General features: G+C 36.9%; 3 protein-coding genes and 1 non-coding gene across 7 annotated transcripts; 2 read left to right on the forward strand and 2 right to left on the reverse strand.

Annotated features, from left to right (window-relative positions):
- Window positions 1-6,775: 6,775 nt before the first annotated feature.
- On the reverse strand, window positions 6,776-14,553 carry NMBR (neuromedin B receptor). The gene is made up of 3 exons (XM_061130141.1): window positions 14,132-14,553; window positions 9,038-9,386; window positions 6,776-7,177 (listed from the first exon to the last, which is right to left on the reverse strand). The coding sequence occupies exons 1-3, from the start codon at window positions 14,551-14,553 to the stop codon at window positions 6,776-6,778; spliced, it is 1,173 nt and encodes a 390-aa protein (XP_060986124.1).
- Window positions 14,554-41,824: 27,271 nt separating this feature from the next.
- GJE1 (gap junction protein epsilon 1) lies at window positions 41,825-43,689 on the forward strand. Its single transcript, XM_061130208.1, has 3 exons — window positions 41,825-41,863; window positions 42,528-42,710; window positions 43,294-43,689. The coding sequence occupies exons 1-3, from the start codon at window positions 41,825-41,827 to the stop codon at window positions 43,687-43,689; spliced, it is 618 nt and encodes a 205-aa protein (XP_060986191.1).
- A 5,078-nt stretch (window positions 43,690-48,767) lies between these two features.
- On the forward strand, window positions 48,768-116,872 carry VTA1 (vesicle trafficking 1). Of its 4 annotated transcripts, XM_061130456.1 has the most exons (9): window positions 48,799-48,937; window positions 52,779-52,982; window positions 68,815-68,909; window positions 71,647-71,774; window positions 72,810-72,885; window positions 96,444-96,564; window positions 101,357-101,533; window positions 109,102-109,182; window positions 115,780-116,872. In XM_061130456.1, exons 2-9 carry the CDS (start codon window positions 52,916-52,918, stop codon window positions 115,923-115,925), a joined length of 891 nt encoding a protein of 296 aa, XP_060986439.1. In that variant the 5' UTR covers window positions 48,799-48,937; window positions 52,779-52,915; the 3' UTR covers window positions 115,926-116,872. The 4 variants fall into 4 exon arrangements, with proteins under 4 accessions (XP_060986436.1, XP_060986438.1, XP_060986437.1 ...); XM_061130453.1 differs by lacking the exon at window positions 52,779-52,982 and having other exon boundaries at window positions 48,768-48,937; XM_061130455.1 differs by lacking the exon at window positions 52,779-52,982 and having other exon boundaries at window positions 48,769-48,937; window positions 96,444-96,552; window positions 101,360-101,533.
- Window positions 116,873-120,451: 3,579 nt separating this feature from the next.
- On the reverse strand, window positions 120,452-120,670 carry LOC133047355 (small nucleolar RNA U3). Its single transcript, XR_009690723.1, has one exon. It is a non-coding gene; the product is annotated as a small nucleolar RNA U3 (small nucleolar RNA).
- Window positions 120,671-121,896: the final 1,226 nt, after the last annotated feature.

A 121,896-nucleotide genomic window follows, 5' to 3' on the forward strand; every position in this document is an offset into this window, starting at 1 on the left:
GAAAATTCAATCACTGAAAAGAACAAGGTTCAAAATAAATCCAAGATTATTTATTCAATTGTGTCATAGATTCTGAGATAGAAAAAAAAAAAAATGAGTTAAAGCTGATTCTAGATCAACCTGAATTAAATTTATTATTCCTTAAAAATAACAGTGAACAGTCATACTAATATGTCAAATGGAACTATTAATTCCCCAAATCTGCACATTCCCACAATCTGTAGGTTGCCAAATCATAAACTGAAATTTAAAGAGGACTACCTCTTATCATGACATCTAATTCTTTAAGGTTTCAAATAGCAGAAAGTATATCAACTAATAATAACAATAAATATTACAAAATTAAATGTGTTTAAAATTCTAACAAAAACATAGGTTTTTTACTTATACTATTATTTTCTCTAATGAATACTTCAAGTTGGCATTCATCTACCCCCATCAGTATGAAAAACATAACACAGAAAAAACCTCCCTTCTTTGAGCCAAAAGCTCAAAATTAGGAAAATAGTCCTATACACACCTTAGAAATCTAAAGAGCAGATTCTGATGGAAACGATCACACTAACACCCTGAGTAATTCTGGGTTAGGACGGTATGTCATTAAATTGAAAGAGATACAATTTTGTAAACTTCAAAAACTTCATTGTTCTCTAACAAAAAATATGTATATATTCTTTATATTCAAAGCTAAGAAAGAGGTGAAGCTTGAGGGTAGTGAAATGGTCTCCTCTTCTGTGACTTTATCGCCAATTTGATATTTTGAAATAATGTAAAGAAGAAATAAAATGTTCTTCAAAAATACTTAGTTTTAACTGAAAATTATGCAATTACCTTAATGGAAAACTATATAGAGAGTGATATTTCGATTTTGAATGATTTAAGAAACTATTAATAAAGAAAAGGATATAGTTTTTAGGTAACTTCAAGAGAAAAGTCCCTACTTGGCAACCAAAATGGTGTTTTAAGATTGCAGAACTCAATTCCAGAACTTAGTGATTTTTGTCTTGAGATATGTAACTTTCCATTTGTTAAGTAATATTTTATTAATTAAAAAGAAGTCAATATGTACTCCGAATCCGAGGTCAATATATAATGAAGAACTAAAAGCATTAAGGGCTTCCCAGTTGTCACAGAGGTAACGAATATGCCTGCCAGTGCAGGAGACGCAGGAAATCTGGGTTTGATCCCTGGGTCGCTAAGATCCGCTGGGTGAAGAAATGGCATCCCGCTCCCGTATTCTTGCCTGGAAAATTCCATGGACAGCCTGACGGACTACTGTCCATGAGGCTGCAAAGAGTTGGACAAAACTGACTGTACACGCACAGGCAAAAAGTATTAAAAGCGTTCAAACATTTATCTATATTTTCTATGTCTTGATTTCATTCACTAATAATAAATTCTCTTAAAGACAATGTATTCTCCTGTCCTGTGCAGTGAGATATGCCAAGTCATTTTCTTTAAACAATGATATGTTTCATTAATATGCTTCTTGGCAAACTGCCTAGAGAGGAGAAACAAGTTCTAATTTTTAAATACTCTAGACAGCTTATTATAGTTTAGGCTGAAATATAAAAGAATGCAGGCAGATCAAGTACTCCTGAAATTCAGCATGGACTTTTATATGGTCCCTATTGATTCCAAGAGATTTATTTGATTGACCATGTAAGCAAAAACAATGCAGTTCTTGGTAACTTGCTATTTGGATAAATTTATCTTTTTAAAATAAGTTAGAAATCTACACTAAATTCAATTCCCCATTGAATTTTATTAACTGTCTGCAAGATACCAAATAATTGTTTGACCAAACTCTTCCTGCTTTGCCAGAGAAAAGCCTGAAAACCATAAACTCAGGTGAATGAGTAAGAGTAATGGAGACAACGAAGTCGTATTAAAATGACGCGGGTTTTTCCCTCCTACTTCGGGACTTTATAAGACCATGTTTATTTTTCTTTTACACATGCTCATAAATAAACATGTAAAGTGGTTTTTAAAAAATGGATCACACTGATGAGGACTCACATGTCTTTGTTTGAAGAATGCAGCAGAATACCAACACTTAAATGGATACATTTCTAAAATTCATAAGAAATTAGAAATTTTAAGCATAGACTTGTATCTACCAATTAAAGTTTTGCAGCATATACAAACAGCAATTTAACATTTCAGTGCTTGGTTCTCAGATTTGATTATCTACAATGCCAAAATACCTCAAATGATTGAAGGTTTTCCATTTCAAATTATTCTGTTAAGTACCACTAAATATTCTGTAAAATGGTTTTTAGGTTCCTAAGTGGGTTACATTTATATTATTCTTCTACTATGCAGAGTAATAGATAGTTATTATCAATTTCTTGGTCAAGGGAAAAATTCATCCCCAGAAATAAAATCTTGGTTAACTTTTGCTGTACACGATTTCAAATACAAATTATCCACCATAGATTAAGACATGTCTCTTTGTATAAAAAAATTTACTGCTTGAAATTTTGGTGAGACACAACATATGGAAAAAATATAGCTCTTAAAATAACTTGGTAAAATACTTTAGAAAATGAAATGGTGTAAAATGCTGTAACCACAGTATATAAGTAACGTTTCTTCCAATAACCATTAAAGATGCAGTTATAACCAGACTTCCCTTAGCACTCTTATTTTATTCTTTTATAACATTACAAAACTGGCTTTCTGCACTAAAACTGTGCACACCTTGCTCACACTTATTTGCTCACACCTTGCTCCTTGTACAAAAAAGTCTAAGGAAAACAAGCACACATGTTAATTTATTTGAAGTTGAAATACACATGCTTATCCTATTTTAAGAGAAATCTGATGGTTGAAATATTTCATTTCTCAGAAACTTAATGGAAATAGTTCCTGACTGTGCAGTGAAGACAGTAATAAAATATTATTAAGTGGAAAATTGTACTTGTTCTAAATCCACTATTTTACACCTCTATAGAATTATAAACATTTAAGATATGTTCTAACAAGCAAATAGTCCAATAAAATATATGTTTCGGTGTCAAAAGGTGTTCTGTTAATTTTTATTATTTCTCATCTCCTTTTTTTATATAAAATATGCACAAAATAGAGAAAGAAACTTGGGGAGAGAAGTTACAATCCCACATTTTTATATATGAAATTTATTTCTATAAAAGTATTCACATGGACAACCAGAACCTAAGCTTTTATCGTTACCCTAGAATAATAAAGATAAACTCAGAGAACTACTTTTTTATGTCCTTTATTGACAGAGAAGCTCTACATCCTAGGGAGGAAAATTTGCATGATTCTTTCTGTCTTCCAATGGATTATCTGAATTCCAGTTTCCTGGCAGTATTGATGATAGATAAATTATATGAATTTAAAATTAGATAGATAAGAGTTCAATAACAATCTCTTTGCTGGTTTAATTATCTGCTTATTAATCCTCATAGAATTAATCTGCTTATTAATTCCAACAGAATGGGAATCAGAATAATGCTTTCCTTATGAGTTGACAGGAGGCTTTCCTATAAAGGACATAATATAGGACCAGCCACATAGTAAATGTTTAATACATTTTATTATTATTTCACTATATGAGGAAAGATGACTTTAAAAATGATAAAAATATTTCTTGAACACTTATTGTTAAAATTAGAGTTTCAACTTTGCTCTTGATCAGGTTGTATCTATATTTCGCTAATGTGCAGTTATTTTGCATGTATTTTGGCACCATGTGAATATTTTACGTGCATTATCTGCCTTGACCATTACAACCCTGTAAATTCATTTTACAGACAAAATAATTAAGAGGGAGCATTCTCTAGTCCCAGAATTTTAAAGATACTATATTTTAAATTTTTTTGAACTTCTCTAGGTTTAAAGAGGAGATTCAGAGAAGACATAGCCTATATTTACATTAAAAATAATTTAGAGAAATTTGATGAGAAATTCCCTCCATTATGGAGACATTACCACATTAGACACAGCTTTTTTCCTAATATTTCCTAGAATTACAGTACCACTAGATGAAATCATATAAATCAATAAATTGACTATATCTTTAAAGATCTATTTTACCCTACATTTTTTAACAGATTTGGAATTTGGCATTTTTGTGCTACTTCTGGCTAATAAGCATAATCAGTTAGATTTGCTTCTGTTGTATTATTTCATAGATAAATCTGAAGCTTATTTCCTTTAACTTCATTACTTAATAATAAGAACAATAAAAATTTTAAATTCCAAGAAATAAATAGAAATATTTCAAAACGTAAGCAAAATAGCTTCACATTAGCTAAATATAGATGCAACCTGATCAAGAGCAAAGTTGAAACTCTAATTTTAATATGAACCAAATCTCACGTGTATCGGTGTATGTATGTGTGTGTAAGACAAGAAGTTTTGACTTGAAAAATAAATAATAAAAGTAAATATTAAATATTTACTTCTCATGCTACATATAGCACAATCATACACCACAGATTATATACTACTATTGTAACTTTCAGGTGACTATTCCAAAGAAAGGAAATATTTGAGAAAATGATGCAATTCTTGAGACTTCTTGAAAATGAAAAGTCATAACAGTTTAGTGACTGAATTAAAATTATAACCCAACAGTAGAATGCAAGTCAAGTTCACAGAAGAATTTGTACAGATAATCCTCAACCTGCTTAATTCACGAAGAGAGTTCTAGGTATTGAACATGTCTCCTAAAAGCAGGGTTCAACATTAACAGCAATCTGAGTTGCAAAGTAATATAAATAGAAACCAGAGAGAAAATTCTAAAATGTAGTCAAAAGTTTGATAATATTGATAACATTATATACTCAAATATGTGGCTATTATTATTAAAATTCTTTTTTAAAAACAAGGAAAATTGAAACTTGTGGTGTGGCACCATTATTAACCCATTGGCAGTATTACAGAAAAACATTTTTAACAAAATATTTTTAAATTTTTCAATAAAATAAAAATTTTCTTAAATATTTTTCATTCTTGAAAAATAAGTCAGATATCATATTATTTAACAATGTTATCCTTTAAATTATTAGATCATTATAGTTAAGAGGTATGTCCTTTTAATTTACAGCATACATGAAGTTACATATACAAAGTATTTTATATATATTCTTATACATAGTAATATAGTATGTGTACGTTCAGTCACTCACTCGTGTCCAACTCTTTGTGGCCCCGTGGACTATAGCCTGCCAGGCTCCTCGGCCTATGGAATTTTCCAGGCAATATACTGCAGTGGGGTGTCATTTCCTACTCCAGGGCATCTTCCTGACCCAAGGATTGAACCCACATCTCTTGCATCTCTTGCACTTCATGCACTGGCAGGAGGACTCTTTACCACCACTGCCACCTGGGAAGCCCAGTAATATACGATATATTTATTATATGGTGAATATACTATATATATGTGTGTGAAGCTAAAGTGACATAGGCACCTTTTAACTATAAGGTCCTGAAAACTTAGAGTTTAAAAGAATAATATTATGTAATATGATGTGCATATATATTGTAATCTTTCATACATACCTATTTCTACCCTCACCTTATTATTAGCAAGAAGAATGTTATTGATTGACCAGAGATTCTCACCCTGAGAACCATGGTTCTTTAGATTTTAACGGATGATACTTGAAGGGTTTATAAAATACCTAGAGTCTATATAAAATTTATCTGTGATATTTTACACTTTTCTGATGAGTGACTCTCCAACTTTCCTAAAGGTTAAGAGCAACTATTTGAGATACAAGAGAGCCAATAGAGAAAAGAGAAAGAAAGAAAGAGAGAGATGGTGGCGTAGTGAGTATGTACGTCTTGATTTGGTTTTAAATCCTACCTCTCCCACATGGCTGTGGAACCCTCTTTAAGTTTCTGTTGTGAAATTTTAATCCAAAATTATTGAGATAATTATGATACTATTGCAGAATAAACTGTCCAAGTAGGTTATATACACATTCATCTGGTGGCTATTGCAAGAAAGGGTGGTTGAATTCACCAGAGTAAATGATTGAACTCACCAGAATTATATCTCATCACAGCTACACAGAATCACCCAAATATCCAAACACTTAGCAATGTACAATAAGATGGCCATGCCAAGTTCTGAGTTACAATTTTACAATTTGGGACATATGATGCCTATTTTATATTCAAATCATATTCATATGATATCTATTTCACTATAATACAAATGTCTTCACACATAACAAATATTTTAATCACATGCTTAGAAGTTACAGATATAAATTATTTCTATAAATTATGATTAGTTGTACAAAGATTGTTCCACCTTTTGAATTTTCTATTAATTTACTCAAACAATGGATATACACACATGCACTAGTTATGAATAAAATTCACCAGGAAAAAATGACTTGTATTTCAAATATTTGGAGCTTGAATATTATACTCATCAGATCATTGAGTCAAAAAAGAAATTTATTTCATGCTCCCAAATAAAACAAATCTAAGATAAATGCCCTAGAGTTGGCTCTAGGAACAACTTCAATCTTGAAGCAATATTGACTTATACAAATATAGAGTTGCTTTTTGAATCACTTTTAATGTGAGGAATACATACATTTTTAATGTCATTTAAAGTCTTGTTCAGAGAAAAATGGTAACAATGTTTGTTTTGCCTTTTCTGAGTCAATTTGTGAAATCATTTAATGAATTAGCTGAGATTTAGTAAGAAAAATAATTGCTCAGTTCTTTCTACTCAACAGAAATACAAGAGTACCTTCTTTTCAGGTAGTGAGTTGAATGGACAAAATCACAGTGCCATTTCCTGCTTCACACTGTGCCCATTGAGTAACGCAGAATTGGTCACCACATTCTTAGCATTGCTTTTCAGGGAAGTCATGCGCACTGCAGAGGAGCTGAGTAGGTAGCTGGTGGATCTCTCTCCATAGGACTTCCTTCCACAACAGAGCTGACTATTGAAATGTCTCCTGAAGCTTTCACTGAGCAGATAAAGAGCAAATGGATTGAGACAGGAATTGCAGAAGCTCAGAACCCGGGCAACCAAGGTGACAATCATGTGCCCTAGAGATGGGTCAATCTGGTTATAGTTGAAAGACCTGTACATGTAAAGGATGTGATTTGGAAACCAACAGAAGATGAAGCAGCCCACAAAGACCAGCACGATTTTGGCCAGGCGTTTCCGTGTTTCCATCTGCAAATATAAGGAAACAGTGCCTCTGATTAAAAGGAAAATGGAGGCAGCCACATTCTAAAACATACTGTGGTTCGAAAGATGTAAAACTCAGCATAGCATGCAAATGCATCCAAAAGCACAACAAGGATTTTCCTTGCCAAGATAATGACTTTACCAATTTGATGCAGCCTATTTTGGTCATTACACTATTTTCACTTTAAAATGTTTGACAATTTATAAAAGGCTATGTTCATGTTAAAACTGTGATCTTAAAAATTTCTTATTTTTAACTTTTCCTTTTCCTTTTCCTTAAAGCTTTATCATGATCACTATAAACGTAAATCTATTTGTATTAAAACCACAGAATAAATTCAAGCTTAAAAAATTTTAAATCAGAGTATTTTAAATAAGAAAAGTTGATCTATTGAAATAGGGTATGACTTTTTAAAAATCTATCCACACACACACAGAAAAAAAAAAAACAACTTGAGATTTAATTTAAACTCCAGCCTCTCATAAATCAAAAGCATCTGACATAACTATCATTTCTATAAACATTATTATGTTAGACCACGTACTCTTAAAATAAAAATTGTCTTTTCATAAAATTCACCTAGTATGTTTAGTGTTTTACAGGAAGGTCTTCAGGAATGTGATAAATAGACAAAATTCAAATATGAGACAGTAATCTTTTTAAATCTAAAAATCATTTTCTAACATCTAGAGCCCCAAGTTTAGCTCATATTTGTCTAATTTGTTTGAATATTTATACAAAGCAACATGAAAGTGAAGACATTTAAAAAAAAGTGAAGACATAATTTACCAAGATATTTATAGTAGACATATTTTCTGAGCTAAAACTATTGGTAATTGACTAGAAAATGCAGAGAAGTCTGGAAAGGTTTAGGATTAAAACAGGTCTGACACTGGGGAGTAAGTAGTGGTGAATGATAAACAAAAGTCTAAGTGAAAAGGAGTCTAGATCAGGAGGCAGAATGTGGTGCTCTAGATGTAGGCCAGTAGCATCAATTAGACAACTTGGATGAATTAGGGAAGTGGATGTAAAGCTTGCATTATTAAGCATGGGCCTCCATAGAAGGTTGAGCCTAGGTGCCAGAATTTCACTGCAGTATACATTTATTTGCTATTTATTTCTTGGAAAAACTATAAAGTTGAATTAGACCAAGTCTGACGTCAGCACCAGCCTGCCTTCTGCTCCCTTTCACTCCTGTCTTGAGGCCCTCTGTTCCCAGTCTCCTGCTTTGGAATTCTAACCAAACCTCACCCCCAGTCCCCGGGTAGTGTCCTAGTCCTTTTCTGATGTAACCTTCCCTCAGACTTTCTGTCATCCCTTGTGGGCTAATGGGAAAAGAAACAATAATTGAATAAATGTACACTCAAAATGTGACTCAGATGGTAAAGAACCTGCCTGCAATGCAGAAGACCTGGGTTTGATCCCTGTGTCAGGAAGATCCCCTGGAGAAGGGGGTCTTCCCAACCTAGTCCATAGGGTCGCAAATAAACACAACTGAAGTGACTTAGCACATACACAAACTTAAAATGTGAAATGTTTTTCTGGTTTGTTATGTGTTTCTTTGCATAAACATTTGCACATAAAGAAAAGCCACCAGAGACATTCTTACAGGCATGTTCAGGTGTCAGATAAATTGGAGCTCAGTGGACTTTTAGAGCTAAGACATGACCACAAAACAGAGACCCCTGTCTCCAACATCCCTTCTAGTCCAGGCTACTGCATGCCCCAGTGTCCTCTGACTGTTCTAATCAATCCTGGTATTGAAAGCCAATGAACTAGAACTCAAAATAGCACTGACTGCTTCTCACCAGCATGCCCTCAACATACTCACCTACAGAACTTACCTGTTTTTTGGTATGTTCATTGTATTCTCCTGGAAGATTATGTGCACTTTTAATTAAGGTCTTTGCAATGTGATAATAATAAACGCTAATGATAACAAGTGGTATGAGGAAGTAGACCAAGAAGATGAGCACTGAATGAATCTTTGGATGTAGTTCATCTGTCTGAGGGTAGGGTATACACGCCGTGAAGCTGCCATTATCCAAGCTGCCAATGCGTGCCACTTGGGAAAATATGGCTTCGGGAATAGCCAACAGGACGGAGACCACCCATATGCCCATGGCCTTCACGCAGGTCCACAGCACTGCCCCTGATGTCTGGATATCCATGGGGTTTACAATGGCTCTGTACCTGGGCAGACAGCACATCTCAAATTACTCTCTTAAGAAAGAAAAATTAAAAAGAGAAAGGAAAAGAGAGAGAGATTTTACTAAGATGCCAACCTGTTTACCATAGCCAAGACACGGAAGCAACCTAGATGTCCATCAGCAGAGGAATGGATAAAGAAGATGTGGTACAGATACACAATGGAATACTATGCAGCCATTAAAAAGGGTGAAATAATGTCACTTGCAGCAACATGGATGGATCTAGAGATTGTCACACTGAGTTAACAAAGTCAGACAGAGAAGGAGAAATATATGGCCTCCCTTTTATAAAGAATCTTTAAAAAAAATAGTACAAATAAACTTATTTATAAAACAGAAACAGACTCATAGAGAATGAACTTGTGGTTGCCAGGGGTAAGGATGGGAGGAAGGATAGGAATTGACATGTACACACCGCTATATTTTAAATGGATAACCACCAAGGACCAACTGTATAGCACAGGGGACTCTACTCAATGTTATGCAGTAGCCTGGATGGGAGGGGAGTTTGGGGGAGAATGGATACATGTATGTGTATGGCTGAGTCCTTTTGCTGTTCACTTGAAACTATCACAACATTGTTAATTGGCTATACTTCAATGTAAAATAAATTTTATTTTTTTAAAAAGAGAGAGGTGCCCATACCCCATTATTCCCAAGCTGTTATGTAGTGTGTGGAATAACTAAGAACTCTGGTGTCTCTCTGTACACAAGTTATTCCACTGCTTATGAGCACAGAAAAGATGAGAAAAATATTTTAAATTGTCATTTCCCAAACTGCAGTAATTTGCTTACATCCTTCACAAGTATTTTCTCCATGTACACATATTAAAAGTATTATCATATATTAAATAATTCTAATTAAATACTTTTATTTCCAATTACTCCTGCAATTACCATAACATATAATCATAAAATATAAAATGTTCACAATATAGTAATATTAAAATTTACCTGAATACTTTTCTAGAGCTTCTGAGGTTGGGTCTCCTACCTTTTTTTTCCCCTAAGGACATTGAGAAATCTTAGAGAAGAATCTAGAATGGGATTTTTCCCCCTAATTTAGCCATAAGGACAGAAGGAACTGGAAATGGAATAACATTCTGTCTTTATAGCTCAAATTTCTTTAATGTCAAGACATCATGAAGTCTTCTCCCACCTAACACCACCATAGTGGTAAGTGAACCACACTCTAGGACACAATAGCTTAAACAATCCAAGCCCTCTATACCTCATTCAATTACACGTGACTATTAAGTAAATTAATAATAATGCAAACAGAACAAAATCATATGTAAATCTCAAATTACTTATATCTATCTTTAAAAGTATTTCAGGTTACCCATATACCTAGGAGGTTAACAAGATACAGGAAAAAGTGATTTTAGTCAAACAAATTAGCACTGTTATTTCATCTCTGATATTCTTTAAAATATCACTTAAGATCTTTTTCTTCATCTGTAAGGTGGGGATAAAGACATCTCCCTCAAAGTTCTGTGATTAGAAAAACTGTACAGAGCACCTATTCCAATGCCTGGCACCTAGCAGTTAGTTACCATGATCCTGTGCCTTCTCTTTATTTATGTTTGAGTTAGTCTGATATTTCAAAAATTCAGAATATTTTAAGCTACAAAACAAGCAGATAAAGCCTCCCTCTGAGGTTCTGTAAAAATTCATTCCATTGCCCATAAGAGAGGAGCAGCTCCCAACCTCAATAAAATAATCTTTCTCCTTCCTGACTTGCACCAGATGTCATTCCCAGACCCTCAACAAGAAAATGGCAGTTCACATTTTCATCTAGAGGGTCTTCCCAAGAAATATACAAAAATGAAAGCAAAGCAACAACAAGCAGCTTCAACTCCAAATTTAATGAAGTTGCAAACACGATACAGACTTTGCACATGGCAGAACTCAACAGGCATGAGCTTCTTCTTCCCATTCTGATTAACTGAATGTTCTTCCAAAACTGAAAGAATTACAATCAGTAACTAGAATGAGCTAATGTATCTGCTTTTCTAAACTTTATCAGATGAATATATTCAAATAGGTTGGTTTGTTTTTCAAGTCAGAGAGCACTGAGAGTGCTACAAAGAAAAGTAGAAATCGCTCATTCCATCTCTGGTCCCACTCCCGAGTTAAAACAAATTTCAAATCATTACCTCCTTATGTCCAAGAAAGGTACTTCTGTCATTGTCTCTTGAATTAAATATTAGACATTAGCTCTTGACATCCTGTGATGATATTTAAAGATTTTATTTCTTTACCACCTTTATTCTTCTCATTCTTAACTTCTTGATTTAGTAAGATATATTATATTTTTTACAAGATAGTCACTTCAGTATTATTATGGTTAAACAAACATTGTTCATTGCAGAGTTAAGTAATATATCATGATGATTTTTTAAACTTAACTTTTCTGTCTGTCATTAAATAGGAAAAGCCAATAAGAATTTCCTATACCAGGGAAAGTAATAATGCATCTTAATGGTGAAGAGTCCAGGTTTTGAATTGGGTTCAGATAATGGTTCCCTCACTGTGAGATCACGGAAATGTTGCTTAATTTCAAGTCTTAACTTTCTTCACTTTAAAATGGTAATAATTACAGTGCCTATTTCATAGTGTAGTGAGGATAAGAAACACACAAAAAAAGTTAGCACAGTGCTAAGGGCAATTAATCTTACACTTATCTCCAAATCCATAAGAAATTAAAATGTTCAGTGAGATGAAGTATGAGGAGGTTAATTACTAATCAACACTTGATTACTATGTTCTGGAAGAAAAATAGAAGTGTAAACAACATATAACAAAACATTTCCAAACCATTTGAAGTGCATATTGGAATGTACTGTGTAATTTCACCATTAGTAATTCCAGTTCCTTGATTTAAATTTTCAAAATGCACACAAAATTTCAAAATGCAAGAGTAGGCTCTGGACCACACAGAAGAGGCAACCAACTTTATGACTGTTATTAAAGTACCCATGCTATGTTTATAAAGTATGTGATACACATAAACTGAAAAAAGTCAGTAAATATATAAAGAATAGCATTTTCTCTGTCCTTTGTCAGAGCCAATTTACCAATCTCCAAGACAATAGATTGAGAAAAGTAGTATGAAATAAATTCAAGCCCTAGGTCTTGCTACTGATATCACTTTTAAAAATGAAAGCATAAAGAGAGTGACCATTATGATAGCTCTTAAGTTTTATTCTAATCCCTAAGTAGATTTTTTTAACATTCTAATTAAAATGGGTTCCACGAAGAAGGGCAACTAAACTAAAAAGTCACATTTTGCTTCTGATATACAAAAAAAAGTGTTTTAAAAGATAATACTGAATAGAAATGGTCATAGAAACAAAATGAGATGCATAACTTACTCAAAGTCACCCATCTTTATAGGAATGTGGTTTTAGAAAGACTACATTACACAAACTAAAAGGTCGATAGTATTTGGTATAAAAGACAATGGCTCTCAACTTTCTATTGAATATTGTCTCTTCACCAATGAAGAGTAACTTCTCAATGCCAAAGTGATGTAAGGGTCTTATTACAAATGCCAGGAAATTTAGATGGACTCATTTTTCATTAATAATTTAATATGTAAATTAAAGAGAAGTATCATGAACACCACCTTAATCATTCAAGTTAAACTGTTTATCTAAGCAGTTTAAGTCAACAACCCACTCCTAAGGAAATTAGACCAGGGTTCCATGAATGATGTTTAATTACACATTTCTCCCCACACCCATCCAGATATGCCTTCTGCTTAAATTCCCCATTCATGAGTGTCAAGAGTCTGGGATAGGGTACTAGACCAGGAGTCAGCAGGACTGGATTCTTCTCCCAGATCTGCCTGGCTTCAACATCCTCATCTGAAAAATAACACAGTTGAACTAGTTGATCCATAAGGTAGAGTAATAGACATTTCCCACTCTTGAAATATATGGAAGGAAGATTTGATATCAAAGATGTATTTTTCAGCACTGTTTTAAGATAATAAAACTTAGTATCTTACCTGTTGGTAGGGGGAAAAAATCATATCACTGGACTTCAGGTAATAAAACTATAAGAATGTATAAAGTCATGTCTGAAGAATGTGTGCTATTCTAGATGTTTTTGCTTCAAATAAATAGCAGCATTTAGTTAGTGAAATAATTCTTCTCCTTATTTGGAAAAAAAAAATCAAAGTCAAACACTTTCCTAGTATTAAGGCAGAAAGTGTTACCTATCAGGTTATTAAACTACTGAGTAAGGAAAGTGAACCTCTAAGTTTCTAGGGACACACCAAAAGCTTCTACGAGATTGTCGCACATCTATTCTATAGCTTTTCTATGAAATGGATAATGAAGATCCCTACAGTGTGCGTGACGAAATGGACATGAGTTTGAGCAAACTGAGGGAGATAGTGAAGGACAGGGAAGCCTGGCGGTGCTGCAGTTCATTGGGTCGCAAAGACTCGCACACGACTTAGCGGCCGAACAAAGCGTGTGGAGGGCAAGGGAAAGGCTAGGCTGTGCAATTTCAAACTAATGCAAATACTTTTAAAATAATGATTTTCTTATTTTTTCCCCAAACTTCGCATCTCTGTCCATTTGAAGTCCTTTTACTCTAATTCTCCGATAGGGTCTCTCTCCTCCTCTCCCCGCCTCCTCCTCCCTGCCCTTCGCTTACCCCGCCTTGCCCAGGTACCCTTCCGCCCCTCTCCACGGCCGCGGCCTCTGCCCTTACCTGTCGGCGCTGAGGGCAGTGAGAGTGAAGACGGACACCCCCACGGAGGTGAGCTGGATCACCGGGATGAGTTTGCAGCCCACCTTCCCGAACACCCACTCGTCGAAGAAGTAGCGCGAGGCGTCCACCGGGACGCAGGTGAGCAACAGCAGCACGTCCCCAGCGGCCAGGTTAGAGATGAAGATGTTGGGGACGCTCCGCATGGCGCTGTTGGTGATGAAGATCTTCACCAGCATGATGTTGCCCAGCAAGCCCACGGTGATGATGAGCAGGTAGACGGACGGGATCACACAACGGATCACCAAGTCCGCAGTGCTCCCGTCCCGGGCGGGTAGGAAATCCCTTTCCGACATGCCGGGAACGAAACCGCTCCGATTCCCGCCCGCGGGCTGGGAGAGGTTGGAAAGAGACTCGGGTGGCATGGTCTGTTTTCCAGGAGAGTTCGCTGGAGTTTCCGTGCGGCCAGGTGCCCAGAAGAGTGCAACTCACTCTTAGGCTGAATGGATTTCCCTTTCGCCAGGACAAGCTTCCCGCCCGCGAGGATCGGGTCACACCGCCTGGTCCCCAGGAAGACCCGGCGGGTGAGAAGTGTCCGCGCGCTCCAGCCCTTCACTTTTAGAAGGGGCGCGTTGGCTCCTGCTGGCTCCGAATTAAAAAAAAAAAAAAAAAAAAAAAGCAAAGCAGTTGAGTCTTTGTTCCAGTCCTCAGTGGATTGTCCTCGCTTCTAGCTAGCGGAGAATAACCCTTTTGTGAATAAAGAGTTATCGCTCTGGAATTAATTAAAGTACCTGTCAGACTTTCCGCGGGGAAGGCAGGAAGTCATCCTGTCGCTGTCCAGCCGCTGAAACGCTAGGAACTAGCAGTGGGGCGGCTGGCACTTTGCTGGTCCCACAGCTTTGCTCTTGTTCCCGCAGTTCCTGCAGTGTTGTGTGGGATTGGAGGGGCTCCGAGTCCTTTCTCTCGCGGGGCCTCCCCCTATAGATCCATCCTTACCCGCCTCCAAGCGGGAAGCGCCCCAGACAGAAGTGTGTGAACCTCTGAAGCTTTGGGGGCTGAGCTGGTGAGTCCCTGATCCTCTCACACGGAATTTAGGAAAGAAAAGGAGTGACAAAGAAGGAAGTAAATGAATGGTATTCCCTCACTACTTTTCTGCCTTGATCCACTTTTCTCACTCCAAAGATAGAAACTCTTTCCTATAGTCAGTATATTGTTTTTTGAACTTACATTTCATTGAAATAAAGCATGTATAAGGTACACAATTCTTAAATGTACAGATCAGATATACACCATTCAGAACCTACAATCTAACTATTATCCCCCAATGTAACCACTGTTTGTTCTGCCTTTTATCATCTGAAACAAGTTTACCTACTTTTGAGCATCATATAAGTGGAATTATATAGTGTCTAACCATGTGTTAAACACTTCTTTGGGCTTCCCTGGTAGCTCAGCTGGTAAAGAACCTGCCTGCAATGCAGGAGATCCCAGTTTGATTCCTAGGTTGGGAAGATCCCCTGGAGAAGTGATAGGCTACCCCCTCCAGTCTTCTTGGGCTTCCCTAGTGGCTCAGATAGTAAAGAATCTGCTTGTAATGCTGGAGGCCTGGGTTCGATCCCTGGGGAGGGAAGATGCCCTAGAGGAGGGCATGGCAACCCACTCCAGTATTCTTGCCTGGAGAATTCCATGGACAGAGGACACTGGCAGCCTCCTCTGGGGTCACAGGAGTCCACGGGGTCCCAGGGTCAGACACAACTGAGTGACCTTCACTTACTTACTTTGGGCCAGCTTATTTTACTCAACATTATATCTGTGAGGTCCACCCATGCTTTTGTGTACTAATATTCTAGTATAAATATACCATTGTTTGGATATCCCTTCTAATGTTGTTTGACGTTTGGATTCTTTCTAGCTTTAGCTAACTTGAATAATGTTTCTGAAAATATTCTTGTGCCTGTTTTCCGGTGCACATTTGAGCTCCAGATGTGGACTTGCTAGGTCACAGTGATTAAGAATGTTCAACTTGAGCAGAAATTAACAATTTTTCAAAGTGAATTCCAAGGTTTTCTTCTTTTGCATGTCTATGACTGAGCAATTTCACCCCATGTATATACTCAATATATATCTGATACTGATACAGTGTTTTAAATAGGATGTCACTAAGAGCAAAATAACTTTCCAAATTCACACCATTTGAGTTTAATGTAAACCTCTCAGAAGTGGCACAGTTCTGAAGTTAACTAAATAACACTTTTCACATTAGGAAATAAACATTTGGCTAGTTCTTGATTAAAGGATAAAATTATATGATAACAAGAAAATTGGTCAAGGACTGCCTATAATGATCTAATCATAAACTGATGAAATGTGCCAAGCCATTTGTAAAATTTAAGTAATTTTTTCAGATATTACTGACCAAGAATAGCATTTAATTATCATAGTTTAATTAGACAAGGTAAACATTTGCATAATAATCAATTTTATGTTTTTATAACTCAGTTATAAGTCCTAATTATACTCTTCTTGGATTTCATTACTTAAAACAGTCTGTTATTGAAGTTAGCTAAATAGAATGTTTATATAATACATTTGAGTATGTGTTAATGAACTTTATATGTCATAGATAGCAAAGCAATTGATATTACATGTAAGTTGAAAATGTCTCTAGGAATTTTATCTTGTTATTTAAGTTGTTACTTAGCATCCAATCTCATTGTGCAAAATAAGTTAACTAAAACCAGTCGTCTAAACTCTGAAATCTCTTAGCCTTTCAAATTGCAACTATCCATCTTAGCCTACTTTATATGAAAATATATTGTAGCTTAAATTGTTCTATGCATAGTTTTATTCTCTTCTGGTTGTATTTGGACAATATTAATGATTTAGATTAAAATGTCTAGTCTAAAACTGGATTAAAAAATTGCCAATTGCCTAGAATTGCAGAAATAAGGCATCTGAATTATTGATCTTTTCCATTCAAGTGAATCCTTATGCATTTACTCAAAGGCTTGGGTTGTGGAAGTAAAAAGCATAATAAATGTGTAAATAATGATGACCTTCCTGATATTTTATTAAAATATGTTACAAATTTATTACATTAGGTATGAATTATTTTAATACATCACCAGTTACATATAGGTACATGAGTGTTGTCTCGTTTGTATAGAATCAATATCATCAGAGATAAATACTACTGAAAGGACATTTTCATTGAAATCATTAGGTTCTTCAGCATCATATCTAATTTAATGTGTATAAATTTTGAATCTTAATTTTACATATGAAACAATCAAAATTCACACAGACAAAATAACTTGCTTAATTTCATAAGTACACTAGTAAAACCATACTGAAGTTTTTTTCAAAACTATTTTGAAGTTTATTATATTTGACTTCAAAGTCTATTTTATTGCATTGTTCCCAGAGAATAAAATTGCCTGGAAAAATATGATTTCTATATAATTGAAGGGTGTATTTTTAATACTGACATTTTCAATGTTTGTAAAATGTATATATTATACATTTCATTGCCTTAAATCGAACAAATACTGTTCAGAACTATATATAAACATTCCTTGCTGTTTCAAACTCATGCAAATAAGTTGGAAATCACAACCAAAAATAAGGACAAAATCAGTCAACTGAACCTACGCCAGTGATGACACAGACAACATCATAAGTAGATAAGAATATTTAAAATGTTAGTAAAACCTTATTTTGTGAGTGTGAAGAGGAAGAAGCAAACATTAAAATGTAAGGAGAGACATGGAGAGTATAAAAATACATATATGGAATTTATGTAAAAGAAAAAGCAACATTTGTGATGGAAAGCTTTATAGGATTAACAGCAGATCAAATAATATAGTACAGAGAGGAAGAGACTGAAAATAATGAATATAGTATCAGAGCACTCTGGGAAAATTCCAGTGACCTAATATATCTGTAATTAGGTTATCGAAGGACAGGAAACAAAGGAAAAGGTTTCTAAATAGTTGAAGAAATAACAGCCCCAAATTTTTCAAATTTGGAGAAAGTAGATCCCAGGTAGAAGAAACGTGAAGAAAATTCTACCAAGATTGATGACTAGAAGTTTTCCCACTAAGGTCAGGAACAAGGAAAGGATGCCCTCCTTCATCACTTTTATTCAACATTGTCCTACAAGTTCTAGGACTGCAATAGAAAAAAAGACAAGAAAATGAAAGGCATGCTGATTAGGAAGGAAGAAATAAAACAGTCCATGTTGGAGATATCATGATTTTCTATGTAGAAAATCCAAAAATTCAACAACAAAAAACAGCTCCTGGAACTATTAATAATAAGCAATTTTACAGCAAGGTTGCAGAATACAAGGTTAATATATGTCAATTTATTTTTTTATATACCAGCAATAAACAAGTGAAATTTTAAATAAAAATTATAATTCCATTTACACCAGCACCCCCCAAAATAAAATACTTAGGTATAAATCTGACAAAATCTGTACCAGATCTAAGGTTATTAAAGAAGATGAATCCATGAGGAATGCAAAAGGGCTCAATTATTGGAGACCACATCACCTGTAACCACGGTGGCCTATGGGAGACCCACAGGCACACACAAATAAAGTTATAGTTGGGGGTAATCACTGCCACATGAGTTTGTCTTGTCTATATTTCTGTGTAAATGTGTTTCCTAATTTCACTCAGGCAGTTAGCATACAATGGATACAACATATTTGGGAGTTAAAACAAAACTGGACTACCCTGTCAAAGACACTATTACAGGAAATGAGACTAGGCATAGAGGAATCAGCACAGACAGAATTCACCTTTAATGCAGAAATGTTCAAAGAATAAAAGCTTCTTGCAAAAATATGCAGCCCCATGATACCTTATTTTAGGGAGAAGGCAAATGATAGCAAGCTTCTCAGGCTGGTAAAGAAGCTTTAACTAAATCTCTTCCAAAGGGAAGAACTGTTAAGAAAATGTGAGTGAACAAAATAGTGGGAAGGAGCTTGTGCTCCAAACCAAACAGGGACTTTAGATATATTATTACAAATAGAAGCTGAAGTAGCCCGGGATGGGAGGACTATGTTTGGAATGACACCACAGACATTCGCCCTTTGAAACCCCTGTAATTGGTGAAAATTATAAATAAACATAAATAATCACTTAATATCTCCAGAAATTTTTCAAGACACATATAGCAACTAAAGAAATATCATTCAACATTATCTACTAAATTTCAGTGAAAACATCCATACTCTGACATTTGAGACTCAATCCTCTTTTTCTACCCCCACACTAAGCTCAGAATGACATTGCTCCTCTCCTGGTGGGTGCAGCCTAGAACACAGGGCTCCCTCTCTCCCCAGAAGAGGAACAGATCATTAAGTGCCAAGAAGAACCATGGTAACATGACAATCACACAAAAAAAGACAACTCTTCAGAAACCAAATTTAAAGTCATAGACTATTATGATCTAACTGATAAAGAACTCAAGACAGCCACCATGAACAAACTCAATAAGCTACAAGAGAACTCAGACATTCAGTAAGCTCAGGAATAAAGTTAATGGACACAAGGAATATTTTATTAAAGAGATTAAAATTCTAAAAGCAAACCAAACAGAAATTCCAGAGTTGAAGAACTCAATAAATGAGATGAAACATTAGAATGCACTGGAAAGAGAGGCCATATGGTAGAGAATATTCGCGAGTTTGAAGAAAGAAATCTAGAGATGATACAAGTAGAAGAGATAGAATTAAGATGTTAAAAAAATAAAGAAAGTCTGTGACAACTCTCTGACTTCATTATGAAGGGCAACGTTAAAATAATGGGTATCCTAGAAGGAGAAAAGAGACAGGAGAGAGCAGAGAGCTTGTGTAAAGAAATAAGAGCAGAGACCTTCCTAAACCTGGGGAAGAAACTGGATGTACAAGTCCATGAAACTAAGAGACCATCTAATTGCCTAAAAGCAGAAAGGTCTTCTTCAAGACACGTTATCTTAAAGCTCTCAAAAATTAATGACAAAGAAATAATTTTAAAAGCGGCCAGGGAAAAAAGAATGGTCATCTACTGAGGAAACTTCATTAGGCTATAAGCAGAATTTTTTCAGCAGAATCTCTACAAGTCAGGAGAGACTTTGGAATGATACACTCAAAGTATTGAAAGTATTGGAAGAGAAAAAAAAACTCTCAGCCAAGAGTACACAGCAAAGTTATACTTCAGATATGAAGGAGAAATAAAGGTGTTCCTAGACGAACAAAAGCTGAGAAAGTTCATCAATGCTATTAATAGGCCTTGCTTACAGGAAACAATGAAGGAAGCTCTTCTATCTGAAATGGAAAGGGAAAAGTACCACAACTTTGAGTAAGATGAGACAGACATACAGTAATACTCTATATCAGAGTAGGTTGTTTAAAGCTCAATTATAGTACAAAGGTTAAAGGGAAAAAAAGCAGTAAAAGTAACTATAATTACTTCAGTTTGGTAACAAACTCACAACATAAAAAGGGATAATTTAAGACCATAAAATTGGGGAAGAGGAAAAAGATGGAACCCACATAGGAAGATGAAGATAAGGTACTATTGGCAGAAAAAGGACTATTTTATCTACAAGACACTTTACACAAAATTAATGGTAACCACAAAACACAAATCTAGAGCAGAGACACAAAACATAAAAACAGGAAACAGAAAACCACCAAATTAAAATGGCAGGCCAAAAAAGGAAGGAAAAAAAGACAAAAGAAATACATTACAATCATATGAAAAGATAAAATGGCAGTGCTAAACCAGATTTATCACCCTTATATAATGTTATGAACCAATGTTACCTCAATTTTTTTACAAGTTGTTCTTCGAAGAGATAAAACTGAAAAACCTTTAGTTAGATTGACCAAGAAAAAAGAGAAAAATTACCAAAGTCAGGTATGAAAAAGGGTCATCACTTTGGTACTTTGCAGAACACAATCAAGAAAGTGGTGAGATGATACACACAATGGAATTTACAAACCATATATTTAAAAAGAGACTTGTACCTTGAAAATATAAAGAGCCCTTATAACCCAATCATCAAAGGATAAATAGCTCAACTTAGAAATGCACAAAGGATCTGAAGAGACATTTCTCTAAAGAGGATATATAATTGACCGATCAGCACATGAAAGGATGCTCAACATCATTAATCATCAGTGAAATGCACATCAAAACCACGATGAAAAACTCCCTAGGATCACTATGATTAAAAAGTAAGACATCAGGAAGGCCTGGCGGTCCAATGGCTAGGGCTCTGTGCTCCCACTGCTGAGGGTCCAGGTTCAACCACTGGTCCAGGGATTAATATCCCACAAGTGGTGCAGCCAAGAATAAAATAAAATTTAAAAACTAAAGACAAAATCAAGTGTTGACAAGGATGTGGAGAAATTCAAATCCTTAGAGAAATGAAAAATGGTGCATTCACTGTGGGAAACAGTCTGACTGTTTCTCAAAAGATTACACAAATTACCATATTACCCAGCAATTCTACTCCTAAGTATAAATACACAAAAGAATTAAAAACACATACCACACATACACAAATTAGGGGCTTCCTTGGTGGCTCAGATAGTAAAGAATCGGCCTGCAATGCAGGAGACCCAGGTTCAGTCCCTTGAATGGGAAGATCCCCTGGAGAAGGGAATGGCAACCCACTCCAGTATTCTTGTCTGGAGAATTCTATGGACAGGGGATCCTGGCAAGCTTAGTCCACGGGAATGTAAAGAGTTCGACACAACTGAGCAACTAACACACTATACATACACAAATTATCATAGCTTTATTCATAATAACCAAAAAGTAGCAACAACTCAAATGTCTATCAAGCAATGAATAAATAAAATACGATCTATCCATAAAATAATATTCCTACATTGCGTTAAGGAATCAAGTACTGACATCTGCCACAAGGCCGATAAAGACTGAAAACACTATGCTAGGTAAAGAAGCTAATCATTAAAGACCAGATGATGTACGATTCCATTTATATAAAATGGAATGTATGAAATTTATATGGAATGTTCAGAAAGGGCAAATATATAGAGGTGGAAAGTTGCCTAGGACTGGAGAGCTGGGGGGAAATGGGAATAGGAAAAATGCTAATGGGTATTGGTTTGTTTTATGTTTGTGTGCACGCAGTCATTCAGTTGTGTCCAACTCTGCGACCCCATAGACTTGTACCCTGAAATTACTGTGTATATTCTTCGATTAATATACACAAAAAAAGCTAGTGCCTGGGAAGAGGTTATTTCTGTTGGAAAGGAGAAATAAATACAACTGTTACAATTTCTGATTTGTTGATTAAAAGCAAAAAAAAAAAAAAATAAGTCATTTTCTTAATGAGAAAAAGTTGGTTTGGTTGTAAAATAATGTGATTTCTATGAGTTTTCCAGTTAATAATGTTACTTGTAAAAAAAATTAACTAGACTGCCACTTAGTCAAAGTGGTCCATATAGTCAAAGCTATGGTTTTTCCGATAGTCACGTATGGATGTGAGAGTTGGACTACAAAGATAGCTGAGCCCCAAAGAATTGATGCTTTTGAACTGTGATGTTGGATAAGACTCTTGAGAGTCCCTTGGACTGCAAGATCAAACCAGTCAATCCTAAAGGAGATCAGTCCTGGGTGTTCATTGGAAGGACTGATGCTGAAGCTGAAACTCCAGTACTTTCGCCACCTCATGCGAAGAGTTGACTCATTGGAAAAGACCCTGATTCTGGGGAAGATTGAAGGCAGGAGGAGAAGGGGATGATAGAGGATGAGATGGTTGTATGGCATCACCAATTTGATGGACATGAGTTTGAGCAAGCTCTGGGAATTGGTGGACAGAGAAGCCTGGCATGCTACAGTCCATGGGTTCTCAAAGAGTCGGACATGACTGAGAGACTGAACTTAACTGAGACTGCCATTTAGGTAGCAGTGTCTTCACCTTACTCAGAAGAAACTTCAGTGAAATAGTTTTATCCACCTGCTGGTTTCAAATGGGATTCACAAAAATTTCATTTTATGCAAATTAGGACATAGAGTTGGAATGAGATTGGATATGAAGGGAAAAAATGAAGACTGAAAAACTTGGGGTACCAGAAATGTCAAGAACCTTTAAATCTGTGTAGAAATATGACTTCAAAGAGTATGCATTAGTATGTTCTTAGTAAACTCTACTGAAAGATAAACCTCTTTGTCTCTTGGTGGGATATCTCTGAAATAATTTGCTCAGAAATCACCAAGGCACTACCTAACACACAAGGAATTTGTGCAAAATTATTATTTTGACAGAGCAAGTAAATATTTCAATTCCTGGTAATTAAATAGTATTTCTTATTCTACAAAGATCACTTAATTACTATGGTACATTAGGTTTTCATTCTAAATGTTTGGTAGAACCACAAAAGAAAACAAAATAATCCCAAATTAGAACGCTTGACCTAAATGTGAAACTGATGAATAATCTGCCAGATTTCTCTCAAAAGTAAGCAGGATTATAATTTCTTAGGAGTTAGTAGGTCCCAAGCATTTCACTTGAATTCATATTTTGTGCTTAAAGGAATAACCACAGTGTGATTTGATATTTTCCCCTCTTAACGGCATATAAATGGGAAGTAGTTTATAGAGGCAAACTACTTGGCTTAGTTTTCAGTAGAAGAAGGTGTTTTCTTTTTTTCAAATGTTATGAAGTAAACAAAAAAAAATATTCAAATTCAACATCAAGTAGGGGTTGAATAAATCTCTAAAATCATTTGATGTGGCATTAGAACTCCTCAAATAAGACTCAGGACTACTAGCATGTCTTTACCCAACCTACAATATCCCTTGTGGCTCAGCTGGTAAAGAATCTGCCCGCAATGCGGGAGACCTGGGTTGGATCCCTGGGTTGGGAAGATCCCTTGAAGAAGGGAAAGGCTACCCACTCCAGTATTCTGTCCTTGAGAATTCCATGGACTGTATAGCCCATGGGGTCGCAAAGAGCTGGACATGACTTTTTGGATCTTTTTTTGAGTGACTTTTGGTTCTTCCCTGTAGCTCAGATGGTAAAAAATCTGCCTGCAATGCAGGAGACCTGGGTTCAATCCCTGGGTGGGGAAGATCCCCTGCAGGAGGGAACGGCAACCCACTCCAGTATTCTTGCCTGGAGAATCCCATGGACAGAGGACCCTGGCGGGCCACAGTCCATGGGATCGCAAAGAGTCGGACACGACTGAGCGACTAACACTACAGAAAAAAACACTATAACCTGCAATGTATCTTAACTGGCAATTCAGTCAGTTCAGTTCAGACCAGTCACTCAGTTATGCCTGACTCTTTGCGACCCCATGGACTGCAGCACACCAGGCTTCCCTTTCCATCACCAACTCCTGAAGCTTGCTCAAACTCATGTCCATCCAGCTGGTGATGCCATCCAACCATCTCAAGTCATCCCCTTCTCCTACTGCCTCAGTCTTTCCCAGCATCAGGGTCTTTTCCAATGAGTCAGTTCTTCGCATCAGGTGGCCAAAGTATTGGAGTTTCAGCTTCAGCATCAGTCCTTCCAATGAATATTCAGGACAGATTTCCTTTAGGATGGACTGGTTCCAGTCGACAAGTCAATATTTTATGTCTCATTAGCGCCACCTACTGAGTTCTGGTCACATTTCAGAAATCTCTGTTAAAAGCAAATGTAAAGTAAACCAAACAAAAGGAGAACAATAGAAGGATCATATCTCCAGCATTTTCTTTTTATTAACGCTATTAGAATAGAGGTGAGGTAACCAGAGCAGTGGATGTCGACTTAAAAAAGAGTTAGCTTTAAATTTCATTTATATAACTGTGATACTTGATAAAGATATTTGACAAAAGCAAATATATGTAAGCCATGTCTGTCATTAGACTTATAATAAAAATTATATTTAAAAATGTATGTGAAAAATCCTCACAAACCACAAAAGAGTAAAAAAAATTTTTTTTAATTCTATACAATTTAACACATAATGGAATGCCATTTTCAGTTTAACTTTTTTCAAAAAATTTCAGAATGCCACAATTAAGCATATGATCTAAGCTAGTCTACTACTTTAAATTGATTAATCAAAGCATTTGGGAAAGCTGAAATATTTCATTTTACTGGAAAGATATTTCTATACTTGACATTTAAACCCCTTTCTTGGTATTTTCTCATTCCTAAAAATAAAGGGCCTAAAGTTGTATTTTATTTTTCAGTTCTGAAAATGGATTGAATCATATACACTGAACATGGCATATAAAGACTCAACTGACAAAAATGAGGGGTAATTCAAACTTCTGACTTTGCTGAAATTACTGAAACGAAGAACTTAATGTGTTTAAGTATCAAGTTTATAGTACTCACTGTTAGTAAGCTTTATAAAAACAGAATGGTTCTGTTTAGAAAAAGTTCTCCTCGCAAACTTTAACTCTTTCACCACCTTCCTGTAAAAGCTTGTCTGAAGTAATAAAATAACAATAAATAATAAAATTAAAATTAAATAACTCCATAGATCTGATTAAGTACATTTATTACGCTTATTTTTTTCTACCATATACAGAATACAGGTACAACACCAGGATTGAGGAATCAAACAATGCTCCTATTACATGTTTTCCCATCCACAGTCACCAATCATATAATAAGCAGCTAACTAAATTTGGAAGCATCTAAATATCTGTAAACATTTCAATATTTGCCAATTTTTCCTGCACTTTCAGTTTTGTCTGAATGCTTCGTTTTCACATAAAGTCTTTGATGTTTTGAAAATATAAACATGGCCAAAATATTGAAGTCACTCATACTCTCCAAATGCAAACATATGAATGTTTAGCAGAAATCTTCCTTTGGCCCAATTCCTTCCTACATTCACATTTTCCTGGCCGTAAATCTCTGGTGATGCCCCTGAGGTTTCTCAGCATGAAGAGCCCAATTATAAAATAGGAAAAGTTCCACTCAAAACCAAGGCATGCAGTTACAAAGTGCTCTGGAGAGGTTAAAAGAGTGATATGAATTCGGTCCACTGAATATAACCTGCAGCGATATTGCCAGAGAAGACAAGAATTTGAATGAGAGTAGGTTGGAAAAATAAATTACCTTGTCGCCTTGAAGGCCATCTTCTTGGGTCAAGGCTAAGGGTCTTTTCTTTGGTGTTATGTGGAGATATCATCTCCATCATTTTTTTTTCCCACACAACTAGTCTGTAGTCAGTAATCTGCTATTTTTTTGCACAAATTGTCTTTCAGAGAAGGGTAAGTATTCTCATTCGTTGAATGAGAATGATTAATCATGCTAACAAATGTGTTTCTCAAAATCCATCATAACTTTAAATCAAGGTGAGGGTATTAATAAGACTTTGTATTTATTTTCTCTTTCTAGGTTTGTACATCAATGTGTGTCTAGCTAATGTCAACAGCAGAAGAAAATAACATCATGCTTCAAGAAATGCAGTCTTGTTAATATTTAGTTAAGAGGTACTGACCTGATAGGGATCATCAGTAAACATTTCAGTCAAAAAAAAAATGCACTTGCATCTACAAATACCTTTAATTTCCATAGCAGAAACTTTAATTCAAGGCAAAAATAGATTAGTCCTGAGACTAAGGACAGTGGCATAAAATATAATTATCATAAAGGTCAATACTTACTGATTAGGGTTTCTATGCCAGATATCCAGCTAGACAATTTACAGTCATTATCTCATGTCATATTCTTACCAATGCTATGGACATATTATTATGCCTGTTTTACAAGGAAGAAAACTAAATCTAGAGCTGGAAACATATATATATATCCCAGGTCATTCAGATAGACAGTGACAGAAAAGAGAACTGAAATCTAGCAATTCTCCATTCACTAGGAAAAATATGTCCTGGCAAGGAGCTACATAGGCTAGGATTAAGAAGCATTCTTTTCTAACTCACTTAGAATCAGAGTTGGCTCACCAGGTTGTGTGCCTGTGGGGCTGTCTACCCAAATTCTTCTTCCCATTCATACAAAGATGTCAAGTGATCTAGTTGACATCCTGTGTGTTGCCAAATGTTCTAAAAATTCAGGGAGAGAAGTCTGCTATCAGCTCGGTTGACCAGAAATGGGATCATAACACATATATTTAAATTTAGCCAGAAGAAACTACAGAATTTGAACTAGGAATATGAAAAGGAGAAGGGCAAACTAAGACATTTTTGGAAAATGCAAAGGATCCAGGTGTAGAAAAAAAATAAGGCATGTGCGAGGTACAGGAGACAGTCAGAGTGACAGAAGCACAGATTTTTTTCAGAAGGATGGGAGATTAGACTGGAAAAAAAACCGACTTGTGGAATTCTCAAAATGCTAAAATATGTGGGATCTGTGGTCATTAAGATCTGGGGAACAGTAGAGGATTTAGGAGACACACAGCAAAGACGTACAAGGGTGATTGCTCTAGCATAGGGCATGGAAGTATGGGGGTATGGAGCGGTGGCTGTGTGGTGTTGGAGCAACTGTGAGGAGATACCCCACATCCGAAGGCAAAGAAGAAGCTCCAGCAAGACAATAGGAAAGGAGAAATCACATTTAGAATCAAACCCCATACCCACCAGAGACGCTCAGAGGGCTCAAACAAATCTTGTGTGCACCAGGACCCAGAGACCCCACAGAGACTGAGCCAGACCTGTGTTTGGGTGTCTCCTGAGGAGGTTTGGGTCAGCAGTGGACTGCTGTGAGGGCAGGGGCTCTGGGTGCACTAGGCCTGGGTATGGCACAAGCCTTCTTGGAGGAGGTCGCCATTAACCCACCACAGAGCCGCCAGAGCTTACACAAGACTGGGGAAACAGACTCTGGGAGGGCACAAACAGAACCGTGTGCAACCAGGACCCAGGAGAAAGGAGCAGGGACCCCACAAGAGCCTGACCCAGACTTGCCCGTGAGTGTCCAGGAGTCTCTGGCGGAGGTGTGAGTTCACGGTGGCCTGCTGCAGGGTTGGGGACCCTGAGCGTAGCAGTGTGTGCATGGGGCCTTCTTAAGGAGGTCAACATTATCTTCATCACCTCCACTATAGTTTGGCTTCAGGTCAAATAACAGGGCGGGAACACAGCCCTGCCCTTCAACAGAAAATTGGATTAAAGATTTACTGGGCATGGCCCCACCCATCAGAACAAGACCCACTTTCCCCCTCAGTCAGTCTCTCCCATCAGGAAGCTTCCATAAGCCGCTTATCCTTCTCCATCAGATGGCAGACAGAATGAAAACCACAATCACAGAAAACTAACCAATCTGATCACATGGACCACAGTTTTGTCTAATTCAATGAAATTGTGAGCCATGCCATGTTGGGACACCCAAGACAGACATGTCATGGTGGAGTTCTGACAAAACGTGGTCCACTGGAGAAGGGAATGGCAAACCTCTTCAGCATTCTTGCCTTGAGAACCTATGAACAGTATGAAAAGGCAAAAAGATAGGACACTGAAGATGAACTCCCCAGGTCGGTAGGTGCCCAATATGCTACCAGAGATTAGTGGAAAACTAACTCCAGAAAAAATGAAGAGATGGAGCCAAAGCAAAAACAACACCCAGTTGTGGATGTGACTGGTGATGGACATAAAGTCTGATGCTGTAGAGAGCAATATTGCATAGGAACCTAAGTGGTCAAACAGGAGATGGCAAGAGTGAACAATGACATTTTAGGAATCAGCAAACTAAAATGGACTGGAATGGGTGAATTTAACTCAGATGATCATTATCTACTACTGTGGGCAGGAATCCCTTAGAAGAAATGGAGTAGCCATCACAGTCAACAAAAGAGTCTGAAATGCAGTACTTGGATGCAGTCTCAAAAATGACAGAATGATCTCTGTTCATTACCAAGCCGAACCATTCAATATCACAGTAATCCAAGTCTATGCCCTGACCAATAATGCTGAAGAAACTGAAGTTGAATGGTTCCATGAAGGCCTACAAGACCTTCTAGAACTAATACCCAAAAAAGACGTCCTTTTCATTATAGGGGACAGGAATGCAAAAGTAGGAAGTCAAGAAATACCTGGAGTAACAGGCCAATTTGGCCTTGGAGTACAGAATGAAGCAGGGCAAAGGCTAACAGAGTTTTGCCAAAAGAACGCACTGGTCATAGCAAACACCCTCTTCCAACAACACAAGCAAAGACTCCACACAGGGACATAAACAGATGGTCAACATTGAAATCAGATTGATTATATTCTTTGCAGCCAAAGATGGAGAGGCTCTATATAGTCAGCAAAAACAAGACCAGGAGCGGACTGTGGCTCAGATCATGAAGTCCTTATTGCCAAATTCAGACTTAGATTGAAGAAAGTAGGGAAAACCACTAGACCATTCAGCTATGACCTAAATCAAACCCCTTATGATTATACAGTGGAAGTAATAAATAGATTCAAGGGACTAGATCTGATAGGCAGAGTGCCTGAAGAACTATGGATGGAGGTTCATGACATTCTATAGATGAAAGGTTGTTGCTGAATGATAAGAGGCTGGGATTCTTGGCCTCCGGAGGAGATCCAGCTCAGAGCTTTTGTGTAATAAAGTTTTATTAATGTATAAAGGAGATAAAGAAAGCTTCTGACATAGGCATCAGAAGGGGACAAAAGAGTACCCCCCTCCTAGTCTTTAGCTGTATGTTATATAGTCACTCACAGTCTGTTAATGAAAAGAAAGGAATGTCATAAAATTTAGAATGGAACCAGATAATTCATCCCTGGCCATAAAACGATTGACTTGAATCTTGTAGAAGGGCAGAATACCAACAAATAGTTTTGTTTACATAGATTAGGGGAACAATACCTGAGTAAGTAGGTTGGGCCATTTGGCGGAACCAACTTGAAGATAGAGTCTGGGGTACATTAACATCGCTTAAGACAACATTTCCATAAGAAAAAGAAATGTATTGGTTAACTCAAGGTTTGAGAGTAGTTAGCTTCAGGTGAAACCAGGTGTCATGGCAACACAGCATTTTAAGAGAAACCCCCTTTTAAATTTGTATAAAGAAGAAAAAATATATTGCTGGTTTGTTTCCTCCTGCGGCTTAAGAGAGATAAAAATGTCTGGCACTTGCAGCCTATTTCCTCCGTTTGGAGACCCCTGTTACCCTCTCATAGGAGGCAGTGATCAAGATCATCCGCAAGAAAAAGAAATGCAAAAAGGCAAAATGGTTGTCTGAGGAGCCCTTAGAAACAGCTATGAAATGAAGAGAAGCAAAACGCAAGGGAGAAAAGGAAATATATACCCATTTGAACGCAGAGTTCCAAAGAATAGCAAGAGGAGATAAGAAAGGCTTCCTCAGTGATCAATGCAAAGAAATAGAGGAAAACAATAGAATGGGAAAGACTAGCGATTTCTTCAAGAAAACTAGAGATATCAAGGGAACATTTCATGCAAAGATGGGCACAATAAAGGACAGAAATGGTATGGACCTAACAGAAGCAGAAGATATTAAGAAGAGGTGGCAAGAATACGCAGAAGAACTATATAAAAAAGATCTTCATGACCCAGATAACCACGATGTTATGACCACTCACCTAGAGCTAGACATCCTGGAATGTGAAGTCAAGTGGGCCTCAGGAAGCATCATTATGAACAAAACTAATAGAGGTGATGGAATTCCAGTTGAACTATTTCAAATCCAAAAAGATGATGCCTTGAAAGTGCTGAACTCAATATGCCAGCAAATTTGGAAAACTCAGCACTGGCCACAGGACTGGAAAAGGTCAGTTTTCATTCCAATCCCAAAGAAAGGGAATGCCAAAGAATGCTCAAACTACCATACAATTGCACTCATCTCACACGCTAGCAAATTAATGCTCAAAGTTCTCCAAGCCAGGCTTCAACAGTATATGAACTGTGAACTTCCAGATGTTCAAGTTGGATTTAGAAAAGACAGGGGAATCAGAAAACAAGTTGCCAACATCTGTTGGATCATCAAAAAAGCAAGAGAGTTCCAGAGAAACATCTATTTCTGCTTTATTGACTACGCCAAAGCCTTGACTGTGTGGATCACAACAAACTGGAAAATTCTTCTAGAGATGGGAATACTGGACCACCTGACCTGCCTCCTGAGAAATCTGCATGCAGGTCAGGAAGCAACAGTTAGAACTGGACATGGAACAACAGACTGGGTCCAAATTGGGAACAGAGTACCTTAAGGCTGTATATTGTCACCCTGCTTATTTAACTTATATGCATGAGAAACACTGGGCTGGAGGAAGCACAAGCTGGAATCAAGATTGCCAAGAGAAATACCAATAACCCCAGATATGCAGACAACACCACCCTTATAGCAGAAAGTGAAGAAGAACTAAAGAGCCTCTTGATGAAAGTGAAAGACAAGAGTGAAAAAGTTGGCTTAAAGCTCAACATTCGGAAAACTAAGGTCATGGCATCTGGTCCCATCACTTCATGGCAAATAGATGGGGAAACAGTGGAAACAGTGGCTGACTTTATTTTTCTGGGCTCCAAAAATCACTGCAGATGGTGATTGCAGTCATGAAATTAAAAGACGTTTACTCCTTGGAAGGAAAGTTATGACTGATCTAGACAGCATATTAAAAAGCAGAAACATTACTTTGTCAACAAAGGTCCATCTAGTCAATGCTATGGTTTTTCCAGGGGTCATGTATGGATGTGGGAGTTGGACTATAAAGAAAGCTGAGTGCAGAAGAATTGATGCTTTTGAACTGTGGTGTTGGAGAAGACTCTTGAGAGTCCCTTGGACTGCAAGGAGATCCAACCAGTCCATTCTAAAGGAGATCAGTCCTGGGTGTTCATTGGAAGGACTGATGTTGAAGCTGAAACTCCAATACTTTGGCCATGTGATGGGAAGAGCTGACTCATTGGAAAACACCCTGATGCTGGGAAAGATTGAGGGCAGGAGGAGAAGGGGATGACAGAGGGTAAGATGGTTGGATGGCTAACTCAAAGGACATGAGTTTGGGTGTACCCTGGGAGTTGGTGATGGACAGGGAGGCCTGGCATGCTGCAGTTTATGGAATCGCAAAGCATCGGACATGACTGAGCGACTGAACTGAGACAGCATATTAAAAAGCAGAGATATTACTTTGCCAACAACGGTCCATCTAGTCAAAGCTATGGTTTTTCCAGTAGTCATGTATGGATGTGAGAGTTGGACTATAATGAAAGCTGAGTGCCAAATATTGATGCTTTTGAACTGTGGTGTTGGAGAAGACTCTTGAGAGTCCCTTGGACTGCAAGGAGATCCAGCCAGTTCATCCTAAAGGAAATCAGTCCTGAATATTCACTGGAAGGACTGATATTGAAGCTGAAAACTCCAATCCTTTGGCCACCTGATGTGAAGAACTGACTCATATGAAAACACCCTGATGCTGGGAAAGATTGAAGGCGGGAGGAGAAAAGGACGACAGAGAATGAGATGGCCTGATGGCATCACTGACTCAATGGACATGAGTTTGAGTAAACTCCAGGAGTTGGTGATGGACAGGGAGGCCTGGCATGCCGCAGTCGATGGGGTCACAAAGAGTCAGACATGACTGAGCGACTGAACTGAATATGGCAACAATAAGACAATTAAGAAACTATTAATGTCAGAAATGATCTACAGCAGAAGCAGAGAGGAGGGATAATCCATCACTAGAAATGGCAACACTGATCTTTCCTCACTATGAATGGTAGTTTTAAAAAGTTCCTAGATGTAATATTTGTCCATGTGGGCAAGTTAAAACACCAAGATCTTTTGGAATTGGACATAGGGATAAGGGTCAAGAAAGAGTGTACAATTATCAAGATCTCAAATAGTGATTTAATAGAAATACTAAATCGAAGAACTCCAACACCATTGCTCTGAGTATTCTCTTTAACTAACAAAAACTTACACCAACCCAAACACATACTCCCACACCTACACGAAAACATATCTTCAGCCTATAATTACTACAGGAAGTTGTGCATAGAGTAGTTGGCTCAAAGGGAGTGTGTAGCATTATTAAAGTTCTGCTTGAACACAGATAAAGGTCTCCAAGGGGATTTATTTTTAGAAGCTTTTATGAAGGACTTGTGCTCACACTGTACTTCCACTGTCTTGAAATCTGAGTAGCTTGCTCTTGTTTTGAGTTGTGACATACCCAGAATCGGGGGACAGTCTCTATATCATATCTGTGATATCACTCGACTCCAATTGCTCCACCAACTCTGAGGTCTTGCTTTTTCACAGATCTCCTTGTGTCATTTGACAATAGACAAGCAATTTACAGCCAGGTAGTACTTAGGCATTCTTCTATTTTCTTATCCATCAAACATCTATTCATAACTGTTACATATTTTTAACAGATCTATTGACATAAAGTCATCTTTCAGATTATCATTATTGTAAATTTTATCCAGTTAGCCAAAGAACCCCATAATTATCTTTGTTATTAACATGATTGCTTCTAACAAATTCACTTCTGATATCATCATTAGAAACCTGCCTATATATAGGTCTCACTCAAAGTAAGTCCTATATACATTTTATAGATAAAAAGCATTATTAGCAACTTGGAGCACACAAACTCACCTTAATTTGTTTTATCTCAATAACATAAATGCTGGGACTGGTTTCCATTTGCTGCCGTGTACAAGCATGCTTGTGATGATAAAGACAGTAAAGGTCACACATTCAAAAACCTTTCACTACATCTTGAAAAGTATGTACCCTGAACATATAAAGGTGGAAGAATCATTCCTTCTAAAACTATCTCTGTGATGGTTTTAGTTCATCTGACTCATAAAACTTGAGTAATTATAGTCAGTAGCACATTTATATAATCATCTCACATATGGTTTCATATTTTACCAGCTCCAGTACATTTGCATCCTGAGATATAAATTAACATTTTAAAGATAAATTAGCATATCCTAACACTTAATAAGTAGGAATTCATAGAAAAATGGACATTAAAATTTGCTTCTAAAGGGGAGCAAAAGTGGTTTATATATCAGGTGTTCATAACAGGGAAAGGCATTAATCAGTTTCAAAAGCTAAATTTGTCTCAAGCTCATTATTATTCAAAGCAATGAATTTTCCCTGGTAACATGTCACAAAGGGAATAAAGAACGGAAGTTCTAATGATAGCCCAGCAATTTAGCACAGGGTTTTAATTTAGTAATCTGGAGTTTATGCACATAAGACTGATTACATGCATAAAAGTTTGATTCTACAAGCACTTCATAAATTAAAGGAAAGCCATGTATTTCAATAATACAAAATATGTTTCAATATATACTGAAATTAAGAAGCATTTGGAATATACTGCTTCACCAAACATAAAACAATTGCTAATTTTCTTCACACTAAAGCATGCAACAAAAGCATTTACAATTTCTCATTATGTCCAACATTGGAAAATTACAAAGAATTGATCACTTGTAGAACCTATATTGATGAACATTGGGGTGCAATAAGGATAAGCATTAACAAAAGAATATTAAGACTGGGCTCCTGAGTTTGACTTTGTAGCAAATGATTTCACAAAAATCATTGATTGTCAGATGCTTGCATGCATGCTCAGTCACTTCAGTCATCTCCAACTCTTTGCTATAGTATGGATTGTAGCCCACCAGACTCCTCTGTTCATGGGATTCTCCAGGCAAGAACACTGGAATGGGTTGCATGCCCTCCTCCAGGGGAATCTTCCCGACCCAGGGATCGAACTCGCCTCTGCCTTCGTCTCCGGCATTGCAGGTGGACTCTTTACCCACTGAGCCACCTGGAAAGCCTGCCAGATGCTTAATTCCCTGCAGATACTTGGTACTCAGTTGACTTCTTGATTTTAAATATAAAGTTAGAACCACTGTGCTACAAAGATTGCAAAATTGACATTATACTTATTCAAAGGTCATATGATCTTAACTCTTTGGAATACTGTCAACCAAGAAACAGTGTGAAGGGGTTTTATGCTCAGATAGAAATGGAGTAAAGAGGATTAGGTGTTCTTTTCTGCTTTCTGCCTGACAACAACTAGAAAATGGGATCAAAAAAGGTAGCCATCATGGTAAAACAGGAGACAGCCAGTGGAAATCAAGCAGCACCAGACTGTAGTCACAGAGAGAGAAGTGCACCACGGGAGACTTGATTGTTGGAACTCATTACCTGCAGGCAGTTTTCAGGCCACTGGTCAGGAAGTGAAAGCCCTAACAGAGCCTAGTGGCCTCAATGAATTGAGGAACCAGAGTCAGCGTTTGAGGAGGCAAAGATGACTAGAATTTGGAGGGCAGAGTACTATCAAGGCAGGAGCTAAATAGAGAGAATTTCAGAGAGCTGCAGGGGGCTCCCCTTAAGGCTTTGACTAAGTTGTTGTTCAGTCACTCAGTGGTGCCTGACTCTTTGTGACCCCATGGACTGCAGCACACCAGGCTTCCCTGTCCTTTATCATCTCCTGGAGTTTGTTCAAACTCATGTCCATTGAGTCGATGATGCCATCCAACCATCTCATCCTCTGTCATCCCCTTCTCCTCCTGTCTTCAATCTTTCCCGACAACAGGTTCTTTTCCAGTGAGTTGGCTCTTCGCATCAGGTGGCCAAAGTGTTGGAGCTTCAGGTTTAGCATCTGTCCTTCCAATGAATATTCAGGGTTGATTTCATTTAGGATTGACTGGTTTCATGTCTTTGCTGTCCAAGGGACGCTCAGGAGTCTTCTCCAGTACCACAATTTGAAGGCATCAATTCTTCGGCACTCAGCCTTTTTTATAGTCCAGCTCTCACATCCGTACATGACCACTGGAAAAACCATAGCTTTGACTATACAGACCTTTACCTGCTTATATATAAGAATAAACTTCCTGTGGCCAGAGAAAAGAATCACACATTAAGACTTAAAGTACAAACCAGGCTGAAAGTACCTTGTGTCTCCATAGCCAGACCCAAATTAAACTTCCTGAGCAGGGTTGGCTCCACAAAGATTGGCAATATTTTTCTTAAAGGCCTGGATAGTAAATATTTTAGGCTTATGGACCATATAATGTTTGTTGCAAACATTCAGTTCTCGCAAAACTAACCACAGACAATACATAAGTGAATGAGCATGACTATGCTGCAATAAAACCTTATTTCCAAAAGGAGTGTCTGATCCATGGACAATAAATAGTTCACTGACCACTGTCCTAGAGATAAAAAATATTGGAAATGAAAAATGCTCTGAACAGGCTTAACTTCAGATGAGATTCTGTACAAGATCAGTGTTAACATAGTGACTATTCATGATGAAACACAGTGAGAAGGCTTTATAGAGAGAATCGAGTTATGTTTGACAATATATCAAGCATAAAGCATAATAATATCAAACATATCACACATAAATTAATATGTATTTATTCTTAGTCCCAGAACAAGAGGTGAAGGAGAAGACAAAAATACTTGAAGAAATAATGGCTTGATTTTTTCCAAATGTGTTGAAAACAAATCCATAGACCCAAAGCATTCAACAAATTTCAAGCAAACGAGGAAACTGAGGTTTAGAATTGTTAGGTGAAACTCAGAGTTAACACAGAATGTTTAAACAACCAATAATGGAAGAAAAAGACAGGAACTCAGATCTTCTGGATTTACAGGCTGTGTTCTCCTACAGAGCTTGGTTATATGGATGCAGTAGCTGAAGAGGAAATAAGGGATATGTATTATATAACTAGGAACCATACAGTTTAGGAATATTTAAAATATAAACTTGTTGATAAACAAGGAGAGCATTACTTTTGATTTAACCATTAGGTCAAGCAATTACTGGCATCACACAAATTATTGACAGCAAATCTCAGAGCTAGTACAACAACTCCAAGCACAGTTATAAAACTTAGAATTAAAAAAACCATACATAGAAATTATTTCCAAATCATAGAATTCACTCTTTTCATTTTGTCAAAATGGAAACACACCCAAGAAAGTTAAATAACTTGCCTAAAATCACACCACTGGTTATAGACCCTTTCTTTTAAGCTATCCCCAACATCATTCCAGAAAATATAAATTATTCATACAGAAAGACAAACCCAATTTTGGCAGGTCAGAGATTTCAGTGAGCTGTGAATTGGTTAAGGATTGTGATTTATGAATTGAGGCATCTATCCCAATTGCCTTATCTCAGCTGTCCTTCTCTGACGCACACTGTTGCGAGCACCTAAATTGACCTCTATTTCATCCCATTCCATAGCTCGGGTGGAGGAGGCTAAATTACTGTAACAGTTCAAAACTTATATAGAGATCATTTCTCTTTGTTTGCCAGATAGAAAATAAGCCAAGATAGATTGTGACTCTACTCTGAAGGATTTAACAACATAAGTCATGCCTCATTTTAAGCAAGTTCTCTGCAGTATGCAGTACACAGCTTCCTAGGTGGCGCTAGTGGTAAAGAATCCGCCTGCCAAAGCAGCTTAGATGTAAGAAACGTGGGTTCAGTCCCAGGGTCGGGAAGATCCCCTGGAGGAGGGCGTGGCAATCCACTCCAGTACTTTTTCCAGGCGGGCTGCAGCACACAGGGCTGCACACAGTAGGACACGATGCACACCTGCTGCAGTATACATGTCTACATACATGTGTACAAATGTCCATATATACATACAACACAAGCACACATGCTCATGTAAGCCCCATGAAGGCACGGGTCACATCATTCTCACACATTCCCAATACCTTACCTTACACAGCAGCTGATACTGTAGGTACTCAATATTTACTGAATGAATGGGGGAAAAAAAGGGTGAATAAGCATAAACACATAGGAAAGCATACCTCTGGAGCAATACATGTAATTTGATTTTTAAGCACTAATTTAGAGCAGATTATTAAATAATCATAATAAATAACATCTATGGATTAATTTCCATGTGTAAGTTACCATGAATAGTGCTTTTCAGCACTTTTATTTTAGCCAATCTTGTCTTGAGTTCTGCACAAAATTAGAGGTTTATCTCCTTTCTGGGTTAGACCACAAAGGTCTTAAATGTTTTTAGCCTCAGAAATTTTTAGGACACTGAGGATATCTGTCAAAAGATTGTACCTGACTTCTAGGGCTTAGATTAGTACTAGAACATAGCAGTGATCAATTAATGCCAGCAATTTCTGTGTGTGTGCATGTGTGTGTAATAGCAACAGTAGTCGCGGTAGCAGCAGTGCTAAATCTGGGCTTGCCTTCTGTCTGAAGTTGAAAACTTCAAGCAAGTTTGAGCAAGCAAGTTGATATGGTTGCCTCAAATTTTAGGCCATTTACTCAGGAAATCCATTGAGGTGTCCTAAAGTCTTTGAGGCTGGTGTTATGCCCGATGTCCGAATCCCCGAGCGGGAAGAAAGAAGGCTTCCAAGACAATGCAACTGGCAAAAAGGGGAAGTTTATTACTGACTCGAGCCAGGGCCCTCTGCCTCATCCAATGCAGTGGTGCAGGTCAGAGAGCCCCGAGCCCAAGCTGTTACACAAATTTATAGGGTGAGCACACGCCGTTGGTAGTTGGTTTAAGCGGATTGGTTACAAGCTTGCAAAGCAATTTCATTGGTCAAAACTTTCGTGCGGGGAGGGACTTTCCTGGGGGTTTCCGCCCCGTTCCTAATTTCCTAATTGGCAAACAGCGGTCAGTATTAAGTGAAAGCTAATTGGTCCTAACTGGCAAACAGCGGTCAGTGTTAAGCGAAAGCTAATTGGTTGTATCCAGGTGGCCTGATAATCTTACCAAGTAGGAAGGCCTACTCCTAATCTAAGCTGCGTTACTTCTGCTCGCCTCACAGCTGGGAGAGCAGAGGGAGCTTTTAATGATTAAATTTACTCAAAGCCCACTGCGGTACAATCCCACTAGTCCTTGGTGAGTAAAAGTCCATGTCTCAGCATCTTAGTAGTAGACTCTGATGGAAAAGACATTCCTCCCATGTACAGTGAAAGTGAGAAATAGATTTAAGGGACTAGATCTGATAGAGTGACTGATGGACTATGACAGAGGTTCGTGACATTGTACAGGAGGCAAGAATCAAGACCATCCCCAAGAAAAAGGAATGCAAAAAGGCAAAATGGCTGCCTGAGGAGGCCTTACAAATAGCTGAGAAAAGAAGGGAAGTGAAAAGCAAAGGAGAAAAGGAAAGATATTCCCATTTGAAAGCAGAGTTCCAAAGAATAGCAAGGAGAGATAAGAAAGCCTTCCTCAGCGATCAGTGCAAAGAAAATAGAGGAAAACAACAGAATGGGAAAGACTAGCGATCTCTTCAAGAAAATTAGAGATACCAAGGAAACATTTCATGCAAAGATGGGCTCAATAAATGACAGAGACGATATGGACCTAACAGAAGCAGAAGATATTAAGAGGTGGCAAGAATACACAGAAGAACTATACAAAAAAGATCATCATGACCCAGACAATCACACTGGTGTGATCACTCACATTCACCTAGAGCCCGACAACCTGGAATGTGAAGTCAAGTGGGCCTTAGGAAATATCACTATGAACAAAGCTAATAGAGGTGATGGAATTCCAGTTGAGCTATTTCAAATCCTAAAAGATGATGCTTTCACAGAAAGTGCTGAACTCACTATGTCAACAAATTTGGAAAACTCAGGAGTGGCCACAGGACAAGAAAGGGTCAGTTTTCATTCCAATCCAAAAGAAAGGCAATGCAAAGAATGCTCAAACTATCGCACAATTGCACTCATCTCACATGATAGTAAAGTAATGCTCAAAATTCTCCAGGCCAGGCTTCAGCAATATGTGAACTGTGAACTTCCAGATGTTCAAGCTGGTTTTAGAAAAGGCAGAGATCAAATTGCCAACATCAAAAAAGCAAGAGAGTTTCAGAAAAACATCTATTTCTGCTTTATTGACTAGGCCAAAGCCTTTGTGTGGATCACAATAAACTGTGGAAAATTCTGAAAGAGGTGGGAATACCAGACCACCTGACCTGCCTCTTGAGAAACCTGTATGCAGGTCAGGAAACAACAGTTAGAACTGGACATGGAACAACAGACTGGTTCCCAATAGGAAAAGGAGTACGTCAAGGCAGTATATTGTCACCTTGCTTATTTAATTTATATGCAGAGTACACCATGAGAAACGCTGGGCTGGAGGAAGCACAAGCTGGAATCAAGATTGCCAGGAGACATATCAATAACCTCAGGTATGCAGATGACATCACCCTTATGGCAGAAAGTGAAGAAGAACTAAAGAGCCTCTTAATGAAAGTGAAAGAGGAGAGTGCAAAAGTTGGCTTAAAGCTCAACATTCAGAAAACTAAGATCATGGCATCCGGTCCCATCACTTCATGGGAAATAGATGGGGAGACAATGGAAACAGTGTCAGACTTTATTTTTGGGGGCTCCAAAATCACTGCAGATGGTGACTGCAGCCATGAAATTAAAAGACACTTTCTTCTTGGAAGGAAAGTTATGACCAACCTAGACAGCATATTAAAAAGCAGAGACATTACTTTGTCAACAAAGGTCCATCTAGTCAAGTCTATGGCTTTTCCAGTAGTCATGTATGGATGTGAGAGTTGGACTATAAAGAAAACTGAGCGCCGAAAAATTGATGCTTTTGAACTGTGGTGTTGGAGAAGACTCTTGAGAGTCCCTTGGACTGCAAGGAAATCCCACCAGTCCATCCTAAAGGAGATCAGTCCTGGGTGTTCATTGGAAGGACTGATTGCTGAAGCTGAAACTCCAATACTTTGGCCACCTGATGCAAAGAGCTGATTCATTTGAAAAGACCCTGATGCTGGGAAAGATTGAAGGCAAGAGGAGAAGGGGACAACAGAGGATGAGATGGTTGGATGGCAGCACTGACTCAGTAGACATGAGTCTGGGTGGACTCCAGGAGTTTGTGATGGACAGGGAGGCCTAGCCTGTTGCAGTTCACGGGGTCACAAAGAGTCAGACACAACTGAGCTGAACTGAACTGAACTGATAGCTGATTAACAATGTTGTGGCAGATTCAGGCTAACAGTGAAGGAACTCACTGTATATATATATATATATATATATATATATACGTGTATCCATTCTCCCCCAAACCCCTCTCCCATCCAGGCTGCCACGTAACATTGAACAGAGTTCCATGTACTATATAGTAGGTCCTTGTTGGTTAACCATTTTGAATACAGCAGTGTGTATATGACCTTCCCTAACTCCCTAACTATCCCTCCCAGAAATCAGTTTTATTCCGTAGAAGTAAACAGGAAAACACGGAACTAAACAAGAAAGGATGAGTACATGGGAAGTTTCCCATGTACTTATCTTTTCAGACTCACCTAACAGGAAGCCTCTTACCCCCCTTAAAAAAGATCACTCAGTATTTCAGAGAAAGCTGTAGACTGGAATCCACCGCTTTACACACAGGCAATCCTTAGGTAACTGAGAGACAGTGAGTGTCGGACCCCTTACCCGGCTGGCCCCTGCTTTGCTGGCACGCTGGGTGACTGGCTGGGTGTGCTGACACTGTAGGTCAGGGGATTATTAGGTTGACTACACGTCCCAGGCTCTTTGTTTTTGTTTTGTTTTGTTTGGGGAGGGAGAGAGGAAAGTTAACTGGGGCCCCAGAGATCTATGAAAAAAAAAAAAAAAGACAGAAAAGGAGGAGGGGAGAGAAATGTGCAGTGATAAGTGCTTTCTGTTGTAAAAGTCATGACCGAAAATGAGTTTGATTCTGGCAGAAGCAAACTGGCAATGTGGGTCAAGGATTAACCCTCAGAGATGCCAGGATAACATCTCCTGAGACATGTCTCTAAATTACATCAAAAACTTCTATGAAGGATGTGTGAGTATTATACAAACAGCGACGATTGTATGAGTCCTCTCTGTGTATTTTAACCTGATTCGCATGAGCGCTGAGGAATAGGGTTCTCTACGTGCATGGAGAGTCATATAAATATCAACCATTTACTGCAAACTATTCTAAATCTAAATAACTGTAACTAGAATAATTCAGGAAGTACTTCTAGCTGTTGGTGCTTTAAAGCAGCTTGCTTGCTCAATTTGATAGTTGAAGAAGTAGGAAAGAAGGTGTAATGACAACTAAATAAACACTATTTGGTTGTTAAGAAAGTGCATATACTAATGAGTCTAACGTTGGATTTGCTATCCAATTATTTTAATAGGTACTAGATATACTAAGATTACCTTGATTATATTGCAAAAGGGATATTGATTGACTTCAAATCTTTCTACAAATTTTCAAAATTATTTATTTCATTAGCAACAAGGTCCCGTTTGACTGTTGCACTTCATATTTTCAGAGTGAAAAGCATTAAGAAATCTCATAACACATGATTTAAACTGGACTTGATGATCTCTAAGGTTCTTTCTTCAAAATTTCATAAATCTTAAAATTTTTTACAATGTGATGATGAAAACATCCTTTAAAATGTCCTCCTTTAATTTTTGTTTTCAAAAGATTTTTTTTCCTCCTAAAACTATAACAGATGAAGCCTCCTACCGTGATTGGCCAATTTCACACCCTTTTCTTTGGATCAGTTAGAATGTTCTTCCTCGGGGTCTTAGGCTTTGCAGTCTATGGGAATGAGGCTCTGCACTTCAGCTGTGATCCGGACAAGAGAGAAATAAACCTCTTCTGTTACAATCAGTTCAGACCAATCACTCCACAAGTAAGTTTTTCTGTGTGTACAAATATAAACCTTATTCTACACCAGATAAAATTGTTTTCTTTATAAATGTAAAATAATATATAGACTATGCTAATGAGTATTATTTCTAGAATAATAATTTTTAAAAATTAATCGTATATTTCTAGAATAATAATTTTTAAAAATTAATCATATAATTAAAAGTAAATTAATTTAAGTAGATCAAGAGTTTCTTCCAAGTCCAGCATTCTATTATCTATTGATGTTAGAATTATACTCCAGGCTTGTAATTAGAAAATGCAGAGAGGGTAGCTACTAAAATAAAGTATATCATCATTGTTAGTAATTGGCAGGTGATGACAGTAAAATGTGACTACTTTTTCACAATTATTAAGACATCTAAAGTTTTAAACTTTAAACGTCTTGAAAATTAAATGAGATCTATCCAGCATTGCTACCTTCATTATACTATTTTTATTCCTCATAAGACTTACAAAACTTAGAATTTTTAAGTTAGCCTCTATTGAGGGTCAGTACATTTTGTTAGTGTATATTTTCATGACATGCTGATGGATTTGACTAAGATATTTCTGACATACTTTAGGTGTTCTGGGCATTACAACTAGTGATTGTCCTGGTTCCTGGAGCTATTTTCCATCTATATGCTGCATGTAAAAGCATCAATCAAGAATGCATTCTTCAAAAGCCCACCTACACTGTGATCTACATCCTCTCTGTTTTGTTAAGAATTAGCCTAGAAGTGGTAGCATTTTGGCTTCAGATTCACCTTTTTGGTTTCCAAGTAAAACCTCTCTACCTGTGTGATGCTGTGTCTCTTGGGAAAAAATTTACTATTATAAAATGCATGGTGCCAGAACACTTTGAGAAGACCATTTTTCTCATTGCAATGTATACATTTACTGTCATTACAATAGTATTATGTGTTGCTGAGATTTTTGAGATCATATTTAGAAGATTGTGCTTTCTAATCAGTCAATGACCAAAAGGATGATTAACTACTGTCATGCCACAATTATTTATCAACCACTTTTATTTAGTTTTATCTTATTCAGTGAGTACCTCAACCTCAAACATAAGTATCTGTTTTTTAAACTTACCTCACTGTGTCTGAAATTTATGTCTAGTATAAAATATAAGACTAAGTTCTAAGGCAGGGATTCTTGAACAAACCTTTCGTTCCATTTTAATTTTTTTCACACATTAAGAAATATACATGGAACTAATGGTAACTCATTTTTTAAACAGTGCTTTTACAGAGCTCTTTCACACACAACGTCTTAATCAATCACAGTATTTTATGGCCAGAGAAACTTTTGTCAGCTCTTTTACACAGGTGGAAAATTAGGCTCAAGGAAGTTAATGTATGCATCCAAAGTCACACAACCAGACCAGGATTCAGCTTTCTTAACTAGAAAGTCATTTCCCTCTCCACTTAAGTAAGCAGCATAAATTTTGAGAATGCAATTATTGTTGCATTCATGTAAAATATAACTTACTGAAGTACAACAGTTGTCAGTTAATTATTAAAAGAGTCATTCTATAATTTGATCACTAACTTGAAGAAATGGAGCACTTACATTTTTTATACCCAAAATTTTCTTGAAATTTTTAATATTAAAGTATATGGTAATATGGCCACTAAATAAATAAAAATGCTATGGAAAATAATAGGCATGGTCTCTGCTTCTTGTTGGAGGAAAAAAAATCCCTCTGTGCTCATAGATATTCTATAACTGTAGTTTCGATATACAAGATTACTGAGATAGAAAATTATATTTATATTGTTAGACTTCCTAAATTGCTATGAAATGATTTCTAAGGTATTTTCATATTAATTCAGTGCATTCTTTTTAACTGCCTGTTTTACCAATAATCTTGTCCATATAATATCATTTAAAAACTTAATGTATGACTGCATTTTACTAGCACTTTATTAGGGAAATAAGTATAGTCGGTAAAAAACTGGGGTTTTCAATTTTTTCTTAGGCACTATTCAACCCACGGTTAATATCATGAATTTCTACATTTAAGGAGTTTTAAATCATTGAGGCTTTCTCCACATGACAGCGCAAGGGAAATTCAACAAATAGCTCCTTAGTATCTATTATTAAACATGTACCACATTAAAAGTTCAAATACAAAGATAAACAAGACTTAGCACCTTTATAAGACCAAGAATCCACCTGCTGATGCAGGAGACGGACGTTCAATCCCTGGGTCACGAAGATCCCCTGGAGAAGGAAATGACAGTCTACTCCAGTATTCTTGCCTAGAAAACCCCAAGGATGGAGGAGCCTGGTGGGCTACAGTCCGTGGGATCACAAAGAGTCAGACACGACTGAGTGACTAACACGCGCGCGCGCACACACACACACACACACACACACACATAAATAATTGGTGTGTTCGTCGCTCAGTCGTGTCCCATTCTTTGAAACCCCACAGACTGTAGCCCAGCAGGCTCCTCTGTCTATGGGATTCTCCAGGCAAGAACATTGGAGTGGCTTGCCATTTCCTTCTCCAGAGGATCTTCCCAACCTAGGGATTGAACCCTGGTCTCCTGCATTACAGACAGACTCTTTACCATTTGAGCTACAGGGAAGTCCTTACATAAATAATTCTTAAATTCTATTCTGGGGGCACAGTGAAATGACTTGGAAACAGTTGATCCGTGGTGCTTCCTTTTAAGACCTGTGAGATGGGAGCAGGGTAACCCTCACTGAAGGCCCAATTTTAACCCATTACTAAGGCAAAACCTTTCTGAATACCCTAGGAGATACCCCTTTGATGCTTTGGAAATATTATTTTTCCACTGTTCTCAAATTCTTGAATTCCTTTCTCAGGCTGGTTGACTCACTGTCTTAGTCCAATTGGACTACTACTACAAAAATATCTCAGCTGGATAGTTTATAAACAAAAGAAATTTATTTCTCATCGTTCTGGAAGATGGAAGTCTCAGATCAAGGTGCAGGCATGCTCAGGTTCTGATGAGAGCCCTCCTCTGCATTATAGTCTTGTCATCATAGCCTCACATGGTGGAAAGGCCAGAGGGCTCCTTAGGGTTCCTTTTACAAGCACACTAAGCCCATTCATGAGGGTTCCATTCCCAAGACCTACTTACTTGCCAAAGGTCCCACCTGCTAAAATCATCACACTGGAGGTTAGGATTTCCAAAATATGAGTTTTGGGGGGGACACAAATATCTGGCCCATTGCACTCATGGTTGCCACAGAAATTACTGTAGCTACATGAAGCAGGTCTTTGCTGTGCCCAAGGAAAGAAGGGGGAAGGGGTAAAAAGACATTCTTCTTGATGGCCTGTTACAAATTTTCTAAGGAAAGATCATTAAAAAAAAAAAAAAAAACCAGAATCCCCTTTAATATCATTGCCCATTCAAAGATGAACACTTTGATTTATTCTTATTCTGATTCATCCTAGGACATTTTCAAAGTAATGCCCCTTTTAAAGAGAATTTCTACCCTAGCTGTTGGGAAAAGTAACTATTCTCACTTCTATGTGACTCTTGGGTATTGTTCCTTTTAATCCTTTCAGGTAGTTCTTTTCCTGCAAAGATGTTACATTGATCAGGACTCAGTTAAAGGCCCTTTACAGATCTCTGGGCTCTCACCCTTTGCAGCTTCTCCCCCTGAGGCAGTCTGTCCTGTCAATCTGGCCTCCTCAGCCCCGGACAAGGAGGAAAGATAGCATTTCTAAGTCACTAGAGAAACTCTGGTCACCTCTGCTTTACTTAAGTACGTAGTGCATATGTGTAAAGATACAGATTCTGTGTGAGTTTGTTTGGACGGTCTTTTTAATTCCTTAATGATCTATAATATTCTATGATTTCATTTTGTTAGTAACTATATCAGGATTGTTAGCACACACCTGTATACTCCTGGATAATAAATGCTACAAAAAATATAGGTTTTGTAACATATAAATATCAGATATTTAATTATATAAAATGTAAAAACTGATTTTTCTAACTAAACTGCAAATGTAGGAAAAATGAATAAGAATGTCAAAGCTAAACAAATAACTATCTAACCACTTGAAAATACATTTAAAGTTATTGCATAAAAAGTTCTTGGGTCAAATAAGATAATTTAAATTGAAGTTTTTCGGTCTGATTATAAATGAAAAATGGTCATGATACTACATATAAATTCTATAAGATGTTGCCAAAATTGTAGCACATGGCAAATTGACAGCAGAAAATAAATTTTTGATTTAAAAAAGAAACAATAAATGTAATTCAAGCAGCAAATATAAGAACTTCAAAATAAAACTAAGGGAAAAAAATTTAATATGGATAAAGACAAAAAGTAACAAATTATAAAATAAACAATATACAATAGAGAGATCCAAAATTCTTCTTGAAAATAACAATTAGAAAAATGTAGCATATCAAATCATGTGTGCAAGTATATCCTTGTAAGGTTTTATAATATATATGGAGTTATACATTGTCACTTGAAATACACTGTGATAATTTAAAGATGTATACTATAAAATACAGGACAGCTAGGAAAACAAAAACAACAAAATTTTGGCTACTCAGCCAAAAAAGGAAATCAAAACATTCAACGAATCCAAAAGATGGCCAAAAAGACAAAAAGGAACAAAAACAGAGGGGACAAATTGAAAACAAGAACAAGGTAGTAGAATTAGACCTAAAAATATCAAGTTACAATAAATATAAAAGTCTAAGCATTCCAAAGCAAAACAGGGATTGCTGACTACATTAAAAAAAAAACCAGATCAAATTATTAACAATAAGCTCACTTTAAATATTTAAAGATTTAATATTTTAAAAATATTTTAACAAATATTAAATAGATAATAAAAAGTAGAAAAAGATATATCATGCAAACTGTAAGGATCAGAAAGCTGAATAAATACATTCTTAAGAGATAACAGGTATGTTGCTTAAATTGGGGAGAACACAGAACTCAGTTCTTTGAAAAACAGGCAGCCCCCTAAATAAGGTGATGTACTCTGCAAATCGGGGTGGAAAAAAGGTAGATGTGCACTGGAGTTAATACAAGGACATTGAGCAGGTTCTGCAGAGGTTTGGGTGAGGGTAGGCTGGAGTGCTGATTAGAAAATAGTAGGCAGAGGGAAATTTCAGAGTTTGAGATCTTGTTTCTTCAAGTGACGTGCTTTCAAAGAAAACCAGTTTTAAGATGAACTCTCAAAACTGGGAAGTGAGATAAAATGAAGATGAAGGTTACTGGAGGAAGTAAATAAAGTGTAATATCCTGATAGTATGCATGGAGAAACAAGAAAAAGGATTAATGCCAATGATGGTAGAAGGAAAAGTTGATGGCTACCTAAAATGGTATAAGTCGGCAGCACCGAGCAAGAACTATGAATGCCTTATTTGTGCATTGACAAGATAGTAACTATCAAAGAACTCTGCAAATTGTTCATTACTCTCCAGAAACAAGCTATCTACAAAGTATTAATTCACTAGTGTATACACCCAGCTTAGAACAAAAGTTCAATTATCTTTAAGTTTAATGGGTTAGTATTCATGTTGAAAAAGCATCTGGTTATTTTATCCAGTGTGTCCATATAGAAGTGCAATTTAAAATTTTAAACACGTCTCTCCTCTTATGAAAGAATTCAATTCAAAGTTTCTAAACTCAGAGAGGATTCTATGGACGCTATTAATATAATGTGAGGAACTGGAAACGATAATTCCTGAAGAATGCCAAAGGCAATTCACCTCTTTACCTTTTCTCCCAATCAATAAACATCATTTTCTTCCTGTTTTTCCCTTTCTACCAGTCCTTCAGCCACAAAAGGGGGGTCGATGACCAAACAAAGAGAAGTAAAACAAAATCTCTCGTCCCTCCTGCCAGCAGCCAGCAGAGGGCACTGGTGCCAAAGGCAGCGGGATGGCCGAGGCGCTCAGCCTCCTTTGGGCTCTAGCCGCTACGTGACAGGCGAACTGAGATTGTCCCTGCTGCCAACCCGTAGTTGCCTCGCTGTCGCTGAGCAACGGGGAAATGGGCGGGATTTGCCGTGCGCGTTCGTGCGGGCACCCTCCCAGGCGGAAGCGGAAGTGTCGGCGGCCGGCGAGTAGGAAGTGGTGGTTCCTGAAGAGGAGATGGCTTCTCTTGCTACACTTCCCCCGCTGCCCCCACAGTTTAAGAGCATACAGCATCATCTGAGGACGGCTCAGGAGCATGACAAGCGGGACCCTGTGGTGGCATATTACTGTGAGTCCTTCCGAGTCTCCGCGGCCCTCCTTGGCCTCCGGGCCCCCCCCTCCGCCCCCTGGTTGTTAAGGCCGGCCCCGCCTCTCTCGCGTTAGACCTGAGCTTTGACCTCTGACCTGTCTTGGGAGTCCCTTGGGGCCCCGCCCTCCTCAGGGATCCCCAAGTTCTCTGCCCCCTCCAGGCCTCAGAAAGGCAAAACTTCGAAAGTACTTTAGCGTCCACCAGCTATCCAGTCTTGTGCTTAAATGTTTTTAAACGGAATACATGGGCTCATGGACTCTGAAACACAGTGTTCCAAAGTTTTCTCCCTGTGTGTACTCAGAAGCTTTCTGTCTCCACCAGGAAATCCTGAAATTAACCTGGGTAGTTAAGTAACTGAGTTGGGGCTAAAAGGAAGGTAAGTGTTCCAAAGACAGTAGTGATGGGGGCAAAAGGAAGATTGACTAATTGAAAACATTGTAATGAGTGTGGATTAATTATGACAATTTGCAGGCCCATTCATAAATAGAGAGTGGCTGCTACAGAACAAACACTTGTATTTGCCCATTTCTCCTTTTGCATTTAAACTGCTGTCTCCTAAAAATGAGAAATTTTAGCCTTGATTTTGAGTAATAAATGAGGTTGAGACATTTGGTGACATACTGTCACTTTGGTAGACTGTGATACATATAATCTACAGTTGATGAAAAACACAGATTAAACTTGTTCACACTTTTTCCTTTGTGCTGAAGAAAATAGTTCCAGTACAGGTTATTTTATATTCCACATTCTAACTTTGCTGCAAATAAAACAGGTGACCAAGCAACTATAGTTTGCTGAAAAGGATTTTTAACTTTGAGAAGCTCAGTATAATGTGTCCTCTACTATAGACAATATAAGGTTAGCTGAAATATGGTCCGCTGTCATCCTGGCCTTAAACCAGGTGTACCCCATTTTCATTCCTCACATGTGCAAGGCCCTTTCAAACCTCCACATTCTTCCCTTTTTTGGAATATCTACCTTTTTTTCCACTTGGCCAACTCCTTAGTTCAGATTCTAACTCAAATGTCACCTCTTCGGTGGGCAGTAAGAGGATTATTCTCAAGGCTTTACCTCCTCCGTTTGTTCAGATCATAACAACATTTTTGCGTTGTACTTGTTTTTCAGGTTCCTCAAGCAGGAACCATTAATCATTCATTCAGCTTGTATTTATTGGGATTTTACCTGTATGAGTATTACCAGGCACTGTGGCTGCAGCATTCATGAAGCTTACATACTATGGGGTGGGGAGATTAAACAATAAAATAAGTAAATTATATAGAATATTAGAAGATTGTGAAGAAAATTAAAGCTGGGAAAGAACAGGGATTACCAGGAGTATGGTGGTAGGAAGTGAGGAAGGGATTTCATTTTCAGAGTGGTCAGGGAAAGCTTCACTGAGTTCACATCTGAACAAACTTAACAGGGGTGAAAAGCAAGCTTTGCATCACCTGGGCAAGAGTGCTTTCCGTAGAGGGGATAACCAGTGCAAAAGTCCTGAGGTAGGGGCTTGCTTAAAGGAGGATCCAAGTGACTATTGTAACTAGAGTGAATAGAGCAAGCAGAAAAACAATGTAATTAAAGTCAGAGAGATTATTTCTTAAAACAATGAAATAGGAACCCTTGATTCTGTCTAAAAGCAGTCCCTCTTTATGGGCTCTGGATTCTATACCTTTGTTACTATCCTGGGGGACCCTTTATTTCCTGTGTCATTATCCTCCCTCTTTTGCTGTTTCTTTCTAAACTTTGCCCTGGTTTCCTTTATTTAAAAAATAAAGGGACCTCTCACTGTGATATTCCCCTAGAGTTGCAGTCCTGTCTGCCCAACCTCAAAGGTAAGCTTGAAATAGTTGTCTATAGTTGTCTTTAGATCCTTACCTCATAGATCTTTTTCAGCCCATTGCAGTCTGGTTTTCAATCCCATTATTTCACTGAAACTGTTCTCAGCAGGGTCAAGAACCATGATTTTTATTGCTAAAACCAGGTGTCACTTAAAAGATATTTTTGTTATGAAGCATGTACATGTTAAAGAACATATATAATGTGTATATGCAGTTCAAGGAATAGTAAAATGAATGCTAATATACCTACCATGCTTGCTGTTATTAGACTTTCAAATTTTTGCTGATCTGGAGACTGTGAAATGATGTCTCATTGGAGTGAAATTTGCAATTCACTGAGTCTTAATAAGGTTGAGCATCTTTTCATATGTTAATTAACCATTTGTGATTTCCTATTGAAATACATACTTTCTGCTTTTGACCATTTTCTACTTCATTGTTTTAATATAGCTACTGATCTTTTGGTATTGCAAATGTCTTCTCAAAGTTTGAGAAGTTTGATTTTTGATTTTTCATTCTATTTATGAAATCCTTTGATGTGCAGAAGTTCTTAATTTTAAAATATGACCAATTGAGTAATCTCTTCCTTATGATTTATGTTCTGATTTTCTAGGTCTTGATTTCTTTTTGTGTACCTTATTTGAGATTTTGGCTTCCTGAGTTTGTAGCTAGGTGTCTTTCATCAAATCTAGAAAATTCTCTACTTTCAATTATTGTTCAATTATTGTTTCTCTGCTATCTCTATTCTTTCCTTTTTAATTAGACATGTGTTGCATTTTCCTCCTTTGGCTTCTTTGTCTCTTAGTGTTTTGGTAGTTCGTGTCCATTTTCTTTCTGTGCTGCATTCTGTGTAATTTCTCTAGGTCAGTGTTCACCTCCATATATTCTACTGTACAACCCATCTGTTGCGTTTCTATTAATATTTTCATTTTTTATTTCTAGATGTTCTCTTACTTTGTTTTTAAATCAGCCTCACCATTTCTGAAAATCTTTTAACTGTTCTAAAAGCACACTTATTTCTTTAAGTGCTTTAAAGATATTTGCATTTATATTTGCTGTCTGATAATTACTGTATAGGTTATATTTTAGGTCTGATTCTGCTGTGTAACAAAAAATGGCTCATGACAGTTTTTTTCTTGTAACTTAGGCACTAGAACTACTAAACCAGTACTCTTCAAACTTCATTTCAGTTCAGTTCAGTCGCTCAGTCGTGTCCGACTCTTTGTGACCCCATGAATCGCAGCACGCCAGGCCTCCCTGTCCATCACAAACTCCCGGAGTTTACTCAAACTCATGCCCGTCAAGTCGGTGATGCCATCCAGCCATCTCATCTTCTGTCGTCCCCTTCTCCTCCTGCCCCCAATCCCTCCAAGCATCAGGGTCTTTTCCAATGAGTCAACTCTTCACATGAGGTGGCCAAAGTATTGGAGTTTCAGCTTCAGCATCAGTCCTTCCAATGAACACCCAGGACTTATCTCCTTCGGGATGGACTGGTTCAAACTTCAGTATGCAAATAATTCTACAGGAATCATTTTCCCATTTCGCAACTTCTGTGTTTCTTTTCTGACAAAGTTCCTTTGGTCAAGGTGGCAAAGTAGTATGTTTCCCTTTATTTATTTACTTATTTTTACTATATCTTGTTCTCAATTGCCCTTTTCCTACTTTAAAAAAATAAAGGCAGACTCTCCTACATCATTAGTATTTTTATGGTGTATTATTATGGAGGAGAAGGTGGAAAATCCTCCAGGGTGTCCAGAAAAAAAGGACAGTTTTAACAAATTACTGGTGTTAGTGAAACCTCCATTTATTAAGCCATTGGATAGAGCTTCCTGTCTTTATGCATCTTATTTGGAAGAAAATCAGTCAGAGCACAGAATAAGCCTTTATTTAAAAATGCTGGGCATGGGAAAGAAGGATGTCAGAGGAACATTCTGACATACAGCTTTTTATAAAGGGAGTCACCTGGAGTCATCTCCTTTCAGGAATAATTGGTCAAGAATGAATCTCAGAAGAAGGAGGAATTTTTCTTAGCTATTAGCAGCCATTGTTCAATCATTTTGGATTTTATCCAGAGGAGTGCAGAGGGGCAATTTGCAACCAAGGTCAAGTGCAAGATGGTATGGAGCGTGTTGTCCTTGTTCTTGGGAAACATGTTCAAAACTGGCCTGTGTTGACGTTTCAAAATGGTAAGAGTTTTCATTATATGATTTTAGCATTTTGTTCTCTGTTCCTTATTAAAGTGTCATTCCTGAGGTAAGAGCAAAAGGGGAGTGCTGAAGTGGGAGTACCTTGTTTCATTCAGGTGACAAGCTCATATCAAGGTCTGTAGGTTATCAAAATTTTAGTCTTAGAATTCAGAAATGAGAAAAAGTGTGTGGGAACATGTGTTAACATTTATTTGAATTAGAGAAGTCATATTTTTCTGAAAAAAGTAAGCCTCCAATGGCTGATTGGTTTGACTTTAGCAGTTAGTTTTGCCATTTATGTAGAATGGTGGACATTCTCCTCAAATTAGGTAAATCTTCAGCTCTGAAGTGTTTTGCTTTTTTCAGAAATACATTTAAAACAAGTGATGATTCAAATATTATAACTTTTTTTTTTCCCTGCCAGAGGATGTTGAAACGAACACTATTTCAGTTTTCCCAATCCTGTCTCACTCTTAAAATAAAAAGAAGCCTTTGATTGAAAGCAAATGATGAGTCTTTATAAGATCTTTTCTGTATACTTCAGAGGAATTGAGAAAATGAATACTCTGATAATGGGGTGACACATTCTTTTCTAGTCTTAAAACAAATTTTGAGGCAAACCTAATTAAAATGTCAGCTAAGAAAGATGATTAAAAATGTTATTTGATGATAAGTGATGATGTGGTTTTTAGCCTATAACCCAGAAAGAATTTAAAGAATTTGGTGGTTTTGCTGTGACAAAGCTTCCATTCTCATCTGCTGCTTTATGTTAATGAATTTTCTCCCTTGTTAAATTCAAAAAAATGAAAGCAGTAATAGAACCAATACTCTGGTTCGTTATGAGGATAAATCATGTTAATTCATAGACAGTTTAACTCATGCATTTCCAAGAAAATTTTATTTTGTATGCTTAGTGATTATTAAGATAAATAAAATTCATACTGTTTTAAATGTTACATTGTGATATATAACAATTGCAAAAACTCAATTCCAGAAGAAACATTTTAACATATAGCACCTTCTCTCAGGAAATTTAATAAAAATTTAAATTTCAATTTTTATATACTTTTGTTGCAGAGCAGTGTGATAGGATAATCAAGTAACACCTTTGAGTATGCAAATACATTTTTTATAATAAAATCCTGTAAAATAAGTACATAGAAATATGGGTTAAAAGAAAATAAGTGTATTCTGACTCTTTAAAAAATAATTTTTTTATATGAAAAGATGGTACTAGATACCAAATTGCTATGGTGTTTACAGTTGAAAGAGTGATAAAATTTTTAGGTGTCAATACTTGACATCTGTAATACAGATATTACATTTTTTACCTGTTTAAACTTCAGATAAAAAGTAGTAAATGTCAGCCTAAAAATGTGTGAAGGGATACATTTCTGTAAACTTAGAGCAAACAAAAATTTTCTAAATTCCTAGAGCAAGGAAGAATTTTTTGTGAGAAGAAAAACTAAAGGTTATTTTGCTAAAGTGCTCACTGATTTATAAAAGTTCCATATTCTCTTATATTTCCTCTCTGTATGTTGCTCTCTGGCTGGAATCCCCTATGACTTCCTCTTAATCAAACTTAACTCTTATTGACTCAGTACTTTTTACTTTTTTTCCTTTTGAACTGTGTGTAGCTGGAATTAGCTGTGCATTGGAGGCATTATTCAGACACATTGATAGAAACCTAAATGAATAATTGGGGTTTTCCATCCTCTGGATCACTTTTCAAAGTATACATTGTGTTTTGATTTTCAGATATTTGGTTGGTATTTTCGTTTCTAATATTTTGTTGATCTCTAAGTTTGTGGGGTGGTTTTTTTTTTTTTTTTGGCCATGCCTCAGGGCCTGTGGGATCTTAGTTCTCCAACCAGGAATTTAACCCAGGCCCTCGGCACTGAGAGCTTGGAGTCGTAACTACTGGACTACCAGGGAATTCCCGACTCAGTATTGTTTTTACAGATTGGTTTTCCCGATCTGGCATGATGTCTAGAAAAGTATCACTTTACCTTTCAGTCTCCTGGATTCTCTTGGAAGGCAGGGACTGATACCTTGTTTTTTCTCACCACCTGACACATAATTGGCATTCATAAATATTTAATGAATGCCATTGTTCTAAGTGTTAACGAATATTCCAGGCTCACTAGAATATTCACTCTGTGAAAGCAAGAAATATGTCTTAAAGTGATGATCATTGACTCTCTTAACTCCTAATACAGTACCTAAGCCATGGTAGGTAATTGGAAATATGTAGTTTACATGTAATATGTGTTGATTGAATAAATACAGGGCAATTCATAGTTTTTTCACATGCTGTTACTGCAGTACGGAAACATAATGAAAAGAATCTCAAAGCACAGTATTTCATAGCTTGTGGCTATCAGATTGTCATAGGTATGTCATAGGTATGCGCCCTTTGTGGTTCCTCGTTTCCAGTATTTTGTGATTTCCAGAAATGATTTAGATCTGGCCTTAATGGGAATACTCTAGTGTTTTGTCATTTTTTGTTACGTTAGTATTCCTATATTTCTAAGTTGTTTGATCTTTTATTTTCTTTTTAAGTCAGGAATAAGTGTTGAAATATCATATATCAAATTACTTTTTGACTAATATGCTTAGAGTTTACTTCTTTGACCTTTTTCATTAGTAATAACAAATTATTGATATTTACTCTTACTTGGAACATCTCACTCCTTTTTTTTTTTTTTATTAAATTATTTTGAAATAATTATAGATCCACAAACAATTACAAGAACTAATATGAAGAGATCCTGTGTGCCTTTCACTCGTTGTGCCCAGTGGTAATAGCTTGCAAAGTTACAGTACAGTATCACAGCCAGAATATTGATACTGACACAGTCCTCCCATCTCATTTAGACTTACCTAGTTTTCCATGAATTCATTTGTGTATATGTCTGTGTTTAGCTCTAAATAGTTCTCTCAAGTGGAGGTTCATGTATCCAACACCATAGTGAAGATAGAAGTTGCCTAAGAAGAATCCTTCATGTTAATCCTATTACAGCCAGAAGTTTATGCTTTGGGGACATTCTTTTATATACTTGTCAATTTCTCACATTTAAAAATTTTAACTTGAGCTAATGTTGATGCATTAAAGTTTTCTAGAATATCTTTCATATCTCTCAGATTTTCAGATTTATTAGTTAAGAAATTACAAACTTAACCTTCACTTCCTTTCTTCATACCTGTCACAGTCAGCCCAGTCATCAAATGTTTAAATTTTTACTTACCTTCTTAGTTTCTTTGACATCATACCCTCACCTTACATCTAAGCTATTGAGATAGCTTCCTACCTTCTACTTCAAGCTAAGTGAAAGTTGCTCAGTCATGTTCAACTCTTTGTGATCCCACGAACTATAGCCTGCCAGACTCCTCTGTCCATGGGGATTCTCCAGGCGAGAATACTGGAATGGGTAGCTGTTCTCTTCTCCCCGGGATCTTCCCAACCTAGGGATCAAATCCAGGTCTCATGCATTGCAGACAGATTCTTTATCGTCTAAGCCACCAGGGAAGCCCCTACTTCAAGCAGATAGTACCTGTTGCTACTTGAAAGTTCTGCTTTAAATGCTTAGTGAAAAAAACACAGAATAAAAGAAGGATAAAGTTAACTAAACATTTAGAAATCCTGTGCTACACAAGCAGTACAATTAATTTATAAAAGCTTTGCATTAGGAAAAAAATATTTCCAATAGATGAGAGACAGAGGGCCAGTGTCCTTGATAGGGAAAACACTCATACAAATCCATTTTAAAAAATGAAAACTATGATCCCTATAAATGGACAGAAATGTGTTTGTACTACTAAAAGAGAGCATACTAACTTTTAACGTTCAGCTGAATTAGTAGCACATGTAAATTAAGATGGCATACCATTTTTTGACTAAAGTTATAACTCATACAAAATGAGTATGTGATGAAATTCTCCTTGACATGGCTGTGTGCTTTGGTTCCAAGTTTTAGAAAGCATTTTATCGAAGTATATAGAATTGTAAAAGTATCGGATGTGCAGTAATTCCAGTTTTGAAAAGCTTCTGCCTAGGAAATAATCACTAATATATGAAGAACTTTATGTAGAATTATCTGAACAATTATATACGTTTGTGGCAAGCTCAAAAACAGCCTAAACATATATCATGGTGGAAATGGTTAAGTTATGGTATATCCATTGCATAGAAAGTGATGTAATCATTTAGAAATTAGCACCTTTTGTAACATGGGGAAAGATTGATACAAAAATGCGGGATATAATATACTATGATTTGAACTTTTCACTGCAGATGATGACTGCAACCATGAAATTAAAAGATGCTTGCTCCTTGGAAGAAAAGCTATGAAAACCTAGACAGCATATTAAAAAGCAGAGACCTTACTTGGTAGACAAAGGTCCACCTAGTCAAAGCTATGATTTTTTTCAGTAGTCATGTATGGATGTGAGAGTTGGACCGTAAAGAAAGCTGAGTGCCAAAGAATTGATGCTTTTGAACTGTGGTGTTGGAGAAGACTACTGGGAGTCCCTTGGACAGCAAGGAGATCTAACTAGTTGATCCTAAAGGGAATCAGTCCTAAATATTCATTGGAAAGACTGATGCTGAAGCTGAAGCTCCGGTACTTTGGCTGCCTGATGCTAAGAACGAACTCATTGAAAAAGACTCTGATGGCTGGGAAAGATTGAAGGCAGGAGGAGAAAGGGACAACAGAGGATGAGGTGGTTGGATGGCATCACCAACTCAATGGACATGCGTTTGAGCAAGGGCCGGGAGTTGGTGATAGGCAGGGAAGCCTAGAGTGCTGCAGTCTATGGGGTTGCAAAGAGTCGGACACGACTGAGCAACTGAAGTGAACTTTTTAAAATGCATACATACACACATACACACATAATAAACTTGGAGGGAAAAAATGCGGCTTTAGGTTTATGGATGGTTTTCTTTTGATTGTCTTTTTTTAAATTTTTCCTATAAGTGGGAGTGTTTCATACCATCATTACCAAAACACAAAAGCTTTACTAAAAGCAAAAAAAAATTTTTTTAAACTCCAATAGTAGCTCCATCTGACTATCAGAAAAAACATAAGTGCCTTTAGTGATCACTCATGATTTGAACATGGCATCATCTTCTGTAATGTTAATCAAGCTGAATTTCACTCCATTTCTAGAACCTGACTGACTTTCTGTTGTCTCCAGACCTTCCAACATTGTTCTCTAGCCCCTGACACCTCTTCCCCTCCTTTCCAAACCCACTCCATTTTTATCAAGATTCTAGCTTTAACGTCACTTTCTCTGGGAGGCCTTGTTTTAAACTCCCTGGTTTTAAGATGCATCATCTCTCGGACCTCATTGTGCCTTGTATGGCTTTATCTTAAATTGCTTTTCATATGCCTATTGTCCCTTCTAGAGTGTAAACTTAAGAAGGCTGTACCCTGCTAGGGCCTCTTGATTCGCTCACTGTACCAGATAGTGAGTGGTTGGCCACTAAAGATTCTTAAACAGTAAGGAATAGGTACTCCAAAAATGGTAAATTGTCCTGACTTTTGAGGCAGCCATGGTCCCTTTAGTTGTCGTGGAATAAAGAGGCCAGATGACTAACATTCATGTAGCTTTTGGTATTCATAACAGTCCTTTTCTTCAGGGTATCTGATTTGAACCTTATAGTCATCCTGGTCCTTCTGTTAGTAAGTGATGGAACCGGGACCTGAATGACAGATGCTGGATGAGAAGTGGGTATATGAAAAATTGTTGAAAGTGGTAATTAGAATAGCAGTTACAGAGTGAAGGTAAAGGAGCTTGTTAAATCTGTGGGAAAACAAAGGGAACTGGTGCAGCAGTAATCTGGAAGATTCCTGATAAGTGGAGAGTAAAAATGGAGGACAGGCTTGATGTTACTGACATAACTTTCTGAGCTCTGTAGCTCTCTCTCTTTGTTCTTTTTTTTCTCCCCTTGGTGAAGCCAGAAAATATTTGAGTTCCTACTAAACATAGGCACCATATGATAAATACTGTGATTCTGTGACATTTGATGTTGTGGATAAAGTGAAAACTAGAAAGATTCCTTCCCTTTAAATTATGTGTTGATATTTAGTATTGATATCAAATATCAACACATAAAGTTGATATTAAATATCAACATATAAAGTTTCAGATTTGGTTTTTTAAAGTTTCCTCTAGGGGGTGGTATTGTACAATGAATAGACATTCAGTGAGCATGTATAAATGTTCTTTGAGAGTCATTTCTTTATATGACCATAGGAAAATTAGATGTAGTTGTTCAGGAAGTTGAAAATACATATGGTATTTTTCATATACAAGATGTCATAGGACACAAGTGTAAATATTTAAAGGCTAAATAATAATGTATTTTTATTGGTGGTGGTAAGCTACTTGGATATTAGGATTAATAATCAGTTGCCTGTTATTTGCTGTTAATCACACAGAAATTGATTTTAATGACTAATAAGTTTCACTAAGCCAATTAAAGATAAGCAGTTTTTTGTGCTGATTTCTATATCTGTAACAGTTAATTTGAGCTCATAGTCCTCTTGTCTAAGTATGTATCATTTCTTTATTGTAAGCTGACTCAGGATACTTTACTGTAGCAATGACAGGTTAATAATAAAAACCTTGGAAAGTTGTCCTGCTGACTTACCCATTAACATTCCATTTCTTTTTTTTATTTTGCAAACATATTTGCAGACATGAATTTTATATTGTAGAATAGTCATTTTAGTAATTACTCCTGTTTTGAATAAATCGTTTTGGTGTCAGACTCTCTATGCTAACGCACACACACTAGCATTACAGTAACTTGTCACAGCCTGTCTGTGTGTGTTAGTTGCTTCATTCGTCCCCGACTCTTTGTAACCCATGGACTGTAGCTCACCAGGCTCCTGTGTCCATGGGATTCTGTCAGCAAGATACTGGAGTGGGCTCCCATGCCCCCCTCCAGGGGATCTTCCTGACCCAGGGATTGAACGTGCATCTCCTGCATTGGAGACAAATTCTTTACCAACTGAGCCATCAGGGAACCCCTATCATAGTCAGCTACTATATACAATCGCATTTCTTTTCCCTTCTCCTGTCCTGTGGCTGTAGTTGTCATATATTTCAGTTATAAACTTGTAAACCCTAGAATGTAGTTATTTTTTAATTGTCCTTCTTAAAAAGAAATTTATAAAATGAGGAAATAAAAATTTTAGTATATTCCCACATAATTACCATTTTCAGCATTCTTTGCTTTTTCGTTGGTTTTAAATATGGTGTCATTTTCTTGCCTGTTGAAAAGTTTATCGTTTCCTTTAAAGGATTGTCACCAATTCTATAAGCTTCTATTGTGTGAAATAAGCGTTTATTTTCATCCTTCCTTTTGAAAGATATTTTTGCTGGGTAAAGAATTTATCAATCGTTTTTGGCACTCCTGCCCACCTTTAAGGGGGTGGACTCCAATCACGTATACTTTAGAGCATTCAATGGTTCCCCACACCTCACTGAAACTCTGGTTTTGTGCTTGTTTTCCTTTTCAGTCTTTTTTCTCCCTGCTTTATTTTAGGTAGTTCCTATTGCTGTGTTCTGAAGTTCATTAGTTTTTTCTTTTATGATATCTAAACTACTATTAATCCTGTCGAGTAAAACTTTTCATTTCAGATACTCTTATATTTCATCTCTGGATGGCCCTTTTGTGTTCCTATGTGTATGTTCTATCTCCTTATTTTATTCATGTTTTCCATAAAATACTTCAAAATGATTTCCCAGTATTTTAATGTCATCATCTGCTATTTCCGTTATTTTGTCATTGTTTTATGTTCACATTCTTCTACTATTGCCATCATTAGTAATTTTTGATTGATTGCAGGACAGAGTGAATTTTAAGTTCTTGAATGTCTGTTCCTTGAAGGGATTAAATGCAGCCAGCAATTAATTGCTATTCAGTTTAATTCTTTGGTGCCTTGTTTTGTTTTTAGCTTTGGGGGGCAGTTCTAAAGTACTCTTTGCTTTACTACTTAATTGGGGGCTGTCGACTTAGTTGGGGGCTGTCTACAGAATATCCTGGGTAAACCTCTGGGGCTCTCTGCTCCTTTTGGTTGGAACTTGAATGCATCCCAGCCCTATGTGTGCATTGGGGATAATCCTGCTCATAGCTTCTGTTCATTCTTTCGCCTTGTAGAGTTTTCTCCTTCACATGCACATGGCAGTGTTCACCTGAGCCTCAAGATAAACTCCTATACAGATTGTTGGGTTTCTTTTCTGTGTAGCTCCATACTCTTCAGAACTCTGCCCCTCAATTTACAGCTGCCCCAGTCTCCCTGAACTCCAGTTCATTTTCTCAACTCATATAGAGGACTGTGTTCTGTTTAGGATTCCCTTCCTACTCCTTAGACTGGGATGTACCTCCAGGCAGAATGCTAGGCTGATACTGGTGTCATCTCATATATTTCCTTTCTTCAGATGTCTTCATCTTACCATGTCTGTTTGCATTGTCTAAAAACCTCTTTTATATATTTTGTCTAGTTTTCTTTGATTCTTCACAGTAGGATGGCAAATATTACTCCTTGTGGCCAGAGTTAGAATCTGTTTTCTTATTTTAGTAATCAAATCATCACTAGTGTTTACTAAGTACCAGCACAGTCTTTTAGTAGAAATTCAGAAGGAGCTAACCTTTCTTAAAGCTATTATGACAGAAGCTCTAAAAATACTTGTTTAATGAAGGAATGAGTGAAGTATATACCCTTTATTAGGATATATTCATTCATACTTTGTTTTTATTTTATTTTTGTCCCTTCGCCAAAGACAATACCAACCATATAGCAGGTATTTATAATATACTTATGAGTAGAGTAATATATTTGGTTCTATTTACTGGAATAAAATTTGGCTTTGTACATCAGTGTATGTCATAGTGATTCCTACTTGAGTGCTATATTTAACCCATTAGTACATCACTGTTAACAGTTGCTTTTATGTGCCTTTTGTGTCTTGATATCATGCATTTCATATTTTTAGCTTTCTCATGTATAAATGAGGATGTGATAGAATGTTAATGTTTAGATTTAATGAAACTTTGAGGATTAGTAAATATTTGTCTCCTAAATGCCTCACATTAAAGTTAGGTTGGAAAGTATTTAATCCTTTTGCAAATATGCCTCATTACTCGTCTTTAAAAAATATTTATTCATAAAAATAAACACATTTCCTTGATGAAATAAATATATTTCACTATAGGTGATTCTAGCTACATATTTATTCTGTTTTACTAGGTAATTTTCCATGTTGGACATCAATTTTTCTTCATACTGCTGCTTCTACAATGAATTACTTGTCCTGAACAGAGTTTTATATGAAAGTAGTCCTTTTTCCCATCCGTATGACTAAAAGATCTTTTGGTGTATAAATGTTCATAAGTAAATTTCACATCTTTTCACTGTATTAATATTAGAAAATGTGTCTTGTTATACAACTTAAAAATTGTAAACCATGTAAGATATTCAGAAATACAGAAGCTAGGCAAATTTGTACTTAAATCTTTTCAATTTTGAGATGATTCTTTCTAGTCCTTCAATTAAAGGTATTACTTTGTAACAGTGTCCTTGTAATTGCAAAGACTGAATATGCATGTAACCCAAGAAAAAAAATGCATATAAGTGAAACCATTAAACTATGTTGTCATTACACTGTATTTCAAGTATCAGCCACTTGTATTAAGGTTAGCTTTTAGAGGGTAAGAAGCTTATATTGTGTTGTGAGGGAAATTGATGATGATTGTGATGGTAGTGAATTGGGAATAAATCTGATTCTCATTCAAAGGAGATACAGATAATCTCCATTATTATTATGAGCAATGGTGGAAGTAGTTAAATGTAACAAATCAGAAACAAAATTGTACTTTCTACATAGGAATAAATAACTTTCTCTTGATAACAAGAAAGTACTGATTAGTTTTCTGTGTGTTTGCTTAATGGACTTTACCTTTGCTGATTGCCATTTATTCCCAAGGTTGCTCTATTAAATAGCTCACTATGCTCCATAGATGGTAGCATTCATATACTGTCCACTTGATAATAAAATAAGGAGAAAGACCTCCCAGGGAAATGAAGCTAACTCCTCTATTTCCTCACATTGTGTTACTGGGTTGACTAATAGTATATATTGACAGTAAATAATTAACTAATATCTATTTAATTTTCTGTTTGTATGTTTGAGCGAGGTTTTGCTTGAAATATGCTTGAGATATGTTTGAAATATGTTTGAGTCATTTGAGAGGTTGAGAAGATAAGGAAATCAGTCTTTACACAATTAATATAAAATGTCTTCAGAGAATGCCAAAACAAGAAAGAATATGGGAAACAAAACAGAGAGCTTTAAGATTAGTTTCAAACCAGATGTTTCACACAGGACATAAAATGTTGGCATGTCATAAAAATATGTGTGTTTAAAAAACTGTAGCTTGCTCAGTTTGTAGTGATGGAAAGTGTATTTTACTTGCTCAAATAAATAATATTCAATATGAAAAAGTATTAAGCTCATTTGAGGCTGATAATTCTAATATTTATAGTGATGCTCATCTGTCTGTGGTCTGTGTTGCTGGTATGTAGATGCAGGGAGAGAGGATTGTTGGGCTTATATATAAGTGTATGTTTGCCAGAGGAATGTAATAAAAAGGGTTTAGAGATAGGGCAATAAAGTCCTAGAAAAATCTACCATAAAATCAAAACTAGTTACAGAAGGAAGTTAAAGGAGAAAAGACTGATTGTAATGAAGTAGTAGAGAGACACCAATGAACTGGAAGCCTATTGTAACAAACAGAGTGTAAAGTTGGAAGAAAAGCAGTTTAGAGTGAGTACATGATATACTGATATTAGCAGTACAGCAGTTTGAAATGGTAATTTAGTTATGAGGTTACTGGCATATAAGGGAGAGTCCGTACAGTTGTGGAGATCAGTGTTGATAAGAATTGAGAGCACAGCATTAGAAATAGATCTGCTTTCTTATTGCAGAAAATTCAGAATTACAATGCATAAGTAAAATAAGGATTTATTTCCTCATTTAAAAGAAAGTCTGATATCGGCAATACCCAGTACCAATTCCATGAAGTCAGGGACCCAGGCTCTTTCTGATTGCAAATCTATAAACCAGCACATGATTACCAAAGTCGCCTTGTGGTCCAAGCTACCTACTAGAGTTTCAGTCATCCCATTTCTGTTCTAGGCAGTAGAGAGGAGAAAGGGGAATGAGTCATTTCCTTTCCCCTGCCATCATCTCCGTTTTACAGTCCTTCCAGAAGTCTCTCTCAACCATTTCTGGTTATATGATATTTGTCTTAGGTAATAACATGGCCATATTTTGCTTTGAGGAATGCTGGAAAATGTACTGTTTTGGCTCGCTATATTACAACTCCCTAGTAATATAGGAATCTTGTTAGTAAAGAAGACAGGGAGAAGGGATGCAGGTAGGCTGCTAGCTGCCTCTGTCACAAGTGTTAATTATCCATGTGAACAGCGAAATTTTTAAGATGGTGGAAAGATAAGGAAAGACCCTGAGGTCCATGAGCAATTACAAGCGTAACAGTCCAGTGGAAGAGAATGGATGAGCACTAGACCAGTGTATTTAGAAAGCCTTGAGAGAATACTGTAACAGTGGGATGCAGAAAGAAAACCAGTCATACTTGCCAACTCTTAATTCTTTTAAATACTGGAAGGAATGTAAGAGAATTAAAACTCATTACTTGAGAGAACTACAAAGAATATGATTTCTTAAGTGACATTCAGGTGGGAAGAAGGAATCTAAGGAGAGGTAAGACAGTTTGCTGATTCTTCAGAATTGTCTCAACTGTTGTTTCAACAATAGTTCCAGGGAGTACGGTAGAAGGAGTGTGGCTGTGTAGAGAAACGTGGACGTGGTTGGGGCAAAAAGTATGGTTTACAGTTGAGAGGAGTAAGGATGCAGTGAGCAGTGATGCTTTACCTTTTGCTTATCTACCCTCAAGTTGAAAATAATGAAACATGAGTCTCCAATATTATGTAACTTTATAAATAATTTTTCTGTATTGATGTACTACATACAATATATTTAAATATATATATATATTATAAAAATACAACATGTGCCTGACTCTTTGCTGCCCCATGACTGCAGCCTGCCAGGCTCCTCTGTTGATGGGATTTTCCAAGCAAAGATACTGGAGTGGTTTGTCATTTCCTTCTTCAGGAGATCTTCCCAACCTGGGGATCAAACCCTGGACTCCTGCACTACAGGCAGATTCTTTACCTACTGAGCTACCAGGGAAGCATATAAAGAAAAGTATAAAGGATGAAATAAACATATCAATAAAATGCTAATATTTTCTTCCCACACTCTAGCCATTCCCTGGACTCTTATGGGTCTCAAAGTCTGCAGCCTCAGTATAGCTTAGGGTGAGAACTGTTAGGGGAAATAGAAGCAATCTGGCACAGAATTGATCCCTACACTCAGCTAAAAGCCTTCCCTTTGAAAATAAGAGGAAGAACACTTAAAAGTCTTCAGAAAAATTTGGTAATACATTAAGACGTACTAAGATTAAATTTCAAGGAAGAAAAAACATATTATCAGTTATAGGTATTATCATGTGAGAAGACATTTGATCCGTAATCTCAGTAAAGTCAAATAGCCAAGACATATAAAAAGTAAAAACATACTAAAGACGAACCACCAATCATTAAAGAAGGAAAGGATTTTTTTTACCACTTGCATTTGGGACAGATACCAGTAACTGAGGTAGATGCAAGTTACTAAAGAGTTAAATTTGAAAAACCAGAGGAAAAACTGGTAAAATCATGTAACTGAATATCCAGTTTCTTGGAGATAAAGAACTTTCCAAGCTTAGAATTGATAGAAAAATCACTTTGGGTACATAAATATTTTAAGTTTCTGTATTTTAAAACAACATTCAAAAATTGAAAGATGGCGTAATACTTGCATCCAAAATGTTTATTTTCCAAAGAGCTCATGTGATGTACTTTTAATAAAAGAAATACAGCAAAAATGCTAGAAGAAAAGACCTGAACAACTCACTAAGAGGATGTGTTGGGGAGTTCTGTCACAGTTATAAAAAAAGACGAGCTGACTAAAATAGACATGAAGCTTGAACAACTCAAGAGATGACTGGTGTAAAAAGGGGAGGGTGATCAGCCATACTTTTAAAAGGCATGGCATGGGGAGAGGTAATTCAAACCTAGTTCTCAAACGACCTGGACATATTTTGAAATATGACTGGTTAAAAGAAAGAGAAAAAGAAAATTTTGTCACATTGTGATCAAAGCAATGAATATAATAAGTGGATTTTTATTTTTGCTTCCAAATTCGATTTTTTTTGGTCAGATTAATATCCAGTGCTGGATATTGTACAGTAAAAATGAAAGTATCCTGCTTTTTGCATTGTGAGTCAGTGTAAATCAGTACAGGTCTCCATTTTTGTTTCTCATTGATAACTGGATGAATCAAATCCCTAAATTTGATACAGAAATAAATACATTAATAAATGCAACTTCAAGCTCTGTGAGATAACCCTAAAAGCCTAAGCCTTTAAAAGTAGTTCCTTCAGACACAGCTATTGAACTTAAACACATGCAGAATACATGATTATATTATTTGTATATTAACACATCTTTAAAGAAGGTATGAATTGGAAATTGTAAAAGTAACTAACAGCTTGCCATGTTCTAAAGCTGTAGTAAATAAAGCTGTGATAGACAGTAGACTAACAAGTAACAAAGCAAGATAGACAATATACAGAATTGGGGCCTTTTGTCCCATGAAAATTTAATATATGATAATGAATGACAAAAGTGGCATTTAAGGCCATCAGGCAGAATGAGCTGTTCTTTCATTCATGTATTTTATCTATTCAGAAAATGTTTATCGAAGGCCAAGCACTGTCGCAGATGCCAGGGATCCATCAGCAAACCAAGTAGACTACAATTGCCATTATCATGGAGTTTAAGTTGGAGTTGCAGAATCTGAGGAGAAATAGGTTGAAGATGATTCCCTGCCGAGGAGAACAGAATAGAGCAGGAAAAGCGCTAGTGTTCACAAGATTCCGCTTGAGGGTGTAGGGGGACGGGATAGCCCTCTTTCCTACTGTGTAAAGAACTGTCACAAGGCAGTTTGTTAAAAAAAACAAGCGACCAAACAGAAAATTTGATGAATTTTTTGTTTTGATAGCTATTCTGCATTCATAAAAGAGGATATAGAGGTCTTCAGTACATCTCTCAGACCTTTTGAGTAGTGAAAATGCAAAATCAAAAGTGAGATAACACAGTCCTGCGATTGATAGGTTTAATACCAGTTTTTAATTTAATGTCAGTTTTCTGTGAGTTTGGGGAAAATGGCTGCTTGCTTGTGTTGCAGGTGTAACTGCAGAGTGGTGATTTGTTTTGAAGGACAGTGGAAGAGTAGCTCTTCAAATGAGAAAGGTGCACATACTTCCAGCCAGCGGTTCTCCTTGGTGTCTCCCACGGGACCTCAGGAGTGTGCGCTCAAGAAGGTCTGGTAGTGCAGCACGGCTTGTGATCTGGAAAATCTGAGAACTCCCTAGTTGTGCTTTAGTTAAATGTCGTGTCCATACCGTGGAGCCCTGTAGGGCTACGCAGATCTTCAGAGCATATTGTTGAAACTAAGATGAAAATTACAAGCAGTATGTGTACGCACCGGTGGTAACAGTTACCACCGAACTTCACAGCTCTCATCACTGAGAAAGCTGTTTAGGGTTGTGGTTTCAGAGAAGTTTTTAGCTTCAGCCTTATCTGTAACATTTTTATTATTTTTTTCAAGAGATGGTATTGTTGTAGCCACACTTTCAGGAAACAAACTCACTCAGAAGGACAATGCAGATAGTGGAGTGCAGTTTATTATACCGGTGGGCTCAAGGCAGAGTCTCCTCTTAGCCAAGGGCCCCGACCAGTTTTTGTGAAAACCTTATATACCCTAAATGTATGTGCTCAAACCCACCTCCCCAAATTCTCTGAAACAAGCCTAAACAAAGGAAAAGAAAGATACAATCAAAGTTAACCCATGATTCGTATGCCTTAAACCCATGATTCGTATGCCTTAAGCCTAGGTAGTTAACAGTGGACAATTACCAATAGACCTGTGGTCATACGCCAATAAGCATGATAGAATTTATGATTTTATTTGGTTACACAGATAATTAGGGTATTCTTTTAGGAGACGGAGAGTCTAGGTATGAGCCCTGGGGATCTTCCGGGGGCCTAGTTTTCCAGCTGGTATGTCGTTTGCATAGATACTGGGCATATAGCTCAAAGTCCACAGTCTGGCCCAAGATGGAGTCCTGCTTTCCAGATGGAGCCTGTTCTGTCTGCTTCCTCCTTCAGTATGTTTATTTTTATGTGTATACATAAAAATGACCAAAACAATTCTCCCCATTAACCTCAGCTCGAGTGGCATTTCCCCTCTCCCAATGCATATTGTGTATTTTATCAGTTATCACGTATCTAGCCCTTGGCAAGTGCTCCTATACACAAGATTGTTTTTCCTAATGCCCTCACTTACCTACTAAATTTAAATTGCAGGTCCTTTTGACAGCCTCAGACTGGTCCTTTTATTTTAAATATAATGTCAAAAGAGAAGGCCTTCCTTCATAGAAATTTATCATCATCATGAATCTTGTATTCTTTGGATAGTGTTTTTGTGTTTTTTATATTTGTGAATCAGATCCATAGTAAATCAAAGTTTTATTTCTAAATTCACTTAAATTTTAAATTATTTATTAGAGACAAAATATATTTTAAACATTCAGTCCTGGGAATTATTCATATCATTATATTTTTCTTTATAGGTCGATTGTATGCAATGCAAACTGGAATGAAGATTGATAGTAAAACTCCTGAATGTCGTAAATTTCTATCAAGGCTAATGGATCAGTTAGAAGCTGTAAGTTGAACACTGAACATTTTTCTGATTGATGTTTATAATACCATTTTATTTCATTTGTGTGTGTGTGTTATTGTAGCTCTTACTGTTGGTGTCCATCAGCAGTGTTATTATAGCTGAGGAAAAATTAGACAGTTTTTTTTTTCACATTTACATTATACTGCTTAGGGAGTTGTAAGTAAAAGTCGGTTTCAATGTCTTTGTTTATACATTATTTCTTGTTTCAGGTTACTGTAGATGACCTTTGAATCATTCTTTCATAAGTAACGAATCATTTCTAACCTTCCTTCATGTACCCACATGGATGATTGATTTAGAAATTCTTAAATAGCTTTTATAATAATGAAATGGGGAACCTCCCTGGCAGTCAAGTGGTTAAGACTCTGCTCTTCTACTGCATGGCGGGTGGGTTTGATCCCTGGTGAGGGAACTGAGATCCCACATGCCACAAGGCACAGCAAAAAAAAGAAAAGAAATGGGCTATTTATTTAGTGAAAAAGACAACGAGGGAAGTTTGCTATTGTCTCTTCCTCCCACTCTTAGTCCTGTGACAGGATAGTCTTATGGTCCAGGCATTCTCCTCTGCTGACAGAAATGTGGTAGGTGACTAATGAATCATCTTGAACTATGATGTAACATCACAGATTGTGTAGAAGCACCAATCTAGGGAAAACTGAATGGATTTGATTGGGTATCAATATATCAGGAAGGCAATACTAAACTATAGTAACCTCACTTAGTAATAGGGGCTCCACCCTGTGCCTCCCAGTTTCTTTTTTAACAGTGTCAAGGTCTACTCATTACTTCATCTCCTCCCTGGGTTGGAGGAGGGCATAGCAACCCACTCCAGTATTCTTGCCTGGAGAATCCTTTGGACAGGGGAGCCTGGCGGGCCACAGTCCATGGGGTCACAAAGAGTCAGACATGACTGAGTGACTAACAAGAGAATTAGAAACCTAAATATTTATTTGACCAGTTGCATTATTTTGTTTAGAGAAACAAAACTTAAAACTTAAGTTAAAAATCAGAACACTTATACCAGTCAGTCCAGAGCCTTTTAGAAATGTTGAAAGTTATTCATATCAAAGTCTTAGTTATATGAAGCAGCCATGGATAAGAGTGTTCTCTCTAACCTTGTATGGGTTTCTGACCTTCTGAGCCGGAACCCTGTCATCTTCTGCTGTTATCCACCCAAGGTAGGCTTGGTGGCACCACTGATGACCACTCAGCTGCCCTTGGAGCCTGTCTGGCCTTCTGCTTCTAACGCTGCTTCTGTGAATGCAGGAAAAGTTTGAGTACTCTTTTGGAGAGTGAGGTTAGGAGATGGAAGAATGTGTCTGACAGGTAGCAATACTTTGTAAAATACCATCTCTTACAGACATTAACATAGAATAAACCTCTGTTAACTTTACAGGTTAACAATAATAGGTGAAATAACAATAGCTTATGGATAAGACAAAACTTAAATGGTTCTTTATAATACACAAAATGTAAAATCACATTTATAAAGGGACTTACCAGGAATTTTTTATTATCTGCATTAAATAACAAGGAAGTTTATTCCATAGTGAGAACGTATCTACTTATGTTATAATGTTTATATTTATAGTTGGAAAACTTCAGGTATATTATGTTTTTGCTGCCAGATAGTTTATGTTGAGGATGAGATTAAATGGCATACTCCCACTAAATTTTTCCAGAAATAAATTGCCTCTCCAATTAAATTATTTCACAGTGTGGATACAGTAAACTAGTGTTACATGTGGGACTTTTTTTTTCTGTTTTTGTTCGGGGTAAGGATGCCCAGATGTCCTTAAATTCCAATACTCAGTCTCTTCTGGGCCTTAATTATGAGAATATTTACTTTGCCGATTTTATGAAAAATTCTGTGGCTTTTTCTAAATTTAATTCTTTACAATATTCTTTGAAAACAATTTTTAAACAATACTGTGCTACTCAGATCTAATATTCTGGAAGGTCACTTTATTCCAATATGACAGTGTCAGTAAAATGTAGGAATTTAATTTGTTTTTAAAATACTTTTAAGTTTTTCTGTGTGTAGGGAAGGGATGTACTGACTGGAAATTTACATGGGTGTAAATTGTGTTGATTTGAGGTGTATATTTGGCTAAATTTAACAGTGTGCTCTGAGAGATACTTTTTAGGATATAATGATCCTTCTCATTGTATTTTTCTATATTTGATAGGAGATATTGAAATAGGAGTAAATTTAAAATTTAAATTATATGGTTAGGAAAGAATTTCTTAACTCCATCTTTCTTAGCACATTTGAAGTATTTGTCTAATGCTTTACATAGATAGTTGGGCATGTTCTCTTTTTTTGCTCTTTATTATTTTGATATTTGGGCTCCCCAGGTGGCTCAATGGTAAAGAACCCGCCTGCCAATGCAGGAGACACAGGAGATGCGGGTTTGATCCCTCCGTCAGGAAGATCCCCAGGAGGAGGAAATAGCAACACACTCCAGTATTCTTGCCTGGAGAATCCCACGGATAGAGGAGCCTGGTGGGCTGTATAGTCCATAGGATAGCAAAGAGGCGAACACAACCGAGCATGCTCGCAGATGTTTTGATATTTAGAACTAAATATACTTTCAGGTTATCATGAGTATCTTTCTTCAAATTTTTTTAAACATTGGATTTGATTATTAGGACTTTTTGTTCTTGGTATAAGCTTCTGAGTCCAGAATCATAAGTTGTATATCTCATTTCATTTTAGCTTAAGAAACAGTTGGGTGATAATGAAGCTATTACTCAAGAAATAGTTGGTTCTGCACATTTGGAGAATTATGCTTTGAAAATGTTTTTGTATGCAGATAATGAAGATCGTGCTGGGAGATTTCACAAGTAAGTAAAGAAAGATCAAATAAAAATGACAAGTTTTATTACTATATAACCAGAATTTATCCAGCTTTTTTCTTAATAAGTTTCAGGCTTCCTGGTTAATGATTTAAGTGGGGTTTTTTTGGTTTTTTTTTTTAATCTTAGAATAAGTCTGGGTTACAAGAGTGATCCTGACTTTTTAGATAACATGGCTGAAAGACAAGTACCCAGAGCAGATTCATTTTCTCAGTAAATACACTCTAACTAGCCATTCTTTAGCAGTTAATAAAATCTACGTTCAGTTCAGTTCAGTCACTCAGTCATGTCCGACTCTTTGCGACCCCATGAATCGCAGCACACCAGGCCTCCCTGTCCATCACCAACTCCCAGAGTTTACCCAAACTCATGTCCGTCGAGTCAGTGATGCCATCCAACCATCTCATCCTCTGTCATCCCCTTCTCCTCCTGCCCCCAATCCCTCCCAGCATCAGGGTCTTTTCCATTGAGTCACCTCTTCGCGTGAGGTGGCCAAAGTATCGGAGTTTCAGCTTCAGCATCAGTCCTTCCAATGAACACCCAGGACTGATCTCCTGTAGGATGCTCAGCTTTCTTCACAGTCCAACTCTCACATCCATACATGACCACTGGAAAAACCATAGCCTTTTTCTGTTAGCCAAAACATCCTGGTTCAGTGATACTGATTTTAAAAATTTCCAACTCCACCGACTCAGATGATTTGTCATTATAGTAAAACTTAAATACAAAGAAATACACGTAGCATAATATCGATTCAGATAGTATTGTCACTACATCATCTAAAATGAAGAGCGTGTTGTGAAAACCTTGTTGTACCATATTCACCTGTAATATGTGTTGTCACTTCCTCCTAGTGCAGATTACAGAAGGAGCGCCATTGTGTTCCTAAAATCTGATTTTATTGAAAACATGAACTTCAGAGTGCTTTTTAAAACATTGGAAGTTTTCTTCTTGTAGCTACAGGACTAATTCTGCATCTTACATTTTTCATTTAAATTAAATGAACTCTCTTTTCTCTTCCAGAAACATGATCAAGTCCTTCTATACTGCAAGTCTTTTAATAGATGTCATAACAGTGTTTGGAGAACTCACTGATGAAGTGAGTGTATATTCTTTATTGCCTTATTAGCTAGAGATCAGTATTGTTGCTTTTTATTAGTTTTGTTATTGCATTGTTTATTTAGAGCACTTGTCCATCAGAAATGTAGTAAAAGCAAAACATGTAATTTTAAATTGTCTACTAGCTACATTTTAAAAAGTTAAAAACAAAAGGTGAAATTATTTTTTAACAATAAATGTTCTTTTTTTGTAGTAGATTCTTTAAATCCAGAATGTGTTTAACACTTTAGTGAGTGCATAGCTACTATATTTGTCTCTGAACCCCAGGTTCATAGTTTTATTTTATTGAGTTTTTAAATATTACTGATCCTTGGTGCTGTTAAATTTATTTATTGTTATTTGGTAAGCATTACTGGAGGCAGAAACTTTTTAGGACTGTTTTTTTTTTTCTTTTTTTTTTTTCCTATTTTGTGTCTTGCCAAAAATACTATTGTTAGAGATTTGTTTCTATTGTAAAATGCATATACAACTTGATATTTTTACGAGGTAGTTCCTATCCATTTTATCAGTTTCTTTCTCAGAACCACTCTGAAATAAGTTGAGCACATATTCGTTTTATGTGTCAGCAAATTGAGGCTAAGTGATGAGCTTATTGCCATCAGTTCAGTGCTGTTTTCACTGTAGTGGGCTTTACCATTCATATGGAAAAATTGTTTTCTGAGAGGAGAGAGATTGCTTTAGAAAGAGAAAGAAGAAAAGGGAGTTACAAGTGAGACTGATAGAGGAATGTCTTATTAGTGATTTGAAATCTCTGGAGAGATTGCTTTTTATGAAAAATGATTTTTTTCAAAATGGTTAGCTGTTCAGAGTAAAGTTCCAAACAAAACAATCTATGAGATAGCTTACGTTTTCATAAAACAATATATCAAAACTGTGCAAAATATTCCTTGTTTATATGTAAAATGAAGTGAAGCTGTAGGGTTGATGATCATAAGCTAAGTTTTTGAGTTGGCAGAAATGGGCAGTACAGTTCAAAACTGCTAAATGAGGGACACCTTTACTGAGTGTGACTGTCCCTTTTATTTCAAAGCATCAAGCGTCCCTGGCCCTTGCCCACAGAGCATTCTTCCATCAGTCAGATGACTGGAAACCACCAGCAGATATTTCCAAACGCCCTCTAGGATATGGGGCAATGCCCATCAAAAGCCACTTCTCTCAGATTTTCTTGAAATAGGAAAGTACTGAATATAAGAGAAAACTGAGACTTGGAGTGTGAAAATCAGAGATGCTTCTCACTTATATTTAAGGTTCTGTAAATCCACTGTTTGGCTCCATTTCTGCTCCCATCTCCTGTCACTATTTATCTAGATTTTTTTTCCTGTTTTACTAGTATAAGTTGTTGTTTAGTTGCTCAGTCATGTCCAACTCTTTTGTGACCCCATGGACTGTAGACCAGCAGGCTTCTCTGTCCATGGGATTTTTTTTAGAGAGTACTAGGTGGGTGAAGGGGAAAAAGAGACCTGAAAAGTAAGTCATAAGCCAGACTAGACAGATGATAAAAAGACTGGGATCTTCAGTAAGAGGACTTTTTTTAATAAAGAGCTATACTTGGAGCAAAAGAACTAGTTAATTATTACTGTGGAACTTCCTACAAAGTGGGTTGTCTTTGACCTGAGGAATAATAATATGTTTAAACTTAGATTTAAAATTTGAAGTGCAGGTATACCAATCAAAAATAAATTGCCACAAGACTCTTGGAAGTCAAAAGACAAGAAATATGCAAAATAGAGGTGAAAGTTCGAGTTAAGAGAGTAGACAAACTCTCAGGTTAAGAAGATAGTTTTGAAAGAAAGATAAACATCCTGATAAACACCTGCACGTAAAAGGCTAGAGTAAGAAGTGAATAAAGAAACAGAATTAGAGAAGATGATGGAAATGTCAGATGTCAGAAGAGAATGTCATAATGAGGCAAAGTAGCAGATCGGTTTGCCATATCCTTCTGAGTGTCTCTTCCTTCTGAGAAGCATCTCCTACTTCTTACTTGGAGGAGCTGCTTTTGCCCACATATCTCAGAAGCACGCACACATTCCATGAAGTTTTAACTGTCAAAAGTGGGGTACCCAGACAATAGGTAAAGTAACAGATACAGGAAAAAGAACAAAATGTTCATAAATCTTAAGTGAGTGATGGGTATTTTGTTTTGTTTTTGTTTTACTTAAGGGACATATAAATATCTCTATTTAGCATGTAATACATCTGTATTTCAAAAGAAAAAAGAATGTAAGTTTACATTTAGGTACTAGAGCCAGACATCCTAGAATGCAAGGTCAAGTGAGCCTTAGGAAGCATCACTACGATCAAAGCTATGAATATGATGGAATTCTAGTTGAGCTCTTTCAAATCCTAAAAGATGATGCTGTGAAAGTGCTGCACTCAATATGCCAGCAAATTTGGAAAACTCAGCAGTGGCCACAGGACTGGAAAAGGTCAGTTTTCATTCCAATCCCAAAGAAAGGCAATGCCAAAGAATGCTCAGACTCCTGCACAATTGCACTCATCTCACACGCTAGCAAGGTAGTGCTCAAAATTCTCCATGCCAGGCTTCAATAGTATATGAACCGTGAACTTCCAGATGTTTAAGATGGATTTAGAAAAGGCAGAGGAACCAGAGGTCAAATTGCCAACATCCATTGGATCATCAAAAAATCAAGGGAGTTCCAGAAAAACATCTACCTCTGCCTTATTGACTATGCCAAAGCCTTTGACTGTGTGGATCACAGTAAACTGTGGAAAATTCTGAAGGAGATGGGAATACCACACCACCTGACCTGCCTCCTGAGAAATCTGTATGCAGGTCAAGAAGCAACAGTTAGAACCAGACATGAAACAACAGAGTGGTTCCAAATCAGAAAAAGAGTATGTCAAGACTGTATATTGTCACCCTGCTTATTTAATTTATATGCAGAGTACATCATGAGAAATGCCGGGCTGGATGAAGCATAAGCTGGCATCAAGATTGCCGGGAGAAATATCAATAACCTCAGATATGCAGATGACATGACCCTAATGGCAGAAAATGAAGAACTAAAGAGCCTCTTGATGAAAGTGAAAGAGGAGGTGAAAAAGTTGGCTTAAAACTCAGTATTCAGTAAACTAGATCATGGCATCTGGTCCCATCACATCATGGCAAATAGATGGGGAAACAATGGAAAGAGTAACAGACTTTTTTTGGGGGGCGTGGGGGGCCTCCAAAATCACTGCAGATGGTGACTGTAGCCATGAAATTAAAAGATACTTACTCCTTGGAAGAAAAGTTATGACCAACCTAGACAGCATATTAGAAAGCAGAGACATTGCTTTGCCAACAAAGGTCCATCTAGTCAAAGCTATGGTTTTTCTAGTAGTCATGTATGGATGTGAGAGTTGGACTCTAAAGAAAGCTGAGCACTGAAAAACTGATGCTTTTGAACTGTGGTATTGGAGAAGACTCTTGAGAGTCCCTTGGACAGCAAGGAGATCCACGCCATCCATCCTAAAGGAAATCACTCCTGAATATTCGTTGGAAGGACTGATATTGAAGCTGAAACTCCAATCCTTTGGCCACTTGATGTGAAGAACTGACTCACCGGAAAAGACCCTGATGCCGGGAAAGATTGAAGGCAGGAAGAGATGGGGATAACAGAGGATGAGGTGGTTGGATGACATCACTGACTCAATGGACATGAATTTGAACAAGCTCCAGGAGTTGGTAATGGACAGGGAAGCCTGGTGTACTACAGTCCATGGGGTCTGCAAAGAATCTGACAAGACTGAGCATCTGAACTGAACTGAAGAACCCTGAATAGGGAACAGCTTCCTTAGTTACTTGAACATAGTAGCTAAAGCCAAGACTACCTAATAGGACAAATGATAGGACTTCAAGAGGAGTTGGGGGAGATTTGTTTAGATACTGAGGATATTGAAGAATATATGTAGTATAAGCATGAAATACATAATTTTTTTGCCTTGCATGTGCACTGAAGTAGGAAATCAATATCTGTTTTGGTGGTTAAAGTATCAAGAAATCAGGAGGATCAGAAATCAGGTCTGGAATAGTATGGAGAAAATTAGGCCTTGTAGGGACAGCATGGAAAGTAAATCCCTGAAGCTACTTTATCGGGCTGAGATTTATTCTTTGGGTCTTCGTGTAAAAAAATCCTGCATTTTAAATTAGAAAAGGAATGTACACACAATTAATGTGTAGTATAAGTAGGTAGTTTTCACTGCCAGACATATGTTTGTTACAGCATGCAAAACTTGTGCATCCAGTGAAAGTTGTGTATATGAAAAATTATAATTTGTTTGGCATACAGTACTGACATTTCTCATATCCTATTATTACACAGCGATCTTATCCTTACATGACTAGTAAATGGGTTTTTGGCCATGATTGAAGGTTGACTAAATAAAGGCAACCGACAAGGAAACTAAAATACTGGCAAGATTGTCCATGCGTCAATAACATATCCCCCAGCCAACCAGTTTGATCAGCCTGGTTTCAAATTCTGTTTTCTCTTACTTTTAATGTTGTTTTGTTCCATCATTTTTCATTTCTAGAAATGGCATCTTTATCATTATCACTGAGGAAATAGCTTTTTCAAAATCATGATTTAAAGTGTTATAGCTTTAAACAGTGCTCCACTTTAGCAGCTGCTACAAAAACAGATAAATAAGGTAGTCGACGGCATTTACTCTCTGTTGTAGGTTCTCATTGTTGTCTGAGGAAATCTGAGGCTTGTATTTATTAACTTATGATTTAAGCACTCGCTGCCTAAATCAAGATGCAAATTATTGGAACATTTCTTATTTCAGAATAATGAGATGTTTTAAAAACTAGATATAACTGGTTACTCATAACTGTTGTAACTCATTCCCTTCTTTCAACTTCCACTTCAGTTCATTCTGTACTTTAAAAATACTAGCAGAGACAAAGATAGGAAACAGAAAGGTGAGAAAAGAGTGAGTTTAAGGATTTCAGGTAGGCAGATTTTTTTTTTTTTAATATATACTCCTGTAGGTAGATTTCAGGACTTGCTGTATCTTACTTGTTCATTTATAAAGGAAACGTAGTGGTTATTAGCTGTATAGTATCCGATAGTTTTTTGATAAAACTGAAACTCTTCAAAAAGATTTGTTTCTCTTGCTTCTCAAATAATGCTGTTTGAGAAACATTACCTTATAATTTTTATTTGTATATTTTAAAATAATCTTTTAATTTTGTCATCTTAATAATCAGTGATTTAATTATCATTAAGTTTTTAATTCTATCTTTAATTATTTTAATTATCTTTTTTAAGTGTAAAAAGTAGTATTTTTTTTTTTTTCTTATCAGCTCTGAAAATTTTTAAAAGAACAGAAAGGTAGTTGTCAGAGCCCTTCTGTTGCAGACTGATTGTTTTGTAAAATACAAGTAATGATTATCTAGAAAAATAAGACTTGAAGAAGACATATAAAATACAAGCCAGATTTGTTTCGTCTGCTAAATGCTCTCAATTTCTGTACTATCTTGTCACAAAACTGGTAAACAGTTTGCGAGCCAACCCTGGTTCTCGGACCATGTTTTGATTGGCGCTGATCTAACATTCCTCTATTGGAGCTCCCAGAGAATCCTGTTTATATCTCAATCTGGAACTCTCCCTACTTAAAAATCAGAGCTGCAACATAACTGGAACGATCATGTACATGAATAGCTGGCTTCAGAGGAGATGGTCTGTTTAAGGTATTCATTTGCACTGGAAAGTTTGGAATTAAGCAACATCTTGTTGCTAGCCTGGAAAACCATGGTAGATCAGGAGAAATGCTTCTCCTTACAAAATGATGTCTTTTTCTTTTTTTGTTTCTGCTGGCTGTGTTGGGTCTTCATTGCTGCATTCAGGCTTCTGTGCTTCGGGGTGAGGTAGGGTTACTCTTCTTTGCCATGCTGGGCTTCTCACGGCAGAGCCTTCTTGTCTTGCTACATAGCATGGGCTCTAGGCACTTGGGCTCAGAAGTTGTGGTACATGGGCTTAGTTGACCTGTGGCCTATAGATCTTCATATGACAGATCTTTGTGGCATATGACAGACTTTATTTTGGGGGGCTCCAAAATCACTGCAGATGGTGATTGAAACCATGAAATTAAAAGAGGCTTACTCCTTGGAAGCAAAGTTATGTCCAACCTAGACAGCATATTAAAAAGCAGAGACGTTCCTTTGCCAACAAAGGTCCATCTAGTCAAACCTATGGTTCTTCAATAGTCATGTATGGATGTGAGAGTTGGACTCTAAAGAAAGCTGAGCACCGAAGAACTGATGTTTTTGAACTGTGGTGTTGGAGAAGACTCTTGAGAGTCCCTTGGACTACAAGGAGATCCAACCAGTCCATCCTAAAGGAGATCAGTCCTGAATATTCATTGGAAGGATTGATGCTGAAGCTGAAACTCCAATACTTTGGCCACCTGATGTGAAGAACTGACTCATTTGGAAAGACCCTGATGCTGGGAAAGATTGAAGGCAGGAAGAGAAGGGGACAACAGAGGATGAGATGGTTGGATGGCATCACCGACTCAGTGGACATGAGTTTGAGTAAACTCCAGGAATTATTGATGGACAGGGAAGCCTGGTGTGCTGCAGTCCATGGGGTCGCAAAGAGTTGGACATGACTGAGCGACTGAACTGATACTGAACTGATATGGATCTTTCCAGGCCAAGGATCAAACCTGTGTCCCCTGCATTGGCAGGCAGATTCTTAATCACTGGACCACCAGTTAGTTAGTTAGTTCATTCGCTCAGTCGTGTCCGACTCTGCGACCCCATGAATCGCAGCACGCCAGGCCTCCCTGTCCATCAAAAACTCCCGGAGTTCACACATTATACTAACACTGCATTGCAAAACTCCTCCATTCACTTACAGTTAATTAAAGAGCAGATACAAGCCACTGTTCTTGGCAGTTATTATGCAGAGGTGAATAAAAGAGAAATTTCTACTCTAGCAAGAGAGACAATACTAACCCTCATATATCTATTTATTATTATAATTACTAAGAATGAGACTTTCAGTGTACAGTGAGAGCGTGAAAACCTAAGGTATGGTACATGTACAAAACACATGATTTGGGGACTTCTCTGCCGGGAGAAATATTAATAACCTAAGATATGCAGATGACAACACCCTTATGGCAGAAAGTGAAGAGGAACTAAAAAGCTTCTTGATGAAAGAGGAGAGTGAAAAAGTTGGCTTAAAGCTTAACATTCAGAAAACTAAGATCATGGCATCTGGTCCCATCACCTCATGGGAAATAGATGGGGAGACAGTGGAAATAGTGTCAGACTTTATTTTTTGGGCTCCAAAATCACTGCAGATGGTGACTGCAGCCATGAAATTAAAAGATGCTTTTTTCATCTTTAATTTGCAGCCATGAAATTAAAAGATTAAAAGAGTACTACAGGCATTGACCTCAAAATTCCATATGCCACTTTGTAACTGTGTGACTTTGAGTAATTTTTTGAGTTATGTAAACCTGTTCCCACATCTGTAAGATAAAAAGTATAGTGCCTGCTTCATGAAGGTGTCTGGATTTTAAATGAGAAAATTCATGTAAAGCCTTTAACAAAGTACCTAACATATAGAAAATGCTCAACAAACATTAGTTTTTTCTTTTCTTAGTTGGTGGATAATACTAATGTCCTCTATTTAGAAAGAATATCCTTAACTACTCAATCTTATATATTAAGGTATATTTATTCAGAAATAAGCATTATGTATTATTACTTTATATTTGGAGGTCCAACATGTACAGTTGGAATTCCAAACAGACTAGAAAGAAAGTGTTGAAGAAATAATGGCCATAGACTTTCTAAACTGGGTGAAAAAATAGTTACGGATCCAAGAAGCTCAGTGAATCTCTACCAAAATAAATACAAAGAAACCTTACCTGAGAGCATCATGGTCCAACCAGTAGAGATCAATGATGGAAGAAAGATATCTATCTTTCTTGAGAAAGAGGAGCAGTCTTGGGAAACAACACATTACATGCAAGGTAACAGTGCTTTGAAAGATGGTTGATTTCTCATTTTTTTTAAACATTCTGGCAAGAAGATAATGAAATTGGCATATTTAAAGTACTAAATATACTTTGGCCACCTGATGCAAAGGACTAACTCATTGGAAAAGATCCTGATGCTGGGAAATATTGAAGGCGGGAGGAGAAGGAGATGACAGAGGGTGAGATGGTGGGATGACAGAGGGTGAGATGGTTGGATGACATCATTGACTCGTTGGCCATGAGTTTGAGTAAGCTCCGGGAGTTGGTGATGGACAGGGAAGCCTGGCATGCTGCAGTCCACAGGGTCGCAAAGAGTCGAACATGACTGAGTGACTGAACTGAACTGAAAATACTGAAAGAAAAAACAAATGAGCAAAAAACCCTGACAACTCAGAATTCTATGTAGAGCAAAGCAAATAATGAAGGTATGACCTTCAAATAATGAAGATAATACCTTCAAATAATGAAGGTAAAAGGCATTTTTAAATCAATTAATTCATGACTAGAAGTTCTGCAATAAAGAACTAAAGAACAGCAGAAAGGAAGCTTTTCAGGATGAAAGAAAATGATTCTAGATGACAACTTGAATTTATAGAAAGGAATAAAGTATAATGATATGGTGTATAATATTGATATACTTAAAACTATATATTTTTGCTTCATTTCTTTAAATATATGCCTAAGTATAAATTATTGTAACTCTATATATGTGTGTGTGTGTGTGTGTATATATATATATATATATATTTGGTAAACGCAAAAGAGAGCAGAGAAAGGGAATGGAAACCAATAGATAGGACTAATATAAAACAAATGGCAAATTTTAAGCCTACATACAGCTATATGAGTACATACTATAAATATAAGTGGAATAACACTCCAAATTAAAAGTAGAGATTTATAAAAGAGCAAGCCTTAACTGTATACTATTTATAACAGACATCCTTATTTTGAAAATGAAACGATGAAAAAATAATCAGTATAAATATACTAAGTTAGAAAGATTGGAAGTGGTCATATTATATTAGATGAGATAAATTTTAAGGTGTTTTACCAGAGGTAAAATGGGACATTTTGTTCATCAGTAGTTACAGTTCATTAAGAAGATGCCAGTTATAAAGGTCTATGTATCTAGTAAGACTTTATGGAAAAAAAGTTATAGAAATACAGAAAATATATGAAAAATCATAATTATAGTTGGAGATTTTAACATGCTCCTCTCAGTCATTGGTGGGTAAATAGTTTAAAAACAGTAAGATTAACTAAAATGAATAAAGACTGGCCACATCTCAAATATTGGCTAGAATGTGCAAACAAGAGCTTTCATACATTGCTTGGTGAAAATGTTAGATGTAATAACCACTTTGGGAAAAGATTTGGCTGATTTTTATGAAGTTAAACATCCACCTACCTTTTATCCAGCCATTCCTTGGTGTTTATCCAAGAGAAATGAAAACATGTCCAGAAAAGACTTGTTCAAGAGTGCGCATAGGAACTTTATTCATAATAGCCCAAAGCTGGAAACAGTCCACGTGTCCACCAGCAGAGGAACTGATAAATAAATTGTGCTGTCATTAAGGTTTAAAAAGGTGCTCCTGATACATCCTAAAACATGCTTCAATTTTGTAGACGTTATACTGAGCAAAAAAAAACAGAATACAAACTATATGATTCCCTTTATATAAAGTATTACAATAGGTAATTTTATTCTAGTGAAGAAAATTAGTATTTTGGTGTGTGGCAAGGGGAAGTTGATCTGGAAAGGGATGTAAAAGAACTTTATAGAAAAGTAGAAATGTTGTGTTTTGATAAGAATACGTTTTACACTTTGAATCTTTTTGTCAAAACTCATCAGACTATACACTTAAGATTTGTATGTAGCAAGGGATATCAGTTTTACCACACCAAAAAATGCTGAATATTGAACTATTATTAGTAGGTTTGGTTTTTCTTGGTGGTATTTGGTTGGCAATTCTAAAACTGCTTACTCTGTATTCGAGAATTGTGCAATTGAGTAAATATATTGAGGGAGCCAGGTTTCTTCTGGGAAAGGAAGGTACATTAGGGGATAGGAGAAGACTAGATTGTGTTATAGTGTTGGATTCGAATTGGCGATGTCCATATTAACTCATGCTTCTCATGCTTTTAAATATATTATACAAATAAGGCAAAGTAGATATATGTATATAAATAGTTATATATGTAAATAATGTGTATAGACAATAAATGCATGTATTTATGTGCATGCATTGTATACACATAGATTTGTGTACACATGCACATAAAACATAATACCCATATCTCTATTGAAAGAACCTAAAAGCAACGATGCGTCAATAACAGGGAGCACCTGTAGTGCCTGAGTTTGGATTCTAAAGAGCCTTCAGGTCTCACAGGGCTGAAGCTTGGGCTGGGTCAGGGAAAAGCCTACATGAAGCCGGGCCTTCTTATTGTGCCAGAAAATAAAGAAGTGGTTCCCATAGTCACAAGCACATGTCAGAAAGATGTAGAAGCCAGCTTGAAAGTGTTCCTACTGTCTGTATCAGGGACAATTTGACTATCAAAATATGGTATTAATAGGTAACCTATTGAAAAGTAAGAATTCATGGCTCCCTACTGAAGCATACAATGAAATAAACAATGGAAGGATAGAGAAAGCTTCTTACAGTAGAGTTCTGACTAATAAGTAGAGAAGTGGAGAAATAACAGTAAAATTAGAAATCGTTCATGGGGTTTAAAACTGGTGGGTAAAAAATTTGGTGAAGAGCGGGATGTTTGCATCAGTATCTAAATATCTCCCCTCAAATTATTGATTAAGTTTAAAAGGAAAAATAGTAAGCTAGTAATGGAGAAACCTGTCTGATACCACCTTAACCAAGTCGTCAAACCTAATAATAAAACCAGTAATGGGACCAGCTAATAATGTGCCTCCTAATGAGCTGAAGTAAGAAAGACAAGCATCTCACAATCTGAACCTAATCATAAGGAAGCATCAGACAAATATAACCTGAAATGTCAGTGTCCAGAAACACTAATAACAAAGGCTGTCTGGATTAAAGGCTGAAAAGACCTGACAACTAAATAATGTTTGCTTTTTAAGTTATTATAAGTAGACCCAAAAGAGGAACTACCAAGGACATCATTGGACACCAAGGACACCATTTATAGAATTTATTGGAACTGTGGATCAAATAGTACTCTTTTGTAAGTGTTAAATTTCCTGATTTTAATAACCGTTGTCCATGAGATTGTCCTTCATCTTGGAAAATGCTTAATGAAAGGATAAGAGGGCAGAGTGACTTAAATTAGTACTGACAAAAATGCAGTTAACGTTTTGCATACTAAGAAGTCAGGCATATGTAAGTAGATTGATAAAATGTAAACAATTGGGTGATCTGAGTGAAAGATATTCTGTACTAGTCTTAAAAACTTTTCTCCCAGCTTAATGAAATTATATAAAATAAATTACTTCCCAAAACATATATATCTGTGTATATATAGAGAGAGAGATTTTTTTTTCTTAAAAAAAGATAATATTAGCTTCTTTTCTTGCCATGATGGACTAGGTTTTATATGGTTAATGCTCATACTTTCTTTGGATGAAAGTGAAAAGTGAAAGTCGTGTCAGATTATTTGTGACCCCATGGACTATACAGTCCTTGGAAGTCTCCAAGGCAGAAAGAATACTGGTGTGGGTAGCCTTTCCCTCCCCCAGGGGATCTTCCCAACCCAGGGATTGAACCCAGGTCTCCCTCATTGCAGGCAGATTCTTTACCAGCTGAGCCACCAAGGAAGCCCAAGAATACTGGAGTGAGTAGCAGATTCCTTCTCCAGGGGATATTCTTGACCCAGGAATCGAACTAAGATCTCCTGTATTGCAGGCAGATTCTTTACAAGCAGAGCTACCAGGAGAGCCACTTTTGGATATCTTTTGGCTAATTGGAGTATATATTTCAAATATCATAAAAACAGAGTAAATTTAAATGTGTATTTTAGTTAAGCTTTTTTGCTACAGTTTTAGTCTCATTTGTTTTTTATTTCGTTTTTGTAAAATTCTAGTTGCTTTGAAAAATATAAAGGCATAACATTTTTGAATAAATCTACATGAAATACGTGTAATTTGTGATTATAAGCTTCAATATTTGAATCATTTTGATAGTAAATTTGTTGAATATGTACTTTTAAAGTGATTCTCATTGTGCTATGTCCAGTGTTAATGGGAGTTATATATAGCCCTTATTTTTTGTGTATAATATACTTGGGAGATCATGGCATCCGGTCCCATCACTTCATGGCAAATAGATGGGGAAACAGTGGCTGACTATTTTGGGGGGCTCCAAAATCACTGCAGATGATGACTGCAGCCATGAAATTAAAAGACACTTACCCCTTGGAAGGAAAGTTACGGCCGATCTAGACAGCATATTAAAAAGCAGAGACATTAAAAAAAAAAAAAAAAAGCAGAGACATTACTTTGCCAACAAAGTTCTGTCTGGTCAAGGCTATGGTTTTTCCAGTAGTCATGTATGCATGTGAGAGTTGGACTATAAAGAAAGCTAAACGCCAAAGAATTGATGCTTTTGAACTGTGGTATTGGAGAAGACTCGTGAGAGTCCCTTGGACAGCAAGGAGATCCAACCAGTCCATCCTAAAGGAGATCAGTCCTGGGTGTTCATTGGAAGGACTGATGTTGAAGCTGAAACTCCAATACCTTGGCTACCTGATTTGAAGAGCTGACTCATTGGAAAAAACCCTGATGCTGGGAAAGATTGAAGGCAGGAGGAGAAGGGGATGACAGAGGATGAGATGGTTAGATGGCATCACCGACTTGATGGATATCAGTTTGGGTAAATTCTGGGACAATTTGGTTAGGGATAGGGAGGCCTGGCATGCTGCAGTCCATGGGGTCGCAAAGAGTTGGACATGACTGAGCGACTGAACTGACTGATACTTGGGAGAATTGTGGGCCTAAGGGTACAAATATATTATCTGTGATGTTATCACCAAGTTAGAGATTTTTACTTTCTTTCGTGTCGCTAACTACTTTGAAATGTTATGAAAACTGTGACTTATCTTCCATTCATACGTGTATTGCTTTTTTTGCATATAACTTAGGGAGTTTCAAGGATACCCTTCACCCTATCCCCTGACTTTTCCTTGGAAGCCCAAGTCAAACTGTGCACTCAAGTTTAATGTTCACATGTATTCATTAGCAAAATGCCATTCTAGGACAACCAGCTTCAGAATCATTTGCGGTACTTGATTTTAAAAAAACATGGATTCCAGAATCTGCTCTCCATTCATTCATTCAACAAATATTTGTTAATCTCTACTATATTCCAGACACCGTTCTAGAGGCTAATAATACAGCAGTGGATTAAATCCCTGACATCATAGGAATCACATTCCTCTGGTAAGGATAGACAGTAAGCAAATAAATAAAATGTATAGTGTGTCAGATGATAAACATCATGGGATGTCTCCCATGGTGGGGATAGGAAGTTCAATTTAAATAAGGTATTTGGGAAAGGTCTCACTAAGAAGACAATATGAAAAAGAAGCCCTGAAGAAGATAGTGAAGTGAATCATACAGACATTCAAGGAAGAGACAAGAAAAAATGCCAAGATTTGTGAATAGCAGAGTTACCCGTTAAAGTTCAAGACATAACAAGAAAGGCAGTGTAGCTGAATCGAGACTGAAAGGAATGGAGGGAGGTGGGGGAGGGGTGGAGTTCAGACATAATTGATTGAATTTGACTGCCATGTTTAAAGTATTATTACATTATAATGGACAGGGGTGGAAATAGGGAGACCTATCAGTATATTATTAATAAAGTGAGGGCAGTGGTGGCTCAGACCAGAATTTGCAGTAGAAAACGTTATGAGTAGTGGCTAGACGCGGGATATATTTTGAATGTAGAGCTGACAGAATTTAAAAGATTAATTGGTAGAATATGAGAAAGGGGGCTTAAAAATAACTTCAGAGTTTTGGGCCTGAACAACAACAAGGCATTTATTGACTTGTGGAGGAACAGATTTGGTAGAGGAAGATCTAAAATCAGTTTTGAACTTTGGGTGTTTTGAGCTATCAGATACACAAGTGAAATGCTGAACTGAATTATACATCCTGATGTTCAGAAGAGAGGTCTGAGCAGAGGATATGAATTTGAGAGTTGTCGCATGGTATTTAAAGCCGTTAAACAGAAAGAGATAGTCAAGATCAAAGTTTTGAAAATTTGTCCAAGAACTGAATGCTGTGGCACTCCCCACCTGGAGATGAGAAAGAATCAAATCCATATGTAGGACCTAACAAGGCAAAGAAAACCAAAAGACTTTGATAACCAGGAAACAAGTGTAAAGGAATTGTAAAGAGGTCGAAGTACTCAACTCTCCATGCTGGTGGGAACAAGTAAGATGACATTGAAGCTTTGAATTTAGCAAAAGAGGAGTAATCCTCAGCCTTGACGAAAGCATTTCCAGTGCATACTGGAGATAAAACTTGCATAGGATGGGTTCAAGAGGAACAGTTGTAGACAGATAACATAAAGCATTCTCTTTCAAAGTGGCTATTTGGTTTCCTAACGGAAAATGATTTATATCATATTTTCTATAGTTTAGACCAGGAGTTTATTTTTTATTGTACCCTAATATGATTTTTATATGTACCAGATTTGAGAACCCCTCTTGTAACGCATGATTGGTGTTTGCTAGCCAGTCATTCTTCAGTATAGCAAGTGCAAGTGATTTAAAAATAAGTGAAAATTCTTATTTAACCACTGCTGACTTCAGTGGCCAAAATTTGCAGACGTCAGTGACTCATCAACCTAGTCACAAAACAGGAACTTAAAGGCCAGGGACAAAAGATTTAAAAAAAAAGGAAAAAAAAAATTTTTTTTTTAATTTCTATTTCCCAGAAAGGATGTCTGTAATCAGCCAAAAGGAGTTAAAAGATTTCAAAAATATTGACATCTTGAAATTCTCCTCTTCAAATATTGTTTTATATTTAGCATCCTTTATTTTAAAACAATTGAAAAGTGAATTAGCTTTGCGTTACAACTGCCAAAATCTGCTCAAACTGTAAGCACCAGTTTCTAGAGGCATCTTGGAAATAGTGGGGATTATAAATTAAACTATTGTATTTATCTGCTTTGGAGGAACTTTTTTACTGTGTTTATTAAAATGAACCCGTTTCAGGTTAATATTTTTTACATCTCACGTACTAATGAAGGAACCCAAGATGGTTTAAATATCTCTATACTGTTCATACTGTGAAATTAGGAATGAAGGAACCTTCTAAAATCATTACAATATGACTTACTTAACTGAGTCTTTAGAAAATTTTAAATTATTTTAAACCAAAGAAAATATGTCTCATTTTAAAAAGATTCCAAAAGAAAGTTAACTTTCCTAAGCAATTATTCATTTACTTTCAAAATGATTCTCTATATTTACCAAAATATATCCCATATAAATATACATTAAGTATCTGACCTTTGACTATTTAAAAGCCAATTTTCCTGTATTTTATATATTCCTATCTAAATTGCAAATTGCATTTTGCTAATTGTAGCTAACCAGAGCACCTTGAAATGAGATAGCTGAGTTGACTGCTAATGTGGCCTTGGGTAAATCATTTTACTTTTGTAATGCCACTTCCTCATTTCTCTCATGATGGAATTATAGATTCCTAAGAGAAAAACATGAAGAAAGTATTATGGACTTTAGATAATTCAGGCGTCACATTTAATGATGGGAGTTATTGCCTGATTTTCACATTGGACTCCCAAGCACATGGCTAACATGTCCATCTCATTACCTCTAGCACTTAGCATGGGAAGTGACTTGAGTAAATGCCAGATACCTGTGGACTTCCTGGGAATCAGGGTGTCTTATATGGGAACATGAACCTAAAAGAAGAGACTTTTGACACAAGAGGAAACCATATGAAAGAGGAAGAATAGCATGAAAAAAGACTGAAAATGGGACAGAATCCCAATTGGAGTGAGGGTAAGGGTAGGAAATGAGACTAAAGCCATGTCCGTAAAGGGAAAGGCCTTGAATGCTGGGTTGAAGTGAAGTCGCTCAGTTGTGTCCGACTCTTCACGACCCCATGGACTGTAGCCTACCAGGCTCCTCCATTCATGGGATTTTCCAGGCAAGGGTACTGGAGTGGGTTGCTATTTCCTTCTCCAGGGGATCTTCCCGACCCAGGAATCAAACCCAGGTCTCCCGCATTGCAGGCAGGCGCTTTACCCTCTAGGCACCAGGGAAGTCAGTAAATGCTGGGTTAATCTATATTTTACATTGGGTCAGGCTTTAATGTCTCAGAGCCTTAGTGTGAATAAAATGTTACCTGCTTGATTTCATGGTTTATGGGAAGGACCAATTAAAGGGACAACATGTGAAGGTGCTTTATAACCTATAGTTAGTTAGTTCAGTAGCTCAGTCGTGTCAGACTCTTTGTGACCCCATGGACTGCAGCACGCCAGGCTCCCCTGTCCATCGCCAACTCCCGGAGCTTTTTCAAACTCAGGTGCAAGGAGTCGGTGATGCCATCCAATCACCTTATACTCTGTCATCCCCTTCTCCTCCTGCCTTCAACTTTCCCAGCATCAGGGTCTTTTCAAATGAGTCAACTCTTCACATCAGGTGGCCAAAGTATTGGAGTTTCAGCTTCAATATCAGTCCTTCCAATGAATAATTAGGACTAATTTCCTTGAGGACTGACTGGTTGGATCTTCTTGCAGTCCAAGGGACTTTCAAAGAGTTTTCTTCAACACCACAGTTCAAAAGCATCAGTTTTTCAGTGCTCAGCTTTCTTTAGAGTCCAGCTCTCACATGCATACATGACTACTGGAAAAACCATAGCCTTGACTAGATGGGCCTTTGTTGATAAAGTAATGTCTCTGCTTTTTAATATGCTGTCTAGGTTGATCATAGCTTTTCTTCCAAAGAGTAAGCGTCTTTTAATTTCATGGCTGCAGTCACCATCTGCAGTGATTTTGGAGCCCAGAAAAATAAAGTCAGCCACTGTTTGCTTTGTTTCTCCATCTAATTGCCATGAAGTGATGGGACCAGATGCCATGATCTTAGTTTTCTGAATGTTGAGTTTTAAGCAGCTTTTTCACTGTCCTCTTTCAGTTTCATCAAGAGGCTCTTTAGTTCTTCTTTGCTTTCTGCCATAAGGGTGGTGGTGTCTGAATATCTGAAGTTATTGGTACTTTCCCTGCAATCTTGATTCCAGCTTGTGCTTCATCCAGCGGAGCATTTTGCATGATGTACTCTGCGTATAAGTTAAATAATCGCGGTGACAGTATACAGCCTTGACGTACTCCTTTCCCAATTTGGAACCAGTCTGTTGTTCCATGTCCGGTTCTAACTGTTGCTTCTTGACCGGCTTACAGATTTCTCAGGAGGCAGGTCAGGTGGTCTGGTACTCCCTTCTCTTAAAGAATATTCCAGTTTGTTGTGATCCACACAGTCAGAGGCTTTGGCATAGTCAATAAAGCAGAAGTAGATGTTTTTCTGGTATTCTCTTGCTTTTTCTATTATCCAACAGATGTTAGCAGTTTGATCTCTGGTTCCTCTGCCTTTTCTAAATCCAGCTTGAACATCTGGAATTTCATGGTTCACGTACCATGGAAGCCTGACTTGGAGAATTTTGAGCATTACTTTGCTAATGTTTGAAATGAGTGCAATTGTGTGGTAGTTTGAACATTCTTTGGCATTGCCTTTCTTTGGGATTGGAATGACAGCTGACCTTTTCCAGTCCCATGGCCACTGCTGAGTTTTCCAAATTTGCTGGCATATTGAGTTCAGCACTTTCACAGCATCATCTTTTAGGATTTGAAATAGCTCCACTGGAATTCCATCACCTCCACTAGCTTTGTTCGTAGTGATGCTTCCTCAGGTGAAGTTCACTTCTCATTCCTGGATGTCTAGCTCTAGGTGAGTGATCACACCATCGTGATTATCTGGGTTGTGAAGATCTTTTTTGTACAGTTCTTCTGTGTTTTCTTGCCAGCTCTTCTTAATATCTTCTGCCTCTGTTAGGTCCATACCATTTCTGTCCTTTGTTGTGCCCGTCTTTGCCTGAAATGTTCCCTTGGTATCTCTAATTTTCTTGAAGAGATCTCTAGTCTTTCCCATTCTGTTGTTTTCCTCTATTTCTTTGCATTGATCACTGAGGAAGCCTTTCTTGTCTCTCCTTGCTATTCTTTGGACCTCTGCATTCAAATGGGTGTATCTTTTCTTTTCTCCTTTTCCTTTTCCTTCTCTTCTTTCCTCAGCTATTTATAAGACCTCCTCAGACAACCATTTTGCCTTTTTGCATTTCTTTTTCTTGGGCATGGTCTTGATCACTCCCTCCTGTACAATGTCATGAACCTCCATCCATAGTTCTTCAGACACTCTGTCTATCAAATCTAATTGCTTGAATCTATTTGACACTTCCACTGTATAATTGTAAGGGATTTGATTTAGGTCATACCTGAATGGTCTAGTGGATTTCCCTACTTATAACCTATAGACTACTTTAAACATTTTTGTCCAAGATTTCAATCTTATCTTGAATTTGGCTTACTTACTCCAGTAGTTTCTAATATATATCTTATACCCATGGCAAAATTTATTTCTTCTCCCTCATTGCCTGTCCACCTTGTATGTTTCTGCCTTTCTGACCTTGCTGATACTTCTCCATAGAATAGTCTTATTATTGCTTTCCACCATTTTTTTTACATCATATCCATCCTGCAAGACCAAACTGAAGTACTATTTGCTTTACCAGTTATCCTTTATTCCATTTTTTTTCCTTCATTTGGGGAACTCTTTGCTTTACTTACTGCAAGAAAATCTGTAGTACTTCCTCGCTAATCTATTTTATAGTAATTCTCATTTATATTTTAATTCTGTATCCATAACAAGATGATTAGTTCCCTAAAAACAGAAATAATATATTGACTTATTTGCTGGAGTATAGGTTAATAGTAATAGTTTTTCAATAATGTTATTTTACAGATATTCAATTTAAGTAAACATGCAAACCTAGAGACTCTTAAGTGTGGGAAGAATTCACTCTTTGCAGAGCTTCAGTCCCTATTGTTCAGGATTTTGAAACAGTGAAACTAGTGAGGAAACCCAGTGTTTTGTTTAGCACACATTGCTTATTCTGAAAGAATGGGAGTGGAGGGGGAAAAAAGTTGAACCAGGTGATAGTGCTGTTTCTATATGTCAAAAATAGTCAAACACTGAATAATTCAAATCATTCTACCTAAGTATATAATAAATTTAACTGAACATCTTAAACCTAGTAGTCACTATGCCACCACAAATAATAAATCTGTATATTAAACAGAATAACTGCCATCCTAATCATTTAAGCTATCATATATCTGAGATGTCTATATTTTTTGGGCAGCTACTGTATGCTAGTCACCGAACTAAGTGCTTAATTTGTCATTAACAACAGGCAGACATAGACCCTACCTTTGAAGAGCTTATATTTTAGAGTATGCCTGTTGTGGTATGGGGGCCTTCATAAACATACATGTAAAATGTAATTAAATTGTGGTAAGTAATATTTTCTAAAATATGAGAAAATTTTGGGGAAATCAGGAGAACATTTCAGAGGAATTGATGTTCAGCCTGATCTATGAAGAATGAGCTTAAGAGTTAGCTAGGTGAGAAAAGGGGAAAAGGCAGAGGTAACACAGTGAGTGGGACCCATGTGTTTAGGAACAGGAAAGCTGCCAGGGTAGCTTGTTGGTGACAAGTGAACAGATAAGAACATTAGAGGAAATTGAACAGTCAAGAACCAAGTAGAGTAGGATATGTAGCTAGAGTTACAGTTTGTTTTGCATTTTAAGTACACTGGAAGCCATTAAAAAGACTGACATGAGTCGATTTATATCTTGAAAGATCATTCTGCTCTGAAGACTGAATGATAGAGGTGTAGTGGGGATAAGACAAGAATACAAGAAAGGAGACAGATTAAGGGGCTGTTACAGAAGAAGCACAAGCTGGAATTAAGATTGCCGGGAGAAATATCAATAACCTCAGATATGCAGATGACACCACCCTTATGGCAGAAAGTGAAGAGGAACTAAAAAGCCTCTTGATGAAAGTGAAAGAGGAGAGTGAAAGTTGGCTTAAAGCTCAACATTCAGAAAACTAAGGTCATGGCATCTGGTCCCATCATTTCATGGGAAGTAGATGGGGAAACAGTGGAAACAGTGTCAGACTTTATTTTTTGGGCTCCAAGCTCACCGCAGATGGTGATTGCAGACGTGAAATTAAAAGACGCTTACCCCTTGGAAGGAAAGTTATGACCAACTTAGGCAGCATATTGAAAAGCAGAGACATTACTTTGCCAACAAAGGTCCGTCTAGTCAAGGCTGTGGTTTTTCCAGTGGTCGTGTGTGGATATGAGAGTTGGACTGTGAAGAAAGCTGAGCGCCAAAGAATTGATGCTTTTGAACTGTGGTGTTGGAGAAGACTCTTGAGAGTCCCTTGGACTTCAAGGAGATCCAACCAGTCCATCCTAAAGGAGATCAGTCCTGGGTGTTCATTGGAAGGACTGATGCTGAAGCTAAAACTCCAATACTTTGGCCACCTCATGTGAAGAGTTGACTCATTGGAAAAGACCCTGATGCTGGGAGGGATTGGGGGCAGGAGGAGAAGGGGACGACAGAGGATGAGATGGCTGGACGGCATCACTGACTTGATGGACATGAGTTTGAGTAAGCTCCAGGAGTTGGTGATGGACAGGGAGGCCTGGCGTGCTGTGATTCATGGGGTCGCAAAGAGTCGGACACGACTGAGCGACTGAACTGAACTGAACAGAAGTTCTAGAAAGTTATCAGAAGCATAATCAAGTGGGGTCCTGATAAATTATGTGAGGGAGTCAGTAGAGAGACACAGGGTGAGAGAAAGGTACAAAACTTGATTCCCAACGACTTCTGACTTGGGAGAATGAAATTCTGTGGAGGAAGGAGTGAGGCGGGGGCAGCGGGGAGGAGGGTGTCAAGAGAACAGTTGGGGACAAATTAATTTGAGTTGTACTTGAGACATCCAGGTGTAGTCACTGGATATTTGTCAGAAGCAAATTCTAGCTAGATACATAAATCTAGGAATAAAGATAAAGGTAGTATTTAAAACCATGAGAATGAGTATGGAGAGGTAAGAAAATAAGCTGTAAGACAGGAGTCCTGAGGCTTGCAGAATTCGCAGGAAATACAATGGATGAAGACTGCCCACTGTGAGATAATAAATGACAACTGTTAAGGGTATGTGAATTAGAGAGGAAGGTGGGGGAGGGGAGTGGTGTTATAGAGAGAATAGATAAATCTGAATTTATGTGCATCTTCTGAAAGGGGCTGCCTCTACTAAGATAATTAGTACGAAATAAATATGGCCCTGATGTTATTAGACCTTCCATTTTTTAAACAAGAAGTTAAGAATTTGGAGTTTCTGTGCCTTTTCTAGTATTGAATTATGTGGAAAATATAATTCATACTTAAAATTGTATGAGTCAGCATTGATTTAGCCCACCAAATTACAGCCTCTGCTTGGACAGGGTGTTTAGAATTATTTGGAGATCTGATAAAGGATTAGCAGCCAGAAGAGATGTTTGGGAAACCAGAATATAGTGTCATAAAAACTAGAAACAGAATATTTCACAAAGCTTGGATGGTCTCATGTTTAATATGCTGCTGACAAGTTTGGTAAGATGATGCCTGAAAGTGTTGGTTGGGTTTACTAGCATGTGAAATAGGCTGTTGGTGACATTAGCAAGAGCAATTCCTCAGTCGAACTGACTACTTAAAATTAAGTAAGGTAGAGACTGCCACGTGTGGGCTCCCTGCCATTAAAAGACTTGGGCACATTCAGGTTCTCGGACCTTGCGAGTGACAAGAAGGAGAACAGAACAGGAAAGATCCACATGGAGTGAATTGAATGATAAAGAACTGAAGACTTTAAATATGGATGCTGCTGAAAAGCTTCTTTGTGAAGTAGAGCAAAATATAATTGTACCTGGAAGAAAACGAGAATCAAAGTATGGAACTTTTTAAAGAATTGAATATATGAGAGAATTTTTAAGAGAAGAAAAATTAAATATGCAAATTGAGTCATTTGGAGGGTTACTTTTTTTTAGGTTTTTATATACTACTTACCTAGAGCTTCCCAAGTGGCACAGTAGTAAAGAATTCACCTGCCAATGCAGGAGACGCCAGATAGACTTGATCCCTGGCCAGGAAGATCCCCTGTAGTAGGAAATAGCAACCCACTCCAGTATTCCTGCTGGAAATCCCATGGGCAGAGGGTCCTGGCCGACTGCAGCCCACGGGGTCACAAAGAGTGTTCTGACTGAGCGACCGAGCACACAGACAAATACCACTAGTCTGTAGGGCAGAGCAGTGTCACTCAGTCATGTTTGACTCTTTCTGACCCCCCAGACTGTAGCCCGCCAGGTTCCTCTTTCCATGGAAAACTCCAGGCAAGGATACTAGAGTGGGTTGCCATTCCCTTCTACAGGGGATCTTTCCAACCCAGGGATCGAACCTGGGTCTCCTGCATCACAGGCAGATTCTTTACCGTTTTAGCTACAGAGAAGCACTTATCCATAGCAGTATGTAGAGAATCTCACATTACAGAATACTCAACTGAGTATCTGAACTGTATGCAGTACTTGCAGTTACTGATGACTTAATGGATCTTTACAACAGACTAATTACATCTGTTTTCAACATGACAAAGTCATGTGTCCTCTCCAGCTTTCCTGTACATGCAAATCACCTGGGGGAGGGAGGAATGTCTTGATAAAGTACAGATTTTGGTTCAGAGGGTCTCAGTTGGACTTGAAGAGTGCATTTCTAACAGGCTCCCAGGTGATAGCAATACCACTGATCAGTGAATATAGAAGAAGTCTTAAGAAAGAAGAGGTAACTAGCAGGTTTTTCACTGATTTTCCAGTTCTCTTTCCAGCGACCCTATGATGTATTATTTCCCCCTTTTTAGAATTGAGGTAAATGATATTTAGAGCTGTTAAATAACACAAGTTAAAAGGTAAAGTTTGCCTAGCTGTCAGTCAGTTGTTCATGTGTTTGCTTTGGCCACTATAGCATCTTAGTTTTTGTTTTTGTAGATTTGTACAGATCAATTTTTCCCTCTTTAGTGAAAATTGTTGTTTTCTTTTATATTTAATTTTAAATTACATTTGACCTATCTCCTATGCATTAAGAGTTGCAAGTTTCGCTGGAGGGACACTCCCATAGTTCCATTGTAGTCCTTTTCTGAAACATGAAACCTTAAGAGAGAACTAGTTATGTGTCTTGAGGAAGATGGCTTTTCACGAAGTTTGTCATGCCCTAGGCAGTTGGTAGAATCCAGTGATGAGGTGGGGAGATTGCCAGAATATTCCAGAGCTGTACCATGCAAAACTAGGTTTTATCTAGAAGTATGATATAGGTCATCATAATGTATAGTTTTATTTGACTTCTTTACTGCAGTCTAACATTGACATAAAAATATTTCCTTTAGAATGTGAAACACAGAAAGTATGCAAGGTGGAAGGCAACATATATTCATAATTGTTTAAAGAATGGAGAGACTCCTCAAGCAGGGCCTGTTGGGATTGAAGAAGATAATGGTATGTATTTATGTAAGTAAAATGATTTAGTGGAATCATAATTGTTCAATATATTATTATTCAGAATTTTTGGAAACCATTTTATTTCCTTCATCAGGTCCAAAATCAGGTGTAAAATTATAACCTTAGGGACAAGTGAAAAATTAAGGCAAAACTGCTCTAATATCTGTTTGTGTCAACAACAGAATGGCTTGGTTTTCTCCTGCATCTGATCAGATTTCATTGCTACATGGGACAGGCAGTCCTTTTGTAGTCTATAAAATGTTTCCAAACCATAGAGAAAACTGAAAACTTATTTTTTAATAAGGTGAGTTTTGGAGGGGAAAGGGGGGTAGGTAATACTTTCACAAAATTTGTAATAGAGTATGTAAAAAATATTAAGTGAATTTCTCATTTCCACCATACTCTTTATCATCCCAGATTCTACTGAAACCAAAAGAAGTAAGTATTTTTTTAGTATTTTGTATATCTTTATAGAAGTTATTTTTATAAATTACTAGTAAATAGGAATATATATCCTCACTTTCTTAACACAGTTGGTAATATACACACTGTTCTATTGATGCATCTGGGTGGTTGGCTTATTTATGCATTCACTTAAGAGGTCTGTTTAGAATTTTATAATACCATTCAGTTTAAAAAAGCAGCACTGTGGTTGTACATGTAGCTACCACATGTAAACTCTCGCAGCTGTTCTAGAGATGCAAGCTTTCATACAGCATTTCAAGTGAATTTTTTGCTATTTCTGAAAAACACTTGTTTAATCTTTAGATAGTCTTTTATATATAGCACACCCTCAGAAATCTTTGACAGTTGATGTTATTCTTGTTTGCAGAAGAGGAAACTGAGGTTTCAGGTTTAGCTGTCCTAATTTCATAGACCCGCAGAGAAGGGAACCAGAACTGGAGTTCTTACCTAAGTCCTGGGCTCTTTTTACTAACACTGCAGCATGAACACTGTAATACTAAGTTGTTAGTAAATGTTTAAAGTTGACTGTTCTAAAGCGTGATTAAGTTTTGGGCTTATTTACATCACAACAGTGAAATTGGATTTTTTAAAGTTTATTGCCACAACTTTATTTCTCACTTTTTCGTTTAATATTTTTGAATGTTTTGCATACTTTTCTCCCTGCTTTAATGCTGTCCATAGTCAGAATGTTATATGTCAGTACTGCTGTGTACAGAACGACTAGTCATTTACAGTTGTCCAAAAGAAAAGATCTGAGATCCTTAGCCTAATAAGCAAGACTCACCGTGATATGGCACCGACCTACTTTACCGGCTTCATTTCCTCCTTCTGTCTCCTGTTGGCTTAATCTGCTAGGGCTGCCGCAGCAACGTACCATAGACTGGACGGCTGAAACAAAAGGTGTTTATTTTCTCACAGTTATGGAGGTTGGAAGATCCAAGATCAAGGTCCAGCAGTTTGGTTTCTGGTGAAATGTCAATGTGATTACTCCTTGAAGAAGTTCAAGGACAATTAGATATTCTACCCAAGATTTCAGAAGAAGGGTCTAGGCTAAAAGTGGTATTTTGGAGTTGTCAGTTTAAAAGGAAGAAGTGAAGCTAAAGTAAAATATTGGATAACCCAAGGAAAATGGATTGCTTAAGAATTAAAAGCAAAGATGGAACCAGCCTTTCTTCACTTTTACTAATCGCATTAGGTTAGAAACTGAAGCAGAGGCACTTCTGTTATTTTAAGTAAAGTGCATAAACATACATGTAGTAAATGTAAAAATACATGTAATATTCATAATTTCAGACATTTGATTTATGCCTCAATTCTTAAATATACATTGAAAATGAAAATATTTTTGTTGTTTTAAACATATCATTATACTTTTCAGTAGTATTTCAGAGGTATCATTCTAGACACATTGAAATACCTAATGATCAATTTTGTTTTTCAGGTACTCTGAGTATCAATGACTTCTCTCATCCTAAAAATTTTAACGTTTTCTCTTAAAAGTAGGAAGTGTTACATTTTGATCATTATCATAGTCTCTTTTGTTCTGAAATGGTTATTTTAGGTCCTCTATAATATTAAATTATAGATTATTAGATTATTAAATATATACTATATAATTTTTGTTTTAATTTCCCAAAATTAGCTTAAATTGAGCCTGTAGTTTTTATTTATTCATTATTTTCATTCCATTTTATAGAGCTTCTGGATAGTAGAAAATTGCTAGCTATAGAATACTAATAATCCTTTAAAATATAAAAGAGAATATTTTCACTATATACTTTTCAACCTATTAAATAATTTAAAATGTAGCCTGGTGTCATAATTAGGTGTTAATGTCATAACATCTAACAGTGTCTGCTTAGAAATGGCTTATGGGTCTAAAAGAGGATGTCATGAAATCTGAATATGTATTCAAAAACTTTTCTTTAAAACTGACTTTTCTTTTTTTCAATGTAGCATTGTATTCCTTGTATTACTAAATTTTACAAGATATGCTAGGTATAAAAGATACTATGTTTAATAAAAGTCTAATTTTCTGTTGTTCTGCAAGTCTAGTAAAGCTAGTAAAAAATAATAGGTACTAGGAACTTCCCTGGTGGTCCAGTAGAAGCTTCCACTGAGCTTCCAATGCAGGGGACATGTGTTCAATCCCTGGTTGGGGAACTAAGATTGTACATGCTGTGCAGTGCAGCCAAAAAATAAATACTATACTTTTGTTAGTTTAGAGGAAGAGGGGAAAAAAAATATTCTTATTTTTGAAAGCAGTACTATATTACCATATTGTCTAAAAGTACAGAAGGAGTCATACAATTGATACAAAAAAGCATTCTAGAAAAAATTTAGGCTTAGCTGAAGGGGAATCTGTTAACATTCAAACTCTTGAGTTTCCACATCCACTTGGTTTCAGTATCTGCAAAATGGTATTCTTTTTAAATGGTCAACATTAACCTATACTTCAGCAATAAAAACTAATGAAGGTAATTTTGAGTTTTTCTTCTTTTATTCCTTATGACTACATTTTTCTCCATGGCCTTGAACTTACTTATAGTATTTGCATTAAAGTTATTTTCCACTAATTTCAATAGCTGGGTCACATCAGGGTCTTTTCTTATGTCTCTTTTTCACCTGCCTCTGGTCACATTTTCTTCCTGTCTCCTCCCCCCATATCTCTAATTTTTGTATTGATAACCTTTGTAGCTCCTCTGCATTCAATTATCTTCCTTTGCAAAGTCTTGATTCTTGTTCTAGCAGACAGTTAACTTGCCTAAACTGCCCCTCTTTTCTTCCAGCTTTAAGGCTGTTGCTTTCTTCAGGGCTCCTTAGACCCTTCCCTGAGTCTGCCTGCGTAATTCAAGGGCCATATAGGTATTTAGTTCAGGTTCATACAAACATTGCAAGGCTCACTTCTCTGCAACTCCTTTTTTTGCATAGACTTTTGGGTGCCCTCAGGTGAAAAGCAACATGAAAGCAAACCTTCCCTGGTGAGATTTCTTCTGTCAAGGCTCATCTTCATTCTAATTTCTACCAACTTTTTTTTTTTTTTTTTTTGATAACATTTTATTTTGTATTGGGGTGGGGCTGATTAACAGTGTTGTGACAGTTTCATGTGAACAAGGAAGAGATTCAGCCATACATATATATGTATCCCTTCTCCCCCGTGCTCCCCTCCCATCTTGGCTGCCACATAACATTGAGCAGAGTTCCCTGTGCTATACAGTAGGTCCTTGTTAGTTATCCATTTCAAATATAGCAGAGTGTGCATGTCCATCCTAAACTTTCTAACTGTCCTTTGTTTACTCTCCAGTGTCTTTAAAAAGTTGTTTGTTTTTTTTCCTTCCCAGGATGTTTGTGTTAGAGTTCTCTAATATGGGAAAAAATTATTTTAGTATATATAACATCTACAAGTTCACTTAGTAAAATTCCCAAAGTGGCTTACTCATATTACTCCTTTCTACATAGACAGCTCAATGTGAAACTTCATTCCTTTGTTTTTGTTGATTAATTTGTTGAATGACACACACAGGTAATCATTTAATAGCTAGTAAACAATAAATCTTGAGTAAAAGGCAGCTGTCAGAAAATAGAGCTCTCAGGGAAAGCATAAATGTGGTAGTTTTGCTGAAAAGTCCTTTTTTTTTTTTTTCATAAATTTTAAGACTGAGTTTAAAGAATTTACTTTTAAGAAAAATATATGCATAGATTTTACAGAGTTGGAAAGTATTAATTTAAAGAAATGTTATTCATATTGCCAGAGACAACTAAATATTGTAAGAAAAGGAAAAAACTAGAACAGTTATTTTAAGAGAAGCTGCTTATCAACTGCATTAAATAAAATTGCACTTGAAGGTCTGTCATGTTTGTATATCAAAAGAATATTTGGCATTTTTCTTTCAAAATACAGAGTTCCTCGAATTACAGTGGGGTTATATCTTGATAAACCCATCATAAACTGGAAATAACTATGATTTGAAAATGCGTTCTATAACCTACCTTACTAAACATCATGGCTTAGCCCAGCCCAGGTTAACCTACAGCTGGGCATAATCATCTAGGACAAAGTCTGTTTTGTAATACAGTGTTGAGTATCTCATGTAATTTATTGACTATATACTGAAAGTGAAAAAGAGAATGGTTGTGAGTGTATCAGTTGTTTACCTTTGTGATCTCGTGGCTGACTGGGAGCTGTGGCTCCCACTGCCTGGGAAAAGATCAAAATTCAAAGTATAGTTTCTACCAAAACCATATCACTTTTACAGTACCGTTTTAAAAAAAAAAAGACAAAATCATAAATCAAAACTGTCTGGACCTTGTTTAACATTTCATGTACATCATGCAGTAGATGTTGAGGAAAATGAAGATGCTGGAGCCACCTCTCTGCCCACTCAACCACTTCAGCCGTCGTCTTCAACGTATGACCCAAGCACCATGCCATCGAGCGGCTATACTGGAATCCAGATTCCCCCCGGTGCCCACGCTCCAGCTAATACCCCAGCAGAAGTGCCTCACAGCACAGGTAGGAAGTTGAAGCTTAACAGGTTTGAACTCTTCCTTTCATAAATAACAACTGCTCCTCTTATCTTATTTTTGCCTCATAATGACGGCCCTAAAGCATGAAGTAGTCTTTAAATTCCACTCGAACCCACAAAAAAAATTAAATCCTTTTCACTGAAGTTTTTTTAATTTATATATTTTTTAAATTGAAAGATATTTGCTTTACAAAATTGTGTTCATTGAAATTTTAATACTAGCTGTATTTTAATTTTTTTAAAAAAATGACAATATTTATGTGTGATTGACTACTATTTACTTTATATTATTAATAAGTATAGAGTCTATGGGCTTCCCCCGTGGCTCAGTGTAAAGAATCTGTCCGCCACGCTGGAGACCCACGTTCCATTCCTGGGTTGGGAATATCCCGTGGAGAAGGAAATGGCAACCCACTCCAGTGTAGGAAATCCTGTGGACAGAGGAGCCTGGTGAGCTAAGTCCACGGGGTTGCAAGAGTCAGAGGCAACTTGTACCACCACCACCAAACCTCCGCATAGTGTCTGTACTTTCATGTGTGTTTCCCTTTTCTTTTTCTTCCCCTCCCTTTCTTTCCTTTTCACTGCTATTGAAGAATAGCACTGAAGTGAGTGGGTCTTATTTATAGGAGTGTCAGTCAGACTCCTACTGTGATCACAAGATCCATTTTTCTATTGACTCATTACCCTCAGTATGGGTATTATTGATGAAGGAGCCGGCTTTGAGGCACAGAATCTCAGTAGCAGTGGATTTACAGACAAGTGAAAGGAGGGGGTTCCAGGTTTTGTTTTTTTTTAATATTACAAACATGTCTAAAAATAAACCACAGAAGCGATATCTACTGTCTTTGAATAAATTAGTACTATATACCTTGTTTTCATGGAAAAAAAGATCTGACAAATCTGCTGCTGCTGCTGCTGAGTCATTTCGGTCGTGTCCGACTCTGTGCCACCCCACGGACAGCAGCCCACCAGGCTACTCTGTCCACGGGATTCTCCAGGCAAGAACACTGGAGTGGGTTGCCACTGACAAAACTAGTCTCCAAGAATAAGTCAGTGTCAGTAGATAAATTGTTTAAAGTTGCAGACAGCTACTCTGTTTTGTTGACAGAGAATCACCTTTACTTCCAAACAGAAGGGCACTTAAAACCGTAATTTAAATAAAGCTTAACTTTAATAAAATTTTTTTCCAAAAATTGTTTTTAAACTTACTTTTATCTCAGCCTACGAGTAATCTATGGTAGTAAACTATATATTTCAAAATGTTTAATAGAAGTTGTCTTTGAGCCTTGATTTCTACTGTTTCTGTTATTCACCATTACTTCATTGACTTCCAGATTTTCAGCTTCTGTTTACCCAAACCATTTAGATTATTTTGCATGAATTGAACATTTAAGTTGTTTTCTGTTTTGATATTTTTGTCAAATAGAAACTATGAAGTTTTCTATTTTGACCACTGTAGGTGTGTGACTAGTCTTTTCCCTCCTATTTTTCTCTTCCCTTCTGTTTTAAAACTTTCAACTTCATATCATCTATAAATACCACAAACATTTTTGTCTTTAAGCATATTGATGAGCATGGTTGTTTTAATGCTGATCTCTTTTGTATCATCATTCTCTAAATTTTACCCTGCCTGACTTTTCATTGCCTCATAGTCTATGTGATGGCATTAATAGACCAATTTGCATTAGTTTTGTAAGTAAAATTTCATGGAACATTGTTTTAAATATTTTATTACCTTTGGGGAATGTTCAGTATTTCCATTGTAGAACAAAATAAGCAAAACCAGCTACATACTTAGATGTATTTGCCTTCGATAAATACTGCTCGAATATACTAGTAAGTTTAAACACTGACCTAGAGCCTCCAACACAGTCATCCTTACAGAAGGACAAAGTGAAAATAAAGTGCACTTGGGAATCACATAGTATTAGTTACTACTTTCTACTCCTTGTTAAACCACAAACTCTACTGTTACTCACCTTTTCCCTCTCTAGGTTTTTCCTCTTTCAAAATGAAATTAGTCATACTTTTCATAGTTGTTTCAATTATTAAAGAGGAAAAAAGTATGAAGATTGATTACTGTGCCTAACACAAAATCTGTGTTCAGCAAATTAGCTTCCTTTTTTTTAACCTTCCTTCCTATTTGTGTGCCAAAGAAAGGATATTTAATAGCAAGTTAATGAACACTTAAAATTATTTTGTGAATCAGGAAAAGTATCACAGTTGTGGATAAGGCATTGACCTTACGAAAAGATTGACTAAAGGGTTTTATTGCTCAGTGTATCTTAGGGCAGAGTTATGGTATAGGCACATATGCATATATTTACAGTGTATGCTCAGTTGCTAAGTCCTGTCCGACTCTTTGCAACCCCATGGACTATCACCCACCAGGCTCAGACTTTGTCCATGGGATTTCCTAGGCAAGAATACTGGAGTAGATTGCCATTTTTACATATTTGCAGTATGTCTATATATCAAACATATGAGATGGAAAGTATACTTCTGGTAGGAGGGTTGTAACAGGTTGAACCATATGACAGTGGTTCATAGAACAAAATAGACACAAACCATGTGTCTGTTTTTGTACAATGAAGGTGATAGAACATTAATTTCATATATTTAAACTAACAGACTCCTGCTTAGAATATCCAGACATAAAGATGATATCAAGAAGTAGTCTTCTATTTATTTTAGGAAGTTTTCTGCCATAAATAGTTCATTTCAATCCATTTAAATGTGGCATTAACCTTATTTTTTTTTTTCCCCACTTACGTTCTTTAGCATGAGGCATAAAATTGAAAATCTTAGAATTGCTTTAAGGCATCAGGTATATGTTCTTACAGACTTAGCATTTAAATACTTATCATGGCTATTTCACAAATTTATGCTAACAGAATTATATTAGATATTGCTATCCCTAATTTTCAAACTAAAGAAAAGCCGTTATCCTGAAGAAGTATACATACTAGCATAGCTAGTAAGTGACAGTCCTAGAATTTGAACCCAAGTCTTTCGGATTTCATGTTTTTGGCACCTCCCTTCTATTTCCCTTCCTCTGAAAAGCTATAAGTTATATCAGATTAAAACAAACATGTCTCATAATATTTTTCTCCTTAAGATTGGCTTAGATATGGAAATCACTGTTTGCTGGTAAATTTTTCTATTACATTTAAAACAGTTTTAAAACATTAGTTCATAGTAACCCAATAGAAAATGAAATAACATTTTCAGTTTATAAATATAGCAGATGTTTCCCCTCTTACTCACTTCAAGAATGATTTACTTTCTCTCATATAAAGGTCCAGGATGTACTTTTATCAAAGGGAAATCCTTAAGATAACTGAAAAGAATAGTATGTACTAATATACAGTGTTTAGTTCTTCCACAGAAAAGCAGAGAGGGTGCAAGGAGGGCGGGTTTAGTGATTAAACAGCCAAGTGTTGGCTCTTTGTGCCTTTACCACTGTGTACCATCAGATAGAGGTCATACAGCCTACCATTTTTTCCTTCTCTTAAAACATGCTTTCTACAGTCTGTAAATATTGAGGAAGAACATCTCAGTAGTAAATCTAAATAGATGAAAAATTAGTTTAGAATTAATGCAAACCTTTTAATTATAAAGGCAGCTCACCATATCTAGATCAAAAACTTTGCTCTTTTATTATTGTTAAGTGACAGAAGGACTGCATTTGAGCTCTGCTATCCAGCCTTCAAAGTGTTTTGTATTCTGGCCTGTTTCTGTCAGTACTATTTTCTGTGATTATTCTGAAATTTACTCAACCCAGTGTTCCTATGTTTGCTTACAGTGTTCCTCGTAGTTATCATGTCTTTCTCTTTCACTGCCTATTCAAATGTTACTGTCATTCAGGGTTCTGTTTAATTATACTTCTTGCATCATCTTCTCGAGTTTTCTTACCAACACTCATTTCTCCTTTTCTAGAATTCCCACACCATACAGTCAGGAGAACAATTTAGTACTTAATTAGAAGTCATAAAGTATTTAATTTTTGAGTGTATATAATCTCATCAGATAGGCTATATAAAAACCATCTGCTAAAAAAAATTAGCCAGAAGTTACTTGTTAACATTTCTTTTTTGTTAAGTGATAGAAATTTCCAACACACTTCTGCCTTCCCCAGGATTGTTTTATGGTGACATCATTCCAACATATTGTAGTATAACGGGCTATAACCCGTTTGCAAAATAACAAATGAAACCTTTACAAATTGAGGTAAGAAGGAAAAATAAGTAGCTTAGGGCATTTTAAAAAGATAAATTAATGTAAACTAAAAACCATTCTTACTGATTTAACTGGTATTTATACACTTAGTTGAGCCTCTGTGCTAGGCCCCCACGGGAATATGTCATGGTAGCTGCCAAGAACTTAGGCCTTGGTCCCTGTACATGGAGACAGATGAGAAGCCGTGTCTTCTCACTGCTGCGTGAGACTTGCTGAGCAGTCTATATTGTCAATTCAAGCCTTGGTTGAATGACTCTGATCAGAGTTCTTAATAAATGCAGACTATTTGTGGGTTTTTCTTTTTTCAGTATCACTCAAATAAAATTTTATTATAATACATAATGGTCTTCCCAGGTGACGCTAGTGGTATAAAACCCACCTGCCAATGCAGGAGACATAAGAGGTGCAGTTTCGATCCCAGTGTCGGGAACATCCCCTGGAGGAGGAAATGGCAACCCACTCCGGTATTCTTACCTGGAGAATCCCATGGACAGACGAGCCTGGCAGTCTACAGTCCATGGAATCACAGAATCAAATATGACTGAAGCGACTGACACACACACACATAATACATAATAGATTATCTCTGTAAATTCTCTCTTGTTCTTGTTAAGTAATATTGCCTACTTAATCATCTAGAGATGTGCAAGGAAGCATTTAAAAATTAGTGCAGGATGCTGACCAAGGAAACTTTGCCTTCTCCATAGAGAAAGGGGTTTGTTAGGAGGATTTTAATGTACTCAGAAACACAAATTACTTAGTAAGAAATGACATTGATATCCAGATTATCTGTGAAGAGTTGTCAACTTACCCTTTTTCCCTAAAGATCTGTGTGAAAAATATTTGTAGTCACCAACCTGTGTTTTTATGCTCAGCTGCCTCAACTACCTGGACTTCACTAGGTAATTTCTAAAGAGCCCTGTCGAATCTTGCATTCTAAGTTTTTTTAAAAAAAAATTATATTGTGTAATTATTTGCCTTTGAAAGTTCAAGTTTTATGGGAGAATTATGTCATATGTTTATAACTTAATACATTTTGTTAGGGCCTTCCCAGGTGGCACAGTGGTAAAGAATCACCCTGCCACTGCAGGAGACCCAGGAGATGTGGGTTTGATCCCCGGGTCAGAAAGATCCCATGGAGGAGGAAATGGCAACCCACTCCAGTATTCTTGCCTAGAAAATTCCATGGACAGAGGAACCTGGTGGGCTGTAGTCCCTGGGGCTGAAAAGAGTTGGACAGGACCAAGCTACTAACCACACACACAGATGCATATTTCGTTAGCATTTTTTAAAACTGAGCAAAACATAGTCATTGAATTGGTCAATTTAAATTTGTATGTCTCTTGACTTTGCAGTTATATAATTTTTCCTATAAATTAATTCACACATATATATGTATACACTGTATAAGATTGTTTGCTAGTATTACCTATAGCAGAAGATTGGAAACAAACTAAATGTCCTCAGTGATGGATAGCATTATAAAATTTGTGTTCACGTATGTAATGGAACACTACTATATATACCCATTAAAAAGAACAAGGCAGATTTATATATTTTAATCTGGAATTATTGCTAAGGCATATTAAGTGAAAAATGCACAGAATAGTACAGTATGCAGACATAGTACCATTAGCAAAATATTAATTTATTAATAACACATATGCTGAAGTATGCCTTCCCCACAGAGTGAGGAGTTTGACCAGAAAATTTTGATTTAGGCAAGAACACAGATTTCTTAGCAAAGTACCTTTCTTTATTAGACATGCATACACTGGTCTGAAAACACACACATTTTTATGTGAATAGAAGGGTGCCCTAGAAACTAGTGATAGTCCTCAAGTGGAATAGAATGAGAGGTAAGCTTTTCACTTTTTTCCACCCTTTTTGGGGTTGTTGTTTTTTGGGGGGGGGGGGGTTTGGCTATTTAAAATTTGTACTTGACTTTTCATCCATACCCCTTCGGACTTTGGAAATTTTTGTTCCATTTTTAGTTAAAAAGGAAGATTTATATGACTTAATAAAAATAGCACCAAGGCTGTGAAAGTGAAACTAGTTTGCCAAAACAAAATTGAATGATATAAAATAGTATATATTTAAACTGTTTTTCCTTTGGGTGGGAAATAATAAGGTCCTTCAAAGTCAAGAAGTCCTTCAAGTAAAATTCGTACGTGCAGGATATATTTGAGAACTTAAGTCAAGCCATAGCTCTAGAACTCTCATTGCCTCTATAAACGTCCCAATTTGTTTTCTCTCTCTCTTCTGTTACTTTCTTCTTGTCCTAGTGTCTTTCCTACTTTACGCTACTGTTATTTAGTCACTAAGTTATAGTCTGACTGTTTGCAACCCCATGGACTGTAGCAAGCCGGGCTTCTCTGTCCATGGAATTTTCCAGGCAAGTATATTGGAATGGGTTGTCATTTCCTTCTCCAGAGGATCTTCCCAACCCAGAGATCAAACTCTCATCTGCTGCTTGGCAGTCAGATTCCTTACTACTGAGCCACCTGGGAGGCCCCCTACTACACATTGCCTGTTCAGATTGAACCTCAGCTTGGGGCAGAACAATCCTGTTTTCCATTTGAGTCTGTTGATTGAGAGTAATCAGCTTTTCTTCTTCACTTGCTTTCTTGTTGATTGAAACATCTTGTTAATTGAATAATTTTTGTTAATTGAAACTCTTTGGAAGTTTCAACAGTTTATGTTAATTTTTTAGATGATTAATAGTCTTTAGTATATTACTTAGCATTAATCAAGAATGCTAGTTATCCACTGAATATGATCTTCATGACAAGTTCTAATAGGAAGTCATAACTAATTGCTTCTTGGGTGTGTAAAATATTATCTTAAAAACACATAAACTGGAAAATTGGAATATATAATTTGTAAATTTCATTGACAGAGATGAAATGGGACTCATTCCATAAGTTAAACTAAATCATAATTATATCCTATCTTGTCCTCAAAATTACTTAATTATATTAAAAGCTAGGAAGGGAATCTGTTACTTCTGCAGAGATATGGTAAGCTTTATTGAGAAGCACCTTGAAGTAGTAGATGTGATCGAAAATGCAAAATATATTATAAGAATATATATTGCCTAATAACACATCTGTGTAAATGCTCAAAATATATTTTTCTGCATATTTCCTATACTAGCCTCCAACATCAAATAAGATGTATTTCAAATTACAGTTCATTGAGATTTCAGGAAAGTAATGAGATTCTTCCATGATCCTCTGAGTGCTTTCCTAGTATATAATTAAGAGGATTAAGAGTGTAACACTTCTGTACTCCTTGGTGGTTTTCTGACTTGCAGGTGTAACAAGTAACACTATCCAGCCTACTCCACAGACTATTCCGGCCATTGATCCTGCACTCTTCAGTACAGTTTCCCAGGGTAAGTCAGCTGTTTTATGAAGTATAGTGTATCTCCTATTTGGGGACATTGTTCTGTGCTTTTATCTTGGGATGCCTGTATTTGAATGTCTAGGTAATTTGAAACACACTTCTTTAAATGCCTTTATTCACCAAATTCTCCAATAAACCAAGATTATTTCTTAGATCAAAAATATTTAAATCCAAAGACATTCCCCCCCCTTTTTTTAAACAATTCCTTTTTTTATGTACTGCTGGATATAGTGGTACAAACATGTAACCAAAGCTATCATGGAAGCCTCTGTTAGTTTAGTTCAAGATTACCTCGTGATTTGATTACAATCTTCTTGCATTGTCAGGCAGATTCTTTACCAATGAGCCACCAGAGAAGCCCCATGATTACAATCTTCTTTACCTGCACTGAGTTAGTAGATTATCTAAGAAGAGAGAAACTAACCATAGTTGAAGATAGAAGTCTCTGAGGATTATTTTGATTGATTGGTTCATAGGCTAAGTGATTAATTTATTAATTCCAGTCTTTTTAGCTTTTCTGGAAAGAAACAGAACAACTTGGTTGTTCTGTTTGTTTAATTTAGTCTTTTTCAGAATCTTCTTCATATGTCTGATGAGATTAGTCCTTTTATATGTAAGGTGAAGACCTTGATTGGTTACTTTCAGTAGCTGTTATTGAATTTCCCCTGATGCTATGTCTGCAGGTCTGTTTTCCCACTGATTTTTCTGTTCTCCCTTGTGAAAACAGGCTTTTCAGCTTCCTCCTGCATCTCAGCCATGGATGAGGAGATTTTTTTCTTGGAGGGTAATGGCAAGGGGTGTACCACACATACCTTGTCAGTCCGCAGGAGGTTAATTCCATGATTTTAGAGAGACATTCTCTGTCTTTTTAACCTGGGGTGTCCTGTGAGAGAATGAGAATGCTGAGGACATGCATATGTGCAGAGGGTGATCGAGTGGGGCTGTTAGACGGATGGAGTACAGACCCCTAACCCCACTCCTCGTACAGCTAGGCCATCTCTGAAGTTTCTCTAGGTGAGCTCCACATAAAGGCCTCCTATAAACATGCTTTGAGCTGGAATGTTTTTCCACTCTTATCTAACAGCATGTGTGTTAGCCTCTCAGTCGTGTATGACTCTTTGCAACTCCATGGGCTATAGCCCACCATGGAATTCTCTAGGCGAGGATACTGGAATGGGTTGTCATTCCCTTCTCCAGGAGATCTTCCTGACATAAGGATCAAACCCAAGTCTTCTGCATTGCAGGCAGAATTTTCTTTACTGTCTGAACCATCAGGGAAGCCCATCTAATGGCATACCTCCACTTAATTTCTAGTTTTCTAGAAATTTCTTTAAATCTCAATTTTAGGATTTATCTCCTTTTGTTTTTTACCTTATCATTTTAATATGGTTTCAGAAGAAAAAATTACATATGCTAAGTCTGCCATCTTACCCAACCAAACTGTCAGGTATGAATGCAGAATAAATATTGTTAAATATGTAAGGGTTCTGAAGTTTCACCTACCACATACAATTTCTAAAGAAGTTACCAGAGGATATACTCCATCAAGAGAAGAAATATGAGATGTAAGAAATGGTGGAATTAATCTTATGTCACCTAACAGGAAAAATTCCATTGACAGCTTTCCCATAGGCTTGAAAAACAGTTGCTCTAAAATTAGAACAGAAAACCAAAGCACCCCTCCTTTAAGAAAACTGAAGTGGATTCCATGCAATATATACAATAAAAAGCTGTAGAATGTGAAAGAAATGGATAAGAAGCCATAGATTTTGTCTGCCAAGAAGAATGAAAATATCCAACAAAACATTTTAAATTGTACAAGAAATTTCAAGTAAGAAGCAAACTGAAATATGCCATAATTTTGAACAGTAATAGAATTATGAAATACAAGAAAAGGGATTTTGTTTGACTTGGACACAAAGAACATTCTCCTTGAAATGGCATAGGCTTATCACAAACAGTATTTTATTCAGGACAGAATATAAATCAACACTGACAAGTTGAAGGTAGAGAGGTATTTCAAGAGGTTGAAAGGTGGAATAAAAGAAGGTTCTATTTAGGGGGAGTGTCCAAAAGTGAAATGTTGAAAATTTTTTTCTAGAGTTGATAGAATGAGAAGACAGAAGTAAGCAACTAAGCAATTTGAAAAAAAATAATAAATTTAGGCGGAGACAGGGTAAGAAAGAAGGAAAGAGTGTAAGGTGTAAGTGGCTAAATACTTTACCTTTTATAGCAGAGAGGAGGCCTTACAAATAGCTGAGAAAAGAAAAGAACTGAAAGGCAAAGGAGAAAAGGAATATACGCATCTGAATGCAGAGTTCCAAAGAATTAGCAAGGAGACAAAGAAAACCTTCCTAAGTGATCAATAAAAAGAAAACAATAGAATGGGAAAGACTAGCGATCTCTTCAAGAAGAGTAAAGATACCAAGGGAACATTTCATGCAAAGATGGGCACAATGAAGGACAGCAATGGTGTAGCCCTAACAGAAGCAGAAGATATTAAGAAGAGGTGACAAGAATACATGAAAGAACTATGCAAAAAAAAGATTTTCATGGCCCAGATAACCACAATGGTGTGATCACTCACCGGGAGCTAGATCCTGGAATGTGAAGTCAAGTGGGCCTTAGGAAGCATTACACTACAAACAAAGCTTGTGGAAGTGACGGAATTCCAGCCGAGCTATTTCAAATCCTAAAGGATGATGCCATAAAAGTGCTGCACTCAGTATGCCAGCAAATTTGGAAAACTCAGCACTGGCCTCAGGAGTGGAAAAAGTCAGTTTTCATTCTAATCCCAAAGAAAGGCAATACCAAAGAATGCTCAAACTACTGCACAATTGCACTCATCTCACATGCTAGCAAGGTAATGCTCTAAATTCTCCAAGCTAGGTTTCAACAGTTTATGAACCAAGAACTTCCAGATGTTCAAGCTGGATTTAGAAAAGGCAGAGGAACCAGAAAACAAATTGCCAACATCCCCTGGATCATAGAAAAAGCAAGAGAATTCCAGAAAAAAATCTACTGCTTCATTGACTACCAAAGCCTTTGACTGTGTGAATCACAACAAACTGTGGAAAATTCTTCAAGAGATGGGAATAGCAGACCACCTTACCTGCCTCCTGAGAAATCTGTACAAAGATCAAGAAGCAATAGGAAGAACTGGACATGAAACAACAGACTGGTTCCAAATTGGGAAAAGAATACATCAAGGCTGTATGTTGTCACTCTGTTTATATAACTTATATGCAGAGTACATCATGGGACATGCCAGGATGGATGAAGCTCAGGCTGGAATCAAGATTGCCTACAGAAATATCAATAACTTCGGATATGCAGATAACACAAACCTTATGACAAAATGCAAAGAGGAACTAAAGAGCCTCTTGATGAAAGTAAAAGAGGAGAGTGAAAAAGCTGGCTTAATACTCAATATTCAAAAAACTAAGATCATGGCATCTGGTCCCATCACTTCATGGCAAATAGATGGGGAAACAATGGAAACAGTGAGAGACTTTATTTTCTTAGGCTCCAAAAAATCACTGCAGATGGTAACTGTAGCCATGAAATTAAAAGACGCTTTCCCCTTGGAAGAAAAGCTGTGACCAACCTAGACAGCTTATTAAAAAGCAGAGACATTACTTTGCCAACAAAGGTCCGTCTAGTCAAAGCTATGGTTTTTCCAGTAGTCATGTATGGATGTGAGAGTTGGACTGTAAAGAAAGCTGAGCGTCGAAGAATTGGTGCTTTTGAATTGTGGTTTTGGAGAAGACTCTTGAGAGTCCCTTGGATTGCAAGGAGATCAAACCAGTCCATCCTAAAGGGAATCAGTCCTGTATATTCATTGGAAGGACTGATGCTGAAGTTCCAGTACTTTGGCCACCTCATGCGAAGAACTGCATCAGGAAAAGACCCTGATGTTGGGAAAGATAGAAGTCTGGAGGAGAAAGGGAGGACAGAGGATGAGATGATTGGATGGCATCACTGACTCAGTGGACATGAGTTTGACCAAGCTCCAGGAGTTGGTGATGGACAGGGAAGCCTGGTGTGCTGCAGTCCATGGGGTTTCAAAGAGTCAGACACAACTGAGTGACTGAACTGATCTGAAAAACTTATAAATCAAGAAACAGTGGTATAAGATTATTATCTTTTGGAGTTAGAGAAATAACCTAGAGAAAACAAAATCATTATTTGGTTTAAAGAGAAATCCCTGTATACCTAATTGATAAAACTGTGCCTTTCCAAGGTTGATTTATCTGATCTTGACAGAGGACTATTGTTCAGTCGTTAAGTCATGTTGGACTCTTTTCAACCCCATGGACTGCAGCACACCAGGTTTCCCTGTCCTTCACTGTCTCCCAGAGTTTGCTCAAAAGTATGTCTATTCGTCGGTGATGATATCTAACCATCTTTTCCTCTGCCAACCCCTTCTCCTTTGCCTTCAATCTTTCCCAGCATCAAGGTCCTTTCCAGTGAGTCAGCTCTTCTCATCGGGTGGCCAAAGGATTGGAGCATCACCTATAGTGTCAGTCCTTCCAGTGAATATTCAGAGTTGATTTCCTTTAGAATTGACTGGTTTGATCTCCTTGCAGTCCAAGGGATGCTCAAGAGTCTTCTCTAGCACCACAGTTTGAAAGCATCAGTTCTTCAGCACTCAGCCTTTATGGACCATACATGACTAATGGAAAAACCATAGTTTTGTCTATATGGACCTTTGTTCACAAAATGATGGCTCTCCTTTTTTTTTTTTTTTTTTTTTGTCTCTGCTTTTTTAATACACTGTCTAGGTTGGTCATAGCTTTCCTTCCAAGGAGCAAGCATTTTTTAGTTTTATGGCTGCAGTCCCTATCCACAGTGATTTTGAGGTACAGATGTGAGAGTTGGATCATAGAAGAGGCTGATCTCCAAAGAATTAGTGCTTTCCAATTGTTGTGCTGGGGAAGACTCTTGAGAGTCCATTGGACTAAAAGGAGATCAAACCAGTCAGTCCTAAAGGAAATCAATCCTGATTATTCATTGGAAGGACTGAAGTTGAAGCGCCAATATTTTGGCCACGTGATGTGAAGAGCTGACTCATTGAAAAAGACCCTAATGCTGGGAAAGATTGAGGGCAGGAAGAGAAGCCGGGGACAGAGGATGAGATGGATGGCATCATTGACTCAATGGACATGAGTTTGAGCAAACTCCTGAAGGTATTGAAGGACAGGAAGCCTGGCATGTTGCAGTTCATGGAGCTGCAAAGAGTCAGACATGACTTAGCGACTGAACAACAACAATCTGTGATTCACAAACAGTGAGGACCAACTATGATTGTAATCTTGAATACTCAACAAGTATTTAGAGGCATTGTATAAGTACATTATTTTAAATTTTAATGTTTTAAATTTACATTATTTTAAATCTTAAATTTAATGTTTGATTCTGTGTGAACTTAATATTTTTTTTAATTATTTAAATTATTTCCTAATAATTTAAAGTAAATATGGCTTTTTTATAGCCATTCATTGAAGTTATTCAGCACTTACGAGTGCCTGACAACTGGGTTAGAAACTTTAGGATACATTACTTCAGCATTCTATTTTGAAAATTTTAGAAAATATTAATTTGGATAAGAATTTAGTATCAGAGTACCTGGAATTGCTACATACTTTGAAGTAGGACTTCAAAGTTTTCATTTTATGCTTTATTTTCTGGCAAAGTTAAAGGCAACTAAGAGAAAAGCAATTATATTTATATATGTTCATTTAGAAAGGGAATCAAAATATATTATCTTTTCATTGTATTGTGTACCCCCAGCCTTCTGATCAGTTCTTAGGGTCCTCATTAAAATATCTATAAAGAAAATGATGCTTATTTCCAAAGACACAAAGTCAGTTTTTAATTTCACTTTTAGAACTATATATTCAAATCTAAATCTTAGATTAAATATTTTCAGTATTTTTTTTTTTTTTACCCAAATTATTTGGCTGGGTCTATCCTTGTTAAACATATGTGTATCTAGATAGAAAGCTTGATAAGAATCAATTTTGAACAAAGAACTAATAAGGATTGTTTAGGTTTGATTGTGTAGTTTAATGATATGTTTCAGTTAATCCTTAACCCTTCACATGCTTAAAAAAATTTAGATAATATATGTAATATTTGCATAAAGTTTGTCACGTAATTTTTTATTTATATGTATATTCTAGTTCACATGAGGTTTGAATGTCTTAGACTGTGTGTGTTGTTCCATAAAAAGAGAGTCTCAGCAATTCTGACATAAATACCAAAGCTACTTTTCTTATTTTATACAGAATATGAATATAATTTTTTGCAGTTAATTTGCCAATATATAAAGACTTCCGGTTGATGACTTCTGTAAAGAAAATCTCATAGAAGTCATTATGCACTGGCATATGTATAGTTTATATTAATAATTAAAAGCATAAAGGAAAATTTATTCAGATACCACTAGGGGTTGGGGAAAGACCTTCATATTTTTATATAAACTTAAACATTTTCCGTAATCTTGAGTATAAGCATTTACCTAACCTAAATAACACTTTTTATATTCTTTATATATGTTTTCATTACTCTGTTTTTCTCTTAGGAGATATCCGACTAACCCCAGAGGACTTTGCTAGGGCTCAGAAATACTGCAAGTATGCTGGGAGCGCTCTGCAGTATGAAGATGTCGGCACTGCAGTGCAGAATCTGCAGAAGGCCCTCAAGCTACTGACGACAGGCAGAGAGTGAAGCCTTTGTACAACATCCGTGCATTTTTGGCTTAAAGAACTAACAGTCCACTACTCTATCTTCAGCCTATCAGGAGCACAGTTTTAAGGAAGATTTCAGTTCCATTGACTGTAACAATGAAATCTGTGTCTGTGTATCAGATTCCTATTGAAGTATTCATCAGCAGCCTCGTCCAGTTTTCATTGTCCATTTAGTGGACCCAGTAGTCTCTGAGTATATAGCTCCCTAATGTGAGCAAGGTCCTAAAATGCCCACTGAACCCTGCTTGTTCAAGAAGTGAAAACACTTCTATAAAATGTGTTGGGAATTAGCTTTGTATCTTAATCTAAATAAATGAAGGAATCTTATAATCTATAATTTGAACAAACAGACCATAATCACTTTGCTGTAAAATTCTGAACTTACTTTTAATAAAGACTGCCAGAATATTCTAGATTAGAGATCATATTTCTGTTTTCTCAGGATTAATTAAACAGATATGAATGTTCTAAACTCTTAGATGAATCTGAAAGAGATTATATTCAAATTTCAGTTTATACTCAAATGTAGCTACACTAAAAAGTAAAATGTTCATGAAAGGAAAAAATAATGACGTAAAGAGGTAGCATCAGTTCTAGACGTAAGAATAATGTTGGTTGCTCAACTGTTTTCCCTTACCCGCTGACACTTAAGGTGAATTGGTATTTGCTTCCTAGGCAGTTGACTGCATGTATTAGAGAATGAAAACAAGATATTTGTAGTAATGCCTGGAAACTTGGTGCTTTTGAGTTAAGGTTCTCCTCTGCTGCTATGGAATGGATTCCATAGAGTGTATAGCTATGAATGATGCAGATTATAAGAACATGATTCTCAGTTGTTAAGTTTATAAGTTTTTTGTGGGGAATTATGAACTTACTGTGTCACCTGCATTTGTGCTGTGTAAAAAATAAATACAAGGTTTCTTTTAACTAGTTTGACTTATTGCAGAGCCAGATACCATTTTTGCATGCTGAAATCGTCACTTTTTTAAAGTCACAGTTTTTAAAATGAGAGAAATTTGGTAGATATACCTGAAATTTATCTGGTGTATTTCATTCATTACACTAATATTTGGAATCTTTTAACATAGGGGTCAGCAAACTGTGGTCTATGGGCTGGCCACTTGTATAAATAAAGTTTTATTGAAACAATTATATCTATTTATGTTCTGTGCGTGGTTGCTTTCCATGACTACAGAATTATACAGCCTGCCAGTCTAAAATACGAACTACTTGCTCCTTTATGGAAAAGTTTGCTGACCCCTGTTCTAACAGTTTATTTGAAAGAAAATGAATCGTTAACTCATAATGTCTTTCTGTTTTTCTTTGCATAAGTCTAGTGCTATTGTGTAGAGTTTGATAGAATGAATATGCAGAATAAATGGTTCTAAATTATTATAAAAACAAGCCCCCCAAAAACAAGCTTCCTGAAAACTATTTTCATATCTTTCACAGCTAAATTCTTACATTTGTAGAGTTCAACATTTGCATCTGCAATTCCAGAGTTCTGATACAACTCTGTGGAACTTTATTGAAATAGAAAAATGACTTGGATGATCTTTCATGTTATAAATGGTAAATGTAAACTACAGCTCAGCAAATTTTAGTTCAGATCCTAACATGTCTGGCCACTGGGAAGAAAACTGTCACCTCCCATTTCACACCCAACCTGTTGCTCCCAGTTGGGAGAACACATGGAGAGGAGAAGATGCTATGAAAACCAGAGAGAAGAGGGCTTTGTCATAGCAACTCCTATCTGTAAAATGGAGGTGACACGACTAGCCACCTTAGAGTTCAATATGAAAAGTGAAATACTGCACATGAAATACTCAGCAAATAGTAGCATTCCATAAATGTTTATTGTTATTAACATTAATGTTGCAATGATAATATAAATTGATAATTAATTTCCTGAATATCAAGAAATCCCAGTTGTCTCTGCAGCCCATTACTTTAAAATGTTTCTTGCAGGAAGAGATTGAACTATAAAGGTTTTTTAACTTTGTGATTCTGCATATAAAATCTGACAGAAGAAAATTTTCTGACATATCACTAGGGTTAAGTAATTTTCATTTGGTCAATCAGCATGTATTTATTGAGCAGCGACTATGTGCCTGGTATTGTTCTTTGCATGAGGAAACAGCAGAAAACAAGAAGAAAAAAAAAACAAATCGCTGCCTCAGAGTTTTATTCTAATAGGGAGGAGATAGATACACTTAATAAAAAAAAAGAATATCATATATTCTATTCAACTAGTCACATTTGAAAGAAACCCTTTAGGTAATCTGGTGGCCCCTCAAGTTTTATTAATTTACCCCTACTCCCATCAGAAAGATTGAGCCTAGGAGGAAGATTCCCCTAAAGTGTGGTCACTGGACCCCATCAGCATCACAACAGGAATTTGAAAGTTCTGGAATCACATTTTAGGAACTTTCATATTAGTGATAAATCCTCTAGAGAACACCAGAGTATGGAATGGGAAATGCTTGGGTGTGTGGGGGGGTCTGTGCACAATTAAACAAGATAGGATAGGCCTCACTGAAGTGACCGTTGAGTGAAAAACGAAAGGAAGAGCATTTGTGGCACAGGGAGGTCACAAGAGAAGAGGTTAGAGGAGAAAAGTGAGGAAGGCTGGTGAAGGAGTGAGAAGCTCAGGATCACACAGGATTTTTATGAAAGACTTGGCTTTTCCTCTGAGTAAGACACGGAGCCAAAGGATTTGGACAGAAGAGTTGCCTGGTAAGACTTTTAAAAAGGATCATATTGTCAGCTGTGTTGAGACAAAGACCATAATGTGGACAAGGGTGGAAGCTGCAAGATGAGCTAAAAGTATTGTGGGACTTCCTGGAGGTCCAGTAGTTAAGACTGTGCCTACTAGTGCAGGAGACACGGGTTCAATCCCTGGTCTGGGAAGAGTCCACATGCCACGGGCAGCTAAGGCGGTACACCAACTACTGAGCCCTGCTCTAGAGCCTGTGCTCCACAACACAAAAGCCACCACGGTGAGAGCCCATGCAGGACAACCAAAAGTAGCCCCGACTCACCACAGCTAACCCAGCACAGCCGTAGATAAATGAGTATTGTGATAATTAAGGTGATGTCGCAACGGCTTAGGTCAAGGAGAGAAGTGGAGCTTATAGGATGTAATAGGTTTCTGGCTATTTTTTTTTAAAAGGAGAGCCACAGTATTTCTGGTAAAGCAGATCTGACACATAGGCATAGAAGGAGTGAAGGTTGATCGCAAGATTTTAACTTAAGTGCTTGGAGGAAGGGAGTCGTCGGTTAATAGCAGTGGGGAAAGTGGCTGAATTCTGCTGACATTTAAGGCTGAAGTGCAGTGTTCCCAAGTTCTTGTGACCATCCCAAGTAAAACTATTTGATAACATTGTTTTGTCGATACAGACAGAGGAGGAAGGAAAAACAAGATAAGTTCTGTCTACATTGATTGTCACAGACATCTCACCAAATCACTGCTGAGCTGGAGCTAGAAGCCAAGAATGGTTCCCAAGCCTATGGTCAAGGAAATTTGCAGGCTTCAAGATTACACCAAGCCAAAGATCCTGGTTGCAGGTCTAGTGTTGATATAATTTATTTATATATGACTTCTAGAAATCTGATGTTGCTGTGTGTTGGTTCAGAAAAGGTTATATACTATCCTTTCTAAAGAAATTTAAATCCTCATAGCAGCGTTAACATCTGCAACTCTGAAAGAACAATAACTGAGTATTGAACAGTGACTCGGGGTTAAACAGTTACCTGCATAGCTTTCTCTCTACCCCATTCCCATTTTTTTTTTTACTTGACTCATTTTATGTTCCTAAGCAATTGGATCAGATACCTAGTTTGGATCGTACGTAAACCTTCAGCAGTAGAGAAGTTTTTTCTTAGATCACAAAATTTTAAGGCATCCTTCATAAGGAGGGTAAGCATACCTGGTTGGTTGTAATCTTTGATGTCTGTGTGGGATTCTGAGACCTAACAGCTCATTTAATAGAGTATTCTTATGGAGGACTAATTTCAACCGAGTGACACTTTAATAATAGTGAATATAATAACTAACATTTGAGTATTTAATAAATACTAGGCACTGATTTGAGTATTTTACATGTATTCATTTAATCTTGCCAGTGATCCTGAGAGGTGAGTCCCTGTTTTACAAATAAGAAAACAACCACAGGATAATAAATTTGTCTCCCAGGTGGCACTAGTAGTAAAGAACCCACCTGCCAATGCAGGAGACATAAGAGTCGCAGGTTCAGTCCCTGAGTCAGGAAGATACCCTGGAGTAGGAAATAGCAACCCACTCCAATATTCTCGCCTGGAAAATTCCATAGACAGGGGAGCCTGGCAGTCTACAGTCTATGGGGCTGTAAAGAGTCAGACATGACTAAGCTCACACACACACACACACACACATAGCTAGTATTGAAATTTTCTAAGCTCAGACTTGTGCTCGCTTCGGCAGCACATATACTAAAATTGAAATTTTCTTTTTTTTTTTTTTACAAGACCACTCAGATGGTTCTCTCTCCCTCTTACTCTTCCAAAGGAAGAGAAGAAAAGAACGATCATCAATAGCCGATGGCAGCTGCAAAAGCAACACCAAAGACCGGCTTCACGCTCAGGAGAGAACACTGCATCTCTTCCTCGTGGTTTCAGGTGCTCTACACGATCAGAGAAACTTCTCTAGTAACAAACTATAGAAATGATCCCTGAAAGTATAGTCTTTAAAATTGAAATTTTCTAAGCTCAGACTGCCTATTTCAGACAATGATATTATCACCCATATAGGTACAGGATCAGTTAAATTATTATGAGAAAAGTGAGATGTTCTCAAGTTCACTGGACAATTCCTTTTATTAGTGGGAAGTGTAGCAACTAGACTTTTCTATTATCTGGAAAATATGTTCCAATTATTAGTAACTGTGGGTGAGCCCATGGCCTGAAAATAAGTGGACTTTGAGTCCAGGGAGAAAACAGACAGATTTGATGACTGGTGTGATGAATTTATATGTCATCCTGGAGAGAGTCCCACATCACTTAGGGAGTCCTGGGTTTTCCAGACTTAACCAGTTTTTCTTAAATTTTAAACAAAATATTTTTCCTAATTATGGAGCCATCACTTATACAGATTTCAAATATATGGACTTCAAAATAAAATTAATGTTTATTATCAGTTGTTTCTTCAAATTAAATTCCTGCCTGAAAGTCTGAGACAGGAACACCTATCCCTTACTTTAGATAATCCCTTAAAGTTGGGAGGAAAGACTCGATTGCATAACAATAATCCATGAATACAACTTTCTAGAGAACTATGTTCATATTGACGCTGAAAGCTCAGCCTCTCTGCCCTGGAGCTGAACTGAATCTCAGAGACAGAACTTTGGGTGAAGTAGAAAAGGATAGCTTTATTGCTTTATTGCCAGGTGAAGGGCGAAAGCAGGTTCTTGCCTTGATAATTTAATGTGTCTCAATCGGGGAGGATTTGATGAGGAATTTTATAACAATGGTTCAAAGATGGGGTTGCTGACAAGAGTAGGTTGTGCAGGGCTGGGATGATCAGTCTCCTAATCTTGATGCACCATCTTGCCTCAGATGATTTCTTGTGTACTCCTCATTTTATTAGCAACTGTTCAAATCCACCCTTTGGAACTCACAGAAGGTCATGGAGGCTGGAGTCTTGCGTACTAGAGTAGTAACTGTAGAATAAAGAAATCCATCCCAGACCTCCCCCTGCCCCATCCAGGTTTCAATAGCTCAGCAATATTGAGAGATCTTGTAAAAATGTTAGTATCATTCATTGTTCAAAAATATTAATATGTATCGAGCATCTCCCATCAATTAAAGTTTAATGTTATAATGCTATATTGGAGGTTATGTATGAGACTACACTCATTCTTCCTGAAGAAAGAAAAGTCCTCAGAAAAGAGATTGACCTGCAGGTTTGCCAGATA

This window comes from Dama dama, chromosome 26 (genome assembly GCF_033118175.1).
Source record: "Dama dama isolate Ldn47 chromosome 26, ASM3311817v1, whole genome shotgun sequence".
Classification (NCBI taxonomy): domain Eukaryota; kingdom Metazoa; phylum Chordata; class Mammalia; order Artiodactyla; family Cervidae; genus Dama; species Dama dama.

Coding starts and splice junctions, on each gene's coding strand:
- NMBR (XM_061130141.1), bottom strand. CDS start 14,553: ATGCCACCCGAGTCTCTTTCCAACCTCTCCCAGCCCGCGGGCGGGAAT. Junction 9,387..14,131: donor ACTGCCCTCAGCGCCGACAG/GTAAGGGCAGAG, acceptor CTGTCTGCCCAG/GTACAGAGCCATTGTAAACC. Junction 7,178..9,037: donor ATGAACATACCAAAAAACAG/GTAAGTTCTGTA, acceptor TTATATTTGCAG/ATGGAAACACGGAAACGCCT.
- VTA1 (XM_061130453.1), top strand. CDS start 48,826: ATGGCTTCTCTTGCTACACTTCCCCCGCTGCCCCCACAGTTTAAGAGC. Junction 68,910..71,646: donor TAATGGATCAGTTAGAAGCT/GTAAGTTGAACA, acceptor ATTTCATTTTAG/CTTAAGAAACAGTTGGGTGA. Junction 96,565..101,356: donor AGATAATGGTATGTATTTAT/GTAAGTAAAATG, acceptor TACATCATGCAG/TAGATGTTGAGGAAAATGAA.
- GJE1 (XM_061130208.1), top strand. CDS start 41,825: ATGTCTCTAAATTACATCAAAAACTTCTATGAAGGATGT. Junction 41,864..42,527: donor AAAACTTCTATGAAGGATGT/GTGAGTATTATA, acceptor AAACTATAACAG/ATGAAGCCTCCTACCGTGAT. Junction 42,711..43,293: donor TCAGACCAATCACTCCACAA/GTAAGTTTTTCT, acceptor GACATACTTTAG/GTGTTCTGGGCATTACAACT.